This window comes from Tiliqua scincoides, chromosome 1 (genome assembly GCF_035046505.1).
Source record: "Tiliqua scincoides isolate rTilSci1 chromosome 1, rTilSci1.hap2, whole genome shotgun sequence".
Lineage (NCBI taxonomy): Eukaryota > Metazoa > Chordata > Lepidosauria > Squamata > Scincidae > Tiliqua > Tiliqua scincoides.
In genome coordinates, this window is record NC_089821.1 from 10,800,111 (window position 1) to 10,944,289 (window position 144,179).

The following is a 144,179-nucleotide window of genomic DNA, read 5'->3' on the forward strand; positions in this document are numbered from 1 at the left end:
TAGTAGTAATAATAATAGTAGATAATGAGACATTCAGCTATATACAGTAATTAATTACTATATGCAGTAATGAAGAGGCCAATGAACTTCAACTAACGCAAAACTTGGTTTAGTCATTGGGAGCAGTAACAAAATGTTGCATCTCTCCAATGCTAATGCCAATCTCATACATTAAGGCTGTTTTTTGAAATGGGGAGGGGGCTTTATTATTATTATTATTATTATTATTATTATTATTATTATTAGAATTTATGCCCCACCTTTCTAACCAATGAAGGGCACCCAAGGCCTTCAACACAATTAAAACCATATTAAAAATTTTATTTACCAGCTGTATGTACTTCTGGGTACCCCGGACATGATATCACTTTTTGGCTTTGGAGTGTCCCCATTTCAATCTGACAAGCACGCTATCACCTGAGTGAATTTGCCATATGATGGTGTGAAGCTCCTCAGTGCCACAGCATTCCCTTCGCCTACAGGGGGACAATTGGCAAGCGGTGCATGTCCCATCACTGGCTGCTCAGTTATGAAACCCTCATTGGTCTCACAGGCAGGACAAGGCAGCCCCCCCACCCTGTCGGCCTCTACAGAAGGAGGGGGTGGAGTGAGCAGGGGATTTAAGAGAGGTGGAAAGAACAGCAAGGAGGAAGAAGAGGAGGAGGAAGCAGAGGAAGAGGTTGAAGAGGGATGGACAAAACAAAGAGATGGGATGTAGTGTAGCTCCCGGGGACAGCACAGTACATATTGCAGGCACTGCAACGTGCTATGTAAGCAACCCTTCGTCCTTGCCATCAAAGCCATTCTGGGCAGTGATGGTAACAAGACATTCCCAATGCAAGTATCACTCAGAACAGTAATTTGCTAAGGCTGCTAGGGCCTTGCTAACACAGGCGTCTTGGCAAACTATCGTTCTCAGATAACTTTGTGCTCAAAATTCCCTGTTGGCAAGGCTCTTGGGAGCAGGGCTTGCCCATCCATCATGCCAACTGAAGCTGTCACATCAGGCAGCAGACTGGTAGGGGCCGCTCGTCTCTGTCTGCCTTCTTGCCTCCACCGCTTCTCCTTCTCTGTCCATTCCCTGAATTGGAAAGAGGTAGAAAGAAGAAAAGGAAGTGCAAAGAAGAGTGCAGAGGTAAGACTTGGAAAAGTAGAGGTTGGCTCATCAACAGGTTAGGAGGGGCAGCATTTGGTATGCCACCTCAGTTGTCAGATGGTTTGGGGCCAGACTAATGCAGGTTCAAGGAGAAGCCCTTCCCAGATCATTATTCCTGGAAATAAAGTTGAGAAGGAAGAGGAGTAGAGGTCTCACAAGGGAAACAGCAGAGGGCTTGTAGGAATTTGGGAGAGGATTTGGTGTGGCGCACAGATTTCTGAGGTTTCAGAGGCCTTGGTCATGCCATGAGATTTTTGCAAGGCTTGTCTGGGACAGCCCTGAAAGAAACCATCCTGTTCCCAATGCAAGAAGCCATGATGTGTATGCACAACCTCCTGATTTTAGAAATGGGTTATGTCAGAATGCCAGATGCAAGGGAGGGCACCAGGATGAGGTCTCTTGTTATCTGGTATGCTCCCTGGGGCATTTGGTGGGGCTGTGAGATACAGGAAGCTGGACTAGATGGGCCTATGGCCTGATCCAGTGGGGCTGTTCTTATGTTCTTATGTTCTTAGATGAGCAGGGTTTGTCCATCTCTAACTGGAACATGTGTGTGTTCTATCTGGGCTACAAGAAATGATCACAGCTTTGGGTTCCAGGAAACGGCAAAGGTTACAAGGAAATCCTGATGAGTGTTACTTGCTAAATAAAAAGTCACTTGATTCATCCCCATTGAGAGTTTATTTTAGCACATGGTGCATCACAGTGCATCATTCTAATCCAGGGGAATTTAGTTCATTCTTGATGTTCCAGAAGGAAATGTCAGTCCCCCGTGATCAAAAGCATTTCAGCATCCAACAAGAATCTCCAGCGCCTGGAGTTCCATTTAGTTTGGCAGAGAGGAAAATTCTCAAGTTGCACAATATTGTGAGATGGCTGCCTTTCTTTTTTTCCCTGGCCTGCACCCATAGATGTCTGAAGACATCCTTCTGTTCTCCTGGAGAGAGTTGTTTTGATGAATAATGTAGTGATGGTTAAGAAAGCCTTTACGATGTCCATCCCCAAGATTCCTAACACATTTTGCATGCATTGGCAATGGAGAAAGACTGTCAGAGGAAGATGACCAGACTCTTAATGATTCATTAAACCTCAAATTGATTTTAAATACTAATACTAAGGAAGAGCAAGACCCTTTTTCCCAAAGAATTTTTCTTGTGAAACAGGGATGATATTCAGCATAGACATTATTTATATTCACTGTGGTCATTGGCACCCTATGGTTTATCACTCCCCCCCCCCCACACACACACACATGGTGGCATAGCTAGAGGGGATGCAAAGCACTACATTTTGCAGGTGCCTGAATGTGCAGTGCAAGTGGCCCCTCCCCCCTTCTAAGCCATTCTGGGCAGAGGGAGCAAACTGGAGGCACTTTCAGGCACCTACAAAACTTAGTGCTTTGCACCCTCTCTAGCTATGCCACTGCACGCACGTACGTGCGCACGCACACACACACACACACAGAGCTGTACCATGTGAGTTGGGGCCATCATATTGTGGGTTCCATCTCCCAGAATCTGTGTCAATATGGTAAGAGTGAAGAAGCTTGTTCTGATGTTGTTTTGAATCACTCTTAACAAGACAATCACCATTGTCTTTCCATTTGCCATGGAAATGCCTGTAGCAAATACAATCTCTAGAGCCTGCCTCAAGCTTCCTTTGGGATGCTCTGATGAGAGAATTTGCCATGGGGATTCTGATCTCCATGGCAGATATAATGCCTGGAGTCTACTTTAAGCCCCCTTTCTGATATTCTGCTGGCTTAGACTCTTGAGACACTAGACCATCAAAGCCTCACAAAGAAGGCCTAAGGCATTCCCAGTTTATATAAACCAGCTTAAATATTTCAGCTTTTTTTTCCTGCCAGGAAAAAATGTAACCAATGAATTTCCACCAGCCATGCAGCTGTTAGAAAACATTTGCCTGGAAATTGGTGGGTGATGCCCACCCTTCACACTGCCCATTGGTGACCATGGTACTGGTTCAGCTAAAAGTTGAGCAGGTATTGGAACTCAGATCTCCCATGCTGGGAAAACACACTGTCTTTTCATTTCTAACTTATCTTGAAACAAGCCGACTGGACTGGACTGGACTGGCCTGTCCATGAAATGGATTATATAACTCATATCAAGCAATGGAGCTTGATAGTAGGGGCAGCAGCAGATTTGATATCAGGAAGGGATAGGATCAGCAGTGCTGGTGAGTGCCATATTCTATCCCCCTTCCCAGGCCAGATCCATTAACACAGATCCACTCGGACTTGCACCAGCAATTTAGCAGAGGCAGGTCCAAGTAGACCCATTCCTGCTGCTGGGGACAAATGCCCCCTTACCGCAAGGAGACCTCCAGACTGCAAAAATCCCCTCCCCACTCGCAGGACACCGCATAAGCCACACTAGTCCCTCTGCACTGGCAGGGGGGAATTTCAATAAGATTGGCATGTTGGGCTGTAGGACTTTCAGGAAGTGTCTTTGAAGCACCTGAAATTCTGATGAATGCTTGAAGAAATAGTTGAAAAAGTTCTCCAAACAATCTGAAAAGTGAAGAAATGAATGCCCAAAGATGTTCAAAAGATGCTCGCAGAGCTCTCCATTGATGATGTTACATCTTTAAAAAAAAAAAACAATTTCAGTAGACCAGATCTACTGAAGATCTTTGAAACATAGTGAATGTAGTAGTCTATAGAATTGTCCAATGGCTTGCTAGATGTTAATATTCTTTCTATCGCTATTGTAACCTTTTCACGGCAATGTGAGATTTTTAGACTTTAATTTTTTTATGTGCTGCGCAATAAATTTCCCAGGAAGTCAGAAGATCTTCCTTTTCCTCTTTCATTTCTCCAATTCTGTAGAATGAGTGCTATGTCCTCCCCAGTCTTTCTGAAAGGGAAAAATATCCCTTAAAGGGGAGGGGGCGAATGTGATTGTTGCTATTTATGAACTTCAAGTTGCTAGGTGATGCCATGCGACTTCATTGTTTAAAGAGCCACCCACACCTTAGCATGAATAACTGAAAGAGAAGATAAGGGAGGAAGGAGAATTTTTTTTTCTTGCAAGGGGGAGGAAATTTATTTGAACTAAATACAATTTCTAAAAATATTCTGCATTATTTTGCCTTTTTACATAGTTCTTCCCTCTTTCGAAACCGCCTGTGCTATGGATGGGTGACTAGCTTGTTGAAGAAGTACATCAATGACTCATCTGGCAGGGAGCGCTTCAAAATTAAGTCCTTTTCCACACACCCACACCTCATGATGTACGTGTGAGTCATGCCTCTATTATGTGTGACTTTCTGCATGTAAAAGAGTGTGTCTGAGTGCACGCGCATGAGCAAGAGAGAAGCCATGTTAGGTGGTGTGTCATCAAGCAAAGATGATATATAATCAAGTTACATAGTGAAATATAATTTTTCTCTGCATTTTGTGAACTCCTGATGATTCACAGCTTGACTTCTGGATTTTAGGAGATATCAGTTGCCATCTTTCTTCTGTCATTGGATATAGGTAGCTCTTTAGGTCTATTAAGACCTTGTTTTGACCTCTTTCTGTCTTCAAAAGTAACTCTTGTCAGCCCTCCACAAGTTGAGATCCACCAAACTGAACTCTGTCTACCAGCCAGTTGTGAATATAGGAAGCTGCTTTTTACTGAGTCAAATCATTGGCCCATCTGGCCCAGTAGTGTCTACTTAAACTGGTGGCAACTTTCCAAGGCTTCCCCCCTCCCCCACTACATGAGATCCTTTAAAATGGAGATACTCAGGACTTGTGACTTTCCACCTGAGAAAATCATGTGTTTTTGCTGTTGAGCATTCACTGATGCCACAGTTAACTAGGCCCCATATACTCACCCTCTTTACTGTGGTGCAAACACCGGGTTGCCTTAATGAGTTTCTGGGCTTTTGCCATAAATTGGCAGTGTCATGGCATGCATAGCAGAGTCTCCCAAAGCCTCCATTGGTGCCAGTAATTTGGCAGAGAGATATGTCATGAGTGGGGAGGGGGAGAGCCAGTGGCATCACTAGGAGGGTGCAGGGCTGCAGGCCATACAGGGTGATGAGCACGAGAGGGCGACACCACTACGATCCAAAATTTTTAAATTCTCCATATTTTTGAATAATACCATCATGTTGTATATCATTCAATGTGTAATTTAATGCAGAATGCAACAAAACAAACTGCATTGAAATATCTCTGTTCTATCAAAAGTTATAACCAAAAAACTGGGCAGAGCAATAGTGCATCTCCGCACTTACTGCCTGGAGCATTGCCCCGCCCACTACATGGGTCCATCATGCTTCCCGCACCGGATAATGCAAACCCTAGTGATGCCATTGGGGAGGGCAGAGGGAGTTTCAGGGCAGATTGGGGGAGGGCAAGGAGTGAGAAGGGAGAGGGAGGGGTTAGGGCAGTGATTTTCAATCTTTTTCATCTCATGGCACACTGACAAGGCACTAAAATTGTCAAGGCACACCATCAGTCTTTTGACTATTGGCAAGGCACACCACACTGACAGCGGGGCTCACATCTCCCAGCGGCCCTATTAACAAATGAACTTCCCCCAAACTCCCATGGCACACTTGCAGACCATCCGCGGCACGTCAGTGTGCCATGGCACAGTGGTAGAAAATGACTGGGTTAGGGCCTCAGCTGCACCAGTGTCCGCCGGATTCTATATTCTCTTTTTGAACCTTTTCTTTTTGAACGCACCCCTTTTCTCTCTTTGGATTTAGGTTAGCAAATCTGCTGGTGTAACCTAAGTGAAGCTTGCAAAAATGGAGTTGCTATTATTCTTAGTGATTCACTCAATGCCTGTGTCACTGTTGGCAACCTTCAGTCTCGAAAGACTATGGTATTGCGCTCTGAAAGGTGGTTCTGGAACAGCGTCTAGTGTGGCTGAAAAGGCCAATTTGGGAGTGACAATCCCTTCCGCACTGGGAGCAAGTGTAGTGTGTCCCTGGTCTGTCTCCCTGGCTGTGGGCCTTCCTTCTTTGCCTCTTTGCCTCAGACTGTTGGCCAAGTGTCTCTTCAAACTGGGAAAGGCCATGCTGCACAGCCTGCCTCCAAGTGGGCTGCTCAGAGGCCAGGGTTTCCCACCTGTTGAGGTCCACTCCTAAGGCCTTCAGATCCATCTTGCAGATGTCCTTGTATCGCAGCTGTGGTCTACCTGTAGGGCACTTTCCTTGCACGAGTTCTCCATAGAGGAGATCCTTTGGGATCCGGCCATCATCCATTCTCACGACATGACCCGAGCCAACGCAGGCGTCTCTGTTTCAGCAGTGCATACATGCTAGGGATTCCAGCACGTTCAAGGACTGTGTTGTTTGGAACTTTGTTCTGCCAGGTGATGCCGAGGATGCGTCGGAGGCAGCGCATGTGGAAAGCATTCAGTTTCCTCTCCTGTTGTGAGCGAAGAGTCCATGACTCGCTGCAGTACAGAAGTGCCTGTGTGGAAGTCTACAAATAAATATAAAACTGCCAAGATATCTGCTTAGACCAGCTTTCTCATCCACCCTTGATGTCAATGAGGTCCTTGTACCACAAGTGGTGTGGGTCACTTGGGCCATGCTGGGATTGTTTTATTAAGACTGCTGGACATTTTTTTTAATTCTTGAAGCGCCTCTGTGATAGTGCCTCTGCCTGGTACACGTAAATCATCTAGATCAGTGGTTCTCACACATTTAGCACTGGGACCCACTTACGAGAATGAAAATCTGTCAGGACCCACCGGAAGTGATGTCATGACCGGAAGTGACATCATCAAGCAGGAACATTTTTAGCAATCCTAGGCTGCAATCCTACCCACGCTTACCAGGAGTAAGCCCCATTTACTGTCATTGTTAAAAGAAAATACATAGTAGCTTGTTAAAAGTACAGGTCTGTAACATTTCCCCAAATGCAGTCGCATACCATGGTAGCATCAAGTCTAACATATTAAAAATAAAATATTGAAATGAATGGGGACCCACCTGAAATTGACTCACAACCCACCTAGTGGGTCCTGACCCACAGTCTGAGAAACACTGATCTAGATGAAGCTGCATTTGTGTCATATGGGCTTAGCCTAAGGGAACAGCCATATACACATATCAGGTTTGGCCACAAATAGGAGTGTAAATTCTCTGAACCAATTTCAAATTGTGGCTTTGGAAGTTCTTGCTGGCTATTTATTAAAACAGCAAGTCTGAGCATACCAAGCCAACTTGCTGGCATAACAGATGGAATTTTTTTTCAAAAATATATATATTCCGATATGCTATGAATGTACTTTGCAGCAAATCATGAAGTATGCCTAGTGAGTCAAGCCCTGCTGGAATGGATGTCTCATATACCTCATATTACTGCCTTACAATCAAGGCACAACTATTTTTTTTTCTTAACAACTAAATCGCCTTTTAGCTTAGGTAAATGATTTTCAAACTTCAGGAAACTCTTTCCACATCAACTTCCACAGGAACTGCTGCTTATCAGCTAAATAAACTCAGTGACCCTCCTTATCCTCAAGTTTGGGACTCACAGATTGATCCAGCGCAGGGTGAGAAATCCTCATTTAACCTCCTGGATGTGACTGGAAGAGTTCTCTAGTCATGTCAGGAGGGAGGCCTTTTGAGGCAAGAGGAGGCAGGGGCTGATCCAGTGTTTGTGTTTGGGGGGGGCACGAGCATTACCAACTCCAGAGACCTTGTCAACCAGGTGGGTAGACCTAGGCTCCTGGTTGAACTTTATGGCCTCCGTGGCCAACATTTGCTGGGTGGGTAGACCTGGGCTCCCATTCCAGCCAAATAGGCACACTTGCTTATTGGCAGATAGTTGGTGTGGGTACACACCCATGGCCCCCCCCTTAGATCCGCCCCTGTGGGGAGGCCACATGCAGCCTCACCTGATATGCCCACAACTTCAGAAGGCGTGATTGAACCTTCTAAGATGCACTTCCAGTTTAACAAAAAACTGTAAGTGCATTTCAGAAGATTACAGCAGACCTTCTGAGGTGCAGGGAGGTCATGCGCTGTATCCCCGCACCTCAGAACACCTCTGGACAAGACTGGAAGTTATTTCTGGTCATGTTGGCGGTGCTCTGATGGGCCTGATGCACTGATACATTTATCCATGGGTCTTGGTATTCACAAGGGGTCCAAGAATGGATTCCCCATGTATACCAAGGACCAACTGTATTGCAGAGGATTCTGGGAATAGAGAAATGATCTAGGGGGTGCACATGTAGTTCTCATGGAGAACAGCTAAGACCCCTTAGGCTTCACCATTGCCCCACACAAACTGACACCATGTCCTTGAACTCACCCAACATCATTTTCTTCAGGTTGAATTGTAGACAGGTAGTGTTGCTGCTTTTCAAGGCAGTTTGCCCACCATTGATGGTTTGTATAAATAGGCATGTGTTTTAAAATAACAGAAGTCCCATAAAAGCACAGATATCTAAGTAGCTTAAGGAACAAGACCCAGAGTGTGTTTTGTCTTAAGGCTGATTGACAGGTGACGTTTTGCTCTCCATGGAAGAAGTGCAAACCACCATCAAGCATGCCCTTGATGGCCAAATGTAACGTGTGAACTGGGCAATTGCAGGTACAGCTAGCAACAATGGCCATGGTTGTGGAAATGCTTGTTTATGTGGTTTTTCCAGCTACTATGATAACAAGCATGGCTGTACCCAGGAGGACGTGGTCTTCTGGCAAGCTAGCCAGGTTATCATGGGTCTGTCTGTCTGTCTGTCTGTCAGGGACGTATGCAGTGCATGGGTTGTGAGTGCTTGCAAACCTCATATGGCGGTGGTGCTTTACAAAGGACTCCAGTGGGGAGGCTCTGCCTCACCTGCCTCCTTACGCACTGCATGTCCCAGATGGATGAAAGAAAGAAAGAAAGAAAGAAAGAAAGAAAGAAAGAAAGAAAGAAAGAAAGAAAGAAAGAAAGAAGGGACATGCAGTGGGTAAGGAGGCAGGTGAGGCAGAGCCTCCCCCCTAGAAGTAGTGGCTAGATTGTCTAGTCTAGTCTAGTCTACAGTTTTCCCATCTGAAACAATCCACAGGCCACAGGGCTTCAGCTGACATTAAATCAAGGAACAAGACAACCATCAGAGAAATCAAGAGCAACACTTACAATAAAAGGCACCAGTCTTTTGACAACCCTGCTATATAGGGCCAGTCCATCCAGAAGGCCAACTGAAGTAGTTGCCTCAGGCAGCAGATTGGGGAGGGCCCCTACTTGTCTCCATTGCTTCCCTTTCTACTTCCACTATCTTGATTGGAAAAGGAAGAGGAGGACAGAGAGGAAGAGGATATTTGGAGGGAAGGCTAGTACTGAGCTAGAACTTTAGTTTAGAACAGCCATTTTCAACCACTGTGCCATGGCACACTAGTGTGCCACGGATAAGAACATAAGAACAGCCCCACTGGATCAGGCCATAGGCCCATCTAGTCCAGCTTCCTGTATCTCACAGCGGCCCACCAAATGCCCCAGGGAGCATAACAAGAGACCTGCAAGGCTTCCTGGGAATTGTAGTTAAGAACATAAGAACAGCCCCACTGGGTCAGGCCATAGGCCCATCTAGTCCAGCTTCCTGTATCTCACAGCGGCCCACCAAATGCCCCAGGGAGGACACCTGATAACAAGAGACCTGCAAGGCTTCCTGGGAATTGTAGTTAAGAACATAAGAACAGCCCCACTGGGTCAGGCCATAGGCCCATCTAGTCCAGCTTCCTGTATCTCACAGCGGCCCACCAAATGCCCCAGGGAGCACAACAGATAACAAGAGACCTGCAATGCCTCCTGGGAATTGTAGTTAAGAACATAAGAACAGCCCCACTGGGTCAGGCCATAGGCCCATCTAGTCCAGCTTCCTGTATCTCACAGCGGCCCACCAAATGCCCCACGGAGCACAACAGGTAACAAGAGACCTGCAAGGCTTCCTGGGAATTGTAGTTAAGAACATAAGAACAACCCCACTGGGTCAGGCCATAGGCCCATCTAGTCCAGCTTCCTGTATCTCACAGCGGCCCACCAAATGCCCCAGGGAGCACAACAGATAACAAGAGACCTGCAATGCCTCCTGGGAATTGTAGTTAAGAACATAAGAACAGCCCCACTGGGTCAGGCCATAGGCCCATCTAGTCCAGCTTCCTGTATCTCACAGCGGCCCACCAAATGCCCCAGGGAGCACAACAGGTAACAAGAGACCTGCAAGGCTTCCTGGGAATTGTAGTTAAGAACATAAGAACAGCCCCACTGGGTCAGGCCATAGGCCCATCTAGTCCAGCTTCCTGTATCTCACAGCGGCCCACCAAATGCCCCAGGGAGGACACCTGATAACAAGAGACCTGCAAGGCTTCCTGGGAATTGTAGTTAAGAACATAAGAACAGCCCCGCTGGGTCAGGCCATAGGCCCATCTAGTCCAGCTTCCTGTATCTCACAGCAGCCCACCAAATGCCCCAGGGAGCACACCAGATAACAAGAGACCTCATCCTGGTGCCCTCCCTTGCATCTGGCCTTCTGACATAACCCATTTCTAAAATCAGGAGGTTGCACATACACATTACGGTTTGTAACCCGTAATGGATTTTTTCTCCAGAAACTTGTCCAATCCCCTTTTAAAGGCGTCTAGGCTAGACGCCAGCACCACATCCTGTGGCAAGGAATTCCAGAGACCGACCACACGCTGAGTAAAGAAATATTTTCTTTTGTCTGTCCTAACCCGCCCAACACTCAATTTTAGTGGATGTCCCCTGGTTCTGGTATTATGTGAGTGTAAAGAGCATCTCCCTATCCACTCTGTCCATCCCCTGCATAATTTTGTATGTCTCAATCATGTCCCCCCTCAGGCGTCTCTTTTCTTGGCTGAAGAGGCCCAAACGCCGTAGCCTTTCCTCATAAGGAAGGTGCCCCAGCCCCGTAATCATCTTAGTTGCTCTCTTTTGCACCTTTTCCATTTCCACTATGTCTTTTTTGAGATGCGGCGACCAGAACTGGACACAATACTCCAGGTGTGGCCTTACCATAGATTTGTACAACGGCATTATAATACTAACCGTTTTGTTCTCAATACCCTTCCTAATGATCCCAAGCATAGAATTGGCCTTCTTCACTGCCGCCGCACATTGGGTCAACACTTTCATCGACCTGTCCACCACCACCCCAAGATCTCTCTCCTGATCTGTCACAGACAACTCAGAACCCATCAGCCTATATGTGAAGTTTTAATTTTTTGCCCCAATGTGCATGACTTTACACTTACTGACATTGAAGCGCATCTGCCATTTTGCTGCCCATTCTGCCAGTCTGGAGAGATCCTTCTGGAGCTCCTCACAATCACTTCTGGTCTTCACCCCTCGGAAAAGTTTGGTGTCGTCTGCAAACTTAGCCACTTCACTGCTCAACCCTGTCTCCAGGTCATTTATGAAGAGGTTGAAAAGCACCGGTCCCAGGACAGATCCTTGGGGCACACTGCTTTTCACCTCTCTCCATTGTGAAAATTGCCCATTGACACCCACTCTCTGCTTCCTGGCCTCCAACCAGTTCTCAATCCAGGAGAGGACCTGTCCTATAATTCCCTGACTGTGGAGTTTTTTCAGTAGCCTTTGGTGAGGGACCGTGTCAAACGCCTTCTGAAAGTCCAGATATATAATGTCCACGGGTTCTCCCAAATCCACATGCCTATTGACCTTTTCAAAGAATTCTATAAGGTTTCTTATAGAGGCAAGACTTACCCTTACAGAAGCCATGCTGACTCTCCCTCAGCAAGGCCTGTTCATCTATGTGTTTTGAGATCCTATCTTTGATGAGGCATTCCACCATCTTACCCGGTATGGAGGTTAGGCTGACCGGCCTATAGTTTCCCGGGTCCCCCCTCTTTCCCTTTTTAAAAATAGGCGTGACATTTGCTATCCTCCAATCTTCTGGCACCATGGCCGTTTTGAGGGACAAGTTGCATACCTTAGTCAAGAGATCTGCAACTTCATTCTTCAATTCCTTAATAACTCTTGGGTGGATGCCATCAGGGCCCCGGTGACTTATTGATCTTTAATTTATCAATGAGGTCTGAAACATCTTCTCTTTTAACCTCTATCTGACTTAACTCCTCAGTCAGGAGGGGCCGTTTGGGCAGCAGTATCTGCCCGAGGTCTTCTGCCGTGAAGACAGATGCAAAGAACTCATTTAATTTCTCTGCCATCTCTAAGTCTCCTTTTATCTCCCCTTTCCCTCCCTCACCATCCAGAGGGCCAACCGCTTCTCTGGCGGGTTTCCTGCTTCTAACATATTTGAAGAAGCTTTTATTATTCCCCTTAATGTTGCTGGCCATGCGTTCCTCATAGTCTCGCTTGGCCTCCCGTATCACCTTCTTACATTTCTTTTGCCACAGTTTATGTTCCTTTTTATTCTCCTCATTAGGGCAAGACTTCCATTTACGGAAGGAAGCTTCCTTGCCCTTCACAGCCTCTCTAACTTGGCTGGTTAGCCATGCGGGCACTCTCCTGGATTTAGTGGAACCCTTCTTTCTTTGTGGTATACACCTCTGCTGGGCCTCTATTACTGTTGTTTTAAGCAGCCTCCATGCACTCTGGAGAGATTGGACTCTTTTTACCCTCCCTTTCAACCTCCTTCTAACCAGCCTCCTCGTTTGGGGGAAGTCTGCCCGTCGGAAGTCAAGGGTTTTTGTTAGAGATTTGCCTGGTATTCTTCCCCCAACATGCATGTCAAAACGGATCGCAGCATGATCACTGTTCCCCAATGGCTCAGTAACGTTTACATCTCTAACCAGGTCCTGCATACCGCACAATATTAAATCCAGAGTCACCTGTCCTCTGGTGGGCTCCATGACTAGCTGCTCTAAGCCACAGTCATTTAGCACGTCAAGAAATCTGGTTTCCTTATCGTGACCAGAACACAAATTGACCCAGTCAATATGAGGATAATTGAAGTCCCCCATGATTACATCTGTCCCTCCTTGTCACCTCCCTGATCTGTTTCCTCATTTCAAGGTCCCCATCCGATTTCTGGTCTGGAGGACGATAGCACGCCCCCAGTATTACATCGCTGCACAAGCCTGGTAATTTAACCCACAGAGATTCTACAGTGGAGTCGGACCCACCTTCAATCTCTACTTTGCTGGATTCTATCCCTTCCTTAACATAAAGGGCCACCCCACCTCCAACACGCCCCTGCCTGTCCCTCCTGTAGAGTTTATAGCCCGGGATTGCGGTATCCCACTGATTCTCCGCATTCCACCAGGTTTCTGTTATGCCCACTATGTCAATGTTTTCCCTTGTCACCAGACATTCCAGTTCTCCCACCTTTGCTCGTAGACTTCGGGCATTCGCATAAAAGCATTTGTCTGCAGGCGTGCCGCGAGAATTTGGGAAAGGATCATTTATTAGGGCCACTGGGGATAGCGAGCCCCTGTTGACAAGGCTGTGTGCCTTGTCAATTGTCAAAAAACCGATGGTATGTCTTGACAATTTTAGTGCCTTGTCAGTGTGCCAGGAGATGAAAAAGGCTGAAAATCACTGGTTCAGAAAGTAGGAGGAGCAGAGGCTGGCAGATCAGGCCCTCTGAGAGGAATTTTATCAGGGCGTACAAAGTTTCTTTTGGGCCCCTTTTGTAGTGGAATAGCGGAAGATCTGGCGAGGAGGTAGAATGTGGTGTCTGCAGTGGCCCCTTTCAGAGTTAAGGCCTGGGCTTTCAGTAAAGGGTGTGCTGCACAGCTGCAGCCACTAGAGGCAATGAGGTACCTAAGGAGCACCTGAGGCAGGAAGGGTTTGTGGGTTGTAGAAGGAGTGCAGGTTGGAGATAGGAGACTGACTTACTTTGGAATCTGACCTTGGACTGTGACTTGGCTTATTGACTTTGGCTTGGACACTCTGACTGACTTTGTAATTAACGGACTGCTGGAACAGACTGCTGGAGACACTAGAGTTTGGTGTGTGGCTGCTGTGCCCAAGACCTGCTGAGGACCAAGGGTCTGCTGTAGTGGCGGGAGGCTGCTGGCAGGAGAGAGGACCTCTGCAGGTTGAACAGGTGAGCTACCCTGGAGATGGGGTCCAGCAGGACTGCAGGGCAGAACCAGGGTCATTTGTTGGGGGAAAGAAGGGGAGCTAATTTGCTTAAAGTGGGCATAATTCTCCAGGCAGAGCTTGGACTGGGAATCTGCCAAAACACCTTTGCAAAGTAGGAGGGGTGAAACAGAGCTGGGGAGGGTGGTGATGGGCAAGCAGAATAGGGGCAAGGAGGGGTGAAACAGGTTAGGGGGAGTGTAAAGACAGCTGGAAAAGTCTTTGGAACCCAGGTCTACCAACCCATGTGGCATCAGTAGTGTCCCCAGCACCCTGTGCAGGCAATAAGTCTGAGTAGATAAAAAAACATAAGATCCTAGGAAATTTCTAGGGCCCCTCCTTTGGCTCCTGGGCCCCCCCTTTGGACCCTGGGCCCCAGTACAAATTACCCCCTTTACCCCCCTCTCCTAGGCCCTGTGGCAGATCATTGGGAAGGGGGAGATGCATTTGACATGCTGCTTCAGGTGTCAGGAGGTCTTTGGTTCCCTCTGTAACTATCCCTTTGCCAACTCAAAAGTTCTGTGGAAAAGAACCCAAAAACCTGAGAGAATAAGAGGCAAATACTGTACGTTTCTGTTCAAATGAACCTAGGCTTCCAGATGAATGGGGCTGCTTACATGAGGAGAAAAATATCATGTGTCAGCCAGCCCTTAGGAAACGTGGAGATAGAGGACTCTGATGGCTATTTCTTACTCACTGAAAAAAACCATTCCTTATCATGACTAGTATGTTACTCATGGGTAATAATCACTAATTTGAATTCAGGTAGCCAATGATTATGACATTGCTCACTGAGCTGGCAACCAGCTGGGGATCCAGAAATGAATACTTAGGTCAACCTGGAATTCAAAGTTTGTGGGATGCATATGGGAAAACACCAGAGGTCATCATCAGCTTTGAGAAAACATCAACAGTCAACTCTCATCATCAACTGGAATGAGTGACAATATTATTGTGCATTCAATCAGAGCTTTGTTGGTGAGAATAATTTGATGCAAATTGCACAAGTAATCAAGAACTACAACAGAGCTCTCATGGTTAATAATTTATCGCAAGTGTTTGAATTCAGCCCAGACTTCTGCTTTCAGAACTCCTTAAGAACATAAGAACAGCCCTGCTGGATCAGGCCAAAGGCCCATCTAGTCCAGCTTCCTGTATCTCACAGTGGTCCACCAAATGTCTCAGGGAGCACCTGCATCCTGGCGCCCTCCCTTGCATCTGGCATTCCTATATGACTTTTGTCTGATACACTGAAATTCAATTTGCATTCAGATCCTATCTACACTTACCTGGGAGTAAGCCCCATTGACTATAATGTGACTTACTTCTGAGGGGACAAGCATAGCATAGGGCTGCAGGTCCCCCCATATCAATGCAGCAGTGCCAGCACAGCTTGTGCTGCCCCCTGCAAGGATGCTGGAGGTCTCTGCCAAGTCACAGACCTTCGTTCCTTTGCCTTGGGGAAAGCCCCAGCAACCACAATGGAGCAACTTGGGTCTGTGCCTGCTAAATAACTGGTGTAAGTCCATCTTGCCTTGTGTCAGTGGATTGGGCCCAGGAAGGGGGATAGGATATGGTGTGTGTTGCTGCCTCTGATCCTTCCCCTCCCAGACTTGATCCACCCTCCCCTGCCCTATTACACCTACTCCTTCCTTTCTCCTGCCCCTTTCCGCACCCATGCTGGCTTATCTGCTCCAGTGCATGCCACTCCTTGCACTGGTGCCAGTGGGATGGTGCAGGCCTTGCCGCCAGGACTCTGAACTGGCACACTGTGGCAACATACTTTAGACAGCACTTGCATCAGAGTGCACACTCTGCTGGCACAAGTGGGGGATAGAATTGGGCAATTAATCTCTATCATAAATATCACTAATTATAGTGCATGTAACACAGGCCAACACGCATTTTGCTTCCTTAAATGTTACACCAATTCCTGCGTATATTTGGGGTGCTGATTCCAAAAATGGCATCCGTTTTGCCCTCTCATGTCTAGTTTTGGAGATACAGTATAGCTTCTTTAGTGCATGGTTCAAGCAGCTTCCTCATGAGGAAGCCTACACCATGGCTTCCTCATGAGGAAGCTACTTGAACCAGTCACTAAAAAGGCTATACTATATCTCCAAAACTAGATGTGATAGGGCAAAACGGATGCCATTTTTGGAATCAGCACCCCAAATTCATATCAAACCACCATAAAGTTTGGGAAAAACTTTTCTGAGGCCCTCAGTTTTGTAGGCCTGTATAATTAGAGCGTAATTATCACGAAACATATTGGGGTAAGAACTTGAATTCAAGCTAAGGGGGGGAAAAAATAGGGTACAGTATTTCATATATACAGGAAGCCCTCACTTAATGTTGTTTTGTACAACACTGTTTCACTTTTACATTGATGGAAAAATTTGATCCCTGCCCATGGTATCCCTGCCCATTGGGCTGCCCTCTCCCAGCTGTTACCAGCTGCAGCGACTGTTACCCTGCACATGCCCGATCTCGTCTGATCTTGGAAGCTAAGCAGGGTCAGGTATGGTTAGTATTTGGATGGGAGACTGCCTGGGAATACCAGGTGCTGTAGGCTTATACCATAGTCTTTCGAGACTGAAGGTTGCCAACCTCCCAGCTGTCCTGCCAAAAGGAGGCCCCACTTCCACGCAGTCCTCCCCTCCATCTTCTATCTCCCGCTTCAACATCTTACCACCACCTGTCCAGAGACCAGCGCAGCACGCCACCGCTGGTCTCTGCCAGTTTGTGAGGATGTTGCCTCCCAAGCCACTGCAGTTGAGCTGCCAGCCATTGCATTGGTTGCCTCACTGTGCTTGCTGGTCCCCAGCACCTTCTGACTTCTGCCCACAAAATATGTGTTCCGCTAGCAAAACGAGAGAATAGATTTGGGCTGTTAATTTCAGTGTCGCAGATATGCAGCCCCTTGTTTAATAAGTCAGAAATAAGTCCCACTGTTTTCAAAGGGAGCTGCGTCTAGAAAGAGTCTTAGAACTCAAATCTAAATGAGTTCTACACAAAACAAACTTTGTTATAATTTGGGAATTTGAACTGTGCCAAAGGCATCACTGAGTCATCATCTTTGTTTTCTGACCCTGTCAAAGTGCTTAAGAAATAGGCTCAAAGGAAAGATTTGGCTCTTTTAGCAAATCCTATGAGGCATTCTTTTCTTTCAGAACTCACTCATATTTTAAAAGGTCTAGACATTAGAAAATGACCTTTAAAAACCTTTTAAATCAGTGTGTTTAAAACAAGGCCCATTTTAAAGAGGCATAAACAAAATACATAGCTACACTAGGAGACATTGGCTGGCAACCTTCAGTCTCGAAAGACTATGGTAGAAGCCTACAGCACCCAGTATTCCCAGGTGGTCTCCCATCCAAGTACTAACCAGGCCTGACCCTGCTTAGCTTCTGAGATCAGACAAGATCAGGCATGTGCAGGGTACACTCTTCTTATAGACATGTGGCTTAAAAAAATCTAATTTACTAAATTCATATGTTGACTCCCTCTCTAAGGCCCAATCCTATCCAACTTTCAAGCTCCAGTGTAGCTGCAGTGCAGCCTCGTGGTAAGAAAACACATGTTCCCATATATTGAGAAGGCCCCAGTGACTGCCCCACCACCACAGGATGCAATGCACACCTCACAGGCACAACTGCACCTGTATATTGTATATTGGCAACCTTCAGTCTCGAAAGACTATGGTATCGCACTCTGAAAGGTGGTTCTGGCACAGCGTCTAGTGTGGCTGAAAAGGCCAATCCGGGAGTGACAATCCCTTCCACAACTGCACCAGTACTGGAAAATTGAATAGGACTGGCCCACTAGTTGTCTACATAATTTTAAGCTGTCTCTTCAGTTTAAATGCATTTCTAACACTCTTAAGTTAAATCACTATTTGCTTTCACAGGCATCATTATCTTTTAGCACAAAATTGGTTTTAAATCAGTCCCACCGAAAATTCTCACTGTTACATTAAAGGGGGGCTTTAAAGTGTGTGAAAATCTCCCTTTCCTTCCTTTGCGGCTAAAGCTATGATGCCCTCCAGTGGTTGACGGTTTCATGCTAAATGTATGTCATGCAGTGGTAAACCTTCAGGGACTTGCCTATGCTAAGTTGCATCAATATTTGATCGGGATAGTTATTCAGGTTGCATAACCAGTCATTTTTATCATCTTTCTCCATTCAGGGAATTTAATGAAAATATTAATCATCAGAAGCTTATAACAAACATGCAGGATGCCAGAATGACAATGTGCAACATCTCACACATTTGAACAATGACTTTGTAGATTGGAAAGAGAAACTTTGGTTGCCCAGACTTGCATTCCAAGAGATGTAAAGCTTAATCATACCTCAAGCACAAAACATGACAGGAGATTATACCTACTAATCCAACTTTTGACAAGACACTATTTTCTGTAACCATTTAATCTGCAGTGCAGTCTAATAACAAATTAAATGTTGTTGCCTGCAGAGCTAGGATACTCCAACTAACTTTTGTAACATGAAAAGTTTTGAATTTTTCTATCTACCCTTAAGTGATGGGAGGAGTGAACATGTCCCTTTATGCCAGGGGTTCCCAACCTGTGGTCCATGGACCACAGATGGTCTGCAAGACCCTGAAAAGAGGTCCCCGAGATCTCAGGAAAAAAGGATGATTGTCTTCTATCACTTCCAGCATCTGGCTGAAGGAGTGCTCCCCCACAGACCACCAGAGTGGGTAGAGAACGGACACCTGCAGCCACAGCCAGCACTTCCAGCATCTTGCCAAGTGAGCACTCCCCCATGCACAACCAATGAGGGCAGCGAATGGACTGTCAGTGGTCAGCCAGTCCATTCTCTGCCCTCTCTGGTAGTCTGTGGGGAAGCTTTCGCTCAGCAAGAGACTTCCCCGTGGACCACCAGAAAGGATGGAGAACGGACTGCCCACAGCTGGCACTTCCAGTGTTTCGCAATCTCTTCTCCATGAACTACCAAATTTAATGTATTTTTTGGGGGTGCATTTGTGAAGGTGCATTTGTGAAGTGTGGTCACAAGAACTCTGAACACACGGCGAAAACAGAGCAGATTAAAATGTCAAATACTGTGCAGTAGCATAAAAGTTAAAAAAAAAAAAAACATTAGGAAGGGGTCCCTAAGGAGTGCTTCCCCCCTAACGAGTGCTTTCCTCAGTGAAGGCCAGTTAAAAGCAGAAGGGCCTTCAATCCTTGCTGGAAACCATATACTGAAGAGGTTGTCCTCAGATTTTCCGGAAGCTGGTTCCAAAAGTGTGGTGCCACAACAGAGAAGGCTCTACAGCTTACCACCATCCCCATGACTTCAGATGGCAGAGGTATTCTGAGAAGAACCCTCTCTGATGACCACAGGGGAAGCGCAAGAATATAAAGGGAAAGGTGGTCCTTGTGGTGTCTGGTCCTATGCTGTATAGGGCTTCAAAGGTCATTGCCAACATCTTGAATTGATTCCTTTCCTTGGAAAGGAACGGGCATCCAATGTAGCCGCTAGAGCAACAGCATGGCAGATTCTGTATGCCAAATCCCAGTGTCTATTATTAGATATAAAAATACTGTACATACTTGCCTGTAAGTCAAGGAATTTCTGCTAATAAATCAAGTGTAAAACATCTCCTCCTACAAGTCACTCTGGTCAGGGCTATTCAGTTAGGCAGAAGAAGCCCAGAGGAGAGCAAGAGGACAATGCAGAGATAATTTGTCTCCAGGGCAACCAGAGCCTTAGTCTCTGCAAGCTGAAGCTAAAGTTAACCCTTTCACTCCTTCCTCCTGAGAAAAATGTAAGCCAGGGCTCAAGGCTTCCATTTAAATTAAGCAAGCCTCCTTCTCTTTGGCAGGATCACACCCAACTCTTCTGTACCATTTGCTCTGTTTTGCAAATTTTACATTTTGCACCACTTTGCAAATGTTTGGCAGAGGTTTGGTTTTGAACAGATGTAATCCTCATTTCCATCTGAAACAAAATCCAAGGCTACAATTCAGTGTACCATTACTAAAGAATAACATCCATGGAAAGCAATGGGTCTACTTCTGAGTAAATCAGTTGCAACCAGGTGTAGCTGAGCTTGCTCACACTCAGTTCTTGTTGCTTGTCTCTCTGCTGTGAATTGAACTGCACACTCCCAGTTATGTGTTGTATGCTGTATGTAGAGCCTTTGGTTTAACACACCAGGCACTATAAAAAAGGATTTGATTAATGGTGCTGCCAGTATGATGTTTACAATGCACTTACTCTGATAGTGTTTACAAAAGAGGTTGTGAAGACCAGAATTTAAAAAGTTAATAAATAAAAATGCCTCTTATGATCTTTTACTAAATTTTTAAGAAATTAGAGACTGTACATTTATTCACCATTACTGGTACGTTATTTTTCAGGATCTGGCCTCACATAAAATCAGACAAAATTATAGTCAGGTTCATCTACTCCAGCTTCATGTGGTCTACCAGATGCCTCAGGGAACACATGAGACAAAAAGAGGGCATCCTGGTGCCCCTCTTTGCATCTGGCATTCCGAGGTAACCCACTTCTAAAGTCAGGAACTTGCATATACCTGTCATGACTGGTAACCTGTGATGGACCTTTCCTCCAGAAATTTTTCCAATCCTCTCTTAAAGGCTTCTAGGCAAGATACCATCACAACTTCCTGTGGCAAGAAGTTCCACAGACTAATTAAATGCTGGGTAAAGAATTATTTTCTTTTATCTGTCCTAAATCTCCTGACAATTTTAGTGCATGACACCCTAACAGGTTCCGGTGTTGTGTCAGAGGGAAAAGAGCATTTCTCTATCCACTCTATCCTCCCCTGCATAATTTTGTATGTCTCAATCATGTCTCCTCTCAGGTGCCTCTTTTCCAGACTGAAGAGCCACAAAATTGTAGCCTTTCCTCTTAAGAGAGGTGCCTCAGCCCAGTAATCATTTTGGTCGCTCTCAGAATTCTGTCCAATTCCCTTTTAAAGACGTCTAGGCCAGATGCCATCATCACATCTTGTGGCAAGGAGTTCCACAGACTTCCCAGCGGGAACATGAAGTTCGTAACCATCCTGGCTTGTGACCTGCGATGGACTTTTCCTCCAGAAATCTGTCCAATCCCCTTTGAAAGGTATCTAGGTAAGGTGCTATCACCACATCCAGTGGCAAGGAGTTCCACAGAGTTCCCAGCAGGAATGCAAAGTCCATACCCATCACGGCTCATGACGTGATGGACTTTCCCTCCAGATCCCCTTTGAAGGCATCCCCTTTGTAAGGCGTCCAGGCCAGACGCCATCACCACATCCTGTGGCAGGGAGTTCCACAGGCTTCCCAGCAAGAACACGAAGTCTGTACCCATCACAGCTTGTGACCAGCAATGGACTTTCCCTCCAGAAGTCTGTGCAATTCCCTTTTGAGGCGTCCAGGCCAGACACCACCACGTCCTGTGGCAGGGCGTTCCACAGGCTTCCACAGTGCAGTAGAGTCATCCCCATGAGGCGTTGTGTGCGCTGCTCAGTGGCCAGTGCTGCTGGTGGGGGGGGGGAGAGAGGAAGAAGAAGGGAGGAAGGCGCCTCCTCGCCATGGCTGACTCTGCCTGGAGGGGCTCTGCCCGGACAGCGCTGCTCTAGGAGCCCAACGTGCGGGAAGCGGGGTCGGCCGGATCGCTTTGAGTGTGACACCGGGCGGAGCGGGGCCAGCGGGGCGGCCGGACCGCTTTGAGTGGGAAACAGAGCGGGGGCGGGGCCAGCGGGGAGGCGGGGCCGCTTTTGTTGCGTCATCGAGAGGGGCCGTGGCCAGCGGGGTGTCTGAGCCGCTTTGAGCGGGATACTGGGTGGGGGCGGGGCCGCTTGTGTTGCGTCATCGAGAGGGGGCGTGGCCAGCGGGGCCGCTTTGAGCGGGACACTGAGGGGGGCGGCCGGGCTGCTTTGAGTGGGGCACCGAGCGGGGGCGGGGCCAGAGCAGCGCAGGGGCCGCCATGAAGGAGCAGGCGCGGGACCTGCGGATGGAGGCGGATGTACTGGACGCCCTGGAGGCGCTGGGGTGAGTGGGCTGCCCCGGGCCTCCTGCAGCGGCAGCTGCTGTACTCCTGCCTGGGAGTCCCCGGCTGGTGCCCCTTCAGGGCCAGGCGGTTGGGTGAGGAGCCTCTGAGAGCTGCGCAGGTGGGGGTCAGTCTGCGGAACCCCCTGCCACAGGATGTGGTGATGACATCTGGCCAAGGGGGAGCATGACTGGCACGCACAAAAGTATGCAGGGAGTGGGTACAATGGGTGTTTTTCCCTCTCACGAGTCTGGAACTCCTTGCCACAGGATGTGGTAATGACTTTTGGACAAGAGGGAGCATGGTTGAGGCATACAAAATTATGCAGGGGATGGGTAAAGTGGATAGAGGAATGTTCTTCTCTCTCCGCCCTCCCTTGCAACACCAGAATCAGGGGGCATCCACTAAGTGAGTGTGGAACTCCTTGCCACAGGTTGTGAGGATGACATCTGACCTAGAGGAACATGATTGAGATGTCCGAAATTATGGATTGGATAGAGGATGGATAGAGTGGATTGAGGGATGTTCTTCTCTCACAGCACCAGAACCAAGGAGGCATCCATTAAAAGTGTGTCTGTGGAACTCCTTGCCACAGCATATGGTGATAGAGAGATGCACTTTTTCCCTCTTGCATAACACCAGAACCATGGGACAGCTATTAAAAGTGCATGTCTGTGGAACTCCTTGCCACAGCATATGGTGATAGAGAGATGCACTTTTTCCCTCTTGCATAACACCAGAACCATGGGATATCTATTAAAAGTGCATGTCTGTGGAACTCCTTGCCACAGCATAAGGTGTTAGAGTGGGTAGAGAGATTGTTCTTTTTCCCTCTCATGTAACACCAGAATCAGGGGACATCCACTAAAAGTGCATGTCTGTGGAACTCCTTGCCACAGCATAATAAGGTGTTAGAATGGACAGAGAGATTGCTCTTTTCCCTCTCACATAACACCAGAACCAGGGGACATCCACTAAAAGTGCATGTTGGGAGAGTCAGGACAGACAAAAGAAAATATTTCTTTACCCAGCATGTAGTTAGTCTGTGGAACTCCTTGCCACAGGATGTGGTGATGTCATCTGGCCTAGAGGGAACATGACTGACATGTGCAAAATTATATCCCTCTCACCCAGCACCAGAACCAGGGACCATCCACTAAAACTGAGTGTCAGGAAAGTTTGAACAGACTAAAGAAAGTATTATTTACCCAACATGTAATTCGTCTGTGGAACTCCTTGCCACAGGATATGGTGGTGGATAGAGGGATGTTCTTTTCCCTCTCACATAACACTAGAACCAGGGAACGTCCACTAGCATTGAGTGTCGGAAGAGTTAGGACTGACAAAAAAAAAGTTTGCTTTGCCCAGCGTGTCACTAGGCTGTGGAACTCCTTGCCACAGGATGTGGTGATGCCATCTGACCTGGACGCTTCTAAGAGTGGACAGATGCACCACAGCTTACCTGCCATGATGGGTATGTGCAACCTCCTGATTTCAGAAGTAGGCTACCTCTGAATGCCAGGTGCAAGGGAGGGCACCAGGGAGAGATGCAGGTCTCTTGATGGATTAGATTGGCCTGATTTAGCTGGGCTCTTCTTAGGTTCTTTTGTTCTCCTTTTATCCTGGTTTGCTCAGCACCCTTTGTCTGTTCAGCATCAGACAGTTCCCCTCAAGCATCTCTCAGATTGCGACAGGGGGCTTGGGGGTCCCTTCTGTGACCCACCAGTCAGTGGGCAAGACAAACCCATGTCCCGAACTTGTCCCAAATTCTTCTAATCACACACTGGGTGAGACAGTATAGTTAGGGTTGGCCAGTTTGCAGCATGACACCTGCTGCTTTTTATGTTGAGAATTTTGAACATACCAGTGGAAGAGCTGGCTGGTGCACCACTTGAGTAGTGCCACAGTAGGCCTTGCGCAAGGCTGGCCACTGGGTGGCCCCACTGACTTGGCAGCAGCTTTGGCAGCAGGCCACAGCCCCCAGGAGGGACTCCCCTGGCCAGTTGACTTAGGGTCCAATCCTATGGGCTGCAGCGCCAGTGCTCCACCAGCACCAGTGCAACCAGTGTGCCACCAGAGCTCCTGGCAGTGAGTATGACTGCTGGCCAGTGGCTGGGCTTTTTTGGGTGAGGGAGGGCAGAACTGGGAGGGTGGAGTGCACCCAGAAGGGGGTCAAAGATGGCCACAGGCTTTGCCACCGTATCCTAACCCTCCTCCCAGGCCGGGAAACCCGACACGAGTGTTCTCGGTTCTGCGTCCGCTCAGTAGCAGTTGCAGATCTGAGGAGATCCATTGAGATTACCTGGGTTATAAGGGATAAGTTATATGAGATTATAAGGGATAAGGCCTTTGGCCGGATCCCAAAGGATCTCCTCTATGGAGAACTTGTGCAAGGAAAGCGCCCTGCAGGTAGACCACAGCTGCGATACAAGGACATCTGCAAGAGGGATCTGAAGGCCTTAGGAGTGGACCTCAACAAGTGGGAAACCCTGGCCTCTGAGCGGCCCGCTTGGAGGCAGGCTGTGCAGCATGGCCTTTCCCAGTTTGAAGAGACACTTGGCCAACAGTCTGAGGCAAAGAAGGAAGGCCCATAGCCAGGGAGACAGACCAGGGACAGACTGCACTTGCTCCCAGTGTGGAAGGGATTGTCACTCCCGAATTGGCCTTTTCAGCCACACTAGACGCTGTTCCAGAACCACCATTCAGAGTGCGAGACCATAGTCTTTCGAGACTGAAGGTTGCCAACTACGAAGGGATAAGGGAACATTTGTTCCCTTACCCTGCGGAGACCTGGCACTGCTTCCCTGGCCCCATAGGATACAGTGGTCAGCATTTTGGCACGCTGTAGCTCTGGGTGCTAGGGAAGTATAAGATTGGGCTGCACATTAAAATAAGCTATATGGTAATTTGGTGTGTGGCACTTAGAAAGTGTTCCAGTGCATAGTGAGTTGTCCACTCCTGATAGAGTGGGGGGGGGGGGTTTCTGTGATAATGAGATAAAAACACATAACACTTCTCGTATTTGTAAAAACAAAAAACCTCAAAATGTGCAAAAAAACAAAACAAAACACCATTCTCTTAACACCTACATATTCTCAAACACTTCTACATGCTTGTGGCTGCATCTGCTACAGGTGACTATAGGTGGCTACAGGTGGCTGCATCTGCTATAGGTGACACTACACCACCTATATCATCTACCTAGTACACGTTTAAAGCGGTTATAATTTATAAAAATGAGTCCTTGGAATAAAAACACATACTACTATTTAGAAAACACCAAAGTCCACAAAATGAAGTCCATTTTCACCCGCCTCTTAGTGTAGTACTTCAAGCAGTTTGGATTGAACACATGTTTTGGCAAAAAAAATGGGAAATGAATGAAAGTCCATTAATGAAGTAAGGAGACTAGACTTTCTCAGACTGTCTAGCTGTATTCAGTAATAGGTACAGACTCTGGTAGCATTGCTGAGAATCAACTATAAATCTGTCTTTTGTTTCTGTTGCTGCTTTGTAGTTTCCAACTGTGTCCTGATGTCTTTGGAAGCAAATATTGGTTTTCTGGCTTTGGTCTCATAAGGATGAGAATCTGAAAGTGAAACTGATTTCAAATTGCAGCATAATGCAGCTACTTATTTAATTTATTTTGGTTGCCAAAATCAGGTGGAGGGAGCCCCTGGCACAATAGTGAGAAGCAACATGGAGGTTTTTCAGACAGTCTTTTATCATCAATAAGCAAAATAATGTTAAGAAGCAGGATTTTAAATTAAATGCTCCTTCCCTACATATTGTACAGATTTGTTGTCACTAGAACATATCCATAATGAAGCTCTGTTTACATTAAACATTTCCAAGATGGGTAAACAACATGAATTATGTAAGATTCAGTTTGGCTTAATTCTCACAAATATCTTCTCATAATACAGTACAGCAGCTTTCAAGGAATATTTATTAATGGCTGAATAGATCTCACAATGAACATCTTTCCTACTTTTAAACCATTTTACTTAATTTAGTACATGAATTTATATCCCATCTTTCCCTCTGAATAAATATAGCATTCATTAACTGCTGTGCTTGTTAGGTTATATATTTTGTATTCTGTTTGACTCCCTCTAGCTACAAAGGTCCTCTTCTAGATGAAGATGCCCTCGATAAAGCAGCAGAAAGTGGTCTGGCGTCTCGAGACTTCTGTGAGCTTTGCATCTGGTTAAGTTCCCAAATACAACCCTTGTGTGACCTCGAAGAAAGCATCTCATCAACAGCTGGTACATCCATGCTACTTGGGCTTTTGTCTTTACATATCAGTTCTGTCCCAGCAAACTCAGAATTTATAAGATCATGAACTTGCATTTCTGTGTTGGAAATAAAATTGCAGTAGATGGTTTTTGTGCAATAATGTTTGACACACCACTGTATGGGTTGGCTCATCACAGAAGAAGCAAAACAGAAATTGTTCTAAAGCTTTTACAATCTAACTGTTTTGTGACTTTGTCAGTGGGAGAGAGTTGCCTCCTGATAATCGTGTAACCACATTGTAGGGAGATGAACTGAACTGGTGCCCAAACTAGTTAATCCAGTGAGGGTTTCTGCATCGAACAGTTGACTATGCATTGAAAAGCTCCTTCTTTGCACTTGAACAACTTTAATCACACATAGCCACAAAAGCGGTTCAGTGATCAAAAGCGCAGGAAGGTCTTATATGTGTGGTGAAGGAGAAGCCGCTAATCCTAGAGAGACAGGCAAAAGAAGCTATATTTTCCAAGAAACTGGTAGGGAGCAGGAGCTATGTGACCAGGACTGCCTTTGGGACTTTTGCTGCCACCTCTGCTGTAAAACAACCCCCCCCCCCCCCAAAAAAAACTAAGGTGCTACACTGTGCAGTGAACCACAATAAGGAAACAGATTGTCTACCTCCGCTCATTTTTAGTGGTTGGGAGCAATTAGTGTGGCTTACGTCGGTGGTGGGCTACTGGGAGATGGTGGCAGTCTCGGGGTGATGGGCTTACACCTCCATATGCTGCTGGTGCAAGCCCATCAGGTTGCTTCTTGGCTGGGCTTGCTGAGGAAGGAAGCTGTCAAGGAAGAGCAGGTTCTGGGATTGTCAGTTCTGCATTTATATTCTCAAGTACAAATTGCTTTCCTTGCATAAGGGCAGAAAAATGTGAATCTAACAAAACAGTGAGCTGATTTGGAGCTTCTAAAAATGTATTCTCGATTCAGTACTGAACGTTTCAGTCAAAAATGTCTAGCTGATTGACCTTTCTCAGTGACAACTCAAAGCTTCTGGAAGTGTGAGAGTTTCAAGGAAAAAGATGCACTTAGTCAAAGCAAGGCCCTGAACATATTGGTCCTTACCTGGATTCTGTTATCTCTGCGCCTCATCTTGGACCCTTAATGTGATGGAAAATGTGCATCTGCTGAAAAAATTGCAGCTGTGGGTTTTGCTCTCACCTCTATGCTCCTGAGCATCTAGAAATAGTTTTTCTTGTTTGACTGTTAATACTGTTAATAATAATAATAATACTTCACATAGTGCATTTCCCTGGCACTCACACTCCTTCATTTACTGCTGTTGACCCATGAGGAAATGTGGAGTGCCGTGATGTCATGTCACAGGTAAGCACTGCCAGGTGTTAGATAGGAGCTAGATGTACAGTGATAATGCACAGGTGTGTTATATCACATTCATCTTGTGCCTCTGTAAAAGCAAAAAAAGAAATATAAAAATTGCCTTTCTGGCCAAAACCACCATTGGTCAGGTCTGGGGTTTTTTGTTTCTCAAAAGCAGCTAGCCAGATGCTCCTGGAAGCTTGCCAACAAGGCATGAATCATAGGGTTGGAAGGGACCTTGGAGGTCATCTAGTTCAACCCCCTTCTTAGTGCAGGCTCGACGATGCTTGTTGCCGAGTTTCTTGTAAAAGTTTTAATTTCTAACAGCCCAAGGCAGCCCTGACTGGCATGTTTGTGTGAGCATTTCCCATGTGGTAACTTCTGTGTTTATTTTATTTGTGGGTTATATTTATGATCATGTATTTATTATGTATGATGCCAATAAAGGTTGTTGGAGTTAAGTTAGTGCAGGCAACTATAACAGCATCCTTTGCATGTGGCTGTCCAGCCTCTGCTTGAACACCTCCGACAAGGGAGAACAGGTAACAGCATGAGGCAGACTGTTGCAGTCTCACATTGTAGTAAATATAGAATGCACAAGCACTAGGTTTTGAGATGCCTTGGCATATGTGGCAACAGCAGAACACATTCTGCGCCTGCGCAGCAAGAGCAAACTCTTGGCCTTGGTGATGACTCTGAACCCAGTGCTGTGAACAACAGAATCATATCTCAGGAATGTGTATTGTGGTCAAGCTAGAACTAGCTAGTAGGCAGCCAGTATAATCTTAGCAACCTTCAGTAATTTTCCCTATTGCATAGCTTTGCATCATGTGTTTTGAGAATGAATAAAAGTCTGAGGAAGCTAGCCGGGAGGACAGACTTCTTTCTCGATCTCATACCGTCCTACTTCCGGCTCAGCTCTTCCTGCATCAACCCTCTGAATGACTGTCTCCCGGCTCTCATTCATTGCTCTGCGCCTCGCTGTTCCTGTTCATAGTCTAAACTTTCTCAGTGCCTCTGCACTCCCACCAAACAACAAGGCCCCAGAAGCCTTGGTTGTTTCCCATAGCAGCATTGCGCTGCTACACACATGAAGGTGTTAATTTTCCCCTATGGTTTTCTTCATGTGAATGTGTGAAGCTGCTTTATGCCAACTGATGTAGTTCAGTGTTGTCTATTGAGGCTACATGAACAGCACTGTGAAATGATTTAGGGCTTGGAACGCCTTCTTAAAAAGAAAGGGTAAAAAAGTTGTATCTTTTTAGAAGAAAGCTTGTGCAAAAGAATTCTTCAGACCTTTCTCCATTTCTCAAACTCCCAAGTCTCCACTGCAGTCCTCTGCACCCTTGAAGACCTACTCCAGAGGGTTGGGGGAACCATGGGATTTGGCAGGAGAAAGATAGGAAATGGCCAAAGGAGTAAATCTGATAATTGCACCAGGCATCTCTCAATGAAAGGATGAAAAAACAGTCTCTTTCCTTCTTCCCCTTGTTTTAAAGGTGATGAAGATGTTGAAAGTTTGCAGCTCGAGATGAGTGGGTTTTTAAAAGAACTGGCATGCCCATATTCAGCACTTGTGTCCGGAGATATTAAAGATCGGTTTAAAAAGAAAGAAGACTGTCTTAAAGTCCTGTGTAAGTTAACAATGGTATTTCTGTTTGTAGTATTATCTGTGCACATTTTTGGTGTCCTTGGGGAATAAGAGGTCCCCTTTTTTCTGACATTATGAGGCCTGCATCAAACCATTTGACTTGCAAGAATATAAGCCCTGACCGCAGATCTAAGCATACAGAGCCTCTGTGCAAAGTGCTTTACAGCCCAGTTACTTTAATTTTTTTCACATGTTTATACTGCCCTTCCTCCAAGGAACTCAGGGTGGCGTACATGGTGCCTCCCCTCCTTTGGTCCTTCCAACCACTCTGTGAGATAGGTGAGGCTGAGAGTTAGGAACTGACCCAAGGTCACACAGGAAGCTTGACAGCTGAGTGGGGATTTGAACCTGGATAGTCCAGTTCTGAGTCCAGCTCCCAAACCACTGCACCATCCTGGCTATCTCCATGTCAGGTCCAAAAGTTGCAGTGTTGTTCCTCATTGCTGAACTCCTCTATTCAGTAGTGTACGTGTATATATGGCTGCACACAGGAAGTTGTGTCAGCTGGGCTGTTCCTGGGATCACCCAGTAACCGTTTCTATGATCACTGTCACTGGTTAGAGTGGAGAACTGTGCTTAGCCTGGTTCATACTTGCCTTTCTCCACCTGATTGCCTTCATACACAGCTGCATGAAGAACTGTCATCAACAGATTATTTCCTCTCAGGGGAAAAAAAAAACACCAGCAGACTAAATGAGAATGTGAATTTCTTAATGAGGATTCCCTAAACTTAGCTGTTTCAGGGTGTAGTCCTAACCAACTTTCCATCACCGATGTGTGGGCAATGCAGCTCTGAGGTAAGGGAACAAAAATTCCCTCACCTTAAGAAGGTCTCTGTGACTGCCCCCCAGTTTCAGGAAACTTCTGTTTCTAGATTCTAGAAACAGAATTCTATAATCTAGACACACTAGATTCCTGCTCATTTTTATATTGTATTTTTATAGGTGCGTGCCCCCTTATTGACCTTCTGGCCAGCAACAGGTTGCATATACAATGGCTGCAGCTGGTCAGGAGTTTGCACCCCCTAAGCCTCCAAAGCTGAGGGGAACTCTGCTCCCCTTGCCTCCGGAGGCTTTTCGGAGCCTCCCAGAGGCAGCGTGCGTCCATATGCTGCCTCTGCAAGGCTCAGAATGCCCCAATCGCATGAGAGACATGCTTTCCAGTCTCCTGGAGGAAACAGGAAGTCGCTTTGCTCACACAGTTCCGGCATTCGGAGTCTCACAGAGGCATGCGCTGCCTCTGGGAGGCTCAGAAAATCCTACAGAAGTGAGGGGAACAGAACTTCCCCTCACCTTCAGAGGCTTTGCATAGTATCAAGTCCCACTTGATGACAGGGGTGCCGGTCTGCATCCCTATCGTTAAGCGGCACACAACTATTTTCATATTTATTCCTCCAGTATTGCTGTAGCATTCATCTTACTTGTGTATTCACTGAAACCCAAGCAAAATAGTCCCCGGTTTTCTTAAGTGCTTTTATCTCTCTCTCTTTCTGTACTCCCCCCTTTAGTATTTTTAAGTTCTGAACTTCAGACTTTGCGGATACTGCAGGTCAAACAATGTAAAGCTTCTCACTCAGCAAAGAATAATGAAGTTCATCAAGAAATTCAAACGATCTGTGATGCATTGGAGCTGCCAGAGTCATCAACTTCATCTTCTGACATTCCAGTCTTATTAAGCAAAATAGAATCAAAGGTACGGCTTGCATTTGTACATTTGAACACCATACATGTCAGTGTGGTTCACTAAATTCAAAGGTCCAACTTTTTCCATATTCAGAGTTTTACTACTTATGTAGAGGTTCCAAAGTGGGTATTGTGCCACACTTCCAGGGGCATCACAGGATGCATGCTGGCCAAGCTGCTTGGCAGCACGAGTTGGACACAATGCCCTGGATCACTGCATGGAAGTCCGGAGCAGTGGTCTGGGCTATCTGTGGAGCTACAGAAGGACCCACCCACTCTCCCTCCAGTTCTTTATGCTATTTTTGAGGCTTTTTTCAGTACAACCCATAAGTAATTGGCAGTGATGTCATCAAATCAGTACATCATCACCACTTACTTCCAGGTCCGGAGCTCAACAAGGGTGTCACGGGCCAGGTGAGTTTGGGAAGCACTGATGTAATGGGTGTTCTGTTCCTAAGAAAATTCACAGCACAATTCTGTACATATCTACTCAGAAAAGAGCCTGTTGAGTTCAATGGGCTTTACTCCTAGGTAAGTGTGTATAGGATTGCAGCCTCAGATTCCTAAGTTGCATTGAAATTAATGAAACTCAAGTTAGTTATTACTAACTTGCCTCACTGATCTTAGTAGCTAGTCATGATGGATTTTCTTAGGATGCAAGCTAATTTAAATGATTACCCCAAGTACTATAGAATATTGCATGTCTTTAACTTGGTAAGTTTGAGTCATGCAATTAACTGTTTGCCAGTGCAATCTGAAGATTGCTTTAGACATGCTTTCTTCCCCACATGAGATGTGATGATTTTCCATGGGTTCATGATTTTCTGTGGTGTTGTTGCAGTTCCTATGGTTGTAACCATACATTTTCAGCTTCACTGACTGCAGGAATTTCTGGTTATATCTATCATCTCCTGGTTCATTAGTAACACTAAAATTACACTCTTCATCAGTGTGTGGTGCCCAGAGATGTTCAGAATTGCCTACAATTACATAGAGAAGAAAACACTTTGGGTAGCATTCCAGCTAGTGTTTCTGCAATTGGGAAGCCTTCTGTAAAAGGCCCTTGAGCAAGTGGAAGTGGTCCCTGCACAAATTTAACACTCTCTTCATGCACAGAAGGACCTTCTATTTGCAGGAGAGATCTCGCATGGCAGAAACACTAGTCGGGATGCTATCCTTTATGCTGAAATCCTTTTTATATGAAATAGCAAATTGACACTTGTGAGGTGTGTATGCAAACTTACTGTGTCCTTTTTATGCATGTGTGGCCGTGCTCTTGACCTTCTCCAGGCATGTGATCTTGTGGAAAAATGCAATGTGCAAACAGATGGTGAACTGCCACTGTGCAGGACACTTTGCTGTGATTTCTGTTTATTATGGGAGCAATTTCACAAAGGTAACAATTTCAACTGGACATGCCTCTGTCCTGGGCATTCATGCAGGAGCCTAGGATGAAGCCCTCAAGGTGGTAAATGGCCAGCAGCTATTGCTTTTAGCAAGAGCAACAGTCACACATGAAGTCCCCTGCAACCATCTGTCAGTGTCACCACCCACTTGCTCATGCTGTGGCTGTATGTGGCTTCTTGCAGCAGCAGAGAAATAATAAAGAATGTGCTGTGCTTTTGAACCAACTGTATATTTCCCCTGGTAATCCCTCCTTCTTCCAAATGTGAGGGACTGATTGTAGGAGCAGAGAAAAGGCAACCAGCTTGTACATGTGACTTGGTCCTTTAGTTCTTATGATGAGTCAACTTCTCTCTTATTTTAGTGCAGCTATTCAAAGATGCAGAAATGGGGAAGTATTTGTTAAGGATCATGCATTTTTCTTTTTTTCAGGTTAAGGATGTTTTATCCAAAATTCCAAATACTTTTGTAGGCAAATCTCTGCTGAAAAGTTCTTTGAATCCAGAGCAAACGGTAATTTCGATTTTTTTTCCTTATTTAGTGGGTGAAATGTATGCTGTTACTTAATTGCTACTCTTTATTTGCTGTAAAATGCAACGTATTCTTCCATCAGTTTGGTACAGATTTTATCTTTGTGTAATTAAGGAACATTTTTGTCAAACCAGCAGTTAAAGAACTCTCATGCTTTATTTTGTATTTTAAGATTTTTTTAAAATCTGTTTTTTTGCCTACCCCAGACTGGCAAGGGAGGGAAGGTGTGATCAGTAGGCTTCATGCATTAAAAATTGGTCACTTGCGTTTGATAAAGTGGCCCGAGTTAAACCCAAGTGCAGTCTCTATTGGGGGTTGCGGGGGTAAACAGTGCCAGAATTATTATTATTAACAGTATTTATATACCGCTTTTCAACTAAAAGTTCACAAAGCGGTTTACAGAGAAAAAAAAGTATCTTGTGATCTTGTGTGCTCTCTAAGACATCTGGTGGGCCACTGTGAGATACAGGAAGCTGGATTAGATGGGCCCTGCACCTGATCCAGCAGGGCTGTTCTTATTTCTGTAGTTTACGATGCCACTCAGTTGTTTTGTGTTCCAATACTGTAGGAAAGGTTGGAAAAAATCAATGACGCCCTTCTCAGTGAATATGAATGCCGCCGACGTATGTTAATGAAACGCTTAGATGTAACCATACAGTCCTTTGGATGGTCGGAAAGAGCAAAGGTAAACAGATTTGAGCCTGGTGTTGTTCCCCAAGCAGGTTTATTGCCAATGAGCAATTTGTGAACATATTTCCCCAAGTTGTTTTATATTGTACAAAAGAGAGAGAATCTCAGCTGCTGAAATCTCTCCTGCGTCCATTGCCATTTCATTTTCCCCTGAAGGTTTTGGCTGATATTCTTTGAAAGAAATCTTCATAAGTATTTTTTTTCTGATTTTAACAAAATGTTATAAGTATTGGATATGTTTCGTGTATTTTCTATTATAAGTACTAATTCCCAAAAATATATCTACATTCAGTCAAGAACTGTGGAAATGCATTTTTTTTTAAGTGGCTTCTTCATTAGCTCTGGTAGCTGAAGAGGCAAGCCACTTCATAAACTGGAAAATGGATTGCCTCTTTGTCAGTGGGAGCAGCAAAGGCTTAAAAGAATATTCTGACCTCAGGCATTCAGTTTACCTGCTACTCTCAGACTACCTGTTATGTCAGCCATTTTCAACCACTGTGCCTTGGCACACTGGTGTGTTGCGAGTGGTCCTCAGGTGTGCCACAGGAATTTGGGGGAAGGTCATTTATTAACTGGGACACAGGATCTAAGTGAGAGCAATAAATAAATAAACAAACAAACTCAAATAAAAACTAGCTTGAGGTTAAAAAAACTGTCCAGCCTAAGAGAACTGAATTAGGAGGGTAAGAACCTAGTCCTAGGAAGTGCCAGTTCCCAACCAGACAGGGCAATTTAGCATAGTCATTGACCTTTAGGAGTTGATAAGAGCCCCATTAGGCTAATCCAAACAACCCATTCAGGAGCCTGCAGAGTGGATTAGGCCCATCAGCAGCCTTTTGTCTTCCTGAGCTTTTGTAATCTCACCTGGGAAGACCAACCCCCTTTCAGTCAGCAAGGAGGGAGGGAGGAGGAGCTAGCTAGGGGTATAAAGCTAGTGCCTGCCACCTTGTGAGCCTCTCTGCAGAAGCGTGCATGGCCTCTGGGAAACCCAGTGCCTTTGGAACAAAGTGCCAGGTAAGGCACCGCGAGTTTAGCATCTGTGCGAGTTCAGCAGCAGGGTGAGGAAGTCAGGGCCCCAGACACCTCCCTTCTCTTCCCTTGAGAAAAGGGGCAGCAAACCAGTGTAGGGTTTTTTAAGTACCCCTAAATAAAAACAACAAAAAAAAGCTATGCAGTCAGACAGCCAGCAGCAAGGTGGGGGCTATCCAGTGTTTTGCATCGAGTGTAACATGTCTGACTATATGCCTCTGGGGCTTAAGTCATGGGTGTGTCCTCGGAGCAAGGAGCTCCAGGGTCTCGGGGAACGTGTCCACTCCCTTGGTGGCCGACCTGGAGAAGCAGAGGCAGGCAGAGAAGGACCATGGGAAGCCTTCCAGAGATGATCAGGCTTCGTCCCACCCTCAGGTGCGCAGCTCCTCAGCTGCCCGGGTGGGCTGGAGGACGTCATCCTAGAGAGGAGGGAAACAATCCCCATGGGGGGGACCCCTTCTCCAGGGGATGGGCCCGTATCCAAACGCACTCAGGATACTCCTCGGCAGGAGGGGGGTCGGGGGCTTCTTGTAGTGGGGGATTCGATTATCAGAAACATAGAAAGGAGGGTTTGCGACAGATGTGAGGATCGCATGGCAACTTGCCTGCCTGGTGCGAAGGTTGCGGACATCACTTCTCGTCTAGACAGGCTGGTAGACAGTGCTGGGGAGGAGGTAGCAGTTGTGGTGCATGTCGGCACCAACAACGTGGGCAAGTGTAGCCAGGAGTTCCTGGAGGCCAAATTTAGGCTATTAGGTAGGAAGCTGAAAGCCAGGACCACAAAGGTAGCGTTCTTGGAAGTGCTACCTGTTCCACGCGCAGGGCCAGCTAGGCAGGCGGAGATCAGGGGTCTCAATGCGTGGATGAGACGGAGGTGTAGGGAGGAGGGGTTTAGATTCGTTAGGCACTGGGGAATGTTTTGGGACTAGTGGGGCATGATTGAGACATACAAAATTATGCATGGGAAAGATAAAGTGGCTAGAGAGATGCTCTTTACGCTCTCACATAGTACCAGAACCAGGGGACATCCACTAAAATTGAGTGTTGGGAGGGTTAGCACAAACAAAAGAAAATATTTCTTTACTCAGGTCTGTGGAACTCCTTGCCACAGGATGTGGTGATGGCATCTGGCCTGGACGCCTTTAAAAGGGGATTGAACAAGTTTCTGGAGGAAAAATCCATTTTGGGTTACAAGCCATGATGTGTATGTGCAACCTCCTGGTTTTAGAAATGGGCTATGTCAGAATGCCAGATGTAAGGGAGGGCACCAGGATGAGGTCTCTTGTTATCTGGTGTGCTCTCTGGGGCATTTGGTGGGCCACTGTGAGATACAGGAAACTGGACTAGATAGGCGTATGGCCTGATCCAGTGGGGCTGTTCTCATGTTCTTATGTTCTTAATAGGGCCAGTGGGAGATGTGAGCCCCCACTGGCAGCATGGTGTGCCTTGTCAATTGTCAAAAACCTGGTGGTGTGCGTTGTCCATTTTAGTACCTTGTCAGTGTGCCGTGAGATGAAAAACGTTGAAGATCACTGTGTTATGTGGTATCATTCAGATACCTTCAACAACAACACAATTTTGGCTAGACGGTAATTTGTGTGTACTGCAGGTGTGCACTACTTAACAACAGGAATACGTTCTCTGATCCCTGTTGTGATGCGATTTGGTCATTAAGTGAACATTCAGCCCAATCTAGTGCCTTTGTTGTGTAAGCAGACACTTCCTGCCGCACGCTTGCTGGCTGCACAGTCTACTGGAGACAGATTGTCTCTTTTTTGCCTTAAGAGCCTCTTTGTTGTGCTTTGACCACTGTTGTATATGCGGTCCATCATTAAGCAGAAGGTTGTTAAGTGGTGCATGCCTGTATTTGGGGTTTTTTTTAAGTGATACTGAACTACAGAATGGTAACTAGCATTTTGCATTATATGCAAAATATGATACTAGCATTATACTATATGTCTAGTATTAGACATAAATCCCGACTCCTTTCTTTTTAAGCATTTCCACCATTGTAAAGTCTATTCTTTTTAGGTGAAAACAGATGATATTGCAAGAATTTATCAACCCAAACGTTACGGGCTCTCTCCTAAATCAACTATTTCATTAGCCCATCTTCTGGCTGCTCGAGAAGACTTATCAAAGATCATGAGAACAAGTAGTGGGTCTACACGGGAGAAGACAGTTTGCGCGGTCAATAAGGTAAGCTTTTCTTGAAAACAACGACAATTCTAGTATTTTGCTGGCCCAGCCATCAGTAACCTGTTCCAGTATGTATCCACATTTTTATATAACACATTTAATATGTAGGCTGCCTTAATGTTTGCTTTCTCTGGAAATAGAAAGAAAGCTACCAATTGGAATCTGAACCACTTCGGCCGTTTGTTGCAATTCTTTAGCAAGCCTGAAAAGAAATACTGCAGACACTTGTGCCATCTGGGAGGCCTCATTACTGCTGTTTGCTGACCGTATGCCTAGAGCTGCAGTTGACAGCTCTGCTTAATTTCAGAGTGTCTGATTGGGTTCAAGCACCAGAATAATGTGTTTCCTATGCAACACTTTTGGCACTGGAAGAGATTTATCCTGGGAGGATTTTTAAGGATCAGATGTAATTGACACACTGTAAGATGACCTGAAATGGAAAGTATAAAAGGTGTAGAGAGAGTTCAAGAACTGGCAGAACTGTGTTGTCTGTGGCTTCTCTCAGATCAAGGAAAAAGCTTCTGTTGCCAGAATTGGGGGAAAAAACAGATCAGAAAACCTTCAGCCAGATTTTAAAAGAGGACATAAAAAGCAAGGAAGCAATTTTTTTGTACAAAAAAGTGTTACTATTTCCATAACTGCTTTCATGTGAAGGGGAGGTGATTTCCTCCTAACTAATGGGAAACGAATTATTGTACATCTGATTCAAATCTTCTCCGTTGTTCCAGTCCACCATGGGCATAGCATTTAGTACCTGTTCACACAATCCTAAATTGCATGGCTACTGTGAGAGTCAACTGACAGGCAGCCGAGTCCTAACCCGCACAGGAACGGGGAGGCTCGCTGGCCTGCCCTGTATCCAACGTGGGGATGGTGCTGGTTGCAGCTCAGCCAGGGGCAAGGGGAATGCATTCCCCCTACTCCGCGTAACACCATAGCAGCCCCAATGGGAGCCAGGGTGGTGTAGTGGTTTGGGTGGTGGACTCAGACCTGGAAGATCTAGGTTCAAATCCCCCCTCAGCCACGAGGCATCCTGGGTGACCTTGGGCCAGTCACTTTCAGCCTAACCTACCTCACAGGGTTGTTGTGAGGAAAAAAGGAGGGGAACAGCCATGTACACCATCCTGAGCTCTTTGGAGGAAGGGCGGTATAAAAATGTGATTAATAATAAAAATAATAATAATACTTGGATCTGCAGCACTTAAAGAGGTGGCGCTGATCCGGCCAGTCCGGAGCTGTTCCAGGCTGCCTGGGATCAGGGTTAGAATCCAGCACAAGTGCTGGATCCTGACCCCACCCCCTCCTGAGCCCCGTGCCACCCCTGGGCCGCCCCAGAATGCCTCTTTCCCACCCTCCCTCTGCCACCCCAAGTCCCTGGGCTGGCCTTCCCAGGCCGGTGTTGACCTACCCGGTCCGGGGTTGGATTTGGTTGTAGCAGTTCGGTGTGTGTCCTTCCGCCAGTGCAGCCTGCTCCCAAGTCATCGCAGAAGTGCCTTACGGCACTTCTGTGACATCAGGAGGCTGGCGCAAAGAGACTTGCACGGATCTAGGGCACAGTCAGGATTGTGCCTTAAGCGCCACAGTTGGTCATTGGCCAGCATAGAAAGCATGCTAGAAATGGAATCCTGCAAGCGGTGTACGCGCATTTCAATTAATTTGATGTATTTAAAATAGTTATATCTTGCTCTTCTGGCCAGTAGGGTAGCCAGAGGGAGGGTGACATGGTAAGTACTGCAGGTGCTGCAATACGCTGCATAAGCAGCCCCTCCCACTCACCGTCAGAGCCATTCCAGGCATAGACTGCAACGCACAGGCCTGCGCATTGCCGTCTATGCCCAAAATGGCTCTGACGGTGAGTGGGAGGGGCTGCTTATGCGGTGCCTGCAGTATTTATCGCGCTGTCCCCCTCTGGCTACACTGTTGCTACTGGGGGATAAGAATTTAAGAGTTTTTAGGGAAGGGTTCGTAGCTTAGTGATAGAGCACATGTTTTGCGTGCAGAAGGTCCAAGCTTCAGTCCCTGGCAGCATCTCCGGGTATGACAGAGGACGAATTCCAGTCTGAAACCTTGGAGAGCCACTGTCAGCTAATGTTGACAGTACTGAGCTTGGTAGACCAATGGGCCCAACTTATTATTAAGGACGTTTCCTAGATTCCCAAGAGCTGGTCTTGCAATGGCATGCTGTTCACCATCAGTGAGCAGTGCGCACTATCAATGAGGGGCTCAGGCAGAACCACTGGGACAGGGCACCTGCCTGTGTAGCACTTTCAAGCACTGCAGCTATACTCCAACCTCACAGGATGTCTTCACACACTACAGATTGATAGGAACGCACAAAGTATCTTGCATGTACCTCTAAAAATGCTTACCTCCATGTGTTTGGCAAATGCAAGTTTCTTGCTATGTGTCTGAAATAGGCAGCCCTGTCATGGAACCAGGGATGACTGTAGCAAATACAGGGTTGCTACCATGTAGTGTGTGTCAAGTGTGCTGACGTTTTTGATAATGAAAGGAAAGTTATAAAAGACAGAATAAAAGTGCATGCTAGTCTCAGACCATTGGTTGGATCTCCAGATGATGATAGCCTGAACTCTTTGATCTGGGCTTCTTCTCTCCTGCCTTTCCCCCAGAGCACACACGAGTATTTTCTCTTCAGGCATGACATTATCTTTGCACTGTGCATCTATTATGACTTTTTGTGTGTGTCAAAGAACTGTATATCAGTATTTTGCTTTTTCAGCTTTTTTAAAAGCATAGCATGATTGTACGTTGATGGGTTATGACTTCTGCTCTTTTGGCTGAACATATGACGATTGTGATTGCCTCTATACTACAATAGCATGCCAGAGGTCCACAGGGGAAATATAATCTTACCAGATTATTTTGTTTCTTTTCAAGGTCTTGATGGGCAGAGTACCGGATCGTGGAGGTAGACCAACAGAAATTGACCCACCACCTCCTGAGATGCCCCCCTGGCAGAAGAGACAGGATGGTGGTGGAAGAGGAGGAAGAGGGGGTTGGGGAGGAGGGGGTGGTGGCAGAGGGGGAGGAGGGGGTGGTGGCAGAGGTGGCTGGGGTGGAGGTGGTGGGGGTAGAGGAGGGGGCGGTGGTGGTGGCTGGAGGGGAGGCAGTGGTTTCCAAGGGAGGGGAGAGTATGGTGGAAGGTCAGGGTACAGTGGGAGAGGTGGATATGGAGAGTCATATGGTGGTAGGGGAGGAGGGTACAGGAGATATTGATGCCTTTAATGGACATAAGGTAATGCCACTAATGGATGCTTCCTGTTTACTGGGTGCAGGAGGCCCAGAATAAATTATAGCAGACTTAGCATCATGGTGTCTGAGCTGTGTAGGTCCTCTTTATTGATAAATTACTACATTTAGGATTTTCTATCCAACTTTCCAGCTTTGATGCAGCTGTGCCAACAGAGCATAGACGGTATCCTATGGTGGGGGAGCAGTCATGGAAGCCTTCTCAAGATAAGGGAATGTTTGTTCCCTTCCTTCGAGGATGCATTGCTGCCACATCGGCACTGGGAAGTTGGATAGGATTGGGCCCTTGGTTTACAATTAACTGTTACGCACAGGATAGATTTCCTACACAAATACTACTCCCGTTTAATGAAACTGCATGACCTCTACACTTGTGCCACCTAATGCCGTTTTATGTTGTTGGAAGCCCTGATTGGTGGAGAATTTGTGTTGTATATATGCAACCTTCTGTGCTGAATGACATCCAAGTAGCAAACTTGTCATATATGGAATGGCCCTAAAATGATTTTTGTCAAGTGAAAAAATCTGATGTATTAAAGAAGTCGCAATTACTGTTGACACTGATATGTACCTTAGTCTGGATTGTTCTGGATCTGGATTGTTATTTAATAGAACAAATTCCAGAAGTAGGAATTAAAAATGACTTTTTTTTTAAGTGTTCAGATATCAGTTATTGCCTTTTACAAATAATGCAAAAGCTAGAATTGGCCTTCTGTCTTCTCAAAATGCTTATGGAAAAATATGGCCTCACCAGCTGGAATATGCATTTCTGGTTAAAAATAGAACTCTAAAGAGTTTTCCATGAAAATGCAGATGGCAGCAGCCTGCACTGTTTGTATATACAGTGAGATTGCAGTGAGAAAATGCCACCCTCATAGGAGAAATGGGACATTTCATAAGAATTACTCCAGGACCCTTTTCCAGAAATTCTCACACTAACTAGGTCAGGGGTCTCCAAACTTTTTGGCCAGAGGGCTGCATCAAATGTCTGGCACAGTTTTGAGGGCCCAAAAAAAAATTTAATTATAAAATTTATATAATTAAATTAGAGATGGAACTTAGATGTGTGAATAAATGAATGAATGAATGGGCTGATTCATTCAACGTCTCTGGCCCTTAGAACACCCTCCAGATGCAACCAGAGCATAGTTCCAGTCGTGTTTGGCAAAGTGGACCAGGGACTTTCAGGGGACAAGAGGCTGGCCACGGGCCAGATAGAGACTGGCCGCTGGCCAGGGTTTGGAGACCCCAGAACTAGGTAGCCCTCAACCTACTTGTTTCATACTCTGCAAATAGCAGCCTGTTCAAAAGCAATACAAAATATCTGCATGAGTGGATGTGCGTGGAAACAACACATGAATACGTTCCCCTACTTTACTCCATCTTTGACTTGCATAGCCTTGGTCCACATTATGAGTGACCAGCCCCAGGAATTGTTTTAAACAAGCACTTTCTGATCTGTGCAGCAAGCAGAAGAAAGTTTTTTCAGGAGCTCCAGGCTTGTTTGCCATCTATAAGGCCTCGGTCTCTCCTGCCCTTTGTCCTCAATGAAATAATTATGATTTTCCTGCTTTGTCTTTTGCTGACTTACATGCGTATGCTTCATAAGCTAAAATGTGGGCTGTTATATGGAACAATGTTATATGGAATGATTTTTAAAACCAGTTTATGGATAGCTCTTCGTATTGCTCTCTGTTGCAAGGGAGTGAAAACCAAGAGAGCTATAACCTGTTTTTAAGTGAAAAAAATTATTTTTTAAACATTCCCTAGCCTCCCTAATTTAAAAGACACTTGAGACAAAGCTAACAATCAGCCAGGCCAAATATTGGCAATTTGGGTTTTTACACAGTGTGTTTGTTGGTGCTATAGAAAATGCAATAAATGAATCAACAGATTCATTATTAGAACATCTTCTGTAACTCAAACTTTGTATATGTTAAACCTGAATAGAGTATTTTGTAAAGCTGAAGGTTTAAGTGAATAGTTTGGGTTAGGAATTTAGTTTTGTGCTTAGACATTTTCCTTTGTTCTCATGTACATCAAATGAATGTTTTTTTGACCACCATCTGAAAAATATTCTGGATAGCATCTCTACTAGTGCTTCCACAGTTAGGGGCTCGCTCCAAGAATGGAAGAAGCTTTGTGTTCTTGCATGTTTCTTGCATGGCCATGGTCCTTGCAAGAGGTGTTTGCTTGAGCAGAATGCTCCTTTCATTTCTGGAGGGATCTCCTAGCTGGGATGCTACCCTTTCCATTTAAGAAGTAAGTTGTTTACATTTGTGAGCACTGACAAATAAAAGTACTGTAATGTTGTCATTACTTCTCTTTTTTGCACACACCATTCAGTTGGATTTCAGTGGATGGAACTAGCATGTTGCATCTGTGTAATGCCAGCTTTTCTTTTAAAATGGCATCATTATTATTATTAACAGTATTTATATACCGCTTTTCAACTAAAAGTTCACAAAGCAGTTTACAGAGAAAAATCAAATAACTAAATGGCTCCCTGTCCCAAAAGGGCTCACAATCTAAAAAGATGCCAAGGAATACCAGCAGACAGCCACTAGAACAGACAGTGCTGGGGTGAGGTGGGCCAGTTACTCTCCCCCTGCTAAAAAAAAGGAGCACCCACTTGAAAAAGTGCCTCTTACCCAATTAGCAGGGGTAATCATATATTACATCATATATTACAGGCTGCCACTGGGGAAGAGTCAGTGACTTGTACTTTGTTTGTCCTGTCCAAATTAGGAATCTGCATTAGTAGAATTCACTTGCATAAGATAGGGTGAAGGCTAGTAGCTTATCAGTGGCTATATGGAGCTTCCAGGTTCAAAGGTAAGTTGTGACAGTGGGAGAAAGAGCTATTGCTTTCAAGCCCAGCTTGTGAGCTTTCCTGAAGCATCTGCTTGGCTACTGTGAGAAGTAGGTTGCTAGACTAGATAGCCTTTTTGTCTAGTCCAGCAGGACTCTTCTTCTAAAGTTCATGTATTCCCTGAAAGATCTCTTCTCTGGCCACTTCTGGGGCATTTGTAGAACAGCAGCAACTGGGGCAACCGAAGCCTGTTTCTTGTGTAGCGGTGCGGAAAGCAGAGGGAGCAGACACATGCTTTGCTCCCAAATTACACAGGGTACTTTTCAGTTCGGCTAAAAGCAGCATCTCCAATACTTGTCTGGAAAAACTGGAAGATTCAGTGCAAATGCTGGAGATTCTTGCCTTGCACATATGGGGTTAGACTAGGAAAATTAGGATTTCTGCAAGGATTTATTCAGACATGGAGCACAATGCTGGGGGGAGGGCCTTACTGACATGTCCCTGGGCATTGTGTAACCATGGAATCTCCATGACGACTGGATAAGGTCCTGTCTATTATTTTAAGCATGGTGCTAGCTGTGACTTCATATCTTTAAATTTTTTTACATAAGCAAGAATGACACTTTTATAGAATATCTAAGCTACCATTATGTGCCTGAAACTCAGTTCAACTTTATAAATGTGCTCCATATATTGACAGCTGGTGTTCATTCCTAGGTACTATGTTAATAGTTGAGAACTAGCAGATTTCCTAGATTGCCAGACAGAGTTAATTCCCAGTCTTTGACATGCTGCTCGATGGTAAATACCAACTGTTGCCACATGGGGGAGCACCTACATTAAGAAATGTTCTCTGCATGCAACTGATGGGGAGGGGGAATCTTGACACATTACTATGTTGAAAATAAACATGAGAATTGCACCTGGTGCTAACACTCAGTTGTAAGTCTTTGTGATACTTTTGAATGATCAGACCAAGATTATCAGGCAGAATGGGAACAGGCTTGGTAGAAAGAAAGGGGGGAAAAAGATTACTTTGTAACTTTCACAATTTTAATAAATATTAAAGAAATTGCACTTCATCTTTTATAGGCTATATATCCTGAAAGTCGGTTTCTTTGATTGTAATAGTTTCACAGCTATTACCATCTTACCATAGCTATTACCATAAAGCAATTATCTTAAGGCAATAACATAAAACTGCTATTGAAATATCGCACAATTAAGACTGTTTGCTGGCTTTTCTAATACCTTCATCCTGTTCAGACATTAGTGAGCATGGAATGACTCACATTAATGTACTTTTTTAAACTGAATAACCCCCTGGAGCTGTAGGTGTGTTAAGTTGTGATGCTGTTAAAAAGGGAGTGTGCATCCCACAGTACAGTACATGTACATTATATTATGAACATCGGAATGGTTGCATGCTATTTTCAAAGGTTCAGGACAACTGCTATACGTTTATAATAGGGGTGGCCAAATTTGCTTAATATAAGAGCCACATACAGATGCTGAAGAGCTGCAATATTTAAGAAGCATTTACATTCTTAAATATATTTACTTACTATGAACTGGATATGCTTTAATCCAGTGGAGTCCTGGTAAATAATTATAAAACATTTATATTAACCTTTTATATTAATTGTGATGCAAGATGAGCTCAGCCAACATATTTCCAAAAGCTGGACATTATATGTAAAATAGTCATATGTGACTCATGAGCTGCAATTTTATCACCCCTGTTGTATAACATGATGATTTGAGCAACAGCAAATACATTTGCAGGCATTGGAAATGATACCTATGAATTATTGACGCAAATAGTATTTGGATAGTGTATTGGGCTTGTGATAGTGAAATCTTATCATGAACACACATAGCTCAAAAGAAAGGAGCCAGGAGCAGGTAGCACACGAAAAATTTGGTCACAGCTCAAGCACTTTTGCTCAAGCTCATTTACGACCACGTAGCTGATTATTTGATTTTTGATTGGTTTTTGTTTAGCTTCTGTTCTCTGTGGTGGTTGCACTTTTGAAGGCAGAAAGGCAGGATAGAAAATATTTAATAAGTAACTGCACTAATAAGACTGGGTCTTTCCCATCTCATGCTGTCTGTACAGAAAATGCAAAAGGAAAATAGGGGAAGTCAAGACATACTCATCATTTTGGAATATTAAAATTGTCTCAGCTCCCTAAGATAGATGCTGCTCTGTAGGGGATAGGAAGATCCCCTGTGTCTATGACTGAAATGTAGACTTTTTTTTTTAAAAGCTCATTTTCACACCCACCAATTCAGGAAACTACAAGCACAGAGGAAAGCTTTGCATAGGCTGTTGTCCTTCAGTTACTGAAAGCAGGTCACTCTACAGGACTGACTGTGCTGCAACAGTTAATGTGTGTGCTTAACAACGTGCTGTGCTCCTGCTGGATGGGACCACTGCTCTGGCCACTTTCAGTTTAAGGCATACGAAACTGTCAAGGGTGTGTGTTCAAGCTCCTCAAATCACAGTAGGAAATAGATAGGTGCAAGGCTTCCTTCAGATAACTTGTTTGCCTATTAGGGTGGTAAAGGTCATAGGAAGCTGTCTTCCGCAGAGCCAGACCAGTGATCCCTCAGTGTTGTTGACAGGCAGCAGCTCTCCAAAATTTTAGACCATAATTTTCTTCTGTTCTACCTAATGCCAGGATTTGAACCCAGGAGCTCCTGCATGCAAAGCTTCTGCATTTTCCACTGGGCTCCGGCCATTCCCAGGTCAATGAAAAACACTCTGAATTGTGCCCAGAAATTATCTGGACAACCAGTGCAGCTGCTTGTAGCCTGTGTAATATATTCCTAGTGACTCATTTTTGTTAACCAACCTGCAGCCCTAAATGAAGTTTCTGTCATATATTAATTGGAAGTCAGACAGGGCAGGTATGAAGGGTTCAGTCTGTGTATATTTATCCATGGCTTTCCCCTGCCTATTTATCACCCAGCAACGGGTCCAGAAACACTGGCAGGCTGCATAACCTGCACCTTCAGGAAAAGTGTAATGTTATCCAGGGCAGGACCTTCTTCGACATCACAAACATCTTAGTCTTATGAAACGCTTGTGTAGCAGCCCTGATTGACATCCATTCACAGATTCCATTAGCTCACTATAATTCATGTTGGTGATGATAAACAATTGGTTTTTATCTGCATATTGGTGAGACACTATACTAAAAAAAAAATCTCCCAAGGAGCTTTATGCAAATGCTAAACAAGCTTGAACTGTCTATTAATTGACGTTTATAAGTTTGTTTGTTTTTTAAATGTCTTTGAATTTGACTCCATGAAAACTAATGGGAATTTACATGGGATGCTTTAGGATGTCACATGGGCTTGCATGCAAGGAAGAGCTGTCCTGTGCATGGAGAAAAATCACTGAATAAGGGGGAAATATGTGAAAAGGAGTATGCAGAGAGCAGCCTGAGTTCTCAGTATTTGTTTCAGTGGTGCCTGGAGTAAACATTTTTAGTGTATAGTAACTTTCTAAATTCATTTCAGTTCACAGATGCTTTAGAAAAAATCATACGTTTTGAAAGTCATGGGCAGCGCAATCCTAACTTGCACTGGAACAGTGCCTGCACTGTATCCAGTGCAAGTTTTGGGCTGGCTGAGGTTTGGCCCAAGGCACAGGGGGGGGGGGAAATTTCGCTTATCTGAGGGAGAGCTGCAGCAGCCGCAATGTGTCTACTTGGATCTGCAACATCTAAAGAGGTGGCATAGATCTGAGCAGCCTGGAGTCACTCTGCTCAGGAACGGGACTAGGAGCTGGATCCTGGCCCCACCTCCTGTTCCCTGCCTGCCCACCCACAGGCTCAGCTGGCAAACTTACCAGGTGCAGTTGGTGCGGAAGCTGGATCTGGCCTCCACGGGCCAGCATGCGTCCCTGCGCTGGCCCAGCCAATTCACATGGAGGCACAAAAATGCTTTTACGGCAAGTTTGCAACTTTCCCAGACTGGCACAAGAGACTTGCACCAGCCAACCACATTCTTTGGATTGCGCTCTGAGACAAATAGGTAGCTAGATATTAATGTATCAAACATACTGAACAGAGATTAGAACCAGTTTCTGAAATGCACGTATTTAAATTACAGTAGCTGCTTAAATACAGCATCTTACACATAGATTGGAGCTGGACTTTTACAGATGAAAGTACAAAACAGTTTATTTAGCCATCAATACTCCAAAAGGAGTAAACATACATATATTGAAACAAAGTACAAATCACCAGCCAGGCAAATATTTATTCTTTTAAAAATAAATTATGGAATATACTTGAAGCTTTCAACAGAGATTGTAAATAAATAGAACACAAAGCTACATACAGTCACACATTTCTGATTTCATAGTGTGTCACTTATCCGTCAGTTCTAGAATTATTAGAAAATGGAAATCTATAGATGATTTTCACAAGCAATACTAAAAGTTGCCTTGTGTTATTTGTACACAGGTGTGATGAAGGATGAAGTAATACACACTTCTGGGAAATAAGTGCTATTGAACTCAATGAAACTTACTTCTGAGAAGACAGGCATAGGATTGTGCTGTAACTAAAGCATGTTGAATGAATGCATTTTAAAAGTTATTAACCCCAATCCCACTTCCAAAGGCAGTGTTTTATTGATTGATTTGGTTTCTACTACGCTTTGCATTCACCCTGTTTTAGCCTTGCATTCACTCTGAAGTTAGGCTGAGCCATCGAGACCACTCAGTGCACATCAGATCTGAGTCAGAATTTGAACCCAAGTTCCTATACCAAAACTCAGCACTATAGCAACTACACATTTGGTTGAAGAAGATGAATTTACAAGGAGATGAACTTTACATTTCCACCTTCTTATGCTTTGTGTGTTACTTGCGAAAAGTGCTCTATCTTTAGTACATTACTGAATTTCTCTGCCATTACCAGCACACACTGGATTAGGCAAACATGGGAGTGTCTGTGCCCAGAATCACTGGAATGGAGGCGTAGCAGCCTTTGCCATGTGAACAGATGCAGGTGAGTGGCAGGTGAAAATAATTTTTTAAAAGGTAGCATTCAGAGCTTTTATGTTGGCAACCTTCAGTCTCGAAAGACTCTGGTATCACGCTCTGAAAGGTGGTTCTGGAACAGCGTCTAGTGTGGCTGAAAAGGCCAATTCAGGAGTGACAATCCCTTCCACACTGGGAGCAAGTGCAGTCTGTCCCTGGTCTGTCTCTCTGACTAAGGGCCTTCCTTCTTTGCCTCAGACTGTTGGCCAAGTGTATCTTCAAACTGGGAAAGGCCATGCTGCACAGCCTGCCTCCAAGCGGGCCGCTCAGAGGCCAGGGTTTTCCACCTGTTGAGGTCCACTCCTAAGGCCTTTAGATCTCTCTTGCAGATGTCCTTGTATCGCAGCTGTGGTCTACCTGTAGGGTGCTTTCCTTGCACGAGTTCTCCATAGAGGAGATCCTTTGGGATCCGGCCATCATCCATTCTCACGATCGAGCCAACGCAGGCGTCTCTGTTTCAGCAGTGCATACATGCTAGGGATTCCAGCTCGTTCCAGGACTGTGTAATTCAGAGCTTAGTAGCTGTGAAAAACACCTTCCTCGCCCCACTGATGCTCCCAAGCCTTTGGAAGACCGGTAGCAGCACTGTGGAATGCAGTCCATGGGGGTAAAAGCCCAGAAGGCAGGAGGAAACTGCTAACAGAGACCCACTCTACTTCGGAGTTTTTCTCCCAATTTCTGGGTATTGCTCAGTAGCCCACCCCCAGCGCATTCCTTGCTGATGCCAAGGGACCCCCAACTCTCAATAGTGGCTTTTCAGGGAGCTTGGGCATTGATAGGGATGGGCAGATGGAGAACATGGTTCTTCTTGGAGTGCCATGCTCTAGGTGCTACCCTAAGTCACTAAGCTGATGGTTCCCAAACTTACAGTGGTTGTGGCGCTCTTCTTTCGTGGAAACCTCTTCCCTGCTCTCCTGGGCATTGCCATCGTAGATCACGGGAGATCTTGTGTGATCCAAGATGGTAGCACCAAGGAGAGATGGGAAGAAGACGGTGCCAGGGGGCATCTCATGGTGTCCCTGTGAGTTTGTTGCACTGCCTTCAAGGTGCCACAGTGCACAGTTTGGGAACTGTATGAAACTTTTGTAGTCACAGTATTTGAAGTTGTTTGAAGCGGGGGGGGGGGAGCTGTTTGAAGTTTGAAAAGCTGGAGCTGAAAAGCTGGCAAGGGGCAAGTAAACAAAAAGTTAAGCTACATTCATTTAAAAACAGTTACTAATGGCATCTAGTACACTAAGGGCACAATCCTTAACCAGGTCTACTCAGAAGTAAGTCCTATTTAGTTCAATGGGGCTTACTCTCAGGAAAGTGTGGTTAGGATTGCAGCCTAAGTTCCATAACCCAGAGAAAATGCAGAAACTGTGGTGCATTTTTCAGCTTGAAATTGAAAGTCAAAAGCCATCACGAAGTTAAGTTCTGAATGTGCAGGGCTTCCTGGATGATTTTAGCTAGTTTGCAATGTGGATGGGGCTTAATTGCTCCTGCAAAATCATGATCATGTGGAAGCATTTGCATTGAATACTAGCCCGTGGCTGAATCTACAGCCCACACATAGTGGAAATGTCTAGCAGATGCTCCATAGATTTCATTGTTGAGAAAGAAGTGGAACTCTTCATGTGAAAACGCAAACCAACTTGAAAAGACAAGTATGTAAGTGTATTTATACCAAGACTGGGGCTCTGGATATATCACCCCCCAATCATTTACTATCAGTTGCCAAGTAATGAAATATTAAGTTGATATCCGAGAACCTTTTTGGACATTTTCTGCTTTTAAGAACAATTAAGATTCTCTCAAGGAAAAGGAAAGAAACCTTTGATTTGCACATTCATTCAAACCAGCATTCATTGTGGGGAGAGATTAACAACCCAATTCTATCCACACTTTCCTGTGAGTAAGCCCCATTGACTCCAATAGGTTCTTACTTCTGAGTAGACATGGATAGGATGGGGCTGTGTAGCCTCAATCAAGAGATTCTGCAATTATTTGAATGCAAAATCTTGCCTTCCCAAACACACACACACACACACACACAGTGAACCCAAGGCTTACCTTCAACTTTTTGCTGAGAAGAATGCACAGGTTTCAATTGTGGCATGGTTGGCAACCTTCAGTCTCGAAAGACTATGGTATAAGCCTACAGCACCTGGTATTCCCAGGCGGTCTCCCATCCAAATACTAACCAGGCTGGACCCTGCTTAGCTTCTGAGATCGGATGAGATCGGGCATGTGCAGGGTAACAGCTGCTGCATAGTCTACCAGGAATCTCTCTTGCACAAGTGCTACCATCTACTCATATATGCTCCCATATGGATGCCAGGGTTGTTTCAGCTCCAGCAGTAGCTAAGGGTGCAGTCCTAACCCACTTTCCAGCACTGACATAAGGGCAATGCAGTTCTGGGGTAAGGGAACAAACATTCCCTTACTCTGAGGAGGCCTCCATGAGTGCCACCCAACTTCAGGATGCAGCACACGTCCCATTGGTCCAGATATGCCAGTGCTGGAAAGTTGGTTAGGATTTGGGCCTGAAGCTCTATTAAATCAGTCCAGGGTCGTGCAAAGTATAGATGTGGACAAGATTCCTGAAGAGGCAAGATCTTGAAAAGGCAGGATGTGCCTTTCACCTCAGTCCATTTGGCTTATTAAATCTGCCAGCACAAGTTTGGGAGTCTGGGCCTCTTAGGTTATAATGGCTAGCAAGAGAAACCCAAGGTGAGTTAGAGTGAAAAAATATTTAAGATCCATTAATTTCAATGGGGAAAAACCCACGTTTTTAACCGATCCAATTCAATGGGATTTCACTTTGGCTGAATCTTGTCTTGCGTTTGTGTGGCTAGAAACACAGCTTACAAGGCACAAAGAAAACATCTCATCCCCACTTATATTTTCCCCCTCATACTGCCCAAAGTAAGTTCATTTTCAAGACTGGGCCTTATTGAGAGTTCTGAGTTTCCCCACCAAGTCTCTTTTGGTTTAAACACAACCTCTGTGGAGCCATTTTTGAGATGAAAACTGTCTCCTGTTGCTAGAAAACTTGCTCTCAGTCACAACAGATTTCCAGTTCTAGATACGGAGGTGCCCATGGAGACGTCTTTCATGCATTCTTCTTCGGCAATGGAATTTGGTTACCTTGCCACAGACAACAAGGATGCCCCTTCCCCTAATTAAATGGAATTCCACATGACATTGTTTCCACCAAACAGAAGGCAAACTATTTTAAGTCAGTTAACAGAGCATGCAGATATCCAGGGGTATCAACATCAAGCAGAGCAGGAAAATTCAACAGTAATACCTTTGTTTAAAATCCTGCAACTTTGCATATGCTTATGTGCACCAGTCTCAAAAGGCCCCTTCAGCTTCAAAACCTGCAGAGGAGCTCCCAATTTGTTGGCTACAAGCATTCTCCATGTTCCCTCTTGTCTAATATGTGGTTTCTTCTAATGCTGAGCAGCTCAATTTTCATATGCGCCTGTCTAAGCCTCAGCTTCAAAGCCTCATTCTCTGTTGAAAGAATATTTCTTTCCTAAAGGAAAATACAGATCTTGGTGTTAACAGAACAGGCTTTAAAAACAGTCTCATTAGTCTCAGTCCTATTTAACAGAGGATTTGCTCAACTGGTATCTTATTCTTCAGGTTGGTGTAACTTAACTATTTTCCAAATTATAACAGCTTGAAGAGTAAATGAAGTGAAAGATATAAAACTATCATCATAAGAGGGGAGCAATTATCACTGTTGCATCTCTTAAAGGAGTATTTGATAGCTGGGTAAACACATGCTTTCATGTGCAAAACAGGGCATTTTCTATATCACTGTAAGTAAGAGCAGACATCTTTTCTAACAGCTGATCTAGATGTTATTAGGAACACATATTGTGCACTAATGTTTTTTAACAGCACATGGGAAGGAGAGAATTACAAAATAAGGCACAGCAGAGAGCACAGAAGCTTTAGCTCTGCCCTCACTCTGGTTTCAGTCCTGATCACACATCCCACACAGGCTATTTAATTAGAAAAAGGGTCGCAATTAAACTTTTTTTTCCTAATTAAAATAGCATGCAGGGAGTACAATTAGGATCAATTGTTAAAATGTGCTAGTTCCCCACACCATCCTTGAAAGATATTTCCCATAACATCTGGTATGACCCTTATGGATGCATCTTCAGTACATCCACTATACCAGTGTTTCTCAAACTGTGGGTGAGGATCCAGTAGGTGGGTTGTGAGCCAATTTCAGATGGATCCCCATTCATTTCAATGTGTATTTTGCTTTTTAATATACAGGTTGAGTCTCATTATTCTCATGGGTTTGTTCCCAGAACTCAGGTGGATGGCAAAAATCCCTCTATAGCAAATCAATTTAAAAAAACAAAGTCCATTGCTCAGGTGATTTAAAAACACCCTTGCTGACCTTTGTGATGTTGAGATAGAGGACGATCCAACATTCAGTCTCTCTCCAGGCTCTTAGAAAGTAGCTTGGAGAGAGAATGATTGATGGATTGTCAGCTGGCTGCCCTCTCTCTAACTATTGTAAAGGACTGTTTTCCTTTAATTTAAAGGGCCCTTCTCATCCTGTTGAGATAAAAATCTCTACAACAGTAAGAAAAGCATTTTAAAGGTGCATTTTCCCCCTTCTCCAGGGATGAGCACATTCCTTCTCATTTGCAGTGGTCATTCGTGTTGAGTCAAATCAGTGTATAAAAAATCTGTGTATAACAAGGTTGGACCTGTATTAGACATGATGCTACCATGGTATGGGCTGCATTTGGGGAAATGTTACAGATATGTACTTTTAACAGGTTACTATGTATCTGCTTTTAACACTGTAGTCAATGGGGTTTACTCCCGGGTAAGTGTGGACAGGATTACAGCCTTTGGGATGTTTGGGAATTTTTTTTTTAAGAGATTAATAATTACTTGGGAGGGTTAGGAGGACTCTTCTTTATTTTAAATAAATTTTTGAACTTATTCTTATTGTAAACTTTTAATTTACTTACTAATTTAATTCATTAATTGATTTGCTTTTGTTGTAAGGGAGTGTAAAACATGACATCACTTCCAGGTTAAAGGAACCTGGTTAATGGAACCACCCACTTCTGGTGGGTCCCAGCACACTGTCATTCTAAAAAGTGGGTACTGGTGCTAAAATGTTTGAGAACCACTGCAACATAATTTTTTTTTTTTTTTTAGGAAAGGAAGAAGGTTAATGGTTTCCTCGAATACCATGTCCAAAAGTGTAATGAAGACATACATCTAGCCTGGGAGCAAAATGTGTGCTGCCCATTCATTTCCAAAACCTTACAGCAAGCACTATTTTCCAAAAATGAGCAAAATGGATTCAACGTTTCCACGTTACATTTTTAGACATGTGTAATTGTCACAGTGACATTGCTTTTGTTTGGAAATGCTTGGCAATTTCTCTCTTGCAGACTCTGGAAAATTCATGATAATTTTTCCTATTCTACATTCACAGAGTTGAGGGTCGGTTGGAAGGTTTTACACAGGGAACAGCATGTTGTATGACAATTCACAACTCAAAGTGATAATTTCACACACCTGTTCCAGTTCTTGGTATGAAGGTTTTATAGTAGATGGCTCTTCCTTTGCTTTCTGACTGAAGTCCTTGTTTTCCCACTTTACGTAGGCCTTTTTACGGCTCAGTATTGGGCTTGGACACGGAGACAGAGGAGTAGGCTGGAGAAAGGTATTGTCAGGTGGCATTGCTGACTCTCTCTGCTGCCTGGGGAGTCCATCACCATGCAAAAGTTCTAGGTCTGTCTGCACGCCCTTGTGTTCCACTGCTGGCTTCAGTCTCACTGAGATCTTCTGAGGCAACTCACCCATAACCATAATTGTTCTGTCTTTGCTGTCTTCACGGTGCTCCACCACTTCTCCATTGGGAAAGGGAAACCCTCCCTCCTCCAGCCCTGTAGAAAACAACCACAGAATGCAAAGAACATGATGAACATGGGAAGTGAAAGCAGCGCAGTGCTTAAAGTGAGCTGAAGGTTCTACTGAAATGCCAAGCGCACAGATGAAGTGAATATTCATAGAAGGAACTACACAATGCCTTTCCTAGAACTCTATTTCTACCCACTCATTCCCATTTTCACCCTCCTGAGGTTTTAGTGGGCAAGTCTCTGTGAAAAAAAAAAATGGTAAAAGTGAAAAAAAGAAAACTATGTTATTATCTGTAATGTGGGGATAATAATACTTTTAAATAATGCATAATTCAAAGACACTAATACTGGTCTACTTATAGCCTGTTGTCAGGGCTACTGAGAATTCATGTCATTTTTAAAAAACATTTACATCCTCCCATTCCACCTTCGAAGAGGCATTCAAGGTGGCTTAACACCCACAAAATCATAAATCACAGAATATAAAAATCATAACAGCTCTAGATGAAAGGTAATGCACGTGAGAGGCTGTGAACACTAGAGTAAGTGATTGCACAGCAACCTCTTGGTGCAGCCAAGGAATTTCAGTAAAATTAAGCAAGGAATCTTTACTACCAACACAACAACAAGTCCTGCAGACTGGACAGATAAATCCATGAAGGGTGTGAAAATAAAGAAAAGGGCATGAAGATCTTAATTCAATTTCAAGATGCAAGAACAAAAATGAGGGTGTGGTAGGGAAGGATCCTTTACTGATCAAATTCATATAAACAAAGTATTGATTAATATACAGGTGAGCCCCCAGTATCTGCAGGGGATCTGTTCCAGGACCCACCAAAGGATGCCAAGACCTGCGGATGCTGGAATCCCTGGGGGTGGGGCCAAAGTGGTGCTGCAATAATTTACCTGGAATGTGCACCCAGCCCTCCAGAGATCATCCCAGCTTCCCTGTCTCCTGATGCAGCTGTGCCAACAGGGCATGCACTGCATCCTGCAGTGGGGGGGGGAATATAGTCATGGAGGCTTCCTCAAGGTAAGGGAACCTTTGTACCCTTACCTTGGAACTGCATTGTGGCTGCACTGGTGCTAGAAAGCTGGATAGGGATGGGCCCTCAGGGCCCAATCCTATGGGCCTCTAGCGCCAGCGCTGAGCTCCAGCTGACACCCAGAGAGGAAGGTGCGCTTGTCAGTGCTGGACCAGCACTGGACGGATGCCATCCGAAGCAAGAGAAGAACTCCGGGTAGTGGTAAGGACTTTCAGGGGCTGGAGGGGTTCAGACCAGCAGAGCCCTATCCTCCAAAGCCCAACACGGAGGCTCTCATATCTGCGCTAGCAAAAAAGCCCGTGCAGACTTGAGAAGCCCCATTGTGAGGCTTGGGGCTTTCGTCAGGGGAAGAAGACGTCCGGGGGCCCTGGAGGTGCTGCTGGATACAGCAGAAGCCGTTTTGGCACCGCTGCACGTGGCGACACCGCCGAGTGTAGGATTGGGCTGTCAGGCTCTTAGCAAGGATGTTGCACCAGCTCTCGTCAAATTATAATCAATAGCTTTCTCTGTGTGCCCAAGCTGAATGTTAGCATTCGTGTTCACGTCTGTCCCTCATGTTATAATTTGGTTCTGAGAATTAGTTTGCGTCGGTTCCAGAAAGAAAAAAAAAAAGCAAGAGATACACAACAGGAAGATGATGGCCTTTCATTGTTGCAAATGGCAGCTGCTGCTCTAGTGCAGTTATCCTGTCTGCTTGACCACATCTTATGATTCCACCAATGCTGTTCTTGATTTGGGTGAAATTAACATTTCTGAACTGATGTGTCAACAATGAGAAAGCCACCATCTAAAGCCATTTCTCTCTGCATCTTGCTATTATTGGGATTTTAAAAAAATACCATGCTAAATAAGCAAACACTACTTAGTCAGTCTCTCGGTTGGAAATGGTGACATAGGACAGGAGCAGAGATGAAACTGGGTCTTAAGTAGAGATAATGTTAGGAAGCTTTCTTACCATGCATGTGCTCTTTAAGTCCCATGGGACAGAGGCTAGAGGCCAGGGCTGATGCAGGGCTGTTATCTACAGCTGTGGCTTTGAATCGTCTCTTGCATTCAAACACTACGAGATCCTTGCATTGCTTGTGACAGTTCATCCCACAATCTGCACACAGATAAAAACAAGGGAAACTCTTGTTGCAGTGGCAGAAACTAAAGAGGCATGTTTTCATACCAAGAACTCCACCCCCAGAACCAGAAGTCTTATGTCTGCATTTTACATTCGCCTTACGAAATGCTACAAAACTACTGCACTGAAATTAGCGGAGATTGCATTTCTTTACAGTGGCTTGTAGGACTTGTGTGACTTGCATATTTTAAGATGCATTTAGAATGTAACGTGCTGGTCCAACTTAACCAAAAACCAGCTAATAAATAAACTTCTAAATTTAATAACTGAAAGTGTGGGGGGAGCAAATAAATCCCATATCTTTTGCCCCAAGTGCTGCCTCTCATTGTTTTAGGGAGGGGAGAGAGGAGTGATTTATAAAATCGGAGGAAGAGGGAGGAAAAAGGGACAGGATCAGAGGGTTTGAAATCTCTAGGTCAGTGGTTCTCACACAATTAGCACCGGGACCCACTTTTTAGAATGAGAATCTGCCAGGACCCACCAGAAGGGATGTCGTGACTGGAAGTGACGTCATCAAGCAGGAAAATTTTTAACAATCCTAGGCTGCAATCCTACCCACACTTACCCAGGAGTAAGTTCCATTGATTATCATTGTTAAAAGAATATAAACAGTAGCTTGTTAAGAGTACAGATCTGTAACATTTCCCAAAATGGAGTCACATACCATGGTACCATCAAGTCTAATATATTAATAATAAAATATTGAAATGAATGGGGACCCACTTGAAATTGGCTTGTGACCCACCCAGTGGGTCCCGACCCACAGTTTGAGAAACTCTGCTTTAGGTCATTCATGATAGACCCTTTCAACTTCTTACAAATGTGGGCCTTCTGCCAGCAGATGGCTCTTGGGTCTGCTGTTAAAGAAAAGGAAAGTTTCAAACCAAAATTAGTAGTTGGCAACCTTCAGTCTCGAAAGACTCTGGTATCGTGCTCTGAATGGTGGTTCTGGCACAGCGTCTAGTGTGGCTGAAAAGGCCGATTCAGGAGTGACAATCCCTTCCACACTGGGAGCAAGTTTAGTGCATCACTGGTCTATCTCCCTGGCTATGGGCCAATTAGGGCTGTGAATATGGTACCCTTGCAGAGAAGAACCACTATTGGTCTTAGCAAGTCTTCTTTAAACATTATCTATCAACTAAATAAGAATGTTGCTTACCCTTGCAGCGATATCCTTGCTTAATAACTCCCCAAAGCTGAAATGTGAGCAAAAGAAAGATATCTTTATAATGCTACACTAAATTTCAGGCAGGCAATTCACACCATTCCTCAAACCTGGTCTTGTCTTCCACAAAATCACATGAATAGAACAGAATGATCACCCACCCATATGTTCGGAAGCCTGTGGCTGTTCCTTTACCTCCTGTGAAAAAGGCATTTAGCTTATTTAACGGAAGAATAAATTTACAAACAGGAAAGCTAATGAAAGCAAAAGTTTACCACCGCCCATGAGAAGATCTAGCAGCCCAATCCTAGGCATGTCTACTTGGAAGTAAGTCACATTATAGTCAATGAGATTTACTCCTTGGCAAGTGTGCATAGGATTACAGCCTAGGGGCCCAATCCTATCCAATTTTCCAGTGCCGGTGCAACTGTGCTAATGGGGCATGCACTGCATCTTGTAGTGGGGCAGCAGTCACAGAGACCTCCTTAAGGTAAGGGAATATTTGTTCCCTTACCATGGGGCTGCATTGTAGTTGCACTGGGGCTGGAAAATTGGATAGGATTGGGCCCTAAGTCATTACCATCATAGTCTCCATGAAATGAGTGGGGTGTGTGTGTGTGTTTGGGCATCCACAGATCCACGCATGCTCACATACACAAACACACCCCACCACATACTTTAGGCTGGGTGATCAGAGAGACTACTTAGCCAAACGATCTCAAGAAGTTGACTGGTAACATGTCCCAGCTAAGAGCACTTCAGCACCTTGGCCAGGTTGATGCAGGTACACTGGCAACCAAAATGTTTCAGGCATGATTCAAGGTGCTGGTTATTACCTTCAGAGCCCTACATAGCCTAGGACCACTGGCTTCCCACATGCGGATCTGCCTGCCCTACGAGGTCTTTTAGGGAGACATTCTTGAAATCCCACTACCTTTCGAGCTGTAGCTGGTGGCTCCCTATGTGAGGGCATTCGCTGTAGTGGCCCCTACCCTATGAAAAAGAGGAGGAGGGAGGGAAGAGAGATCAGGGAAGACCTTGTGTCTCCCACAGCAACCCTCAGCATGTCTCTGTGAAGTCCAAATGAGACTGCCACATTTGTTCTAAAAAATATTGGCATGTGAGGCTACCTCATACAGAGACACAGGGAACCCAATCTGGAATTGGATGCACGCCCAGGCATGTAACCCACCTACCATTTGGCTGTGCTCCATCACTCTTTTGGCAGCTCACAAACAGATCATTAAAGGCAAGTAGCACTGACATTATGATAAAACATGTTCTTATGGGAACAGTCTTGCTATGCACATTATATGGTACAATTTACTTTTAAAAATGTCCCCTCCAAACACCCAAGCTTACAAATCCAGCACAGTTGTCACAGAACGTAGGTTTCAGGTAAGTGGTCTCCTGGAAGTTGTGGGCGAAGCCAAGGCCCAATTTAGAATAGATCGAGCTGGCCCTCATAAAGTAAGCTGTTATTTCATCCTTGCTAATCAGACCTTCCCTACAAATAAATAACAAAGGAGTCAACTGGGGTTTAATATTTGCAGAAGAGCAAAGAGTTAACAGCATCTCCCCCTCTGCTTGCTCTCCCCACCCACACAACCACCAACTAAGGTAAGTGTACTAATTCACTTTCACAGCAAGGAGTATCTACAAATATATCACACACACACGCACACTCCTTTCAAGCAGGTTGCAATTTCTGCAGGAGTTCATTTAAAATTCAACAAACACAGCTTAGGGAGCAGGTTTCACAACTGATTCTGAACACGCTGCACAATTATCAAAACAAAAGAAGATTCCAGGGAATAATTCCTAACACTGTGCCTTCAAATTGCTCTTTACAAATTCTAACACCATTCTGGACAATGAACAGGCTTGGAGGAAGAAAACCGAACAACAGGGTTACCCTAAACACGAAAGAGTTCATGTTCTCTAGTTCTACTGTTAACCCCTTTGAAGGCAAGCGAGATAAACAAGATGCTTACTTGGAATTGTTACATGTAGTGATGTACATCTAAGCTTAAGGCTGCCCAACTGAGAGGAAACTCAAAAATGTGGTCCAGAGAGACCATTTCCCTCCCTGAAAGCAATGCAAGATAGGATCAGTTTCCTCTTAAGGAGCCCAATCCTAAAGGCAGCTCCACCTCCAGGTGCAGCAGCACCAAAGCGGCTACTGCTGCTTCCTGCAGCCCCATGGTAGCCTTGCGGGAAGGGGACTTTTGTCCCCTTTCCCAGGGAAAGCCCCAAGCCTAGCAATGGGGCTTCTCTAGTCTGCACCAGCTATTTTGCTGGCGCAGACTTGAGGGACTCCATGTTGGGCTTTCTAGCCCGTCACAGAGTTCGAGATCCAACTGAGCAGCGCTCCACCAGTTCCACCCCCCTCTCCTGCCCAATTCTTCACCCCACACCGTCCTCCACTTGCTCTCCCCCACCCAGAACGCTTCCCCTTGCCCCCAAGGCCCTCGCTGCCACCTGGACCTCTTGCCTAGCTCCAGGCGGCATCCAGTTGGCGCTAGGCTCAGCACAGGGTATCCCAGGTGTGCCTTACAGGACGTTTGCAAAAAAAACAGTACCAGCTGTGCGTCTGTACTGCCGAGATCACAATCTCTAGGTTTCCAAAGTGCCCATGGCACACGCACTCAGAATATAAAAATGTAACTAGGTGCATTAAAAAGAAAAATTGAGAAAAGCTCAGACCTCTCCATGTTGACTCATGCCCTAGTGACATCTGGATTAACTACTGTAATATGCTCTACAGGGGGCTGCCTCAGAAGATGGTCCGGAAACTGCAACTAGTGCACAATGCAGCTGCCCATGTGTTGCTGGGGCCCATCAGTTCAGCTCAGTCAGACCAAACTACACTGGCTGCTGGTTCATTTCTCGGCTGAATTTAAAGTGCTAGTTTTGACTTTTAAAGAACCACAACATGAAGCCTGTTCCATTTTTGAGCGCCATGCTCTGAACTGAAGAACAAAAGGTACTAACAAGTGCGCCGGCAGCATGTCCATCTCTTCAGCACTCCTGATTGTTTCCTACTCCAAGGTCAGTGTCAACCAGAGTGCCCAGTGTCAACCAGGGTTCCTTAGAGCCCTCCCATTCCAAAACTTCTAGAAAGAAGCCTGCTGTTGGAAGCAGGACTGGAGTCCCAACAAGGCATGGAGATCCCAACCACAGCACCTTAAGTAGTATTGTCACTTCTGGTAACAGCCAGCTGTCTGATGGTTCTCACCTGCAACTTCATGGCTACCATCTTGGTGCCGAAGCTGGGAATCAATAATCGCAACTGAATGGTACTGTATTTTCTCCATTTCACAGGAGACCAACTGCTTTTAGTGTTCTGGAGGTGATTACAGTTCTGCTCTTCCCACCACGCCCACGGTCGAAGTTGGTATTTCTCAAGATATTCATTCCTACATATTACAGTACAGACTCTCTGCACGTTATAGAGGGACTTGTCTGGCACCTTAATATTCATGGAGAAAGACCTGCAAATCATCTTGCAGCAGCTCACTTAAGAACAGTTCCTTCAGTTCCATTTAAGAACAGGATAATGTCAGTACTGGAAAATGTCCACTGCCGTAGCAGCTAATGGTCTAGAAAGGAAGTGAAGGAAGTGAGTGAAGTGAAGGAAGTAGTGAACTTCCTTCAAAAGCGGCAGCATCCCAACCAGTGGTCACAATCTCAAAGAGCTATGTGCTGCTGTCTTGGTACCAGACTTGGAACCAACTACCACAACTCAGTACAGTACTGCATTTCCTCCACTTGACAGAGGAGCGACTGCTTTTGGAGTCCTGGAGGGAATGCACTTTCATTCTTCTTATCAGGCACATCTGAAGTGACAGCCACGACCTTTGATCATGAGAAAGAAGGGTCATACATGAGATTTATCACCAGACACTTCAGAAAACTGGCTCACTGTGCCAATTCTGGTGCTATTCTGGTGCTCTCCTGGTACAGTGGTTGCTACGCCCGAGCAAGCCATCGTAAAAACACCATAAAGCATTAAACAATGACTTGTAAGTGAGCAGCCTGCACTAGTCCACCAGCACCAGATCCGAACCCCTGGCCACTGACTATGGTGGGTTTCATGCCAGCTGGTGCATGAAACCCACTGGAGACTAGGAGAGAGAGGGTGTTTCAGAGGTAGGGGGGGCATTCTTGGGCAGGGAGATATCAGACTGGGGCAGAGGCCTCCTCCATCATATTCTATCCTCCCTCCTAGGTCAGGCAGCCTTATATAGTGCCATGAGGACTTCTGCCAGCTATATCGCTATATAGCTGACAGAAGTCCAAGTAGTCCCACAGGGCAGGCTGGGGCATTACTCAGGGTAAGGGGAAAAATATCCCCTTATCTCCAGAAGACCTCCAGCTACCTCCTAACTACACTGGATACAGTGCAGGCCATGTGGCCTGGCAGTGCCAGAGCAGGTTAGGACTGGGCTGCCCACCAACTAGTCAGCACTTACACTACTTTGGAATCAGAATATTCCTGCTTAGGCAATAAGTATGGGTAATGCACAACTGCTACGTCTGACATCTGCACTGGTGTTCCTTTGTCAGAATACTGCTCTCTGGACAGCTTCACTCTCTCATGCCTCCTGGGTTCAAAGTGAGTGACCTGAGCAGTGAGATGAGTGGTCAGGATGACCACTCACACTCCTTCCTTTTCTGCTTCTTTGAGTGTACAAATAAGCACTGAATCACGTGCACTGTTTATTCCTACATGGTCTTCAGGACAACTTACAGCCAATGGATGAGACAGAAGAAGACTTGCCCATCTGCAAATAACTCAAGTTATATTTTTGTTGTCCATTCCCTGATAATTTTGAGAGATATTTTGGCATCTCTGCAATTAGAAAAAAAATATGCAAAAGTTAATGCAAAAACAACATTGGGATGTACACCTACCTGTCCTTGTCCATTATGCAAAATGAGAAAGGAAAGCTTGCTGCTATCTTCTCAAATTCTTCCTGAGAAATGTATCCATCCTGATCATGGTCATAATTTTTGAAAACTGACTGGATAAAGCAACAGGAATATTCAAAACTGAAACAATATGTACTTCTCATGTTATAGTTTAAATCAGTTATTAAACTCTGTGTTTTATAATACATATTTTAAAAATTAATTCCAGAACAGAATTGTAAGAAAAAAACCTTGTGGACATGTTGACTAACAGACAATTTCTATAGCTCTTATATAGGCAGTATTCCACAGGCCAGATACTTGAATGACATACAGGTATTCTAGTACTGCTAATGGAGAACAGGACCTCAGCAAGTTGTACTAATGAAGGTTCATGCCAGTGACTTTCAATCTTTTTCATCTCTTGGCACACTGAGAAGGCGCTAAAATATGTCAGAATGCCAGATGCAAGGGAGGGCACCAGGATGAGGTCTCTTGTTATCTGGTGTGCTCCCTGGGGCATTTGGTGGGCCGCTGTGAGATACAGGAAGCTGGACTAGATGGGCCTATGGCCTGATCCAGTGGGGCTGTTCTTAAACTACAATTCCCAGGAGGCCTTGCAGGTCTCTTGTGATTTGGTGTGCTCCCTGGGGCATTTGGTGGGCCGCTGTGAGATACAGGAAGTTGGACTAGATGGGCCTATGGCCTGATCCAGTGGGGCTGTTCTTATGTTCTTATTGTCAAGGCGCTCCATCAGTTTGTTGACAATTGACAACATACACCGCATTGCTGGCCTGGGGCTCATATCCCCCAGTTGTACTACTACTACTAATGACCCTCCCACAAACTCCCAAGGCACATCTGCAGACTATTTATGGTGCGCCAATGTGCCAAGGCAGAGTGGTTGAAAACAGCTGGTTTCTGCACTTGGCCTTCTGCAGAACTAAGTACATAATATTACATCTTTGTCAACTGCACATCTAACTCTAAAGTTTAAATTCCTCATGTCATGTACATTGCGTAACATGGCAAAGAGTGTAACACCACATTGTTAAGGCACCTATCTGATTTTCTTTTTCAGTCCTTCTTTACTGTCATAATATATCATATATCCACTTACATCCCTTCCCTTCCCACGCCCCTATCACTCTTCTCGTGGCCAGTGAATTTCAAGGTATTTATGACACTGAAGACATTTATCCTGCACATGCCCGATCTCATCTGATCTCAGAAGCTAAGCAGGGTCAGGCCTGGTTAGTACTTGGATGGGAGACCGCCTGGGAATACCAGCTATTGTAGGCTTATACCACAGTCTTTCGAGACTGAAGGTTGCCAACCAACCAAACTTGACCTCTTCAGGACAGCAGCAAGTTTCTTGTATGTCGGGGTCACACGTTATGATCTCTGCAGAGATCAGCATCCCTATAGCGAGTTTTCTATCTCCAGTTGAACGGCAGCAATCACAATATGAATTACAATTTTCCTTGCTGCATTTCACGGGGGGGGGGGCTGCTGAAAGGACAGATTGCGTGGTGGTCCCAATTCATGGTGGAAATGATACCACTAAGAGGGATAGGACACATGCAAGAGCGCTATAGACTCCCATAATGAATGAAAAACCATATATTCGATAATGTGACATACTTACATCTACCATTCTCTGAACATGCTTGCTAATGATCTTTGGATCAGGTTTTGGGGCTATGCCAGAAGCCCAGTCGGCTACTACGGGTGGTTTAGAAGGTGTCAAAGGCTAAAATAAGGATCATATAGATATATTTTTAATGCATTTTGTATTATTGAAGATAGGTTACCAACGCACTTTCTGCCAGCAGTCATCTTTACAAGCCTTGAAACGTTCATAGGAGTTTTTCAGCACTTATATAGGAAACAGATAATTGTCCTATGCACATTTTCCTAAGAACAGGGGGTCTTCTGAACAATGGGTCATTTCTCAAACCCTTTTTTAGGACTTAAAAAGCTCATAATCAGCATCTTGCGTTGAGCTTGTAAACAAACTGATACAATTCACAAAGAATCAGGATGATGTGATCACAGTGAGCGGCCCCAGTTCACAACCAGACTCCGACATTACAGTTGTCCAACTGGGAGGTGACTGCAGCAAGGATAACTGGATCATTTCTGAGAAAGGTTGTAAATGGTGAATCAGCCAAAACTGATAAATGCCCACATGGACTTCTTCCACATGGACTTGCATCTTCAGACTGCAAACCTGCTTTTTAAGGGAGAGTGCAGCCCCCCTAAGCATGCAATTAAAGTCACAGACATATCATTTTCATAAGCATGGAAGATGTTAAACTGTACTTGGCGAGCACTGCACTTTTTCTATATTTGTAATATTTAAAAATGTTACACATAAAAGTTTTATCATTTAGATATGACTTAGCAGTATTGCAATAAAATATATATCATTGTATCCAGGCTTAATGCACAGAAGTTATAAAATAAAATCTTTTCTTAGGATTCTTACTGCAGCTCGGTGACTTCTTGGCTCTCGTGCATATGAAAGTTCATAAATTTCATCTTCTGTATAATAAAGATCAAGGGACAACTGAAAACAAACACAGAAATAATTTACTGCTGCTTGCCCGATGCATTTGGGTTTTGTACATCAGTAGCTTGTCTACATGCAATATATCACACAAACCATTAAAAAAATTATAAACAGCAGCTGTTGTTGGCATCCTTCAGTTTCGGAAGACTATCGTATCGTGCTCTGAATGGTGGCTCTGGAACAGAGTGTCCTCTCCACTGCACGAAGCCTAGGTAAAGTAGATATGGAGGATAGACTGTTTCCCATGCAGCCAATCCCCCCTCTCCACGTCTCTGAAATGGTCCAATGGAAAGGCAGAAGCCAATACGGTTGGTTCCAGCGGCGTCACAGGAGTTGCCAGAACGTGACTGTGTTCAGCCATGAACTGCCTCAGGGACTCCAGCTCCGTATTTTGCCTCGAGGTTGTCTCCTGAAGCCTTTTCCATAACTGGATGTAGCCACAAGGCAGTGGAGGTTTGGGATCAGAGTTTCCCTTCTCTCAGATGAGCTGCCTTCCCAGACTGACGAGTCCCATCTACCCGGTGGCTGTTTAGTCGCCTCTTACGACAAGTACAGCCAAACTAAAGGCCTATTCTTGTCCCCAGCCCCCAGGGGTGGGGCATCAGCAGCAGCATCATAATTTTAGGCTTCTGTTTTCCAAGCAACAAAGAATGAACAAAGTTCCGATTGCCACATCTCAAAAAGGATATAGTAGAAATGGAAAAGGTGCAAAAGAGAGCAACTAAGATGATTACTGGGCTGGGACACTTTCCTTATGAGGAAAGGCTACGGCGTTTGGGTCTCTTCAGCCTAGAAAAGAGACGCCTGAGGGGGGACATGATTGAGACATACAAGATTATGCATGGGAAGGATAAAGTGGATAGAGAGATGCTCTGTACACTCTCACATAACACCAGAACTAAGGGACATCCACTAAAATTGAGTGTTGGGAGATTTAGGCCAGACAAAAGAAATTATTTCTTTATGCAGCGTGTGGTTGGTCTGTGGAACTCCTTGCCACAGGGTGTGGTGATGGCATCTGGCCTGGATGCCTTTAAAAGGGGATTGGACAAGTTTCTGGAGGAAAAATCCATTATGGGTTACAAGCCATAATGTGTATGTGCAGCCTCCTGATTTTAGAAATGGGCTATGTCAGAAGGCCAGATGCAAGGGAGGGCACCAGGATGAGGTTATCTGGTGTGCTCCCTGGGGCATTTGGTGGGCCGCTGTGAGATACAGGAAGTTGGACTAGATGGGCCTATGGCCTGATCCAGTGGGGCTGTTATTATGTTCTTAACTACAATTCCCAGGAAGCCTTGCAGGTCTCTTGTTATCTGGTGTGCTCCCTGGGGCATTTGGTGGGGCCGCTGTGAGATACAGGAAGCTGGACTAGATGGGCCTATGGCCTGATCCAGTGGGGCTGTTCTTATGTTCTTAACTACAATTCCCAGGAAGCCTTGCAGGTCTCTTGTTATCTGGTGTGCTCCCTGGGGCATTTGGTGGGGCCGCTGTGAGATACAGGAAGCTGGACTAGATGGGCCTATGGCCTGATCCAGTGGGGCTGTTCTTATGTTCTTATGAACATAGTTTTCAGCACTGATTCTAGCACTCAAGAAAGAAAACCCAGTACAAAGAGCCAATCACTTGAAAAGTTGGAGTGGGACAAACCAAATCCTAGCCCTAATTCAGATATACTACAAAACTATGATTTAAAACTACATGAACAAGCCTAATGAGACATAGGGCAAGATGTGCCCTCCCAACCCTAGCCTCTTGCTGAAATGCAACAGGAGCAGATGTTTTGAGTTCCAGAATCAAAACAAGAAACGCTGCAAGATAACAAAGGGCAGGGTGAGGGAGTTACTTCAGATGCAATCCTACACGCATTTTCCTGGGAATATAATCCAGTGAAAAAGAAATTGGACTTACTTCTGGGCAGATGTGCCTAGGATTGCACCACTAGACAATTCAAAATGCACTGCTACAGTGTGGCTGCTACCAAACGCATTGCTTTCATGAGTTTGGGGTTCTGTGGAACATTTACAACTGGCCTCCCATACTGGTTGGCTGTGTTGCATTTTCAGCATCCATGCTTAAGCACACATACTTCAAAGGTGCACCACTGGCACAGTTCTAATTGTCCTTAGAGAGAAGATGATTGTGGAGGTTGACATCATTACAGATGCATGAAAACATGTGGATGTGATTTAAAACTCCAACTACAACATAAGAACATCAGAAAAGCCCTGCTGGATCAGTCCAGGGCCCATCGAGTCCAGCTTCCTGTATCTCACAGCGGCCCACCAAATGCCCCAGGGGCACCAGCAGCTCCCTTCAGCGGCCCACCAAATGCCCCAGCCCACCAGCAGCTCCCTTCAGGGAGCACACAAGACCACCAGATACTTGCATCTCACTGCCACTCCCCTGCATCTGGCATTCTATTTACCCTCCCCCTCCACCCAATGAAGACACCACAGCGACCAATTTTTAATGCATGAAACCTACTGAACAAACCTTTCCTCCCTCACCAGTCTGGGGCAGGTGAAAAAAACTGTCATCCACAGCCAGTTTGGATAACAGAAAAAATTCCTGCCCAGCCCTCAAGATGAGCGACCAGCTAATCTCAGACTGGACATACCCATCATGGCTCGTAACCTGTGATGGAATTTTTTTCATCCAGAAATCTGCACAGTCCCCTTTTAAGGGCATCTAGGGCAGATGCCATCACCACATCCTGAGGCAAGGAGTTCCACAGACTAATTACATGCTGGGTAAAGCAATATTTTCTTTTGTCTGTTCTAGCTCTCCTGACACTCAGTTTTAGCGGATGTCCCCTAAAATTGGCACTGTGATTGCATTTGAATGGGTCCTAATGAAGCACCGTACACCACTATAGTCTGAGTAGCAGCATCATGGCTGCCCAACATCTCAAGGAAGTGGATCAAATGATTCTGATCTTCATTTAGGAAAGCACACAAACATAGCCTGACCTCAGCTGTTTCCAAACTGCGCGTCGCGATGCTCAGGGCGTCACAAGGCACTCAGCTGGGCGTCCCGGTATCCCCATGGCACGGTAGCAAGGCAGCAGCGTGAGCCTCCAAGCAGTGACAGGAAGCTTCGTGTGGCAGGCAGAGCTGCAGCATACAAAAACCACCCGCTGGGGAAAAACCTCCCACCCACCATGACCCTCTAACCGCGAGTTTGAGGCTCACGTTTGGCCTCCAAAGCTGGTAGTGAGTAAGTAGCGATAACACCATCACATGATGTGTTTTGCATCATCACCACTTATTTCTGGGTTCCAAGGGCATCGCAGCAGCGATAAGTTAGGAAACTGCTGCCTTAGCTGGTTCTCAGGAATCAAATACGGTACTTACCTGCCTGTTGGTATTTAGTTGTATTTTAGAGACCTACAGGATTGCTTAGTTAAATTCCCCTGCCTGGTTTAATAGACAAAACTCACTGACACTTTAGTAATCACACAAAATGATAGATTTTAAGTAGTGTCTATAAAAACAGGGACTTACCGTCAGGAGATGAACAAGATCCTTGTTTGCCTCTAGTGGAGGGCCCATCTCCTGCAGCTGTATCAGTTCATTGACATGATTGTACAAAGAAAACAACTTGTATATATTTATTTTTTTGTCTTCGAGGTAATTTGGCATGGCTTCATAAAGGGAGATCAAGTCTTTCAAATGTACTCCAAGGATGGGGATCTTAAAGTTATTGCACTCGCTGTAGGCACGCCGATAATTATCATAATTTCTATAGGATGATAGCAGTTCAGTCATTTCGTTAAACACCTAAGGGGAAGCAAAGAATTAAACAGAAGTTAAACTGACAGTTTTGCACCTTTGGAGCCCAGTTCCATAGACAAGTTTTCTCTTTTAAAAAGCAAGCTTGAGCTCTATAGCATAGCTAGAGAGGGTGAAAAGCCCTAAGTTTTGCAGGCACCTGAATGCAGGGTGCAAGGGGCTTCTCCCCCTCCCCTTTGGAGCCAGGCATTTGCCTCTGTTTTGCTCTTGCTACCGGGAATGGCTCCAAAGGAGAGGGGGAGAGGCCCCTTGCATGGTGCATTCAGGAGCCTGCAAAACTTAGGGCTTTGCACCCTCTCTAGCTATGCTTGAGCTACAGTGGCAAAACCCAAAGGAACTCTCTGAATTGAGCAAATTAAGTATTATTTCAATTTTCTGATAGAAAAAATAGAGAAGAGTACCTTATGAATGTCATGAGGAACATGAGAACTTGTTTCTTTAAGTCTAGAGATGGAACTGTGGCAGAGACCACCAATCACAGCCATTAATGTGTTGAAATTCTGCAACTGGTGAAGTTTCTGTGTTGAAAAATGAACAACAGCCATTATTCAGGTTTTGATGTTGTCAGATGTACCCCTCTGAAATCAAACATCATTGGACATAGAATGAACTCAAGGGGATTAGAAATTTCCTATTTAAAATAACTCTTTTCAATATGGTTTTTCAAAAAAAATAATCTCACTCAATGCCAGGACCACAATACTTTGAATCCATAGTTTTCTATTTCACCTTTCCCAAATACTTCTAAACCAGTCCAATTACAGGCAGTCCCTGGTATCCACACATCTGGTATCTGTGGATCTGGTTATCCGTAGTTTCCTGCACCCTCCAGCCATGCCCATGACCTTGGTTTATCTCCATTCAAATCACATGAAGCAATAACATGTCTTACTTTAACTGAACACTATAAGCAGAAAGTTTATAAGACAAGCAGGCAGGCAGCTTGCTGACTAGAATGGAGACAAAGAGAGATCATTGACTTCCTGCTTCCTGTTAATGATCACTCTTAGTCTTCATTCTAGCCTGCAGGTTGCCTGAACTGCCTGCTTGTCTTGCTATAAGCTTTCTGCTTATGTTGTTGGCAACCTTCAGTCTCGAAAGACTATGGTATCGCGCTCTGAAAGGTGGTTCTGGAACAGCGTCTAGTGTGGCTGAAAAGGCCGATTCAGGAGTGACAATCCCTTCCACACTGGGAGCAAGTGCAGTCTGTCCCTGGTCTGTCTCCCTGGCTGTGGGCCTTCCTTCTTTGCCTCTTTGCCTCAGACTGTTGGCCAAGTGTCTCTTCAAACTGGGAAAGGCCATGCTGCGCAGCTTGCCTCCAAGCGGGCCGCTCAGAGGCCAGGGTTTCCCACCCGTTGAGGTCCACTCCTAAGGCCTTCAGATCCCTCTTGCAGATGTCCTTGTATCGCAGCTGTGGTCTACCTGTAGGGCGCTTTCCTTGCACAAGTTCTCCATAGAGGAGATCCTTTGGGATCCCGCCATCATCCATTCTCACGACATGACCGAGCCAATGCAGGCGTCTGTTTCAGCAGTGAATACATGCTAGGGATTCCAGCTCGTTCCAGGACTGTGTTGTTTGGAACTTGTCCTGCCAGGTGATGTCGAGGATGCATCAGAGGCAGCGCATGTGGAAAGCACTCAGTTTCCTCTCCTGTTGTGAGCGAAGAGTCCATGACTCGCTGCAGTACAGAAGTGTACTCAGGACGCAAGCTCTGTAGACCTGGATCTTGGTATGTTCCGTCAGCTTCTTGTTGGACCAGACTTTCTGCTTATAGTGCTTGGTTAAAGCAAGACAGTATTGCTTTGCACAATTGTAATGAAGATAAACCAAAGTAAAAGAGTGGGAAACCACAGAGATTGGGTTTCCACTTATCTGCGATTGCCAGTATCTGCAGGGGGGAGGAATGCATCCCCTATGGATACCAGGGGAGGCCTGTAAAATGCTTCTTAATGTCAGCATCTGTGGATTTCACCTTTTGTCTTCCTTCCAGGTATCATACTAGACATTTCCAAATTAGTAAAGGAACACCTGTTGCTATTAAGGGAATCAAGGAAGAATAAACCATACCAAACTCAGTTCACATCTAAACTCACCTGGGCCACATGGATGAATTTGATGAATACTTCAGCCCGAAGCTGTGGCGTTGGTCTGTTGAGTACCATTAATTGTACCCACTGGGAAATGCCATTACAAAGAGCAATTGAACGTTCCATAGTTGGGTTTTCCTTCACACAGCCATTCATAATGTAGTTTTGATAGTCTGGAAACTTCAATAAAAGAGTAAGTTAGCATTTAAGATGCTTCCACTGTACATTCCCCAGCACCCAAAGGTTCTGCTATAGGGCAAATATATTTCTCCTGTAAACAGAAGTCTTCCATATAAGCTGCGCTGACTGAATGGAGAAATAACTACTCAGAGGCTGTTTCAAGCAGCCTCCCTTTGGTTATTGTAACACATAGATCAGTCAGAAGACCGTACCTCATTTAAAAGTAATTCCCTACACCAGCTTTCAGCCATTTAATGTTTTCCTTATTCACAGAGAACCTCCTTTGCATGATCAAACTGGGACAGACGATGGGCAATACGTAGGGTACAACTGACATCATGTTCTAAACACAAGATAACACTTCTTAAAATAATTTCTGTTCTGCTTTACCAAAAAGCCAATCGCAGAGAAAATCAAATATCTAAGGGCCTAATCCTGAGCCCTGTATGCAGGTTTGTGAATCTTACTGCAGGCCCACAGCTGGAAGTAGCCCAGTGTGAGCCCACGCTGGGCCAGCTCCAGCACTGGGCCCGCGTTCCACCGCCTGGCGGTCACCCGGCCCGCCAGGTGGCAGACAGGTGAGTGGGAATATGGGGGAGGCCGGGGGAGGCATTCCAGGGTGGGACGAGATGGGGGAGGGCAAGGAGCGGGCGGGAGGAGGCATGGCGGGGGGAGTGAGTGGGGCAGGAGGGAGTGGGATCGGTGGAGCTTAGCTCCAGCAGATCCTGAGCCCTGTGTTGGGCCATGTGGCCCCACATGGGATTCCTTGATTCTGCAGCGGTTCTGGAGCCACCACAGAAATGAATAGCCCCATTGTGGGGCTACTTCCCTTACTCGGGGGAAGGGGACAAAAGTCCCCTTCTCCTGAGGAGGCAGAGGCAGTTGCCCGGGGCCACAGCAGCAGCCCTGCGCTCCGTTCAGCTCAGGATTGGGCTGTAAATGGTCAAAAAAGCCCAGTCGAAAAAGATGCAAAAGGACACCAGCAGATAACTACTAGAAAAGACACGGTGCTGGGGTCAAGAGGGACAACTACTCTCCCCTGATAAATATAAGAGGTTCAGAAGAAGTGTCTCTTTGCCCTGTTAGCAAGGGTATTCATATGCTGAAATTCATCTTGTGGAAATAGGATGTTTACTTCGAACAACAACAAAAAAGAGATCAAACGGAAATATCTGTGTTCTTTTATTGTTTGAACATCTACATGTTGACTGCACTGTTCAGTGCTGTAAGAAAGTGGAAAATTTTGTAAGGCGTTAACCTGCTTTGTCTAATAATCATTAACCGTTTAATTAAAAATTGTTAAACATTATATAAACGTGAGTGTGGGTTCGGGGGCTGGGTTATGATTCTGCCCACAAGTTGCTGCCTGAGATGTGACTTCAGTTCCCAAGGCTGTTAGATTTTAACTTGGCACATGAGAGGAGTCATGAACCTAGAGCTTAAAATAAAAAGAGCACTGATGCATGACTAAGTGAGAGCTTTTACAGTTTGCTACCTTAACTGCTAAACTAATATTTGCAACTCCGGCACTGTTATTTAAGAGACAAGAGCACATTGTTTCTTTTTGTCAGGGGACTCATTTGAAGCAATATGGTTAGGCATTTTCAAGCAAAAGAATGAAGGGAAGGAAGAGCCAATATTTATGAACAACCTTTCCCTTATGTAAAACTAATCATGTACAATTTTTGCTGCGCTGAAGAGTACTAGATTTATTATGACATATATTTTCTTTTGTAACCTTTTACCAAGTGGAAAAGAAACTCGCACAAAACATACATTTAAGGTCAGACACCATTCAAAAACAAGTGACCCTTGCAATCCTGTTCCAAATAAAATATGGTTAAACTATCATTTGAAAATTCCACTGAACAAGAGGAATCTTCTTTCTTTCTCTTTCTTTCTGTAACAATCCCTTTCCAACATGTGTGTTGAGGTGTGTGCTGTATGCAACACAAGGAAGGTGCTGGTAGGTGCTGGCTGGAGGGCAACTCAAAGTAAGGGGATATTTTTCCCCTTACCCCAAGCATTGTCCCAGCCAGCCCTATGGGGCTATTCAGATCTGCGCCAGCAATTTCGCAGGTGCAAATCCGAGCAGCTCGTGTAAGGCCGATCAGGTCAGAAATGAGGGTTAGGATTTGGTCTGTGGAGCTGCAGCTGATCCCACTCCCCAGGGCCCGATCCACCTCCCAGTCACCCCTGCCCAAAAACGCCCCCTCCCTGCCTCCATTCCATCTTCCCACCACCCTCTCCCACTCCCTACACTGGACTGCCTAGGCTGGCACAAACTTACAAGTCGGGAGCCAGCGTGGGCCTCCGCATTGTCCCAGCTGGCTCTAGAGGAGGCACAAACATGCTTTGTGGCATGACTGCGACACTCCTGAGGCAGCACAGGGGACCTGTGCCGTCTCAACAAGCACTCAGGATTGCATTCAAAGATCATTAAAATGGTATATCCCACACGCAGCCAGAAGTAGTACAGACTGTTCTCCTGCCTCTTTCTATTGTATGTCTATGCCAGTTCATTCTACCTTCAAATTTTTTCTTACGCCATGTGTTTTTTACCTGTATCCTTCCATGTCATTTGAGATGCGTCAGATGTCATATGGCTGCTTGCTATTAGAACCCATCCACTCAAAGTCATAGTCACCTCCTTCTTTGCCTCCAGAACTTCAGGCACTCCTGGACTTATATAAGCCTTGACTTTTGTTATTTTGTTTTTACATTAAGTTTGGGCTGTGCAAGAGGAGCCCCCCACGCTTGCCCCTCACCTTGCTCTGTAAGGTGGGGTCATTCTCGGCCTGCCCCATGTTTCCCCTTTTGCTTAAAGAGCCCATGCAGACAAAGGGGTGAAATTGTTCGGCTCTCAGGATCGGAACAGCAGTCTCACCCCTTCCTCCTCACTGGCAAAAGAGGAAACGAAAGGAGAGCTGGGAAGGATCCCAGCTTACTCAGCAAAGCAAGAGGTAAATGTAGGTGGCTCTTCTTACACAGCGCAGTTCCGACTTATGGAAAAATCAACTTACATAACGGTGTCTGGAACACAATCCTTATGGAGAATGCTTATACAGCAGTGGTTCCCAAAACTTTTCAAATGGTGGTTCACTTGACCTACTGGGACATTGGCTGCTCATTTGGGCTACAATCCTATACACATTGAATAGGGTGGCAGGTTTCTCACAAGGATTCCACGGCTCCCCTGGCTGGTTTGCATGGCTCCCTTGGGAGCCAAGGCTCACACTTTGGGAACCAATGCAATACAGAATTAGATACAAACTTCTGGGCAACCTCTCAACCTCTTGGATGCCCCTTCACACTGACCTACCAAGGCTGAGAATAAGCTCTTCAAGAGGCTTCTTGTGGGAAATAATTGCCATCAAACTGTTTTAAAACAGAACCGTTTATGTCTATCAACCCACATATGCACACACCTTATTCAAAAGAACAACCTGTGTAATAAACATACAGGGAGTAAGCAACTCACTGATATTCGCCGGAACGACTTGAATTCAAGATAGGTGAGGTGATCGGACAACTCCTCTGGTTCCAGGTGATCAAACAGAAGTGAGACTTTGCGTTTCTTGCAGCTGTTGGATTTTATCCGTTGTGTGATCTTTCGGGACCAATCTCGAGCATTTCTTTCAAAAGAAAAAGTGGTACATTACCTTCTGCATCAGAATTTACTTACAAGTTCCTCCAGGGCAAAATAATGCAACCGATAACTAGAACTGAAAACTGGAATTCATATTCCAATCAATATACAAATTGTTCCAGACAGCAGTACGAAACTAACTTTGTCATAGCTATCTCTAGTCACTGCTTACCTTCAGTAGGAATAAATGCAAATCTGTAGGCCAATGTTCCATTTGCTTGACTGTTTATGTAAACAGTAAATGTATTACCCTGTTAGCTAATAAGACATCACTTTTAACCTAATTAGTAGAATGTAATACAGGTCCAGCCTATTTATACACAGATTTTTTTATACACAGATTTGACTCAACACAAATGACCACTGCAAATGAGAAGGAATGTGCTGATCCCTGGAGAAGGGGAAAATGCATCCCTTTAAAATCAGTTTAAAAAACTGAACAGTCCTTTAACAACAGCCTTCTTAATGAGCGAGAGAGAGGGCAGCTGGCTGACAATCCATCCATCCTTCTCTCTCCAGCAGACCCATCCCTTCCCCCTGAGCAGTGAAGGAAAGGTGATCATTTTGCACTGGTGAAGGGAGGGGCTGAGTGATGTGCCTTTCTAGGTGCTTGGAGGAGGACTGTTTGATGGATTGTCTTCTTAATGACTCCATCTTAACATCACAAAGGTCAGCAAGGCTGTTTTTAAATCACCAGAGCAAAGAAACATTGTTTTTTAAATTGATCTGCTATAGTGCGTTTTTTTTGCCATCCATGTGAGTGCTTGGAAAGGAAAGGAACGTGAATAATTAGTCTCAACCTGTATTATGGACAAGATGGGCAGCCCAATCCTATTCAAAGTGCTTTGCCAGTAGAAGTAACTGGATCCTGGCGCACGTTTTGCAAAGTTGTCATGCTCGCTGCTGGTGCCGGCAAGCACAATGAGGCAGTGAAGACACATCCAACAGCGACAGGTAAGACAGCAGTAGGGACGAGCGTTGTGAGGAACAGAGGAGTTTCTGAGCAGAAGGTGCACAGAACAAGGAAGGGAGGGGTTAGATTGGTGGCATGACAGCCCAATCCTGACCTGTCTGGTGCAAAAGGCTGCTGCGGTGCCAAAAGCATCAGTACATCATGCAAAATACAACCAAGATGAGCAGAAATAATAATAATAATAATAATAAGCGCAGAGAGAATAAGCATTTAACTCGGGGAGATTTTTTAGCAGGGAAAAAGAAGGAGAGGGCTAAAAGGTCCCACCCCTCCTCCACCTCCTTCCTTTTCCTCTCCCCACTAGCCTTCCACTTCAGACTCCTGCATTTTGTATACAGAGAAAACACTGACACAAACTGCACGGGGCTGTGTGTCATATGTAATTTAGCCCTCAGCTGACGTACACCATGCAAGCCTCTCTCCCATTCCTGTTGTCAGATGAACAGAACACTGAGATCTCTTTCCAAATCTGAAGCTCTTGTAAGTTTCCACACAAGAAAGAATGCCAAATGCACCGCGTAAAAGAGAACACTGTGATCCCAACAGTTGAAAAAAATAATTGAAATAAATATCAAAGCCAGCACAAACGCTTTCTAATAGTATTAAATGAATGTTTTATTCCGTGGGCTTGGTGGTTGTTATTGTTTTTGCTGAGGTTTTGTGAGGCTGCAAGTTTCTAAGCTAAAACTCTGTTTTGTTTCAGGAAAATCCACACATAAAAATCTTAGCTTTACAGAACGTGATAACAGAAATATTTTTACTTTGGTTATAAGTGGTAGAAGTAATTAAAGTTAATCATTCTTGTAGGGCCCAATTTGTGCATGCAATCTGTCATAAGGTTTCATTTGACTCGCAATTGCCACATGAAGCTTTTGCCCATGTGAGCCATTTGTGAGGAACGGCTCCTCTGTGAGGGCCCAATCCTACCTAGCAGCAGCGCCAGTCTTGCATGCACAGTTAAGGAGACGGTTGCTGCAAAAGTGCCCTAAAGCACTTTGCGGCGGCCGGACAGAGGGGAAGCACTGGCGCAGAAGCCAGCGTGGATGGGTGCTGGGCCTCCATGCCAGTCAGAGGAGCTAGTGCTGAGTAAGGGCCCGATCCGATCCAATTTTCCAGTACTGGTGCAACCATGCCAATGAGGTATGCGCTGCATCCTGCATTGGAAGTCACAGAAGGCTCCTCAAGTTAAGAGAACACTTGCTCCCTTACCTCAGGGCTGCGTTATGGCTGCACCAGTGCTCTCACAGGAAGTCACAGAAGGCTCCTCAAGGTAAGGGAACACTTGCTCCCTTACCTCAGGGCTGCGTTATGGCTGCACCAGTGCTGTCACAGGAAGGAAGTCACAGAAGGCTCCTCAAGGTAAGGGAACACTTGCTCCCTTACCTCAGGGCTGTGTTATGGCTGCACCAGTGCTGAAAAGTTGGATAGGACAGGGCCCTAAATCTCTGAACAGTGTGGAGGCATTTCAGGGTGGGGAAAGGGGGAAGAGGGAAGGGAAAAGGCAAAACTGGGTGGTTGAGGGCAGAAAGGAGGGTGGGACAGCAAAGGAGGCCTTCATCAGATCCTAACCCTCCCTCCCAGACCTGAAAGCCCTACACAGGGCTGCTAGGTTCTACAACAAGCTGTTGAGCTGGTCCAGATTTGGGCAGCCCCATTGGACAGACTGGGGGTCAACATGAGGTAAAAAATGTTCCTTTACCTTGAGGAGACTTCACCGACTCCCTGCACACATGGGATACAGCAGCGAGCATTTCAGCACTGCCGTAACGTGGCTCAGGCAGCCCTGTTAGGGTTGGGTTGCCCAGCAATTTCTGTCCTGGACTTCCCCCCCAAATAGGAAAGTTCATGGCTGGAGCTCCCAACTCACAACCACATGAAAAACATATTTCATGTTTTTCCACACACAAAACACTTGTTTTTCACCACAAACACACAAACATGTTTTTCACCACAAACACTTGTCAATGGTGCTGTACATACTGATTTGTTATTCAAACAACAACCACACCACAGATTGTGAATTGTTCCTAAGAACTTGTTTTTTTTTTCATATGGAAGGAAATATTCTTATCCATGCCTATGAATTACTTATTAAGCATTATCTATTTCCCCCGGACGCCAACACTAATTCTGTTTTGCTATTCATGCATGTGTGCATGCATCTCTCCCAAACATATTAATACCCTGACACTCACATTTGAGATGTGTCAATTAGGCGACAGTGTAACGCCTCACCATTAGCTCTCACCAGTTCCTGAAATTTCTCCACAGTGTTATTCAGACTGGAATCTGTTTTAAACATGACCCAGAATTCGGTTATCCAATACCTATTGGGAACAAAAGAAGGCATTTTCATATGTGTTTAAAACCTGAACACCATCAGCTACCACAGACTGAAGTCTGCCCTTCATTTGCCTCTAGAAACAACCTACCTCCAGATTTTCCTTACAGTTCTAGCATCATTTTTTTAAAAAGTGACATCTAAGTATTACAACCAAGGAGTAAAATAATGTGTGAAGATGATGTCACACTGATTGCTTTCCAATCCTCTGGTAAGAAGGTTGTTGTGTATTCCTGCAAACCAGAACTAGGGGACATCCACTAAAATTGAGTGTTGGGAGAGTTAGAACAGACAAAAGAAAATATTTCTTTAGTCAGCGTGTGGTTGGTCTGTGGAACTCCTTGCCACAGGATGTGGTGATGGCGTCTGGCCTGGACACCTTTAAAAGGGGATTGGACAAGTTTCTGGAGGAAAAATCCATTACGGGTTACAAGCCATGATGTGTATGTGCGACCTCCTGATTTTAGAAATGGGCTATGTCAGAATGCCAGATGCAAGGGAGGGCACCAGGATGTCTTGTGTGCTCCCTGGGGCATTTGGTGGGCCTCTATGAGATACAGGAAATTAGACTAGATGGGCCTATGGCCTGATCCAGTGGGGCTGTTCTTATGTTTTTATGCTCTTATGTTCTTAACGGTTCAGCAATTTTCATGTTTCAATTTCATTAAGGCTGCAGTCCTAGTCACACTGTCCTGGGAGTGAACCCCACTAATACAATGGGATTTACTTCTGAATAGATATGCATAGGACTGCATTGTACAAGGCCTAAGGGAACATAAATGAAAATTGCTTTTAGGAACAACTAAAACTTCATCCCCACAAAAAACTGGGCAAAGTTTTACAGATGTGCCGGCTGAAAAAAAACACGCCTGAATTGTAGTTCCAGTGAAGACTGATGTAAAGAGTGTCATCAGCTTCCCCTAATTGTTTCACATTCTGCTGTCATTGAATGAGTCTATTTGCTGGTTTCCTGCACCACCGCAGTATTTAAATAAATTTTTTTTTTTAACTTCACGTGTTCAGCTATTTATTCTTCAATTCCTTCTTGACATGCGGCTTACATTTGGTTTGCTGGAGGGTGTGAACTCCCCACCTTATTCATTGTACACATCTGGGTAAGACTTTTGCTTTATTTTAATGCAGACACATTTCCCTTTTTTAATTTAAATATATGACTGTTTTAGACTTCTTGGGCAACTTTCCACCCACATATAGCGCTGAATTTGCTAGTGTTGTGGCTGCCGTTTCTAAGCAATTTGACAATATTTACAACATGTACATCGTCCTGAGCACTGCTTAATATTAACTCATGAATTCCATGAGTTGGCCAACTCCATGCTAGGGATCATTAAAAAGGGGATTGAGAATAAAACAGATAAAATTATAATGCCATTGTACAAATAGTACGGCCACACGTGGAATATTGTGTACAGTTCTGGTCACCACATCTTAAAAAGGATATAGTGGAACTAGAAAAAGTGCAGAGGGGAGCAACCAAAATGATTATGGGATTGGGGCAGCTCCCTTATGAGGAAAAGCTACAGCATTTAGGGCTCTTCAGTCTAGAACTGGGGTCTCCAAACCCTGGCCTGGGGACCAGATGTGGCCCGCAGAAAGTCTCTATTTGGCCCACGGCCAGCCTCTGATCCCCTGAGAGCCTCTGGCCTAGTTGACCAAACAGAACCAGAGTTGTGCTCGTGTGTGCTTTAGATTGTGAGCCCTTGGGACAGGGAGCCATTTAGTTATTTGATTTTTCTCTGTAAACCGCTTTGTGAACTTTTAGTTGAAAAGCGGTATATAAATACTGTTAATAATAATAATAATAATATTTCCTTGGCTATGTTGGTGCTTGGAGAAATTCTGGAAATTTGAGCCCATTCATTCATTCATTCATTCATTCATTCATTCATTCATTCATTCATCTAAGTTCCATCTCTAACGTATTTATTTAAATTTTATATTTACTTTTTTTTTTACGGCCCTTGACACCTTGCCAGATATTTGATGCGGCCCTTTGGCCGAAAAGTTTAGAGACCCCTGGTCTAGAAAAAAGGCACCAGAGGGGGGACATGATTGAGACATATAAAATTATGCAGGGGATGGATAGGAGGATGATCTTTTCCCTCTCACACAACACCAGAACTGGGGGCATTCATTAAAATTGAGTATCAGGAGGGTTAGAACAGACAAAAGAAAATATTTCTTTACCCAGTGTATAACTAGTTTACGGAACTTAGAAGCCTTTAAAAGGGGATTGGGCAGATTTCTGGAGGAAAACTCCATTACAGGTTACAAGCCATGAAGGGAATAACTAGTGGGCCCAGTGGAATGACCTCCAGAGGCTTCAGGTAAGTAACTGGATGCTGGATCAGCATCCATGGTTTTTGTATCTTCAGGGGTTCCAGGAACTAAACCCCTGTGGATGCCGCCAACCTGTACTTGGTCTCTATTTTCATGACCCAAGTTTCTACTTACGAAAAGCGTAATCCATACACGACTACGTAGAATTAAGGCTCACTGTGTTCAATGGGGCCTATTCCCAGGAAAGTGTACATAGGATTGCAGCCTTACAGCCCAATCCTGGGCTCAGTGCCGCGGCTTCGTGCCACCGTGCACTGTTGCAAACATGCCGTAAGGCACGTTTGCGAGCCTCACCCCCAGGCTACCGCCCATGCTAGCCCAGCATTGGCCGATAATGGGCTAGTACGGGGCGGGCGCCCAGCCTCCATGGCTGGGCAATCTCCTGGACCGCCAAGCCATGGTGTAGTAAGCGGGGCAGAGAGGGGGCGGGGAGGGGGTGTTCCAGGGGGGAGGCTGGCGGGGGGCAGAGAGAGGGCAGGGGGAGGTGTGATGGGAAGGCGGGGGCAGGCAGGAGGAGCTCCATTCCATGGAGCTCCATTCCACCAGACCCAAGGCGCTCGTGGAAGGCTCGGTGCCATACACGAGCGCCTTTACTTTACTGCCGAACTTTTGGTCGGCGGTAAAGTGAGTAGCCCTATTGCGGGGCTGCTTACCTTACCCAGGAGAAGGGGACGAAACACCCCTTCTCTCAAACTGCCGTTCGCGGTAGCCCGGGGCATGCATGATCCAGCAACAGCCGTTCTTGGTGCCGCCGAGGCTGGGCGCCCCAGGCAGCCCAGGATTGGTTTGTTAGGTGATGTGAAGGCCCCTCTTATGATTTTGAATTTTTGCTGCCCTTCTAATTTCAAACTTGCATTACAAGTCAACATCCAATGTTCAGGGCTAGAGAGAGGAAGTATACGTCGCAGTTGACACAGTATTTACAACCACAAGTGTGAGCAGGGAGGGTTGGGGAGGTGGAGAGAGAAGAGAGCGACATTTTCCTAGCAAGAAAATACAGCTATTCACACCTTGGGGGAAAAAATTCAGTTTCCTTCCAACAGAAGTGTCATATGAAAAACACTGTCTGGATCTGCCAAAATTACTATGAGGCAACTAATTTATTGCTCTAAAAATAATTATAGGTGTGCCCCCATTCTGGAAGCCCCATGGTTAAGTGAAACTGTGCATACAGGTGAATGCCGCCTCTCCAACCTCTGGAGGCGAGGGGAGCAGAGGTCTCCTAGCCTCTGGAGGGTCATCTCCCAGCAGAGGCCATGTCCATCTGTCTAAGGCCTCTGCTGAGCTCAGACTTACAGTAGAAAAAAAGTCACTTCAACTTTGGGGGGGGGGAATGGAAGTAACATTTTTCTATTGTAAAGCTTACTCTGATCCCAGCAGAGGCCGCAGACGGACATGCGTAGCCTCTGCTGGGCTCACATGACCCTCTGGAGGTGAGGGGAACATGTATTGGAACCACGGAAGATCTGGCGAGGGGATAGAGTGTGGTGTCTGCAGTGGCCCCTTTAAGGGTTAAGGCCCGGCCTTTCTGCAAGAGATGTGCTGCACAGCTGCAGCCACTAGAGACAAGGAGATCCCTCAGGATATAAGGAGCACCTGAGATAGAAAGGATTGTGGGTTGTAGGAGGAGTGAATGTTTGAAGGAGACAAGACTAGACGAGACTAACTGGCATCTGACCTTGGACTGTGACCTGGCATATCGTTTCTGGACTCTGATTTGGCACTTTGCATTGACTAACTGGCTTACCTGGACTTTGACCTTGGACTGTGACCCGGCATATTGACTTTGGACTGTGATTTGGCAATCTGCATTTATTGGACTGGGACCTGACTCTGACGTGTGCTTACTGCCCTGGTGAGTTAACAAAGGGAAACTAACCAGCCTTAAGCGGGCACGATACCCAGTGGGGAGGAGCTGTGACACAACAGAACACAGCTCCCCTTGCCTCCAGAGGGGGAGAGCACTGGGGGTCCCCGCAGACCTGGTCTACGGATAAGTGAATCAGCGGATACAAAATCTGTGGACTGCGGTCCCCCTGCATATTGACGGACTCAAAAATGTCAATGTTCGATATTTGCACAACAATATTTTTTGTTTTATTTAAAACAAAATATTTATTTATTTTGCATTTTATTTAAAAAGTCACCCACTAAAAACAGAAAGTGTCTTACCTTACAAGGTAACAGATTTTATGGCAAAGCAAAGAAGACCTATTTTCCAAAGCATCCAGGTATGTAGGCAACTGCTAAGGAAAGTGTGTCAAAAGACTGGAGAAAATAAGGAAGTTCATACACTCTCATCTGAAAACCCTAATATTTGGAATAAAGAGTTTAACTTAAAAAACAACTTATTGGACTAAATCTATTTCTAAGAACATAAGAACATAAGAACAGCCCCACTGGATCAGGCCATAGGCCCATCTAGTCCAGCTTCCTGTATCTCACAGCGGCCCACCAAATGCCCCAGGGAGCACACCAGATAACAAGAGACCTCATCCTGGTGCCCTGAAAACTAGAAAGAAGAGTTTCATACTAGAGAAGTATTTTTGAAGTAAGAATTTCATGCTAAAGAAGCAAAACTAGGAGGTATTCTGGATATTACAATGTGCAAAACGAAATACAGAATGAATGCACATACCCAATGAACATGCTTTGTAAGGTATTAAATACAGGAAGCATTCTCTGGGGTTTATGACTAGTCATTATTTGAATGATCAGATAGGGAGTGACATCCAGGAATTTATATCTTTGTGTAAACAAGGCAAGTCAGCACAAATTATTACAGTCTTATGCATGCATTTAAAGAGGCATAATAAAAGTATTTTAAAATACAGTGGTGCCTCGCAAGACGAAATTAATTCGTTCCACAAGTCATTTCGTATTGCGAAAATTTCGTCTTGCGAAGCGCGGTTTCCCATAGGAATGCATTGAAATTTAATTAATGTGTTCCTATGGGCAAAAAAAGTCAGAAAAAGTCAAATTTGGTTTACAAAGTGTTTATTAAGTGCTCTTTAAAGGCATACATACTGTACAGAGGATTTCAAAAATTTCAAGCACAAAATTTCAACTTTTTAATTTTAAAAATTTGTCTGGCGAAGCACGGCCATAGAAAAAATTCGTCTTGCGAAGCACAGCATAGAAAAATTCGTCTTACGAGTCAACAGAAAAAATCGCAAAAACGCTTTCGTCTTGCGAGTTTTTCGGTGTGCGAGGCATTCGTCTTGCGAGGCACCACTGTACTCCTACAGTAATAGTTCCCAAACTGGTGAGTCGCAATTCAGCAGCCAGGGAAGCACTCGTCCCTGGTCTCTTAAGGAGTATTATTCCACCCTTAAGGGGTGGAATGGGGAGATGCCAGTGATGTGATCCCCAGTTTCACACTGCTGCCAGAAGGCTTTTTTTCCTTACCTAAGCAAGCACCAGCCTCTTGAGGGCGCAGGGGGCCCTGCTGACAATTCTGCAGGGTTCCCCAAACCTCTAAAAAGCTAAAAATTGTGATTGGAAACCACTTCCAGTTTCGCGATAGCAAACCAAAAGTGATTTCCAATCACAATTTTTAGCTTTTCAGAGGCTTAAGGAGCCCTGAGGAGGAGTCCACAGGCTCTCCATGCCTCCCCGGAGGCCACACTTACTTCTGTAAGTAAAAAAAAATATATAACTTCTGTCCCCGGCAGCAGCATGATCCTGGGGGTTGCATCGCTTCCATCGCCCCATCCCCACAAAGACTTACTGCAGTCCCAAAGTCCAAGTAGGACTTTGGGAATTGCTGCTCTAAAACTTCCTCTAACACCTTCCAGTGTAATTCATCAATCTCCTGAAATTCACATTTTGTTGTATTCAGTCCTCACCTGCTTACAAACATTGCAATATCTGCAAATGTTGAAGACAGTTTGAGTCAAGTTTTTTAGAAGTATAAAAATATTTTTGATTATTACACAAGGTGGCCAGACATATGAAAGGCAACCTTCAGTCTCGAAAGACTATGGTATCGCGCTCTGAATGGTGGTTCTGGAACAGCGTCTAGTGTGGCTGAAAAGTCCAATTCGGGAGTGACAATCCCTTCCACACCGGGAGCAAGTGCAGTCTGTCCCTGGTCTGTCTCCCTGGCTATGGGCCTTCCTTCTTTGCCTCTTAGCCTCAGACTGTTGGCAAAGTGTCTCTTCAAACTGGGAAAGGCCATGCTGCACAGCCTGCTTCCAAGCGGGCTGCTCAGAGGCCAGGGTTTCCCACTTGTTGAGGTCCACTCCTAAGGCCTTCAGATCCCTCTTGCAGATGTCCTTGTATCGCAGTTGTGGTCTACCTGTAGGGCGCTTTCCTTGCACAAGTTCTCCATAGAGGAGATCCTTTGGGATCCGGCCATCATCCATTCTCACGACATGACCGAGCCAACGCAGAGATATGGCCAGACATAAAATACAAATTCCAAACTTTGTAGTCCTGCTGGGACATTACTATTTCTCCTCCACCTCTACATTAGAGAGGTCCGTACTGGACCTCAAACCTGTGTGCTTCATCACCCACTTTGTTCACCACAGATAGGAAATAAGTGACGAAATCCTGTTACAATTATCTGTAAGAGTTCCCAGTTTGGCTGATAACTTCTACAGATGCTGAAGAAATTGGGTTGGGGAGAAGGAACAGACAGAAGACCTGCTACGCAGAAAACCACTCCCCATCTCTCCGGACACATGAAAGAAAATGGGTAACATCTAAACAGACAGATACCTTGATGCAAATAACTCACATTTTTAAAAGTCAAGTTTGATTTGAAAGGCAGAATAGCAAAAGAGTCGGTTGTCAATTTAAAATGGTACATGAGAAGAAAAATGATGGAACGAGTTCTTTAAATATAAACTTTTTGAAGAAAGGGGAACAAAAAGGTTATCAAGTGGAAAATTTAATTGAGTTAAATGAAAGTGACAGCAAGGAGTTGGGGAAACTTTGTAAACAGGAATCAGAACCTTCCATTCTGAAACGGATAAGCTTGCTTGATAAAGCCCTATGGGGATAAACCTGCAAACAAAAATTAAATTACCATAACAGCATCATAACTAGCTAGCTGAAAACAACGGTTATTACTTAGTTAATGACCCTCAGATAAAAATCATATATTGGAAGCTTCCAATCCAATTTCCACCCACTAGAAATATTTAGATATTTGGCTATGCCCTTTCCCAAAATGTTTCGGCCAAGTTGTTGCATTATGCATTCACTGTCAATGTTTAAAAGGATATAGAGCAATTAATTTTTGCAGCATCTCAGTGGAGGAGATGATAAGTCGATGCATGGTCAGAGTTGCCTTCAGGAGCTGATCATTTTTACATAGGTTTCCTTCTGAATCTGAAAATATTAAACAAACCATTATTATTAGGAACATTATTTTTTTAAAAATCTATGTTGGCATACACCATGCAAGGTTTTCTAGCTTCCCATTAAGACTGCTCATAGCCCTTTGTAACAGGATGCCTTGTTGACTGGGAGATAGACTGACCTAGCAAAGTATTACTGGGGCAGAGGCAGTGCACCTGGGTGGAGGCTCCATGACCAGTAGTGTAGCCACAGGGGGTTCAGTAAGTCTTGCAGGCACCGCAACACGCTGTGTAAGTGGCCACTCCCACTTGCTGTCGGAGCCATTCTCGGCAGTGATGGCATTGCTGAGTGGGAGGGGGCACTTACACTGTGTGTTGTGGCACCTGCAAGCAGAGGCATCGCTAGAAGGGGGCTTGCCTCCGTTTCCCCCACCCCCACCCACATGGCTCCAAAGGGAAAGGGATGAGCCGCTTGCACGCTGCAGGGAGGCTCTCTGCAAAACTTAGTGCACTGCACTCTAGCGACACCTCTGCCTGCAAGACTTAACATGCCACCCCCTGTAGCTACACTACTGTCCGTGACACCAGTTGACTCAAGAGCCCACACTTATCAAGGGCCAGCCAACAGTGTCCTGAGACTTCCTAGAACGGACGTGTCAAACATAAGGCCCATGGACCAAATGCAGCACCTGAAAGCAATTTATCCAGCCCCCATTATAACTGGACTCTCCCAGCTTGATAATTAGGCTCTCTCATACCTTGAAAAGATGAACAAGATTTGCACATTTCTTTTCAGTCGTTTGCAGCTAATGAGTTTCTGTGTGAGAACAAAGTGCTTACTTCTTGCCATCATCTGCTTAATGCTGTCACTTTCTGCTTAATGATGACATTTCTGGCCCTCAGCAGGCACCATGAAGGCCAACTTCGGCCCCTCAGTATGAAACGTGTTTGACATCCCTGCTCTAGAGAGATAGCCAGATTTCATAATGTATCAGCTTGAGGGGGGAGGGAACTAGCAGATGTCTGTGTCGTGTACAGAACTACATAACAGGGAAATGATCGGAAGGAAAAAGGTTAGATCAACAGAGAGTTTCATGCAGGGAGAGAATAAACTTTTCCTCCTCCTCCCCTGAAGCTCAAGTACTCAATCTCAAGTATTCCAGTCAAGATCAAGAAAGATGTCCCATCCACGCCCCTCTTTCTGGTTTTTGGTTGATGGTCTTTTTGCAAAGCTCCCCACCCAAGCTTTGCACCCAAGATTTTACAAGGAGGTACATGCCATTACTTTTCATCTTTAACACATTCTCTTCCACCAAAGGATTGGGGGTCCCCCTACTGGAGGGGTACAGCATGACCAGTGGTATCATCTAGGTTTGCATCACCCGGTACGGGAGGCCAGTACATCACTCCCACGACGGAACTCCTCCTGTGCAGTGGACGGAACAATGCCCTGGGCAGTGGTGATATAATGTTGCCCCGCCACCCCCACTGATTTTTTGGCTATAACTTTTGATAGAATAGAGATATTTTAAAGGGGGTTGCGTCATTGCATTCTGCATGAAATTATACATCAGAAGATATATGTGTATTGGCAACCTTCAGTCTCGAAAGACTATGGTATCGCGCTCTGAAAGGTGGTTCTGGCACAGCGTCTAGTGTGGCTGAAAAGGCCAATCCGGGAGTGACAATCCCTTCCACACCAGGAGCAAGTGCAGTCTGTCCCTGGTCTGTCTCCCTGGCTATGGGCCTTCCTTCTTTGCCTCTTAGCCTCAGACTGTTGGCAAAGTGTCTCTTCAAACTGGGAAAGGCCATGCTGCACAGCCTGCCTCCAAGCGGGCCGCTCAGAGGCCAGGGTTTCCCACTTGTTGAGGTCCATCCCTAAGGCCTTCAGATCCCTCTTGCAGATGTCCTTGTATCGCAGCTGTGGTCTACCTGTAGGGCGCTTTCCTTGCACGAGTTCTCCATAGAGGAGATCCTTTGGGATCCGGCCATCATCCATTCTCACGACATGACCAAGCCAACGCAGGCGTCTCTGTTTCAGCAGCGAATACATGCTAGGGATTCCAGCACGTTCCAGGACTGTGTTGTTTGGAACTTTGTCCTGCCAGGTGATGCCGAGGATGCGTCGGAGGCAGCGCATGTGGAAAGCGCTCAGTTTCCTCTCCTGTTGTGGGCGAAGAGTCCATGACTCGCTGCAGTACAGAAGTGTACTCAGGACGCAAGCTCTGTAGACCTGGATCTTGGTATGTTCCGTCAGCTTCTTGTTGGACCAGACTCTCTTTGTGAGTCTGGAAAACGTGGTAGCTGCTTTACCGATGCGCCTGTTTAGCTCGGCATCGAGAGAATGAGTGTCGGAGATCGTTGAGCCAAGGTACACAAAGTCATGGACAACCTCCAGTTCATGCTCAGAGATTGTAATGCAGGGAGGTGAGTCCACATCCTGAACCATGACCTGTGTTTTCTTCAGGCTGATTGTCAGTCCAAAATCTTGGCAGGCCTTGCTAAAACGATCCATGAGCTGCTGGAGATCTTTGGCAGAGTGGGTAGTGACAGCTGCATCGTCGGCAAAGAGGAAGTCACGCAGACATTTCAGCTGGACTTTGGATTTTGCTCTCAGTCTGGAGAGGTTGAAGAGCTTTCCGTCTGATCTGGTCCGGAGATAGATGCCTTCTGTTGCAGTTCCAAAGGCCTGCTTCAGCAGGACAGCGAAGAAAATCCCAAACAAGGTTGGTGCAAGAACACAGCCCTGCTTCACTCCGCTTCGGATGTCAAAAGGGTCTGATGTGGAGCCATCGAAGACAACAGTGCCCTTCATGTCCTTGTGGAAAGATCTGATGATGCTGAGGAGCCTGGGTGGACATCCAATCTTGGGGAGAATCTTGAAGAGGCCGTCTCTGCTGACCAGGTCGAAAGCCTTTGTGAGATCTATGAAGGCTATAAAGAGTGGCTGTCGTTGTTCCCTGCATTTCTCCTGCAGTTGTCTAAGGGAGAATACCATATCAGTGGTGGACCTGTTGGCTCGGAATCCACACTGCGATTCTGGATAGACGCTCTCTGCAAGTACCTGGAGCCTCTTTAGTACAACTCGGGCAAACAGCTTTCCTACAACGCTAAGGAGAGAGATGCCGCGGTAGTTGTTGCAGTCACCCCTGTCACCTTTGTTCTTGTACAGCGTGATGATGTTTGCATCCCTCATGTCTTGAGGTACTCCACCTTCTCTCCAGCAGAGACAGAGGATTTCATGCAGCTCAGTGACGATGATCTCTTTGCAGCATTTTAGGACTTCAGCAGGGATGCTGTCTTTTCCAGGTGCCTTGCCAAAGGCAAGGGAGTCCAGGGCCACGTGAAGTTCTTCTAGGGTTGGTTCACTGTCAAGCTCTTCCAGCACAGGCAGGCACTCAATGTTGTTCAGTGCTTCTTCGGTGACTACATTTTCTCTGGAATATAGCTCAGAGTAGTGCTGCACCCAGCGTTCCATCTGCTGCGCCCGATTCTGGATGACCTCGCCTGTGGCAGACTTCAGAGGGGCAATTTTCTTCTGTGTTGGACCTAGGGCCTGCTTGATACCATCATACATCCCCTTGATGTTGCCCGTGTCAGCTGCTATCTGTATCTCGGAACAGAGCTGGAGCCAGTAGTCGTTAGCACATCTCCTGGCAGTCTGTTGGACTTTGCTGCGAGCAGTTCGGAGGACCTGCAGGTTGCGCTCACTGGGACAGACCTTGTATGCTGCTTGAGCTCTCCTCTTTTCCTCAATGACTGGTGTCAACTCCTCAGAGTGGGCTTCAAACCAGTCTGCCGCCTTGTTGGTCTTCTTGCCGAATATGGACAAGGCGGTGTTGTAAACGGTATTCTTGAAATGTTCCCATCTGTTGGATGCGTTTGCGTCGGCCGGGCCTGGAAGAGATTCCTCAAGCGCTTGTGCAAATTCCTCCACTTTTCTCTGATCCCGGGTCTTGCTGGTATCAATGCGAGGTCTTCCTTCCTTTTTCGTGTGATACAGTCGCTTTGTTTGCAGTTTCACTCTGCTGCACACCAGGGAGTGGTCAGTGTCGCAGGCAGCACCATGATAACTGCGTGTGATCTTGATGCTGGGAAGGCTGGAGCGTCTGGTGAGGATCAGGTCGAGCTGGTGCCAGTGCTTTGATCTTGGATGTCTCCAAGAGACTCTATGTTGGGGCTTTGTGTTGAAGAATGTGTTGCTGACACAGAGACCGTGATGACAGCAAAACTCTAGCAGGCGTTGGCCATTTTCGTTCATCCTCCCAGTGCCAAACTGACCTAAGCAAGTGGGCCATGAACTGTTATCAGCACCAACTCTAGCATTGAAATCGCCGAGGATGAACAATGGCTCTTTTACAGGGATTTTCTTGACAGTGGTGGCCAGGTCATCATAGAATTTGTCTTTGGCTTCTGCTGGAGACGACAGAGTCGGTGCATAAGCACTGATGAGAGTGATAGGTCCTGCTGATGACTGGAGCTGCAGGGACAAAATTCTTTCACTTCCCACAGTAGGTGGGATGATGGATTTCAGCAGGGTATTTCTGACCGCAAAGCCAACGCCACAGAAGATATATAACATGATGGTATTATTCAAAAATACCAAGATTTAAGAAATTTTTGCCAGTAGTGCTGTCACCCCGCATGCGCAGTACCCCACCCGCACCCCCACACTTCCCTAGTGATGCCACTGAGCATGACAGTTCCTCCACAACAAAGCAGGTGCTTAAAGCACGGTGACAGTAAGCAGAAACCAGTTCACTTTACTGCATCACGCAGCTGTTACTCGGCATCTGAGCTAGACTGTTTAAAGTTAACGCTGCCACTCAGTCATAGAAGGAAGTAAATCCAAGAGTAGGACTGGACGAATAATCTAACCTAAATGCATAACATGGTCTCTTCCCCGTCTTTTTTCATTCTAATGAAGGCACTTTTAAGAAGTTGGCAGCCTGATCTGGAGCCTGGGCAGCACTCCTGCACCACCCAGGAAACTGCCATTGCAAAAGTGCCATAGGTACTTAGCCAACCCCAGTGAGCCCACAGAGCAGGAGGAGAGGCCAGTGTCAGTCAGTGCTTTACCTCTGCACTGCCTAGATGACCAGAAGGAGCACAGAGTGGTAAGATTCCCCACTGGGTGGTAGGAGGCTTTTCAGGGTGGCAGGAGGACGGAAGGAAGACAAGGAGGAGGCAGAACAGGGCGAAGGGAGGGCAGAATAAGGGGAGAATCGGGCTGGGGGCAAGAACAGTGGCAGAGGCTGCCACTGCATCCTATACACACACACACCCCGCACACTCCATACTCCACACAGTGGAGATCAACGTGAGTCTCCTTGATTCTGTGCATGCTAAATAGCGAGCACAGCTCTGAGTAGACCCACTGGGGCTGCCAGGGCTTGACAGAGGGGAAGGGAACCACCGCATCCTTACCCTGAGGACACCTTGGACAGCTTCCCTGGCCTCGTGGGATACAGCAGTGGCCATTTCTGCATCAGTGCTCCTCTGGGCACTGGGAGCTTAGAATTGGGTCCGAACACTTATACTGCTTTCTGCTGGCCTGGCAGGTACTACCTTATAATAAACACACTGAAACCTGAACTTTGCAAGTGCTGATAACCTCTTGCAACTTTGTGGCTTGTGGCCAAAGACTGAAGTTTCACACAACTGCTAAGGCAGACTGGTTGTTTGAATATAAAATTTCCAACAGACAGGTTAAGCACATTCTCTAAAAGGTTGTGTGATAGACAGGGCAATGTCCTGCCTGTCCGGAATGTTTAAATCAGGGATGTCCAAAGTTTTTGGCAGGAGGGCCACATTGTCTCTCAGACACTGTGTCGGGGGCAGGGGAAAAAAGAAATTAATTTAAATTTAAAATTTGAATAAATTTGCATAAGTTTGCATAAATGAATATATTAAAGATGAACTTATATGAATGAATGAAGGTCTTGCAATAGCTCAAGGCCTATAAAAGGCCTTGCACAAAGCAAGGCTGGCCTTTCCTCTGCTGCAGCTACTGCATCACATACGTGAAACAACAAGCAGTGGAGGGAGCCCTCATCCCACAGCTCACGCGAGAGGTCAAACAGTCTCCCTCAAGCTGAGAGCAGTTGCATCGGGCCAGTGTGGGCTCCAACAAATCTCCGGAGGGCCAGAGGCTCATTGGAGTCTGGGGGCTCCCTGAGGGCCGCATTGAGAGGCCTCAAGGGCCGCAAGTGGCCCCAGGGCCAGGGTTTCGGCACCCCTGGTTTAAATCAATCACCTTCCCCCCAGGGATGGAATTTACAGGGCTTGAGAGCAGCCAATCAGCTAATTGCATTTGAAGATCTGAGTTGGGGGGGGGGGAGCAGGAGAAAAAGGGGGAATTGGATTAAATTTTATAGAGAGAGGGTTGTTGGCATTTAGTGGGAGTGGGAGAGTCTTAGGTTGAAGCCATGTGAAAATTGGAGTTAGGGAGACTCATAGTTGTCAGAGACAACTTGGGCTGGTCCTTCCCTACATATAAATGCACACTAGTATGGGAGTGATTTTTGGTGAAGAAAATCACACCCAGGAAAACCATCTATCTGGGTGATAGCAACGTGAGGGGCAGGCTAAGGTCTTGCCAGATTCGTACCCTAAAGGTCGTTGTAGCAACTAATACTGATAGCTTTGGTACAATAGGAAGTCCTACGTATCAAGCAAAAGTAAAAGCTCTGGAATGCACGTTTTGGACTGATAAATCTCTAACTACTTCAACAATTAGACTGCAACTAGATAAGCCAGAGCTGTTAGTGCCCAGCAAGAAGCTGCGAGACTGAAACGTTGTATTAAGTTCAAATAACAGAAATCAAATACATCATCTACTCCCTCTTCCAGGGAAACAATAAACTATGTGTTTTTATTTTTCTAAAGCTGGCTTCCTGTGTACTTCTCAGGGAAGTGCTGTGTTCTTACACACAGTGCACAACCTCAGTGTTTCACTGCCTTGAGAACTCATGGTTAGAACCATCAAAGCCATGTTGGGTAACAACAGGGATATGCTACCACACACATCTTCGGAGTTAACACACTCATTCGAGATAACCCATTACAGTAGCATTTAAACTCTGTTTAGATGCATTGGCAGCCATATCTGCAGAGGGGATGGTGTGGTAAATACTTCAGGTGCCACAACGCACTGTGTAAGCGCCCCTCCCACTTGCTCCCAGAGCCATTCTGGGCAGCAATGCTAATGGAGCAGGAAACTCAAACTTAACTACCAGGCACACAAGATAAAACTCAAGACAAAACTCAAGATAAGCTAATTAAAGGTCTGCTGAAACTACCAGGTTTTTGACAAGCGCCCAAAGTCAGACTGCCCAAAGATAAGTGGATATCCCATGGAGGGAGTTCCACATCCTATGGACCACTAGGAAGAAAGTCCTCTTGCACATATGGGAACACACTGAAAAGAGTAAAATGTTTTCTAAAACAAAAGCAGTAGATTTTTTCAGAATATACCGAACACTTCCACATAATCTAATTTATCAACATAAGTCAACAAATTCCAGTGCATCTGTACAATAACTTTCTTTCTAGTGTAACTAATTGGCAATTGATTGGCAGGCTTCAACCAGATTCAGGTGCAAGCAATGGGTTTTCAGTCATATTCCAGAATGGACAGGAACTAATCCAAGGGGCCAGGGGCAGACTAGTCAGACAGACTGCAGCTATCAGAGATCCAAGGGGTCAGAGGGAGATACGTAACCAAGTCAAGCAGGCAGCTAAGTTGCCAACATGGCAGTCTGTGCGAGAGTTCTCAAAGAGCAAGATAATATGTGCCAATACGAATTGTATGGCCTGAGGAAAAAAGCATGAAACAATAGCTAAGTAGAGCAGTGCCTTTCAGTTGCATTCAAAGGTGTTTTGAGGCTTTCTGAAGCCTTCCCAGGCTTCGGAAAGCCTCCCGTACCTGACTAGAAGAAGTCACACCTGGGAGCTCAGGTGAGGCCCTCCACTGCAGGTTCAGAACCCACGTTGAGGCAAATTCACGGGTTCCAAACCTGCAAATAGAGAGGGCATATCTATAGTACTTTATCTGGTCAACATCTCGGTGGCACTGCAGAATAGCAAGAATAAATGAGAGCAGCTCAGTAGTGCAGGGAGTAAGGAGTTTGAACCTGGTTTGAGACCCACAGACAGTACTTATGCTGGTTTATTGCTGTAGGCTCTATACCAGTGATTTTAAACCAGTGTATAACGAAAGGTCCACAGGTGTGCGGCAGGAGGTTGGACCATGGTAGCTGAAAATAGGGGAAAATCTCTTCTGGATTCTGCAGCTCTGTTTCTAGGAGAACTTCCTCTAGCAACAAATTGTCCCTCCTCCTCTGCGGGCTAGTCCTAAATTTCCACTGATTGCCCATTTGAGATATGATGCCAAAGCAGCATCAAGACATGCTAAACAGTAGGGGTCTCCACACCCCAGCCCGGGGGCCAGATGCGGCCCACGGCGAGCCTCTATCCGGCCCGCGGCCAGCCTCTGATTCCCTGAGAGTCTCTGGCCCAGTTGACCAAACACAACTGGAGTTGTGCTTGTGGGGTGGGGGAATGGGGGTCCATTTAAGTGTGTGCTTTGGGCTGCGTTGGTGGTTGGAGAAATCTTGAACACTTGAGCCCATTTATTCATTCATCTAAGTTCCATCTCCAATGTATTTATTTAAATTTTATATTAAATTTTTTTTTCAGGCCCTCCACACTATGCCAGATGTTTAATGGGGCCCTTCAACCGAAAAGTTTAGAGACCCCTGCTATACAATACGGGTGAGAAAGCATGAAGCACAAATAATAGAAAGATAAATAAGAAATGTTCAAGCTTTGTAACTATTTACTGGGTATAAATTGAGGGTCCACTGGATTAAAATATGTTTAATATTCGTGGCGAGTAAATATATTTAACAATTTAAAAGCTTCTTAAATATTGTGGCTTTCAAACATCTGAAGTTTATCGTATGTGGGGCATTTGGTGGGCCGCTGTGAAATACAGGAAGCTGGACTAGATGGGCCTATGGCCTGATCCAGTGGGGCTGTTCTTATGTTCTTATGTTCTTATGTTCTTATGTTACAAGACAAAGGCAGGGTAGGAGAAGAAATTGGGAAAGGTAGGGAGATGGGATGTGATAGACAGTTTGGCACAGTGAGAGGATGCGGGGACAAAGGAGCGAATAAGCAGCCCATCCTGGGGCATTCCGTGTATAAATGCTTTTATGCGAATGCCCGAAGTCTACGAGCAAAGGTGGGAGAACTGGAATGTCTGGTGACAAGGGAAAATATTGACATAGTGGGCATAACGGAAACCTGGTGGAATGCGGAGAATCAGTGGGATACCGCAATCCCGGGCTATAAACTCTACAGGAGGGACAGGCAGGGGCGTGTTGGAGGTGGGGTGGCCCTTTATGTTAAAGAAGGGATAGAATCCAGCAAAGTAGAGATTGAAGGTGGGTCCGACTCCACCGTAGAATCTCTGTGGGTTAAATTACCAGGCTTGAGCAGCGATGTAATACTGGGGGTGTGCTATCGTCCTCCAGACCAGAAATCTGATGGGGACCTTGAAATGAGGAAACAGATCAGGGAGGTGACAAGGAAGGACAGGGTTGTAATCATGGGGGACTTCAATTATCCTCATATTGACTGGGTCAATTTGTGTTCTGGTCACGATAAGGAAACCGGATTTCTTGACGTGCTAAATGACTGTGGCTTAGATCAGCTAGTTACGGAGCCCACCAGAGGACAGGTGACTCTGGATTTAATTTTGTGCGGTACGCAGGACCTGGTTAGAGATGTAAACGTTACTGAGCCATTGGGGAACAGTGATCATGCTGCGATCCGTTTTGATGTGCACGTTGGGGGAAGAATACCAGGCAAATCTCTAACAAAAACCCTTGACTTCCGACGGGCGGACTTCCCTCAAATGAGGAGGCTGGTTAGAAGGAGGTTGAAAGGGAGGGTAAAAAGAGTCCAGTCTCTCCAGAGTGCATGGAGGCTGCTTAAAACAACAGTAATAGAGGCCCAGCAGAAGTGTATACCGCAAATAAAGAAGGGTTCCACTAAATCCAGGAGAGTGCCTGCATGGCTAACCAGCCAAGTTAGAGAGGCTGTGAAGGGCAAGGAAGCTTCCTTCCGTAAATGGAAGTCTTGCCCTAATGAAGAGAATAAAAAGGAACATAAACTGTGGCAAAAGAAATGTAAGAAGGTGATAGGGGAGGCCAAGCGAGACTATGAGGAACGCATGGCCAGCAACATTAAGGGGAATAATAAAAGCTTCTTCAAATATGTTAGAAGCAGGAAACCCGCCAGAGAAGCGGTTGGCCCTCTGGATGGTGAGGGAGGGAAAGGGGAGATAAAAGGAGACTTAGAGATGGCAGAGAAATTAAATGAGTTCTTTGCATCTGTCTTCACGGCAGAAGACCTCGGGCAGATACCGCTGCCCGAACGGCCCCTCCTGACCGAGGAGTTAAGTCAGATAGAGGTTAAAAGAGAAGATGTTTCAGACCTCATTGATAAATTAAAGATCAATAAGTCACCGGGCCCTGATGGCATACACCCAAGGGTTATTAAGGAATTGAAGAATGAAGTTGCAGATCTCTTGACTAAGGTATGCAACTTGTCCCTGAAAACGGCCACGGTACCAGAAGATTGGAGGATAGCAAATGTCACGCCTATTTTTAAAAAGGGAAAGAGGGGGGACCCGGGAAACTATAGGCCGGTCAGCCTAACATCTATACCGGGTAAGATGGTGGAATGCCTCATCAAAGATAGGATCTCAAAACACATAGACAAACAGGCCTTGCTGAGGGAGAGTCAGCATGGCTTCTGTAAGGGTAAGTCTTGCCTCACGAACCTTATAGAATTCTTTGAAAAGGTCAACAGGCATGTGGATGCGGGAGAACCCGTGGACATTATATATCTGGACTTTCAGAAGGCGTTTGACACGGTCCCTCACCAAAGGCTACTGAAAAAACTCCACAGTCAGGGAATTAGAGGACAGGTCCTCTCGTGGATTGAGAACTGGTTGGAGGCCAGGAAGCAGAGAGTGGGTGTCAATGGGCAATTTTCACAGTGGAGAGAGGTGAAAAGCGGTGTGCCCCAAGGATCTGTCCTGGGACCGGTGCTTTTCAACCTCTTCATAAATGACCTGGAGACAGGGTTGAGCAGTGAAGTGGCTAAGTTTGCAGACGACACCAAACTTTTCCGAGTGGTAAAGACCAGAAGTGATTGTGAGGAGCTCCAGAAGGATCTCTCCAGACTGGCAGAATGGGCAGCAAAATGGCAGATGCGCTTCAATGTCAGTAAGTGTAAAGTCATGCACATTGGGGCAAAAAATCAAAACTTTAGATATAGGCTGATGGGTTCTGAGCTGTCTGTGACAGATCAGGAGAGAGATCTTGGGGTGGTGGTGGACAGGTCGATGAAAGTGTCGACCCAATGTGCGGCAGCAGTGAAGAAGGCCAATTCTATGCTTGGGATCATTAGGAAGGGTATTGAGAACAAAACGGTTAGTATTATACTGCCGTTGTACAAATCTATGGTAAGGCCACACCTGGAGTATTGTGTCCAGTTCTGGTCGCCGCATCTCAAAAAAGACATAGTGGAAATGGAAAAGGTGCAAAAGAGAGCGACTAAGATGATTACGGGGCTGGGGCACCTTCCTTATGAGGAAAGGCTACGGCGTTTGGGCCTCTTCAGCCTAGAAAAGAGACGCTTGAGGGGGGACATGATTGAGACATACAAAATTATGCAGGGGATGGACAGAGTGGATAGGGAGATGCTCTTTACACTCTCACATAATACCAGAACCAGGGGACATCCACTAAAATTGAGTGTTGGGCGGGTTAGGACAGACAAAAGAAAATATTTCTTTACTCAGCGCGTGGTCGGTCTGTGGAACTCCTTGCCACAGGATGTGGTGCTGGCGTCTAGCCTAGACGCCTTTAAAAGGGGATTGGACGAGTTTCTGGAGGAAAAATCCATTATGGGGTACAAGCCATGATGGGTATGCGCAACCTCCTGATTTTAGGAATGGGTTAAGTCAGAATGCCAGATGTAGGGGAGGGCACCAGGATGAGGTCTCTTGTTATCTGGTGTGCTCCCTGGGGCATTTGGTGGGCCGCTGTGAGATACAGGAAGCTGGACTAGATGGGCCTATGGCCTGATCCAGTGGGGCTGTTCTTATGTTCTTATGTTATGTGGCTCTTGCAATTCTGGCCACTCCTGATCTATTTAGATCTTGAATTACTCCTCACAACAAATTTAAGTTGTACCCATTAATCCACATGGAGGTGTGTATTATAATACCACCAATAACTGATTTATTTATTTTTAAATCAAACTTTATGTAGTAGCAACACTATCACATTCCAATACGTGTTTGAAGCTTGTTCAATTTATCTTAGCCGTAACAAGTTGAAAGCTTTACAAGAGTCGCTCTCATTTCCGCTTGCATACCTGTCAGTAAAACCACATACCCTGCTGAGGAAAAACCCACTGAATAAATGTTAAATGAAGTAGAATACACATGGGCTAGCGTTACAGCTTTTTATATTAAGAACCAGGTTTAAATGTGATGGAATTACGCTACTTTAAAAATAAATACTGCAGTATCATAAAGGGAACTTTCTCTTTAAAATGTTGCGTTCTTAATATGAAGAGTTCTCTCTGCTTCTGAAATCATGTGTTCATTTGATACATTACAAACAAGATTGTCTGATCTTTTCTTCAAAGCTTTACACATTATCACACATGTACACGCCCCATAAAAGACCCAGATCTTTATAGGGTTGGCAACCTGCAAGCCAGCAAGTCCTCCCTTATCTTCATATCAACAGAATCTGCATTCTAAGGTTTTGCACTAACTTTGAATGTTTTCAAGTAAACCAGCTTGCAGTGTCCCTTATACAGTATAATTATGCGTATTTTTACCCAATCTCTCAAAGTCATATTTACACTTAGTGTTATACTAATCAATACATACACACACTTGAAACATTTCAAGAGGGTAAAAATCAAGCCCCCTCCCATCAATATTTATTTAGAAGCGCTATTAGATTTCAAAGCACGTGCTTCCACTTGTTCAGCCTTAGCACAATATACAGTGGTCCTCAGTATACAAAGGGGTTCCTTTCCGGAACCCTCTGTGGATACCAAATTCCACAGATAATGAAATCCACGGGGGCCGACACAAAACCACCATTTCTTACCTGGTGTAGCCAACCTTCCAGAGGTTGCACTCAGCCTTAAGAACATAAGAACAGCCCCGCTGGATCAGGCCATAGGCCCATCTAGTCCAGCTTCCTGTGTCTCACAGTGGCCCACCAAATGCTCCAGGGAGCACACAAGACAACAAGAGACCTGCATCCTGGTGCCCTCCCTTGCATCTGACATAGCCCATTTCTAAAATCAGGAGGTTGCACATACCCATTTTGGCTTGTAACCCGTGATGGATTTTCTGGAGGTCACAGGCAGACTCCCAACATCCTCAGAAGTCTCCCAGATATAACTGGAAGGCACTTTGGATCACATCCAGGAAGTCCTCCAAGGCCCTCAAGTTGCAGTCTTGGTATCTATAGATATTCACATCCACTGATATTCAAATTCACAGATGCCAAGCCCACAGATAAGGAGGTCCCACTGCACCTCATTATGAGACTCAAACAGTTTACACTCCACTTCCATTTTATCTCAGTAAGGGCACAACCCTAACCCCTTATGTCAGTGCTTTCCAGCACTCGCATAGTGGTACCAATGGGACATGTGCTGCATCCTACAGTTGGGTGTCACTCACAGAGGCATCCTCAAAGTAAGGGAATGTTTGTTCCCTTACCTTGGAGCTTTATTGCCCTTATGTCCGTGCTGGAAAGCACGGACATACGGGGTTAGGATTGTGCCCTAAAAGCAGTGAAATGTCATGTCCCAAATAGCACTTTGCAGTAGATTCCGTTCCTTTGAAATGTGGCTCCCCTGTGGCAAGATCCATAATCTGTGATGTCAAAGGCCCTCTTATTATCCTCTGAACTCCCCTAGACATTTCTGAAAATAGCACTACCTATAAATATTGAATGACATCTACTACGCTCATAGCCTGCTCTTCTCTTAGGAAGCTCCTAAACAGTCACATATTCAGCCACTGACCAGGCATCGGTCAAGCACTGACATGCTTGGTTTTAACAATGCAAATCACTCATCATGCAAATCACTCCACAGCCACAATATTGGTACTTGCTTAACAGCAGGACAGGTAACATCCGTGGTTCCCAAACTGTGTGCCAAAGTGCCCATAGGTGCAGCGTACTCTTCTTCCTGGCTTGCCAGGCCATGACTATGTGAGAATTCATGTGATGATGCCACCATGACAGGGCACCATGGTCTAAGGGCACTGCAGGAATAATAAGTTTGAGAACCACTGGGTAACCAAGTAGCTTTGCACTTTTGGACTTCAAAAATTCTAAACTAAGTGAGCTCTCTCACATCATTTCTATGACCTAATTATTATCTCATTGTGTTGATATAGAGCAGGGGTGCTCCCACTTTTTTGGCTCGAGAGCTACTTTGAAACCCAGCAAGGCCTGGAGATCTACCAGAGTTTTTTTTACAATGTTCGCGCCATCATAACATATAACATTTATGTGTACAATGTATGTTGGTGTACCTTGAGCTCCACTGAGTATAACAGGACTTACTCCTAAGTAGACATGCCTAGGATTAGGCTGTGAGGCTGCAATCCTAGCCACACTTACCTGGGAGTAAGCCCCATTGAGTACAATGGGCCTTACTCCCAGCGTTTCCTCCCAGAGGCACCTGAAGGGGGGGGGTCGGCACTCCGCGATCTACTCATTTTGCCTCACGATCTACCGGTAGATCGCGATCCACCTATTGAGCACCCCTGATATAGAGTATATCCAAAATAAAGCATCTTTATGCTATTTACAGCCCCATTCTATCCTTCCCTCCCCCTGCCAATGCAGCTGCACCAAGGAGGCCTGCTCTGCATCCTGAAGTGAAAAATATTTTCTCTGCTGCTCACCAATGAGTCTCCTTGGATCTGCTCTTTAGCTGGCACAAGTCGGAGGAGAAAAGGGGGCATGCCAACTGCTGTCAGAGAGGATAGCATCCAGGATAAGTGCTCACACCAGGTGCCACACCTCCCTCTTCCATCACACCCCTGCCTTCCCCACATCCTGTAGCAAGGGGTTCCACAGACTAATCACACACTGAGTAAAGAAATATTTTCTTTTTTCTGTTCAAACTCTCCTGACACTAGGTTTTAGTGGACATCCCGTTTCTGGTATTGTGTGAGAGGGGAAAAAAATCCCTCTATCCATTCTCTGCATAATTTTGCATGTCTCAACCATTTTCCTCACTCAGGTGCCTTTTTCTCTAGACCAGGGGTGCCCAAACCCCGGCCCGGGGGCCACTTGCAGCCCTCAGGGGCTCCCAAGCAGGTCTGCAGGGAACTCCCAGTCTCCAATGAGCCTCTGGTCCTCCGGAGACTTGCCGGAGCCCGTGCTGGCCCAACGCAACTGCTTTCAGCATGAGGACAACTGTTCAACCTTTCACCTGAGCTGTGGGATGAGGGCTCTCCCAGCTACTTGCTGTTTCACATCTGTGATACAGCAGTGACAGCAAAGGAAAGGTAGGCCTTGCTTTGTGCAAGGTCTTTTACAGGACTTGAGCTACTGCAAGACCTTCATTCATTCATATAAGTTCCATCTCTAATAAATTCATTTATGTGAATTTATTCAAATTTTAAATGTAAATTAATTCTTTTTCCCCCGGTCCCCGACACAGTGTCAGAGAGATGATGTGGCCCTCCTGCCAAAATGTTTGGACACCCCTGCTCTAGACTAAAGAGCCTCAAACACTATAGCCTTTCCTCATAAGGGAGGTGCCGCAGCCCAGTAATCATCTTGGTCACTTCCTTCTGCACCTTTTCCATTTCCACTATATAAGAACATAAGAACAGCCCCACTGAATCAGGCCATAGGCCCATCTAGTCCAGCTTCCTGTATCTCACAGCAGCCCACCAAATGCCCCAGGGAGCACACCTGATAACAAGAAACCTGCATCCTGTTGCCCTCCCTTGCATCTGACATAGCCCATTTCTAAAATCAGGAGGTTGCACATACGCATCATGGCTTGTAACCCATAATGGATTTTTCCTCCAGAAACTTGTCCAATCCCCTTTTAAAGGCATCCAGGCCAGATGCCGTCACCACATCCTGTGGCAAGGAGTTCCACAGACCAACCACACGCTGAGTAAAGAAATATTTTCTTTTGACTCTCCCAACACTCGATTTTAGTGGATGTCCCCTAGTTCTGGTATTATGTGAGAGTGTAAAGAGCACCTCTCTATCCACTTTATCTTTCCCATGCATAATTTTGTATGTCTCAATCATATCCCCCCTTAGGCAACTCTTTTCTAGGCTGAAGAGGCCCAAACACCGTAGCCTTTCCTCTGGAGCTCTTCACAATCACTTCTGGTCTTCATCACTCGGAAAAGTTTGGTGTCGTCTGCAAACGACTTGGACTTAGTCGAGCCCTTCTTCCTTTGTGGTATACACTTCCGCTGGGCCTCTGTTACTGTTGTTTTAAGCAGCCTCCATGCACTCTGGAGAGATTGAACTCTTTTTACCTTTCCTTTCAACCTCCTTCTAACCAGCCTCCTCATTTGAGGGAAGTCCGCTCTTCGGAAGTCAAGGGTTTTCATGAGAGATTTGCCCAGTATTCTTCCCCCGACGTGCATGTCGAAACGGATCGCAGCATGATCACTGTTCCCCAATGGCTCAGTAACACTGACGTCTCTAACCAGGTCCTGAATACCGCACAATATTAAATTCAGAGTCACCTGTCCTCTGGTGGGCTCCATGACTAGCTGCTCTAAGGCACAGTCATTTAGCATGTCAAGGAATCTGGTCTCCTTTTTGTGACCAGAACACAAATTGACCCAGTCTATATGAGGATAATTGAAGTCTCTCATGATTACAACCCTGTCCCTCCTTGTCACCTCCCTGATCTGTTTCCTCATTTCAAGGTCCCCATCCGATTTCTGGTCTGGAGGACGATAGTACGTCCCCAGTATTACTTCGCTCCTCAGGCCTAGTAATTTAACCCATAGAGATTCTATGGTGGAGTCGGACCCACCTTCAATCTCTACTTTGCTGGATTCTATCCCTTCCTTAACGTAAACTCCCACCCCACCTCCAACATGCCCCTCCCTGTCCCTCCTGTAGAGTTTATAGCCCAGGATTGCAGTATCCCACTGATTCTCCGCATTCCACCAGGTTTCTGTTATGCCCACTATGTCAATGTTTTCCCTTGTCACCAGACATTCCAGTTCTCCCATCCTTGCTCAGAGACTTCGGGCATTTGCATAAAAGCATTTGTACATGGAATGCCCCAGGATGGGCTGCTTATTCGCTTCTTTATCCCTGAATCCTAGCATTGTGCCAAACCGTCTATCACATCCCATCATGCTACCATTCCCAATTTCTTCTCCTACTCTGTCTTTACTTTGTTGTTCTCGAACCTCCCCATCCTCATCCCACAGGGATGAGGAGTCACGAACTGGATAAGCAAACATAAGATCCACTATATGGAAGGTGATCTTTATGGAAACCTTAAGCAGAAACAATTGTGCAACAAAAATACAGACCTCCTGCAGTTGACATTTAGTGGTCTTCTATAAAAGCAGCAGCCATGATGAAAACATGGTTAAATCAGCATCCTTTTGCAGATGTATCTTATGTTCACTAAGATCCACTATTCCCAAACAATGATGTCACTATGAAATATGTTTGGAGCTGGCTCAAATAGTTGTTTTGCTGGCTTCAGTCACTAGTCTGAATTTCACCCACACAGCATCACAACCTACACTAAAGTGGGCTGTGCTTCATAATGAAAGTGAAATAATGAAAGTGAAATAATGAAAGCTACAATAAGAATATACTTCCCATTCACACGATCCCAAACACTGGAGATGACCACTTTCACCTCAACAGTTCAATCAAAATATATGTGACAAATTCCTCAGCAAACCTATGCAGTTATAGTTCCATTAAAAGTCAGTGAAATGTAGTTTTAAAATGTTTTTGAAACAATTAAGGCTGAACTTTCATATCCATAAGGGAAATGATTCTAAGAAAAAGGTTAATTTATTGATAGCTGTTTTACTTTAGTTAAACAAAATAAGCTCGAGTTCTCCAAATTAGCCTTCAGCATTCTAAAGGACTCTAAACAAGTCTTCTGTTCCTATAATGCGATTACTTCCCCATTAACTTCATTTCTGTTGCCAAGCAACGGTGAAGCTTTTAAGCCATTTTTTCCAAAATTGCAGCAGGATGCATGATGCAAAAGCACAGCAATTAATCTCATTTTAATACCAAACAGTAAATCTTAACACTTGGACACTTTACTGAAAATAGATTAATAACTGCACAGTCCAGGACAATGCAGAGAAACAGAAACAAAATTTTAGGTTTTTTTCCTACGTTAGACGTGCACTCATAAACATAAAAATGTATGTACTTGAGATTGTAGCAATGTGGTAAGGGTAAGTATGAAGAAAACTTCTGATAATTACTGACAAAATTAGTAGATTTTCACTCTTACAAATAAATGTTACTCAGTTTCTGAATGTTCACATCAAATACTGTAGTTTAAACCATAACAGTTTAGTGAAGCATTATCTATTCTTAGAAGATCAAAGAGAAAACGTCTTTTTAAAAATCCTAATTATTGAAAATCAGTAAGTCAGTTCCAGTTGGACATCAAGAAGAAATTCTTGACAGTAAGGGTGGGTTTGGCTGTAAATCAGATTGCTGAGGGAGGGGGTGGATTCTCCCTCATTAGAGATCTCCAAGCAGACAACTGACAGGCAACAAGTGGACATGCTCTTAACAGTGTTTCCCCAAGTTTGTCCTCCACTGTACCACCTCATACAGTCCACCTATTTGAAGTACCACTGGAAGCAGTTGGTGAGGACATCATAGCCAGTTACTTCTGGGTTAGAAGGTAAGATGCAATGCGACAAACACCATTAATAGGCTTGGGGCAGATGGGAGGGCTTTTCTGAGCATGGAAAAGCATGCTTTGCCCACAGAGCCAAGCCTCCTACTGCTGTTTGCTGTGTTGTGTTCCTGGTCTCACCGCCCGGCAATAGGAGGTCCAGCGAGTACCACCAGACACCATTCTAGTCCCACTGCTACAGAAGATGACCCTTCCAACTCTATGATTCTAGTCAGGGTGCATTTTGAAACCAGGATCCTGCAGAAAAGAGCCACGCTGCTGTGACATTCCAGAAATGGAAACCAAAGTGCTTGCTCAAATAGCTATTGACTTCTGCCACTCTTTATCTCAACCTGATATGTCCAATGCTGAAAGACCCAGCAACCTTTCCCTATATAAGAAAAACCCTAAAGTAGCAGTGCCTAGCAAGCATCGCCATGGAGATGTGAAGGACAAAATACACTATTAGAAGAAAAACTCATTACTGAGCTAATGGCATAGCACCAATCCATCAAACATACACGGTTTTAGCTTCTACTATGTCATAATTTTCTCAATTTATAGTGAAAACTGAGATGCCTGATTTTGTCACAGTTGTCATGCTCAATCCAAAAATGATGACACATGTACTAAATCACATCAGCTTTAAGCCTTTGTCTATTCCATATGTATCTGTACAATTTTCAGACTGCCCAACCAGTTCTGATACAATACAGTACTACGAATTATATACAAATCCCAGCAACTGAATTACTATATATAAGTTGTTCAGAGGTACAAAACTTCAGAGGCAATAGACCTGAGACACATGCAAAGCCCTATTTGAGGTTCCCATGAACAAGCTCTTTGGATACTGCTGGTGCCATGTTTTGGGTTAAATGACAACTTTTATTTTAACCAAAATTCCTAGGCACTCATTCACACTTACCACCGGTCATATATATTTTAACCACACAGTCAGCCCAATCCTATGCATGTCTACTCATAAATAAGTCCCATTGAGTTCAGTAGGAACTACTTCCAGGTAACTGTGTATAGGATTGCAGCCTAAAGCAAACAAAATGAAATGTGTTACTTAAATAACGCTGAAATAGCAAGAAGTATAAATTTCAGAGCTGAGAACCTGAATTGCAAGTAAATGATTGACATCAATATCAAACCTACATTAGATCACACGTGTCTACTGCTTTCTTTAACCAACATGTTGCCCTTCTTGCATGTGAAGTAGCTCAGCGGAATGCTGCTATTTCTCTTCTGCTGATCTCCAATGCAATGTTTATACCATCCAAAAATAACTGAGACACTTCCTTAAAGTTCTTTATCTGGTTGCACCACCTTCAATTCATGACTCTTCTAAAATCACCAGGAAATCGCAAAATACTTTCTTCTTAACACAATGCCCATTCTTAAAATAGCATTAAACTCAGTCTCTGAGAGAACTATTCCTATTTGTATCACTTTTGACATGAGAAGAGAGATGGTTATTTCTAAGAAGTTAGGTTTTTGCAGTATTTCTTAATCCCAGTACAGTGGCATAGCTAGAGGGGGTGCAAAGCACTACATTTTGCAGGGAGACTGAGTATAGCGTGTAAGCAGACCCTCCCCCTCCCCTATGCGACCATTCCAGGTGGGGGAGGAAAATGGTTCCAAAAATGGCTCTAAAGGGGGGAAGGTGGAGATGGGAGGGACAGATTGCATGCTGCACTGAGACTCCCTACAAAGCTTAGTGTTCTGCACCCCCTCTAAGCTACGCCACTGCCCCAGTGTACAAAGTAGCCTTATCATTAGCCTTGAAAGATTATGAATCCACAGAAATATAATAAATTTAAGGAAAACATGAAATCAAATCTCTGACAGCGAAAAGAGAAAAGATAACATGGTCTTTGAATTTATATTTCAATGCTTTAATAGTTATACTACATGTAATTTATAATTTCTGCTTGAGGATACACTAGGCAAATTTATGGCCTGCAGCCCAATTCTATTCATGCTTACCCAGAAGTAAGTTCCACCATTTTCAATGACAGGTTGGCAACCTTCAGTCTCGAAAGACTATGGTATCGCGCTCTGAAAGGTGGTTCTGGAACAGCGTCTAGTGTGGCTGAAAAGGCCGATTCGGGAGTGACAATCCCTTCCACACTGGGAGCAAGTGCAGTCTGTCCCTGGCCTGTCTCCCTGGCTATGGGCCTTCCTTCTTTGCCTCTTAGCCTCAGACTGTTGGCCAAGTATCTCTTCAAACTGGGAAAGGCCATGTTGCACAGCCTGCCTCCAAGCGGGCCGCTCAGAGGCCAGGGTTTCCCACTTGTTGAGATCCACTCCTAAGGCCTTCAGATCCCTCTTGCAGATGTCCTTGTATCGCAGCTGTGGTCTACCCGTAGGACGCTTTCCTTGCACGAGTTCTCCATAGAGGAGATCCTTTGGGATCCGCCCATCATCCATTCTCACGACATGACCGAGCCAACGCAGGCGTCTCTGTTTCAGTAGTGCATACATGCTAGGGATTCCAGCACGTTCCAGGACTGTGTTGTTTGGAACTTTGTCCTGCCAGGTGATGCCGAGAATACGTCGGAGGCAGCGCATGTGGAAAGCATTCAATGAAACATTCAATGTGGAAAGCATTTTCAATGAACTCACTCTAGTATGCATGCATAGGCCACATTTCTAAATATGGAGTAAACCCAACTGAGTCCCAAGTCAATGGGACTTAGTCCTGAGCAGACATAGATAGGATTGTGCTGTTAATTGCAGGAAAGTTGCACATAATTCTGTATAACATTCCTATGTCAACAAGGTTAAGAAGATCCAGAGGTAAAGAACATTATGACTTTAAATAATTTTAATCCATTGGCAAGACAGATACTACCAGAATCAATTCTGTGAGAACAACAGTTTATTTAGTTCATTTCATTTGGATTTAAAAAAAAAAAAGTATACTGCTTAGGTCAGTGCTTCCCAATTTGTGAACCAGGTTCCCCAGGGAACCATGGAAAGCAGCCAGGGGAGCCACAGAACCCTAGCAAAAAGCATACAGTGTGTAGGGCTGTAGTCCTAATGGGGAGCCATGGCCAATGGCCCAGTAGGTCAAGGGAGTCACCAGTTGAAAAAATTCGGGTACCACTGGGTTAGAGCCAAATCCTGGGCTTGACTCACCGGACGTTTGTGAGGCCTAACACCAGGACAATGCCCATGCTAGCCCTGCGCTGTCCGGCACTGGGCTAATGCTGGGCAGGCGCTCAGCCTCCACCATTTGACAGTCGCACAGACTGCTGAGCCGCGGAGAGGAAAGCGGGGGCAGGGGGAGGCGGGGAGGAGACATTCCGGGGAGGGGGGAGGTGGGGAGAGGGCGAGAAGAGGGCGGGGAGCAGGCGTGATGGGGAGGCAGGAGGTGGGGAGAGGATGGGCGGGAGGCGTTCCGGGGAGGGAAGGAGGTGGGACCGGTGGAGTTCTGCTCCACCGGATCCTGCGCATTCATATGGGGTTCAGCACCTGACACGAACGCTCTTACTTCACCGCTAACCTTTTGGTCGACCATTGTGGGGCTACTTTCCTTACCCGGGAGAAGGGGGCGAAAGTCCCCTTCTCCCAAGGTGCCGCCCACGGCTGCTGCTGGCGCGCAGGATGCGGCCGTAGCCATTTTCGATGCCGCTGCTGCCGCGTGCCATAGGAGCTCGGGATTGGGCTGTTAGTCATTACACAAAGATGAGGTCTTGGTTTCTCGCAGGTACTATATGGATTCCATATGGCATGGAAATAAAGCACAAGGAACAAGAATAAATACTGGAAGCTCCCTACCTTATACATTTGATATGCATTCTGCTTTGTAAATGCTTTGTCATAAGTAAATAACAGTGCATGGCTTTTCCTCTGGAAGGACTGGGAGGATTACTCATTGTTTGGAGCATGATTCAGGAAGGCAGAGTGCAGTGTTAAGTGCTAAATCTACTCAGCTCCTGTAAATCCCTCATTAGAAAGAAAACTATCAAACTCAGTAGTGCACATGAACACACATTAGAATGGCTCGGTCAGTCACGTGCACTTGACAAGCAACAGTAGCGTAGCTATGGTGGGGTGGCATGGTAACTATTGCAGGCAGTATTGCAGGCGCCGTGATGTGACATGTAAGCAACAATTCCCACTTGCTGTGGGAGCCATTCTGCCCAAAAGGACTCCCACAGCAGGTGGGAAGGGCCGCTTACGTGGTGCTTTGTGGCACCTGCAGTACTTACCATGTCACCCCACCGTAGCTACGCTACTGACAAGCAGTGCATCATTTATTCCTCTCCTCCTACTACACACACGCACAATTTTATTAACAACAAAACAGGCCTTCAATTGTATGTTTTATATTTATTAATCAGATATGATCAAAATTAAAGGGACACAAACTATTCCATTAGTTTGTTCAATCCAAAATATCCACCCCAAAGGAAATGGAAAACATTAGAAGCCTAAATATAGACAAAACACTCAAAAGTTCTCATCGGAATTCCATCATTTTATCCTGCAATTTTTTTAAATGTCTTTGTATACATTTTATGAGTCCATACTAATAAATTTCAACACAGTTAATAAAGTAAATGCATAAGAAAGCCAACCAGATGCACATTTTTAATGTCTCCAAATCTGTTCAAAGGTATGCTATCAGCAAAGAGATAAAGGTCATGCATAATTCACATGCTAGCTTAAAGCTGTGTCACGGAGTATTCTTACTTCATTTCTTTCCCCTTTACAGAAAAGCAAACAATTCTCTTTGGTGCTAAAATAACAAATATTTCCCCTCACTGAAGCATGCATTGAGCTATATTAAGATACAAGTTCTCCCAAAAGGTAGCATGGAACGATACCCAGATCTGAAAACTCCACAGTATTATGATTTGCTTAGTAATTATCCAGGTTCCGAATATGTATTTAGAAGGGAAGGGGCAAAGATAGAGAGAAAAAGGACAAAATAATTCCAAGACAGTGGATAACTCTGGAGTGCTCCTTAGTTTTTGCAAGGACAGTTCTTATACTGGCACCAAGCAAGGACTACCAACTGACACAGAAGTATATTCACAGGATGATATGCAAATCAAGCAGAGCATTAATAAAAGCAATAACTGTCACCTTGATTATACTTAACACGCTGCACAATAAAATTACCTAACATGAAAAAGAAAACCAGTCTGAAAACAGTTAAAGGGAGATCACCCAACTCACCAAAAGAATGAATGCAAGTATCAATAAGGTCATCTAGGCTGGCTCCCTTGGCGAAGTGCCCCAAGGACATTGTTATGCTGATCTCGGAGGCTTGGGCAAGACCTGAATGGGAGCAACAGATCTGCTTCAGCTCAACAGCTGCCTTCAGACCAGTGCTGCATCCTTGCAAAGATTTCCTAAAGGAAAAAGCAACAGTCACATGCAAGAACAGGGAGCACTGACACTTAAGTGAGAAATTTCACAAGAGCCTCTTGACAGCAGGTTGGAAGAGGAGAGACTTGACTATTAAGCTCCCAGGAATTGGGTTATTCAAAATATTCCCCTCCCACTTGCAAAATGCATCAAATAAGGTCTCCCATTCCCTTCCACAAATACAGTACACTTATTATGCTATATGTACCAAGAACTGCCTGTGGCTCTTACAGCACACAGAGTTCTTCATAATTCTCAAAATCCCTGAGGAATTTTAATCTATTGCTTTCAGCCTTAATGCGTAGGTTCAAGTTCACAAACAAATCAGCATCCACCCCTCATGTAATCAATGCAGTTCAGCAAAAATAAAGGTGTGTATTAAAAAGGGGGGGGATCAAACAAATGACTGTCCAGTTTCTCATAGAGAAACAGATTTCTCATAGAATCATAGAGTTGGAAGGGACCTAAATGTATCATCTAGTCCAGGGGTGTCCAAACATTTTGGCAAGAGGGCCACATCATCTCTCTGACACTGTGTCTGGGGCCAGGAAAAAAAAAGAATTAATTTACAATTTGAATAAATTTACATAAATGAATATATTAGAGATGGAACTTGTGTGAATGAATGAAGGTCTTGCAGTAGCTCAAGGCCTTTAAAAGGCCTTGCACAAAGCTAGGCCAGCCTTTCCTTTGCTGCCACTGCTGCATCACAGATGTCAAACAGCAAGTAGTGGAGGGAGCCCTTGTCCCACAGCTCAAGTGAGAGGTCGAACAGTCTTTCTCTTACTGAGACGCCAGCACGGGCTCCAGCAAGTCTTTGGAGGGCCAGAGGCTCACTGGAGACTGGGGGCTCCCCGAGGGCCTGATTGAAAGGCCCCGAGGGCCGCAAGTGGCCCCCGGGCCGGGGTTTGGGTACCCCTGATCTAGTCCAACCCCCTGCCTTAGGCAGGGAATCCTCTTAGATTTCCTCTTAGATTTTGAGACACAGGATTGCACAATTCTGGAAGACTTCACATTTTTATTTCTACTACGGCGCAAAATAATACCAGACCGCTCAAGAAGACCCAGAGGCAACAAACACTGTTGTCCCGTCCCTCCCACTGAAGTGCTGGGAAATGTGTGTACACAGTAGGGCTTTTAGCCTACTATTCCCTTCTGAAAGCAGCCCCATCAACAAGTACTGTAGATGTTACTTTACTGCATAAAGATATTCCCATGCTGGGTTTTGTTTTGTTTGTTTTTAAAGCAATTTGGAAGGAAATTTGAAGCAGAGAAGCAGGGGTGAAAGCAGGTATGGGTGTTTAACAGCGCAATGCAGAGCGCTCTTTGGGCCAGTGCAAGTTAGTTGCGCTGGCCCAGGACTGTCACAAACATGCCACCAGGCATGCCTGAACAACTTGGGAGACAGCGGGGCCAGCACAAGGAAGCATGCTGGCTCGTGGAGGCCAAATCCAGCCTCTATACTACTCCAGGATGGTAAGTTCGTGCTGGCCAAGGGTGGCCAGAGCCAGGGGAGGGGTTCAGAGGGCAAGAGAGGGTGTTTCAGGGACATTTCAGGGTGAGGGGAGCAAGCGGTGGGCAGGTCAGTGGGTGAAACAGCCCCAGAAGGAGGGTGGTATCAGTCTCCAGCACTTAGGCCAGATCCTAACCCCCTTACCAAGCAGCCCAGTGTTACACCAGGCTGTTGCACCAGCGATTTCACTGGCACATATCCAAGTAGCCCCATTGAGGTGGCTACAGAGTGACACGGGGTAAGGGGAAATTAATCCCCTTGCTCTGAATTTCACGGGATCCACCTCAAAAGCTGCACTGGACACAGCGCAGGCTAACAGGCTATACTATTCCAGCACAAGACAGGACTGGCTACCTGTCTTCCTGCCAGCAGCTTCTCCACTCCAAACCAGCAACTCTCAGAATGTCTCCTCCCTCTGGAACCCAGCAGTGTTCACAATGAGTGTTCAAGCCACTGCTGGTGCTAGGAGCACTGGAGCAAAACCTTGCACTGGGCCCCTTACTATGTCTCTTACAGCACACCACAGTGGCACTGCTCCCACAGGTATGCAGAGTTAGCCAGGGCAGGTAGTGGATGCTCTGATGACAGTGGGCTCTCAGACAGTGTCTGACCTGGTCACCCTGGTTCAAGCTCTTGCAGATGACTAAGGGCCCAATCCGATCCAACTTTCCAGTGCCGGTGCAGCTGCAATGCAGTCCCAAAGAAAGGGAACAAATAGGAGGCTTCCATGGTTGCCCCCCCCCCACAGGATGCAGCGCATACCCCAATGGCATGGCTGCACCAGCGCTGGAATGTTGGATAGGATTTGTTCCTCAGGGGCTCATTGAAATGCCTCTCTACTGTCACAAAACTACTACCATGTGCTTCAGAGGGATTGAATAATTTATTGAGACTCTTCTTGAAAGTCTGCTTAGATATCAGTACTTTGCAACAGTTAATAAATGGAAAATAAATCCACTTTTCAGCTTTAGACAACAATGTTTAGCTTTGGAAAACAATGCAAGCATCTACAGTCAATAAAATTAGTAATTATTCTTTAAAATAATTTGAAGAAAGCATCCAAACGATATAATTTCTGGTACAGGTGCCAAATCATCTGTCTTCCCTATGTTTTATTTTAATAAGGATATATACAGAAGACAGTTCCTGGGTTCCCCGTTTTGTCCTATGTTAGCTTAGCCAGGGATTCAATGTGAACCTAGGCTTGGTAGGCAGGAGCAAAATTTTCAATGGCCCTTTATTAAGTCCAATAGATTAAATAAAACAGGCTGCAATCAGTGATGCTGTTTGAAAAGTAATAAAATCTTCATCCCTAAGAAATGAACCTGGTCCATAAGGAAGTATGTTTAGCAAGACAATGACCTCAAGTGCACTCCTTGATTTGCTATGAGCATCTGTGAAAAAGGTGAGACACTGTGGAGCAAAATCAGTCTCTTTCCTCAGGAGCACTGAAAAAGAAGCATCGGTTTTTAACTTTCAAAGATATAGAACCACCCTCATTTTGAATACTTCTCTGTCAAGCACAGGCACGTTTTTGAGCCTTGATACATAAATATATTTACGGTAAAGTATAATTTTGATTGTCATAATTGATTACGTTAACAAAGCAGGGATGTTTTCTTCTGAAAAGAAATGTTATTTTGAGTTATTTGGTAACCGGTTAGCTTAGGGGTGTCAAACACAAAGCCTGCAGGCCAGGCAATCCCCAGAAGCTCTTTATCTAGCCCATGCGCTCTCTCAGCACCATCAGCTGCTCTCAGCCAGGGTCTCCAAGAGGATTTTTATCAGGGAGTGCAAAGTTTCTTTTTGGGCCACTTACCAAAGGGCGAGGGGAGGGGGCAAAACAGGGTAAGGAGGTTGGCGACAGCCAGAAAAGTCTTTGGAGCCCAGGAAAAGTCTACCTGCCTGTGCAGCGTCTCTCTAAAATCTTTTAAATATAGAAATATAGAAAATTATTGTAGAAAATTAGCATAATCGTATTTAGGCTCACACTACAATGGAAAGTGTCCTGTGAGTACCAAAACTTCCTTCTGCAACAGCTGTAGTCCTGCAGCTTCTATACACTCCTTCATGGTAAATGGATTCACAAGCCAAAGAACTACTGTAGCAGGCCAGTTTCCTCGCAGAATGGACAATGTGTTAAAGTGTCATGTATGCATGGAAAATATAAGATCCAAGAAACTTTCTGCCCCCCCCCTTTGGCTCCTGGGCACAAATCATTCCCTTTACTCGCCCCCCCCCCCGGGCCCTGCTCTCAGCTGATGAACGTTGCTGAAGAATCAATGCTGAAAGGGCAGCCTGCCTGATAATTGGGCCCACCCTTATCTTGAAAATATGATCAAGATTAATGTACAGTCAGTTCTGGTCTGGCAGGAGGTCTGGTCTAGAGGGCAGAGCCTCCGTTTGCCTGAAGATAACATCCGCAGGTCGCCAGTTCGAGGCCACCGGCACCATGAATGGTGAGACCTTGAAGCAGCTGACAAGCTGAGCCGAGTTATTCCACCTGCTCGTTGGTGTGAGCGAAGAAGTGTCTTGGCTACCCTCCATGTGAGAGATGAAGGAACTGCTTGTCAGCTTGCGTGGGAGGAAAGCGGAGGCCAGAATGTGATACCAGATCAGAAAGATCCATCTGAAATGTTCTGGTTCTTGAAAGATAGAACCTTTCTTTGATTGTAAAAATCCCTATGGGGATTTAGAGCAGCCTGCCCATGTAAATCGCCTTGAATAAAGTCTGAGGAGAAATCTGACGAACAAGAAAGGTGGTATATAAATACAAGTATTATTATTATTATTATTATTATTATTATTATTATTATTATTATTATTATTATTATTATTATCCACTAGAGTTAGGTTCCTAGAAACCCTTGTGGATAGCAAATTTGCAGATAACAAATCATTGATCCTATGGGATCAATGGGGTTAGGTACAAGGGGTGCCCTGGGGGGTACCATCAGAAGAATCCAGCAGAGACCCCCAGGAAGCCAGAAGAGTGCAGCAGGAATATCTCTGAATGCTGCAGGTACCTTCTGGAGGATGCAGGGACCTTCAAAATGGCACCAGCTACCAGTGCAGACCACTTTAAAATGACCGGTGAAAGCTTCCATCAGCCATTTTAAAGGGGTCCGCACTGGTCACAGGTGCCATTCTGAAGGTCCCTGCAGTCTCTGGAAGGTCTCTGCATAACAGATAATGAGAGGAGAAGCGCAGCTAATGAGACAAGGTAGCAATTCTGCCCCCTGCAGATAAATCTGCAAATAAAGACAATTGACTGTATTTTCTCTTTAGCTATTTGCAGCTAATAACTTCCAAAGCGAGGAGGAAAAGCGCTTATTTCTGATCATGACCTGCTTAATGACATCACTTCCTGCTTAATGACATCACTTCCAGCATTCAGCAGGCATCAAGCTGCTCGGCGCCCTTATGAAACGAGTTTGACACCGCTGGGTTAGCGCACTAGAGCCATGCTCAAACATAATTTCTATGTAGGGGCTTTTTTTCCCCAGAATCTTCTGCCATGATGACTGATGCAAAGAATCCAGTTAACTCCTTATAAATTTTCCTATTCCCTCCATGCTCTTATATCATCTAAAGTCCCAGTTGCTTCTCTTGGCTGGTTTCCTGCCAGCCAGCGTAGTTAAAGACATTTGTATTGTATTATTGTTTTCACATCCTTAGCAAGTTGTTCTTCAAGTTTCCATTTGGCTCATCCTTACGTTTGGTTTGTCAGAGTTTGTGCTCTTAATTTCTTTATTTGGGCAAGACTAACTTTTTAAAGGAAGTCTTCTTGCTTCAACACAGTATCACTGACTGCTGTTTAACTGCACCGACATTCTTTTGCTCTTGTTTGTTCCATATCTAACGCAAGGCATGCATTTCATTGAACCCTCCATTAAAGTGATTTTGCCTGCTGTAGAACTTGTATTCCTTTCAGTCTTCTTTTAATTAATTTGTCAGTGTTGAGAGATGTCCCATTTTGAAATAATAAATGACTACTTGAGGTACCTCCAGTACTTACCACTTCCCATTGTGGTTCCAATGACCAGTGGCGTAGCTAGAAGGGATGCCAGGCACTAAGTTTTGCAGGGAGCCTCCCCGCAGCATGCAAATGGCCCCTCCTCTTCCGAGCATACACCTCTATTTTGCTCCCCCCACCTGGTATGCCTCCAAAGGGGAGGGGGAGATGCCCCTTGCACACTGCAGTGAGGCTCTCTTCAAAACTTAGTGCTTTGCACCCCCTCCAGCTACGCCACTGCCAACGACCACTGTTGGATGTCATTCATTTTCTACCCACAGTCTCTTGATCAGTCACTCCCCAGGTGTTTAGGGTAGGACCACTGTCTGCTCAATAGTTCACCAGAGTGCTGGCAGAGTACCCAAGATGGTTTAACACAGTTAATACTGTTAAAGAATAATTCCAGGAATGGTTCCACTGGAGAGACTCCTCTGTTTGGAAAGCACAGCCTAGGTCAAATGAAATGGAACAAATCTGTCCTGCCTGGCTCTGTCTTGTCCTACTACCTTCCCAGGGCAAAATGGGCTTAAAAGGAAGCAACATTTTTCCTGCCCAGTTCCAGTTTGCGGCACAGGAGAAGCAGCAGAACTCCCTATTGTTAAATTAGCCTGGCCTGCCAATGGTCACGTACGTCTCAGTGAAACAAGGCTGGATTACTGCACTGCACATTACATTATCTCTGAAGAAAAGTGTTTGGAAACTTCACCTGATCCAACTCTGATCCAGCTAGAGTTTTGGCTAGGGGCTAGCAGCAGATTCATTTCACTGCACCCGCTTTATAGGCTTCCAGTTTATTCAAGGTGTTAGTTATTGCCTTAAAACCCTAAAGGAGTTAAAACCAGAGTACAGCACTTAAAGAACCACATCCTACCACATGATCTTGCTCACTCACTTGGGCTGCCAGTGAAGATGGCAGGACGTGACTGTGAAAGGGCCTTCTCCACTATGGTCCCCAGAATATGGAAACACCTACCCTAGGATATCCAGCTGACCACTTCCCTAATGGTTATTCAAACACCCACTAGAGGCTATTTTATTTCAGCATAACTTTAGTATGACTATTGCTTGAAGTTTGTTTGTTTTTTTTAATTCTCTCTGGCTTTTAAAAATGTATGCTATCTGCTGCTTTATCTGTAGTTTGTCTTCTTTTGAAGCTATATTATTGTTTCTAAGTCACTGTTGATAACCACACCTGGGTGACTCAATGATTCAGTGGAAAGGCAGGATATAAACATTTATCTATAAATGAAGTTATGTATCAATATATTTATAAATATTATTAATTATTAACAGTATTTATATACCGCTTTTCAGTTAAAAGTTCACAAAGCGGTTTACAGAGAAAAATCAAATAACTAATGGCTCCCTGTCCCAAAAGGGCTCACAATCTAAAAAGATGCCAAGGAATACCAGCAGACAGCCACTAGAACAGACACTGCTGGGGTGAGGTGGGCCAGTTACTCTCCCCCTGCTAAAAAAAGGAGCACCCACTTGAAAAAGTGCCTCTTACCCAATTAGCAGGGGTTATATAAATACTTATATAAATAAAAATTCAAAAATGAGGTTGCTCCCCAGGTTCACCAACCCGTGCAAATCCCAGCAGTGGGGAGAAGCAAAAAAAAACGGTGAGATTGTGAGCTGCCTTGAGTGCCCTTCATTGGATAGAAAGGCGGGATATAAATTCTATAAATAAATAAATAAAATAAAAAGCAGACTAAGGGCCTAAACCAAAGATGGGCCAGCACCAGTGCTGAGCCGCAGTGCTGGGTGTCGCAAACATAAGGCATGTCCCCAGCACCCAGCAAGGAGTCAGTGCTCACCAGTCAGCACTGAGTCCAGCCCCAGATAGATGTCACCTGGAGCACAGCAGAAGCTCCAGGAAGCGGTGAGGACCATGGAAGCAGAGGCAAGCGTTCTGGGATGGAAGGGGAGTGGGACCGGATGAGCCCTGCTCTGCCATATCCTATCCATCATGTCGGGTTGCAAAGCCCTACGCAGAGGCTTTAAAGTCTGCACTGGCAAAACAGCCAGCATAGACTTGAGAAGGCCCACTGCAGGGTTTGGGGCTTTCCCCAGGGAAAGGGCACAAATGTCCCCTTCCTCCAAGGAGACCTCCGGCAGCCCCGGTGGTGCCGCTGGATGCATCAATAGCCATTGTGGCTACTGCAGCAAAATATATATTGCTTTCAAATATTGTTGTCTATAAGCCATTCATTCATATGTCGACAGCATGAAAAGGTCCTCAATTGATTGAGTTACGGCAGGAGGGCATATAATAATAATAATAATAATAATAATAATAATAATAATAATAATAATAATAACTTTATTTCTACCCCGCCTTTCTCCCCGAAGGGACTCAAGGCGGCTTACAACATATTAAAAACAATTTAAAAAACAAATAAAAACATATTAACACATACTAAAAACAGCAGTCAGAGTAAAAAAAAAATAGGTAAAAAGAGCATAGAGCAGCAGCAAGTCATAAAAGAATCAGGCCTGTAAAAAAATATTAAAAGATGTTAAAAAGATGTTAAAAAGATGTTAAAAGGCCAAGAACTCAGAAGGCCTGTTTAAACAGAAGGGTCTTCAGGCCTCGCCGAAAGGTCTCAAGAGAGGGAGCCATTCTTAAGTCAAGGGGAAGGGAGTTCCATAGCGTTGGTGCCACTACTGAGAAGGCCCTATTTCTTGCAGCCGCCCCACGTACCTCCCTAGGCGGTGGCACTTGTAAAAAGGCCTTCTCTGATGACCTGAGAGGGCGAGCCGGATTGTACGGGAGCAGGCGATCTCTAAGATACCCTGGTCCAGAGCAGTATAGGGCTTTAAAGGTCAATACCAGCACCTTGAATTGGGCCCGGAAACGAATGGGCAGCCAGTGCAGCCGCTGGAGAAGCAGACTAAAACACCCATCCAGTGTTTTAATATAAGTCTTTCAGCAACAATAAGAGCAACAACAGTATTTTCCTAGCAATATTTCGAATGGTTACAAGTATCAACAGCCAAAAAGAACAGAGCTAGCAGAATCCAACCAGTTTTATTAGTTTCACTTTAATCCTGTTCTGCTGAGGCTGTTGAGAGTCCTTTCCTTGGGAAAGAACAGGTGGGGACTAAAGTGAATGAATAAGTGAATGAATACTCGCCTTCCACTGCTATTTCACACTGAGCTTATATTCTTAAACCTTTTCAGAATAAGACAAGAAAGAACTTCTGCACTGACAACACACATTATCCAAAGAGAAACCTTATTCATCCATTATATAGTGATTGTGTATAAATTAGTTGCAGGTCGACAGCATTCTAAGTAGCTGCATAGTGTATTAGAATATGCACAAAGTGGTTTAACCACATCTGAAATATAAACATTTTTCACACATCAGGCACACAGTACCAGGACAAAGTCAATTACAAGCATCTTATAGCTAGCAGATGAGTCCCTAAAGATATTGGGAAGGAGGACGGAAGTAAAAAACTATATTGAAAACTGTCAATTGAAGACCAGTAGTTATCCTTAGATATTAATGAACAGCCCAATTCTATCTAAACTCCATCCCCATCACTCTAGCCATGCCTCCAGAGCAAGAAATCATCTGTTCTCTAGCCTGGAAGGCTAGAAAGGTCTACTTGGACCTGTGCCAGGAATTTTGCTAGCAGAGATCTGAGTGAACCCGGGAAGGTAGATTGAGGCTGGGAAGGGCCTCCTAGCATCGACACACATTTTATGACTGCCATAAAGCATGCTGCACATCCGCACTCAAGATGCAGTGGGACCATAGGACTAGGCCAGGGGCGCCCAAACCACGGCCCTGGGGCCACTTGCGGCCCCCATCCATCAAAACAGATTCTGACAGTTCTTCAATAATCACCATAATATCATCCGCAAACGCCTGGATTTTAAATTCTTCACCTCTTATTTTTAGTCCTTTAATCTCTTCTGTCTTTCTCACTTGATTCAAAAATGTTTCCATAACCACTATAAACAACAGCGGAAAAAGTGGACATCCCTGTCTTGTTCCTTTATTCAATTTTTATCTCCTGCTGAAATTTAATTCTAGCAATCTGATTCTGATATATGGCTTTGATCATATCCATAAACGGAGTTCCCATATCCATCATTTCAAATTGTAAAGTCATCCAGTTCACATTGTCAAATGCTTTTTGAAAATCTATGAACAACATCACCATTTGCTTATCAGGATGTACTTCATAATATTCTAAAAAGTTCAATATCTTCCTCATATTATTTCTAACGACGTTTGTTTTTGCAAAGATTGTTTCTAACAATTGTTTTTGCAACGATATTAGCTTCAAGGTTTAAAAGGGTTTTGATAGATATCATCCATCAAGATCAAGCAGGGTTCTTACCAAGAAGACAAATTAGAAACAATGTGTCTGGGAGATTTTCTGAGCCTTAAAGAGGCTGCATGCCACTGCACCTGGCCTCTCTGAGGCTCAGAAGGGCTCTGGACGCAACCAGAGGGTCCAGGGGCCCAGGAACAGATCCCATGCAGATACGAAGGCCACACCTGTATTATGGATTTTATAATAAAGAAAATAGAAAATAAAAGGTCAGCTTATTTTGCAGAACGGCGATTCCAAATAGGAAGTCTGGCTATTGGCAAGTATGATAAAGTGGGAGCAAGTTGCAGGGTGAGTGGAGAGGGTTCCTCTATCTAAAACAGACCAAACTGATGAATTAAAAATCAATAAGTCACCTGATGGCATCCACCCAAAAGTTATTAAGGAACTGAAGAATGAAGAATCCCTTGACTAAAATATGCAATTTGTCCCCTAAAATGGCCATGGTGCCAGAGGACTGGAGGACAGGAAATGTCACACCGATCTTTAAAAAGGAAAGGAGAGGGGACCCGGGAAGCTACAGGCCAGTCAGCCTAACGTCTGTTCCAAGTAAGATGGTGAACTGCCTCATCAAAGATAAAATCGCAAAACACATAGATGACTAAGCCTTGCTGAGGGAGAATCAGCATGGCTTCTGTAATGGTAAGTCTTGTCTCACAAACCTTTTATAATTCTTTGAAAAGTTCAACAGGCATGTGGATGTGGGAGAACCTGTGGATATTATACTGTGGATATTATACTGTGGATATTATACTGTGGATATTATACTCGTATATCTGGACTTCCAGAAGGCATCTGACACAGTCCCTCACCAAAGGCTGCTGAGGAAACTCCACAGTCAGGGAATTAGAGGGCAGGTCCTCTTCCGGATTAGGAACTGATTGAGGTCCAGGAAGCAGAGAGTGAGTGTCAAGGGCAATTTTCACAATGGAGAGAGGTGAAAAGCGGTGTGCCCCAAGGATCTGTCCTGGGATTGGTGCTTTTCAACCTGTTCATAAATGACCTGGAGACAGCCAGGGTTAAACAACAAGGTGGCCAAGTTTACGGATGACACCAAACTTTTGCGAGTGGTGAAGACCAGAAGAGATTGTGAGGAGCTCCAGAATAATCTCTCCAAACTGGCAGAATGGGCAGCAAAATGGCAGGTGCCTTTCAATGTCAGTAAGTGTAAAGTTATGCACATTGGGGCAAAGAATCAAAAACTTTACATATAGGTTAATGGGTTCTGAGCTGTCTGTGACAGATCAGGGGAGTGATTTTGGGGTACCTGTGGACAACTCAATGAAAGTGTCAACCCAATGTGTGACAGGAGTGAAGAAGGCTAATTCCATGCTTGGGATCATTAGAAAAGGTATTGAGAATAAGACAGCTAATATAATGCCGTTGTACAAATCATTGGTAAGGCCACACCCGGCGTATTTTCTGGTTGCCACATCTCAAAAAGGATATAGTGGAAATGGAAAAGGTGCAGAAGAAAGCAATCAAAATGATTACTGGGCTGGGGCACCTCCCGTACAAGGAAAGGCTACAGTATTCAGGGCTCTTCAGTCTAGAAAAGAGGCACCTGAGGGAGGATAGTATTGAGACATACAAAATTATGCAGGGCATGGATAGAGTGGATAGAGAGATGCTCTTTTCCCCAACACCAGAATCAGGAGACATCCACTAAAACCGAGTGTTTTGTTAGATATTAGTCTGTGGAACTCCTTGCCACAGGAAGTGGTGATGGTATCTCACCTAGATGCCTTTAAGAGGAGATTGGACAAATTTCATCACGGGTTACAAGTCACGATATGTATGTGCAAACTCCTGATTTTAGACATAGGCTACCTCAGAATGCCAGATGCAGGGGAGGGCACCAGGACGCAAGTTGTGTCTTGGTGTCTTGTGTGCTCCCTGAAGCATTTGGTGGGCCACTGTGAGATTCAGGAAGCTGGACAAGATGGGCCTTTGGCCTGATTCAGTAGGGCTCTTCTTAAATGTTATAAGAACATAACAACAGCCCCACTGGATCAGGCCATAGGCCCATCTAGTCCAGCTTTCTGTATCTCACAGCAGCCCACCAAATGCCCCAGGGAGCACACCAGATAACAAGAGACCTGCATCCTGGTGCCCTCCCTTGCATCTGGCATTCTGACATAGCCCATTTCTAAAATCAGGAGGTTGCACATACACATCATGGCTTGTAACTCATAATGGATTTTTCCTACAGAAACTTGTCCAATTCCCTTTTAAAGGCATCCAGGTCAGGTCTGGTGTTATGTGAGAGTGTAAAGAGCATCTCTCTATCTACTTTATCCTTCCCATGCATAAATTTTTATTTAACATCTAGTAGTCCCTTCTTGTACCTTACAAATTTGTCAGACCCATTTTCACACAGTAAAATGTCTTTGAGCCTTCTGGTTTTAGTTGTGTCACACGTGACAAGACAGAACACAAAACAGAAACTGAATCTACAGTCTTACTAATATAGATATTTGTATTGCAAACCAATTAAAGAAAAAAGCCAATTTGTGTAAAGCTAGAAACTTAAAGTACATACACAGGATTAAGGTTGTTACCCATCAACATTTTTATGGGGTTGGGTTTCTATTTGTAATTAGAAAAAATAAAGGCTACAATCTCATTTATAGGGTGAGTTCATCTTCTTGAACTCAGTTGAATTTACTTCTGAGTAAACATAGGGCTGTAATCACTCCAACCCACTGCTGCAATAGAGTATCACTTAAAGCCTTAGGGCACAATCGTATGCCTGTCTACTGAGAAGTGGGTCTCATTGTATCCAATAGGTCTTACTCCCAGGAAAGTGTGCACAGGATTGCAGTCCTAGCCAACTAGACATAATGGGACTTTCTTCTGAGTAGACATGCATAGGCTTGTTCCCTAGTGCTCTCTGGAAGCAACAGAGTAAGCTTTTGCTCCAGGACTTGGTATGATCCAATGGATAAGGCCAAGCCAGGAAGTCCCCAATCATCTCTCACCCAAGCCATGATCTAAGCCAGGTGCATCAAACTTGTTTCATACTGAGGGATGAATAGCATTCATGATGCCTGCTGAGGGCCGGAAGTGACGTCATTAAACAGGTCATAACCAAAAATAAGGACTTTTTCTCACTTAGGAACTCATTAGCTGCAAATGACAGAAGAGAAAATATGCAAATCTTGATCATATTTCAAGATATGGGAGACCCCAATTTTCATATGGGCTGCCCTTTCAGCAGTAACACCACACACTGCTCAGCAAATGAGAGCCTGAGGGCCTTAAAATTTTAGGTCATTTATGAACAGGTTGAAAAGCACCAATCCCAGGACAGATCCTTGGGGCACACCGCTTTTCACCTCTCTCCATTGTGAAAATTGCCCTTGACACTCACTCTCTGCTTCCTGGACCTCAATCAGTTCCTAATCCGGAAGAGGCCCTCAGATAAAAATCTTCCTCGAGCCACATCCCCCCCCCCCCCGGGCCTTATGTTTGACACTCCTGATCTAAGCAGATGGCCTTAAGTAAGGCATTGTGTCTCAGTCCCCATCATCATCATCATCACTGTTATCTTCTTTACAAGGCTGTTGTAAGGATTTGTGAAATAATTTCTGGTAAACACTTGAATAATGTAAATTACAGGACAGTATTATGTAAAGAAATTGCTGTTTTACAGTGGTTCATAGAATTGCTAGTGCTAAACTTTACCCGAATGCAGCTTTGAATGCATTTTTATGCAAAAATCAGATTAAAAAAATCAAACTGAAACAAAAATCAATAAATTTGGACCGAATCTCTTCACGTCTTCTACAAGTGCATTCATTTACTGTAGCTCTACAACTGGTTTTGAAATTACTTAGGGCCCAATCCTATCCAACTTTCCAGCACCAGTGCAGCCACAATCCAGCCTCGAAGCAAGGGAACAAATGTTTCCATACCTTAAGGAAGCCTCTGTGTCTGCCTCCCCACCACAGGATGAAGTGCATGCCCCACTGGCACAGCTGCACTGGCACTGGAAAACTGGATAAGATTGGGCCCTTAGTTGGGAAGGGGAACACAGCAAAACATACCAAGTATTTAAAAGAAAACAACAACTAAAAAAGATAGTAAAAAAAATAATACACCATAATACTTGTAACAAGTGGTGAGAACTTCATTAAATTTATGAGGGGTTGATCTGTGGGGATATCCCTTCCCACAATGGTTACCTCTGAGGAAAGAGGGGTTGAGCCTCTTCCAAAGCGGAGGGAGTGGATGAAGGTTCAACCTCTTTCTCATTCTGAAAGATCATGTGGGGGGGGGGGAGATCTGGGCTCAGAGCCAGAGAGCCAGATGATCCCAGTTCTTCCTACACAAACAGCCATCTACCTACCCATCTTGTGGTTGGTTCAGAGGGCACAGGAGGATTGACCTTCCTTTGCCCCTAAAGCAACTGTTGCGGGGGGCACAATCTGTCACTCCTCCCCACATGCTGGCAGCAGAGGGAGGTGTGCATTTGTTCCCCACAGCTGAAGCCAGTAGGGAGGGTAGCATTTTGACAATCCCCTGCCCAATATTTTCCAGCAGGCCCATGGAGACTACACTGTAGGTAGGGATCTCCATCCTCCCAAACCCCAGAACATTCCTATTTTGGCAGCCACAGAAAGAACATACGCGCACTTTATAGATATAAATAAAGCTGAACCAACAAGCGTGCGCTGGATCCTGTGGAGAGGATGCATCAGTGCTGGAAATTTGAATAGGACTGAGCCCTTAGAAATTATTAGTGATCTGTTGGGCCAATTCTGTTTTGATTTCTGAAAGCCAGCTTGATTCGCAAGCTGGCTCGAAACCTCATGATGTCTTACTCATTGTGGCCTACAGACATGGCGAGGCAAAAGGTGCCAGATGGAAAGGGGTCTCTCTCTGCCAACTATCCTCTTCCCATTTTTTTGTTTTGAACAACAGTTTCAGTAACGGTTCCCACCACCCCCAGACACTGCTGTGAAGCCAGGATGTGTGGTGGGTGGGGAGGCAGGTGAGGCAGGGCCTCCCCACAGGAGTCCTTCCAAAGTGCGCAGTTATTGAAATGACAGTTTCAACAACGGTTCCCACCCACCCCCCACCAGACACTACAGTGGAGCAGGAACGTGGGGAGGCAGCAGGGAAGTGGGGAGGCAGGTGAGGCAGGGCAGCCCTACCAGAGTCCTTCAAAGAGTGCCACTGCAGTGTGAGGTGGCAGTTGTAGAAATGACAGTTTCACACTGAGGAGCAGAGATGGGGGAGGGGTAGGTGAGGCAGGGTCACCCCACCAGAGTCCTCTGAAAAGAACTGCAGCTGTGTGAGGCAGCAGTTGTTGAAATGACAGTTTGGTTCCCACCATTGCTAGACACTGCTGCAGAGCAGGCATGTGGGGAGGCAGTTGAGGCAGGGCCTGTCTCACAGGAGTCCTTTTGGGAGCGCTTGCGTGCCTCAGAGGGCAGCAGCGCTCTTGAAAGGACTCCGGTGGGGAGGCTCTGCCTCACCTCACACGACAGTGGTGCTTTCAAAGGGCTCTGTTGGGGAGGCTCTGCCTCCCCTCCCATGGTAGCACTGCTTCTCGAAGGACTCTGGTGGGGAGGCTCTGCCTCACTTCCCTGGTGGCGGTGCTTTCAAAGGTGGGGAGGCTCTGCCTCACCTTACGCGGTGGCAGCGCTTTTCGAAGGACTCCGGTGGGGAGGCTCGCGGTGGAGAACTCCAGTGGGGAGGCGCTGCCTCCCCTGCGCCCCACTGTGGAGCGCGGCGCTGCCCTGCCCTGCCCTGGCCAAGGGGGCGCCCTTTCCTCTTGGGATCTCCGGACTTGGCCCCGCGCGGTGCAGCAACCGCCGCCCCCCGGAAAGCGCGCCTGGGAGCCGGGCAGGGAGCTGCCCGCAGCGAGGGAGACTTACGGGCTCGGGCTCCGGAGCGCAGCGGCTTCCATGTCGGCGCCGGCGGAGCAGCCTCAGCGCGGAGCACCCGCGCCCCGCCGTGCGCCTCCGCGGCGCGCGCATCCCGGCCGGCCGGGCTGGCAGTGGGAGCTCGCGCCGCCCGCCGCTGCCTGCAGCGCCTGGCCAGGCAGCCGAGAGGGGGCGGAGCAGGCGAGGAAGCGGCGCTGCGCTGCACTGCGCTCAGGCTCGGCCCCGGGCTCTGCAGCTCCTTGGCGCGCGCCCTTCCCCCCCCCCGCGGAGGCCTGCCTCGCCTCTGCCTCCGAGGCCCCCGGGAGCGGGAGAGCGCCACCTGTTGGGTTGCCCGCGCCGTCCTTGCAGGCAGGGCGACCTGCAGGTGTCCAGCCTGTGCGGGCTCCCAGTCCCAGCAAGCGCCATCAGAAGAGCCCCACAGGGTCAAGCCAAAGGGGCCCATCCAGGCCAGCCTCCTGCATCTCAGTGGCCCACCCGATGCCTCCAGGACCCCCAGACCGGGAGCACCCAAGACAACAGGAGACCTGCATCTTGCTGCCTTCCCTGGTGCCCTTTGGCATTCAGAGGGAGCCTACTTCCAAAACCAGCAGGTTGCACGTTCCCATCACAGCTTGTAATTTGTGGTGGATTTTTTCCTCCAGAAACCTGCCCAATTCCCTTTCAAAGGCATCCAGGCCAGGTGCCATCAACACATCCTGTGGCAAGGAGTTCCATAGACTAATCAAGAAGACCACTGGATCAGGACAAAGGCCCACCTAATCCAGCTTCCTGTATCTCAGAGCCACCCACCAGGTGCCTCAGGGAGCACACAACAACAAGAGACCTGCATCCTGGTGGCCCCCCTTGCATCTGGCATTCTGAGGACGCCTACGTCTAAAAACACACGTTTGTACAAATCCATCAAAGCTTGCAACCCGTGATGGACTTTTCCTCCAGAAATCTGTCCAATCCCCTTTTAGAGGCGTCTAGACCAGATACCATCACCCCATCCTGAAACAAGGAGTTCCACAGACTAATTACACACTGGGTAAAGAAATATTGTCTTTTGTCTGATTCCAGTGGGACTTGGAAGCACCTGCCTGCCTGGCTGGTCCAAATATGTCATGCCAGCAGAACAGCAGTCTCCCCATGCACCATCCTGAGGCTGCATCCATAGTGGTTCTATGAAAAAGCCCACATGAAAAACAAGTCCACAAAAGAATTGCCCACAGAAAAAAATGCCCTATCCCTTGCCCTCACCCACTGAATTTCTTCACCCAAACTCAATCCATGTGGGCAAAATTTGTGAGGGCTTTTTTTATATGGAGGTTTTCCTGGTTATCATCCAATGTACACTTACATAATAGTGAGTTCCACTGACCATAGTGGGACTTACTTCTGAGCAGCCATGCACAGGATTGCTCTGCACCAGTATGTGGTGGGCTGCTTTGGGGTTTGGTGGACCAGCTTGTTTATACACCTACACCAATGAAACTGTGTCCCAGTTCTCCATATTGCTCTCTTTAAAACAGTGGCAGTGGAATCCTGTACCTGTTTATTTGGAAGCAAGTCCCACTTCTGGTGGTCTCATTCAAAGATTCTCATTCAAAAAGTGGGTCCTGGTGCTAAACATGTGAGAACCACAGGGGTAGAGTGAAGGTAGAGCGAACTCTGTACCTGATATTGTGTCCGTCTAAACAACTTTGAATTCAAGATGTGGAAATCAGCTCCTTTCTGTCAGGCTTTTTAGGCAGAACTCACAAGGATGATAGAAAGCACATTGTTTTAACCTTTGCAAAAGTGCTTTCAAAACTGACTGTTGCAAGATGCTGACTAGGAAGTCTTTGAGGATAAAAATAGCAGGGATGAAAGACAAGCCCTTAGCAGCTATTTTTCCCCCCCAAGCTAAATTTAGTTTTCTTCCATGTTTACAAGAAAACCCATTGCTTGTGAGCATATAGCAACATCAGCAAACATGATGACACTGTACACTTTGAATCTGCTCCATTTTTGGATGTCAAAATTTTTTCTTAGAATTTGTGCCCTAAACAGAGCTCAAAGCATTTAAATGAAAACTGTGCAATCTGTGGAAATACCCAGTTGTTTCCTAACCATGGGAAGAAACTATGCTCTTTCTTGCCATGACCCAGTCACCATCAGCTGTTTTGCATACAGTGAGGCCCTCCATATCTTTGGGTTCAGCTTTCACAGATTTAAATATCCATGGATGCCAAGCCCATTTAAATATCCATGGATGCCACAGCTGGAGGGCTTTAGAGGACCTCTTGGATATGGCTTCCGGTCCCTGGAGACCAGGAGGTGTTCACGCCTGGCCTCCCTATGCCTCATTAGGCCTCCTGGACATGACTGGAAGGACATGACTGGACATTCTGTGAATAATGAAATCCATGGAAACTTCTAGTTTGCATGGATTTCATTATTCACAGAATTTGGCATCTGTGGGGGGGGGAGATATCCTGCAACAACGGATCCCCCACAGATACCAAGGGCCCACTGTGGTCTCTTAAGGGCATTAACAAATGTGTGTGGCTTAAACTAGATCTTGCTTAAGGTGGTCTTTTGAATACATTGTCTGAAGGAGCATTCTGATTCTTTTACACACTCTTATCTCATGTTAATAAATTTCACACATTACATAGCTAGTTCAAGAGAGGATGCAGGGCTGGAATTGCTGTGCAGCTGCCAGGAGTCCAGGGTCCACTGCCAATTTCTGAGACTTCCTCTGTGCCCATATGCTTTGTGCACTGGTGGCAAAATAGATACTGTTCTCAACTCCTCTCTTCCAAACCATCTGTCAATAAATTCCACCACAAAATTTAGGGGAGGCCCACCCAAATAGGAGGGGCCCACAGAGGTCAGTTTGCCATGGACCCCCTGAAACCTGGAGCCAGCCCTGTGATCATCAAATTCACTACTTGATAGTATCTGAAAAAGTTTAGGGCTGCAATCCTAAGGGCGCAATCCTAACCTCTTATGGCAGCGCTTTCCAGCACTGACATAAGGGCAATGCAGCTCTGAGGTAAGGAAACAAACATTCCTTTACTTTGAGGAGGCCTCCATGAGTGACATCCAACTGCAGGATGCAGCACACGTCTCATTGGCACCACTATGCCAGTTAGGATTGCACACTGACAGCCCAATCCTGAGCTGCCCAGGGCGCCCAGACTAGGCGGCACAGAGAAAGGATGCTGTCGGATCCTGTGCCTCCCAGGCTGCCTCGGTAGAAGGGGACTTTTGTCCCCTTCCCTGGAGTAAGGTAAGCAGTCCCACAATGGGGCTACTCACTTTACCACAGACCAAAAGGTAAAGGTCGCAGACCAAAAGGTCTGCCACGTCGCAGACTCGGAGCGGCTCCTTGGTTCACTGAGGAGCTGCGAATGATGAAGCGGCAGGGCAGGCGTCTAGAGCGATGGTGGCAGAAAACTCGGGATGAATCCGATCGGACACGGAGTAGAGCCCATTACAGAGCCTATTCCGTGGCGGTGGTAGCAGCGAAGAGATCGTTCTTCTCTGCTACCATTGCGTCTGCTGACAACCATCCGGCAGAGCTGTTCCGTGTGGTGCGGGGCCTCCTCCATCAGGCCCCCCCAGTAGACCAGGAGGAATACACGGTCAGCCGCTGTGACGTGTTTGCGCAACATTTTGCAGATAAAATCGATCGTATTTGTCACAACTTGGATGCCACATTGACAGTGTCTGACGATGTCCCCCTGGCAACTGCTTGTCCTGTGTTGTGGGATTCTTTTCAGCTTGTACAGCCTGAGGATGTGGACAGACTCCTTTGGAGTGTGAGGCCATCTGCCTGCCTGCTCGACCCTTGCCCAGCTTGGTTGATAAGAGCTGCCCGGGGTGGGCTGGCTGAGTGGACAGGGAGGGTGGTCAACTCTTCCTTGATGGAGGGGACGTTACCACTCGCTTTGAAACAGGCAGTGGTTCACCCCCTCCTGAACAAGCCCTCCCTGGATTCCACTGTGTTGGATAACTACCGGCCAGTCTCCAACATCCCGTTTCTGGGCAAGGTAATTGAGCGGGTGGTGGCGTCCCAACTCCAGAGGGTCTTGGATGAAGCGGATTATCTGGATCCTTTTCAATCTGGCTTCAGGCCGGGCTTTGGGACAGAAACCGCCTTAGTCGCCTTGGTGGATGACCTACGCCAGGGACTGGACAGGGGGAGTGCGTCCCTGTTGGTCCTGCTGGACCTCTCAGCGGCTTTCGATACCATCGACCATGGTATCCTTCTGGGCCGATTGGCCGAGTTGGGAGCTGGAGGCACTGTTTTGCGGTGGTTCCGCTCCTACTTGGAGGGTCGGTCCCAGATGGTGGTGCTGGGGGATGCCTGTTCGACACCCTGGCCCTTGAGATGCGGGGTGCCACAGGGCTCAATTCTGTCCCCCATGCTATTTAACATCTACATGAAACCGCTGGGAGAGGTCATCCGGGGGTTTGGAGTGGGGTGCCATCAATATGCCGATGACACCCAGCTCTATCTCTCCTTTCCTCCAGACTCCAGGGTGGCAGTTGAGGGCCTGGAGCGCTGTCTGGAGGCAGTGAGGATCTGGATGGGGGCTAACAAGCTGAAATTAAATCCGGATAAGACAGAGGCTCTCCTGGTTCGGAAATCCTCGATGCAGGTGCTGGACTATCGGCTTGCGCTGAATGGGGTTGCACTCCCTCTGAAGGAGCAGGTCCGCAGCTTGGGGGTCCACCTGGACTCGCAGCTGCTCCTGGATTCCCAGGTGGCAGCTGTGGCTAGGGGGGCCTTCGCTCAGCTTCGGCTGGTGCGCCAGCTGCAGCTGTACTTGGATCGTGCAGACCTGGCCACGGTGATCCATGCCTCTGTGACATCGAGATTAGATTACTGTAACGCGCTCTATGTGGGGCTGCCCTTGAAGACGGTTCGGAAACTGCAACTAGTGCAGAATGCGGCGGCCCGTGTGGTTACTGGAGGTAGGCAGTTCGACTCTGTCAGTCCGCTTCTCCAGCGGCTGCATTGGCTGCCCATTCGTTTCCGGGCCCAATTCAAGGTGCTGGTATTGACCTTTAAAGCCCTATACTGCTCTGGACCAGGGTATCTTAGAGATCGCCTGCTCCCGTACAATCCAGCTCGTCCTCTTAGGTCATCAGAGAAGGCCTTTTTACAAGTGCCGCCGCCTAGGGAGGTACGTGGGGCGGCTGCAAGAAATAGGGCCTTCTCAGTAGTGGCACCAACACTATGGAACTCCCTTCCCCTTGACTTAAGAATGGCTCCCTCTCTTGAGACCTTTCGGCGAGGCCTGAAGACCCTTCTGTTTAAACAGGCCTTCTGAGTTCTCGGCCTTTTAACATCTTTTTAACATCTTTTAATATTTTTTACAGGCCTGATTCTTTTATGATTTGCTGCTGCTCTATGCTCTTTTTACCTATTTTTTACTCTGACTGCTGTTTTTTATGATGTATTAACATGTTTTTATTTGTTTTAAATTATGTTTTTTAATCTGTTGTAAGCCGCCTTGAGTCCCTTTGGGGAGAAAGGTGGGATAAAAATAAAGTTATTATTATTATTATTATTATTATTATTATTATTATTAAAGGCTCTGCGCCCTACACAAATGCCTTGGATCCTGCGGAGCAGAGCTCCGCGGACCTGCCTCCCTCCCTCCACCCGGGCACGCCTCCAGCCTGCCCCCCGACATGCCTCCCCCTGCCCTCTATCCGCCCCCTCCAGCCTCCCCCTCCCTGGAAGGCCTCCTCCCTGCCCCGCCTACCGTGCCGCAGTTCGGTGGTCCAGGAGACCACTGAGCCGTGGAAGCTGGGCAACCGCCCCGCACTAGCCCAGCAACGGCCGGCGCTGGGCTAGCACCAGCAGGAGCCCAGCGGTGAGGCTGGCAAATGTACCTTACGGCATTGGGCTGAGCACAGGATTGGGCTGTGAGTGTCCTTAGTAGGAGGAATTCAAATAAGAGCGTAAGAAGAGCCTTGCTGGAACAGCCAAAGGCCCATCTAGTCCAGCTTCCTGTATCTCACAGGGCCCACCAAATGCTTCAGGAAGCACACAAGACAACAAGACTCAACTTGCATCCTGGTACCCTCCCTTGCATTTGGCAATCTGAGATAACCTACCTCTAAAACTAGGAGCTTGCACATACCTACCATAACTTGTAACCCATGAAGGACTTTTCCACGAGGAATTTGTCCAATCCCCTCTTAAAGGCATCTAGGCAAGATGCTATCATCATTTTATGTGGCAAGGAGTTCCATAGACTAATTACACGCTGGAACATTCAGGGAAAGGACATTCAAACTGTGCTGCAATCCAGGCTTATAAACCAGGGTGGACGCTTCTCCACAATAGTGCAATGGTGAAGAAGTCAGGCCACAAAGCATTTCCCGCTCCCCAAAAACAAAACTACAACAAAAACTCAATGTTGCATAGGCACGTGAAGGGGAAGTTGAGTCATCCTGGATCATACTGAGAACTTATAGACAATATCCAACAAGTGTTTGTGCCTCTCACACATCACATTTAGCACAGCAATCAGGATAGCAAATGCTGCATTACTTGGGGAAAGCGCTACACTATTCATGGTACAAATACTGTACTCTGAATGCTCAAGAAATAAGAGCTCCTTGCAACAGTTGTGCTGTGTTCGTGGAAGAGAACTGGATTCCTTGCAACAAATTTTTTTTTTTAATGGATTGTGTTGAGAGCCCTGATTTTCTTGGCCCCTCTGATTTTCTCTCGCATTAACAATCAAAAAAGATGGAGAGTGAAATCAGTTTGCACTTAGCAGCTGCTGTTGCCCCAGCTAGTGTACTAGAGAAGTAACTGTTGACTGCCTGTTGCATACAGAGGAGAATTACCCTGCCAGATAGAGAAGTGAAGAGGCATACAGCAACAGGCTAACCATGAGTAGGAAACTGGCAGGAAGGAAGTGGGACCAATTACAGTTAACCTCAGAAATGAGTGCACTTCAGGGCCTCCAAGAGGAATTGTATCAGGGGGTACCAAGTTTCCCAAAGAAGGAGGGGAGGAGTGAAGCAGAGCAGAGGCAGGGTGGCAATGGGGGCAGGCAGGGAGTAAAGCTGGGCAGGTAGAGGGTGGTGACAGCCAGAAAAGTCCTTGGAGCCAGGTCTATTAGGCTGCCTGGTGCAAAGCCCAGGTTTACTAGCCTGCGGAGTGTTGACAGCTAGATACAGTAATACAGAAAAACACACTACTAACTCTACAATCTTTTAAATATAGAAAAGCATTGCAGAAAATTAGCATAATTGTATGTAGACTCACTCACGAACGGAAACATTCACAAGGGGACAGCCACTAAAATCAGGGGACATCCACTAAAATTGAGTGTTGGGAGAGTTAGAACAGACAAAAGAAAATATTTCTTTACTCAGCGTGTGGTTGGTCTGTGGAACTCCTTGCCACAGGATGTGGTGATGGCAACTGGCCTGGACACCTTTAAAAGGGGATTGGACAAGTCTCTGGAGGAAAAATCCATTACGGGGTACAAGCCATGATGTGTATGTGCAACCTCCTGATTTTAGAAATGGGCTATGTCAGATGCAAGGGAGGGCACCAGGATGAGGTCTCTTGTTATCTGGTGTGCTCCCTGGAGCATTTGGTGGGCCGCTGTGAGATACAGGAAGCTGGACTAGATGGGCCTATGGCCTGATCCTGTGGGGCTGTCCTTATGTTCTTATGGAAAGTGTCCTGTGTGTACCAAAAGTGTCCATGTGAGACCAGAAAATGTAAGATCCCAGGAAATTTCCAACACTCTCTCCTTTGGTTCCTGGGACCCCTTTCTGACCTTAGACGCATGGAAATGCGTAAGATCCCTTGAGGAGATAAGGTGTGGTGTCAACAGTGGCCCCTTGTTCTGGCAGGGTCAACCGTAGAGCTCTAACTAGTAGTGGGTCTGCTGCATAGCTGCAGCCACTAGAAGCAACCAGGTCATTAAGGGATAAAAGCAGCACCCGGAGAAGGGACAGTTTGGTGGGTATAGAAGGAAGGAGCAAGAACTAAACTGATGGATTAATGGACTGAGAAATTAATGGACTAGTGGACCTGCTGACTGACTGATGGACAAAAGGAATTCTGACGTTTACTGGAGTAGAGACTGCTGGAGACTGGTGTGTGGTTGTCACTCCCAAGACCTGCTGAGGACCAAGGTGTTGCTTTGGTGGCTGGAGAAGCTGCTGGCAGGAGAGGGGAGGAAGGAGGATATCTGCAGGTGAACAAGTGAGCTACTGTGGTGGTGGGGTCCAGCAGTGCAGAACTGGGGACATTGTTGGGGAATGAAGGGGAGCTAATTAACTTAAAGTGGGCATAGGTTCCCTAGGTGAAGCTTGGACTGGGAATTTGGCAAAACAGGCCCAGGTACAGATTACCCTCTGCACCCCTGCTTTCATGGACCCTAGTGCACTTAATTTAAAATGGCAATATCTTTCTGATAAGCTTTATGCTTCTTCAAAAAGAGATCTATTTGAAGAATTTGTCCAGTGACATTATTATTATCATTATTACAATGATTATAAGAATGTTCATATACCACTTTTCAATGAGGAGTAGTTCACAAAGCTGTTTACATGGCAAAAAATGCTCTGGGGTTCCCTGTCCCCAAAGGAGTCAAAGGACTCGAGTTGAGTCACATGTCTCCACTTTCCACACTCAACCGCAACTCAACTCAAAAACAAGACCTGACAGGTAGACTTCCCGAGTCGCACAGAGTATTTTGGTGACCCGAAAAGACTTGAGTCACAAGTCTTTCCCTTTAAAAAGCCAGCTGCTCCATGGAAAAAATGGAGTTGGGGTGTGTGTGTGTGTGTGGGAGTTCTCCTTTAATACTCCCCTGCTAATACCAGAACCAGGGGACATCCACTAAAATTGAGTGTTGGGCGGGTTAGGACAGACAAAAGAAAATATTTCTTTACTCAGCGCGTGGTCAGTCTGTGGAACTCCTTGCCACAGGATGTGGTGCTGGCGTCTAGCCTAGACGCCTTTAAAAGGGGATTGGACGAGTTTCTGGAGGAAAAATCCATTATGGGGTACAAGCCATGATGTGTATGCGCAACCTCCTGATTTTAGGAATGGGTTAAGTCAGAATGCCAGATGTAGGGGAGAGCACCAGGACGAGGTCTCTTGTTATCTGGTGTGCTCCCTGGGGCATTTGGTGGGCCCGCTGTGAGATACAGGAAGCTGGACTAGATGGGCCTATGGCCTGATCCAGTGGGGCTGTTCTTATGTTCTTATGTTCTTATGTTCTTATCTCCATCCCATCTGTAAACAAGGCCAGAGGGGGTGGGACAAACTGCATTAAATTGGGGACAGAAGCAGCAAAAGAGAGGACGGTCACATGCAGCAGCTGGAAGGCTTACCAGTATGACCCAATCTGTTGCCACTCTACTCAGAAGTAGCCCATCAGAAGTAGCATTTGCACCAGTTGCTCAATGAGGCTTCCTCCTCACAACTAACAACAGAGCCATGAGGTTGGAAAGTGTGATTGCTATGAACCGCCTGCCCTCCTTTTTTCCCCCTCCCAGGACTCCTCCAGCCAATTTGAAGGCAGGAACCTCCTTGGGCTCCTTTTTCTGCCCTGCCTCATCCAAAGAAAAAAATCAGACCACCCATCCTTCTTCCAGTGACTATCACTTCCTTCAGAGATGGACAAGAGAGCCACTTCCACCTCTTCCCCCCCCCCCCCCATTCAATGCAAGAGCAAAACATTAACCTTTTCTTGCCTCCCAGCTGGAACTTCTTGCTGCTCACCTGATCTGAATGATGGCTCCATGAGATCTTTCATGCCACAAAAAAAAGTAAGCAAACACACCTAGACAAGTGTATACCTTTAACAAGTGTATAGAAGAGAGAATTGCAGCAGGTGCAACTTGTCATCCCACAGATGACAAGCTGCACCTGCTGAAATTCTCTCTTCTATACACTTGTTAAAGGTCCAGCATCCCTAAAGTTGAAAGTTTGAGCACCCCTGCTGTAGACACTTACCTAGAAGTCCTTTTGAGCCAAACAGCCCTTACTTTAAGAAAGGGACAGTAGAATATTATTATTATTATTATTAACAGTATTTATATACCGCTTTGGATTGCAGCATTAATTTTTTAACAGAACTTTATAAAAAATCTTTTGAAATTGTTGATTTTAAAAAAGTGTTAAGAACCCAGAAGAGCTACTTAACAAAAACAATCTGGTGCTGTGTTACTGTGTCTTTGTACTTGTGGCTTTCTCTTTCCTGAAACTTTCCCTGTTTCTCCAGACTCTGGAAAAAAAACTTTTAAATGAGTGGGTGTCTGCCTACTTCTTTGGCATGACTAATAGGTTAAAAAGTTTCAGCTTGTCCTCTTTTGTTTCCTGACTGCAAAGCAATTAAACCTAATGGAATTGAGCTATGGTACTTAGGTGGAGGAAGCTAGCTCGTACTTGTGAGTCTGCTACCTGATCTATATGGCAGCTGTATAGCTAGAGGGAGACAAAACGGTAAGTGCTGCAGGCACCGAAATGTAAGCCATGCAAGTGGCCCCTCCCACTTGCCTTTGGAGCCATGCCAGGCAGTGAGGGCAAATGGGAAGAACCGCTTACATCACATTACGGCACCTGCAGTGCTTACCTTTTTGCCCCCTTCTAACTACACCACTGCTATATGGGGGATATCTTTCCCACAGCCTGAAGATGGAGTAGGCAGAAATGCCATTATGCCCCCCTCTGACCTCATTTGTACAACTACAGTTTGGTTGGGTCACCTTTCACTTGTAAGAGAAGAAAGATGCAAAGTAAGAATTGAGCAGGTCTACCTTCTCCCCATTGTCCATTATCACTTATTCCCTCTCTCTTTGCAACAGGCCTACATTTCCTTGGCCTTCCTCCTGTGTCAACATAGCAAAAAATAAACCTTTTGTTGATTTTTTGGCATCCCTCACCAGTCTGACCTCATTCCATACTTTAGTCTTCTTGACATTACCTTGCAGGTGTACTGTTCCTTTGTTAGCTTTCCACTTCTTCTACCTGATCCTCTCAGATAGCTCTTTGTGTAGCCACGACAGTTTCCTTAGCTGTCTCCTGTTGCCAGCATCCTCTTTTTCCCAATACTTGTGCAGTCTTACCTACTTGCATTTCTGGGAACTGGGCAGGACTTCAATCTGGAAGGGGCAAGATCATGCAGAATGTTTAGAACAGCCATTTTCAACCTCTGTGCCGTGGCACACTGGTGTGCTGTGAATGATATGCAGGTGTGCTCTAGGAGTTTGGGGGAGGGTCATTTATTAGTAGGGCCACGAGGGAATGTGAGCTCCCACCAACAGCATGGTGTGCCTTGTCAATTGTCAAAAAACTGATGGTGTGCCCTGACAATTTTAGTACCTTGTTGGTGTGCCTTGAGGTGAAAAAGGTTGAAAATCACTGGTTTAGAGGGTCAAAGGAATATTGGTTCAATCAGGACACCTTAGGGTTCTGCTGGATCTGGTTGGCACATTCTTGCAGTCCCATAGTCCCTGTCAACTGAATAATTACCTTGGTTATTACCCAAGGCGCCATCCTTGGGTCTTCGCAGCTGGACAGTATCAAGATAAAAATAGGAGTTTCACACCTGCATGTCACTCCTCTAGGTCTGCATGTCACTCCTCTAGGTCTGCATGTCACTCCTCTAGGTCTGAAGATCCAAAGGAATGGATAGGCTGTTAAAAGTGGCTTTACAGAAATATTTTATGCTTTTAAAACATACCTTCTTCCAACAACTAAATACAAAAAATGCCCCAAAGGTATTACACAAAATCCTTTACTTTCTTCCTCCCCTCAACAGACCAAATCAATTCGGTTACCCCTGCTAACTGGGTAAGGGGCACTTTTTCAAGTGGGTGCTCCTCTTTTATTTAGCAGGGGAAGAATAACTGGCCCTCTTCACCCCAGCAGTGTCTTTTTTAGTGGATGTCTGCCAGTGATCTTCTGCATCTTTTTAGATTGTGAGCCCTTTGGGAACAGGGAGCCATTAGTCATTTGATTTTAAGAACATAAGAACAGCCCCACTGGATCAGGCCATAGGCCCATCTAATCCAGCTTCCTGTATCTCACAGCAGCCCCACCAAATGCCCCAGGGAGCACACCTGATAACAAGAGACTTGCATCCTGGTGCCCTCCCTTGCATCTGACATAGCCCATTTTTAAAATCAGGAGGTTGCATGTACACATCATGGCTTGTAACTCATAATGGATTTTTCCTCCAGAAACTTGTCCAATCCCCTTTTAAAGGCATCCAGGCCAGATGCCGTCACCACATCCTATGGCAAGGAGTTTCACACACCGGCCACACGCTGAGTAAAGAAATATTTTCTTTTGTCTGTCCTAACTCTCCCAACACTCAATTTTAGTGGATGTCCCCTGGTTCTGGTGTTATGTGAGAGTGTAAAGAGCATCTCTCTATCCACTTTATCCTTCCCATGCATAATTTAGTATGTCTCAATCATGTCCCCCCTCAGGTGCCTCTTTTCTAGGCTGAAGAGGCCCAAACACTGTAGCCTTTCCCCATAAGGAAGGTGCCCCAGGCCAGTAATCAACTTGGTTGCTCTCTTTTGCACCTTTTCCATTTCCGCTATATCCTTTTTGAGATGTGGTGACCAGAACTGGACACAATACTCCAGGTGTGGCCTTACCATCGATTTGTACAATGGCATTATAATATTAGCCGTTTTGTTCTCAATACCTTTTCTAATTATGCCAAGCATAGAATTGGCCTTCTTTACTGCTGCCGCACATTGGGTCGACACTTTCATCGACTTGTCCACCACCGTTCCAAGATCTCTCTCCTGTTCTGTCACAGACAGCTCAGAACCCATTAGCCTATATGTGAAGTTTTGATTTTTTGCCCCAATGTGCATGACTTTACACTTACTTGCATTCAAACGCATCTGCAATTTTGCTGCCCATTCTGCCAGTTTGGAGAGATCCTTCTGGAGCTTCTAACAATCACTTCTGGTCTTCACCACTCAGGTAAGTTTGCTGTTGCAACTTATCTGTGCAACACCTAAGTGTTGCAAACTTAGCAACCTCACTGCTCAACCCTGTCTCCAGGTCATTTATGAAGAGGTTGAAAAGCACTGGTCCCAGGACAGATCCTTGGGACACACTGCTTTTCACTTCTCTCCGTTGTGAAAATTGCCCATTGACACCCACTCTCTGTTTCCTGGTGTTCAGCCAGGTCTCAATCCAGGAGAGCACCTGCTCTCTAATTCCCTGACTGTGGAGCTTTTTCAGTAGCCTTTGGTGAGGGACCGTGTTAAACGCCTTCTGAAAGTCCAGATATATAATGTCAACGGGTTCTCCCGCATCCACATGCCTGTTGACCTTTTCAAAGAATTCTAAAAGGTTTGTAAGGCAGGACTTACCCTTACAGAAGCCAGGCTGATTCTCTCTCAGCAAGGCTTGTTTGTCTATGTGTTTTGAGATTCTATCTTTGAGGCATTTCACCATCTTACCCAGTATAGATGTTAGGCTGACCAGCCTATAGTTTCCCGGGTCCCCCCTCTTTCCCTTTTTAAAGATTGGCGTGACATTTGCTATCCTCCAATCCTCTGGCACCATGGCCGTTTTGAGGGACAAGTTGCATATTTTAGTCAAGAGCTCAGCAACTTCATTCTTCAATTCTTTAATAACTCTTTGGTGGATGCCATCAGGGCCCAGTGACTTATTGATCTTTAATTTATCAATGAGGTCTGAAACATCTTCTCTTTTAACCTCTATCTGACTTAATTCCTTGGTCGGGAGGGGCTGCTCAGGCAGCGGTATCTGCCCAAGGTCTTCTGCTGCGAAGACAGATGGAAAGAACTCATTCAATTTCTCTGCCATCTCTAAGTCTTCTTTGATTTCCCCTTTCCCTCCCTCACCATCCAGAGGGCCAACCGCTTCTCTGGCGGGTTTCCTGCTTCTAACGTATTTGAAGAAGCTTTTATTATTCCCCTTAATGTTGCTGGCCATGTGTTCCTCATAGTCTCTCTTGGCCTCCCGTATCACCTTCTTACATTTCTTTTGCCACAGTTTGTTCCTTTTTATTCTACTCATTAGGACAAGACTTCCATTGTGCCAAACCGCCTATCACATCCCATCATGCTACCATTCTCAATTTCTTCTCCAACTCTGTCTTTGCCTTGTTGTTCTCTAACCTCCCAATCCAGAGAAAGATGGGATGAGGAGTCCTGAACCGAATGCCCCTTGGCTCCTGTTGGCCTTCCCCCAGGGATCAGTTTAGAAGCTGCTCTGCCACCTTTTTAATGTTATGCGCCAGCAGTCTGGTTCCATTCTGGTTCAAGTAAAGCCCGTCCCTCTTGTACAGGCCCCGCTTGTCCCAAAACGTTCCCCAGTGCCTAACGAATCTAAACCCCTCCTCCCTACACCTCCGTCTCATCCACGCATTGAGACCCCTGATCTCCGCCTGCCTAACTGGCCCTGCGCGTGGAACAGGTAGCACTTCCGAAAACACTACCTTTGAGGTCCTGGCTTTCAGCTTCCTACCTAATAGCCTAAATTTGGCCTCCAGGACCTCCTGGCTACACTTGCCCACGTCATTGGTGCCGACATGCACCAAAACCACTACCTCCTCCCCAGCACTATCTACCAGCCTGTCTAGATGAGAAGTGATGTCCGCAACCTTCGCACCTGGCAGGCAAGTCGCCATGCAGTCCTCATATCCATCGCAAACCCCCCTCTCTATGTTTCTAATAATCGAATCCCCCACTACAAGAAGCCCCAGACCCCCCTCCTGCCGAAGAGTATCCTGAGTGCGTTTGGATACGGGCGTTTGGATACGGGTTTGTCCCCTGGAGAAGGGGTCCAGAGGCCCGTCCTTTGGAAAATGGAGAAGGATTTTCTTTGTAAACTGCTTTGTGAACTTTATGTTGAAAAGTGGTATATAAATATTGTTGAAGATAATGATGATAATAATAATAATTCACATTCCCAAGCAATTAACATTACAAAAGGGCTAGCATGACAGACAGATTGCATTTTACTCGTAACAGGGTTGTCATCTAACTTAGCCACTAGGTGTTGATTCTAACCTGTTGCAGACTTTCACTGCAGCTACATGCTAGACCAGGGGTGCCCAAACCCCTGCTCAGGGGCCATTTGCAGCCCTCAGGGACCCCCAATCCAGCACATGAGGGGCCCCCAGTTTCCAATGAGCCTCTGGCTCCCAGAAGACTTGCTGGAACCTGTTCAGGCCCAACACGACTACTCTCAGCATCAGGGCCGACTATTTAACCTCTTGCACGAGCTGCAGGCCAAGGGCTCCCCCCGCTGCTTGCTATGTCATGTGTGTGAAAGGCCAGCCTTGCTTTGCGCAAGGTCTTTTATAGGTCTTGAGCTATTGTGAGACCGTCATTCATTCATATAAGTTCCATCTCTCATATATTCATTTATGTAAATTTATTCAAATTTTAAACATAAATTCTTTTTTCCCAGACCCCAATACTGTGTCAGAGAGATGATGTGGCCCTCCTGTCAAAAACTTTGGACACCCCTGTGCTAGGCCCAAGCTAGATCAGAAAATATAGGAACTAAAACTATATCTGCATGATGACATGGTAATTTGCAAAGAAGTTGAAAGGCTCTCTGAGATGTTCAGATGTAGTATGAAGCGAAAAGGCAGAACTGATGACCTGCAGCCACTCTTTTGTGTGTGGGTCAGATTCCATTTCATTGACTGTGGGGGCTGATGGCAAAGTTTATTCCCAGAGCCTCTGTTTTCTTTTTTGTTAAAGTATATCTAGGATGGGTTTGCACTTATGCCTCTTGAATATCTTTCATTCAACAGATTCTAAGTCAGTCATTTTCAAGGCCGTGACACACTGGTGTGCTAAGGGTGGTCTGCAGATGTGCCGCAGGAGTTTGGGGGTAGATCATTTGTTAGTAGGGCCACTGGGAGATGTGAGCCCCTGCTGTCAGTATGGTGTGCCTTGTCAATTGTCAAAAAACTGATGGTGTGCCTTGACAATTTTAGTGCCATGTCAGTGTGCCATGAGATGAAAGGTTGAAAATCGCTGTCCTACGTAATGAGAGTTTCAGTCCCATGTAAGAAAGCAGGAGTTTTTAAAAGGATAAAAAATTGGACTATGCTTGTACACCTGTTCCAATATGAAAAGAGAAAATGTCGGAAAAATTGCATTGGAAAAATGGAAGCAAATTTGAGATCTTCCTCACCAACAGGCTAAGATCTGGAGCAGGGGTCTCCAAACATTTTGGCCAGAGGGCCGCATCAAATGTCTGGCACAGTTTTGAGGGCTGGAAAAAAATTTAAATATAAAATTTTTATAAATAAATTAGAGATGGAACTTAGATGTGTGAATAAATGAATGAATGGGCTAATTTATTCAACCTCTCTGGCCCTTAGAACACCCTCCAAATGCAACCAGAGCATAGTTCCAGTCATGTTGGGCAAAGTGGGCCAGGGCCTTTCAGGGGACAAGAGGCTGGCCACAGGCCAGATAGAGGCTCACTGCGGGCTGCATCTGGCCCCTGGGCCGGGGTTTGGAGATCCCTGATCTAGAGAACTACTTCGGGAATACCCAAAGAGTGTGTACAGTGGATTTTCACCTTAATTTTTATCTTTATTTTCTTTGAGCAGCAGACTATCGTGCTGTATTATAAAGTGCATTTGAAAAAATCTCTGTTTCAAAAGGAATTTTGAATTTAAAAAATGCCAAGCAGCAATGAAACACAGCTTTACCAGTGGCAAACATAAAGCAGACCTCAAACTTGAAAAGCCTTTGAGAAAATATTAACAATCCAAGATTAAAATATATGAACCTATGGAAAAAAGGCATTAAGAGGCGGGACATGATGGGCTTGCCTGAAGAAATTATTCCAAAGGAAAGGTGCCACTGTAGAGAAGGCTCAGCTCTGTGAACTAGTCTATCTCATCTTATGCATAAATGATATCTGGATCAAAACCTTCCCAGTCTCACAACACACAGATTTGTACAAGAGAAATCTGGGATCCTTTCCTCATGTGGGATGTGCATAACTCACTGGTCAAGTGAGAAATGTTTAGTCCAGAGAGGATTAATACATCTGAAAGCCTCAAACCTCAGTAGGTATGGGTAATGTGTTTACCATTTTTAATTTGTTTTTTTAATAGAATAGGATCTAACTCAATTTCCAAAGAAAGTCTTTTAGGAACACTGTGCCGTGCATTTAAATTCACAGCATACCACTGTATTTTTTTTTTTACAATGACTCACACTCAACGTTTCAACAACACTTTGGTTGCTAGGGGACGTGTAATCAGTGTGACATCTAAAGTTCCTGTTAAAAAGAATTTTAGGTTTTTGGAATGTAAGGAACAAAGCTTCACGTTTCTTACCTTCATAAATACCCCCTTCTTTGTATTTAATTATGCAAAGCAGCTTGACATTTAAAAGTCTTCAAGTGAAGTTGGTCTTTTAGAGTTCACAGTTTTCATATGATAACCAAGTGATATGCATTTTCATTTTTTTATGAATGATTCTCCAGCTCTTCTCCTTTGTGATATGGAAGTGCACTTGTTGATTTACTTACAGTGCAATCCTATCCATATCTACTCAGAACTAAGCCTAATTGAGATGAATGGGATTTACTCCCATGTAAGGATATATAGAATTGCAACTCTAAGCTTTCTTTTTTGGTCTTTCTACCAAAATACAAAAGCAAATTTTTCTCCTTTAGAAAAAAGCCTAGAGTTGCAATTCTATATATCCTTACATGGGAGTAAATCTTTTTCTCCTTCTAGTGCCAAAATTTGGTACACAATCTAGCTCAAGTTAAGCATTTTCAGTTCTGTTGATTTCAACAGGAGAGAACACAACTTTCCAACTCCTATTGAAATCAATGGGATTTGAAGTGCTTAACATTGATCAGATCATGCCTGTCTATTGAAAACGCTCATGTATGTCTTGTAGTTAAAATATACATAAAGTGGTATATGCATTGAGAAATTGAAACCCTTAATAAAAATGAACTGCATTACAGTCCTGTACCAATACATTTTTTAAGCAATCCTTTTCGATATTAGATTTTAATGCTCAGCTTTGATTTTGACATATGTGAAAAGAGCGGGCAGCTTGAGAGGGCAGTTTCAGAATCAGGAAGAAATAAACGCTAGGCACTTGGAATGCTAAAGTCAGATTTTAATAGACATGTAAGATATAGAAGGGAAACAAGATCATCAAAGAGTTTGATTTTCACCAGAGTAGCTCTTGGTCTCCTTACAGACTCAATGCATATAACAAACCAGCAATGTAGAGATTCATCCAGCAGCAACTGTTACCTTGCACATGCCCAATTTCATCTGATCTTGGAAGCTAAGCAGGGTCAGGCCTGGTTAGTACTTAGATGGGAGACCACCTGGGAATACTGGGTGCTGTAGGCTTATACCATAGTCTTTCGAGACTGAAGATT

At 45.5% G+C, this 144,179-nt stretch overlaps 2 protein-coding genes and 3 pseudogenes across 2 annotated transcripts; 2 read left to right on the forward strand and 3 right to left on the reverse strand.

Moving 5' to 3' along the window:
* Window positions 1-17,549: 17,549 nt before the first annotated feature.
* LOC136637649 (5S ribosomal RNA) lies at window positions 17,550-17,670 on the reverse strand (annotated as a pseudogene).
* Window positions 17,671-22,139: 4,469 nt separating this feature from the next.
* FAM98B (family with sequence similarity 98 member B) lies at window positions 22,140-41,184 on the forward strand. The gene is made up of 8 exons (XM_066630944.1): window positions 22,140-22,237; window positions 26,355-26,503; window positions 29,348-29,482; window positions 31,007-31,191; window positions 33,018-33,098; window positions 33,685-33,801; window positions 36,867-37,034; window positions 39,933-41,184. Exons 1-8 carry the CDS (start codon window positions 22,173-22,175, stop codon window positions 40,269-40,271), a joined length of 1,239 nt encoding a protein of 412 aa, XP_066487041.1. The 5' UTR covers window positions 22,140-22,172; the 3' UTR covers window positions 40,272-41,184.
* Window positions 41,185-50,309: 9,125 nt separating this feature from the next.
* Window positions 50,310-50,426, reverse strand: LOC136637097 (5S ribosomal RNA; annotated as a pseudogene).
* Window positions 50,427-51,566: 1,140 nt separating this feature from the next.
* On the reverse strand, window positions 51,567-109,875 carry RASGRP1 (RAS guanyl releasing protein 1). Its single transcript, XM_066612288.1, has 16 exons — window positions 109,801-109,875; window positions 85,516-85,621; window positions 82,454-82,516; window positions 77,775-77,906; window positions 74,439-74,592; window positions 70,784-70,957; window positions 69,091-69,207; window positions 68,402-68,677; window positions 64,815-64,895; window positions 63,972-64,076; window positions 62,327-62,436; window positions 58,772-58,916; window positions 57,404-57,440; window positions 56,074-56,220; window positions 53,729-54,099; window positions 51,567-51,698 (listed from the first exon to the last, which is right to left on the reverse strand). Exons 1-16 carry the CDS (start codon window positions 109,868-109,870, stop codon window positions 51,567-51,569), a joined length of 2,220 nt encoding a protein of 739 aa, XP_066468385.1. The 5' UTR covers window positions 109,871-109,875.
* A 34,155-nt stretch (window positions 109,876-144,030) lies between these two features.
* On the forward strand, window positions 144,031-144,150 carry LOC136637001 (5S ribosomal RNA; annotated as a pseudogene).
* The last annotated feature ends 29 nt before the right edge of the window (window positions 144,151-144,179 follow it).

Coding starts and splice junctions, on each gene's coding strand:
- FAM98B (XM_066630944.1), top strand. CDS start 22,173: ATGAAGGAGCAGGCGCGGGACCTGCGGATGGAGGCGGATGTACTGGAC. Junction 22,238..26,354: donor GACGCCCTGGAGGCGCTGGG/GTGAGTGGGCTG, acceptor GACTCCCTCTAG/CTACAAAGGTCCTCTTCTAG. Junction 37,035..39,932: donor CAGTTTGCGCGGTCAATAAG/GTAAGCTTTTCT, acceptor TTTCTTTTCAAG/GTCTTGATGGGCAGAGTACC.
- RASGRP1 (XM_066612288.1), bottom strand. CDS start 109,870: ATGTCCTTGGGGCACTTCGCCAAGGGAGCCAGCCTAGATGACCTTATT. Junction 58,917..62,326: donor TGCATAATGGACAAGGACAG/GTAGGTGTACAT, acceptor ATTTATTTGTAG/GGAAGGTCTGATTAGCAAGG. Junction 54,100..56,073: donor ACTTAAAGAGCACATGCATG/GTAAGAAAGCTT, acceptor TGTTTTCTACAG/GGCTGGAGGAGGGAGGGTTT.